The 144,179-nt window shown below is 38.5% G+C and overlaps 1 protein-coding gene and 1 pseudogene across 1 annotated transcript; one reads left to right on the top strand and one right to left on the bottom strand.

Moving 5' to 3' along the window:
* Window positions 1-26,045: 26,045 nt before the first annotated feature.
* LOC149207637 (replication factor C subunit 4 pseudogene) lies at window positions 26,046-26,751 on the top strand (annotated as a pseudogene).
* Window positions 26,752-43,321: 16,570 nt separating this feature from the next.
* Window positions 43,322-88,076, bottom strand: LOC149207638 (uncharacterized). The gene is made up of 3 exons (XM_089398098.1): window positions 87,757-88,076; window positions 84,437-87,230; window positions 43,322-43,456 (listed from the first exon to the last, which is right to left on the bottom strand). The coding sequence occupies exons 1-3, from the start codon at window positions 88,074-88,076 to the stop codon at window positions 43,322-43,324; spliced, it is 3,249 nt and encodes a 1,082-aa protein (XP_089254224.1).
* Window positions 88,077-144,179: the final 56,103 nt, after the last annotated feature.

Below are 144,179 nucleotides of genomic sequence, written 5' to 3' on the forward strand. Positions count from 1 at the left end.
TGTTGGTCATCCTTAAACCATCACAGGTTGAGACTTCCCTTTTCAGGTTGAATTTCTCCCTTTCATGCAGGGTGAGACCTCCCTTTTATGATTGAAGGTTTCCCTCTTCAAAACAATAGAAGCACTTCCTCTAGCAGAAGACTTCAGCTTCTTGCCAGTTTGGGAAGAGTTATGGGAACTATACTAAGCGTTCTAGTGTTTGTGGTCATCCTTAAACCACCACATTTTATACCAACATTTCATAGAGCACATTCAGCCTAGTGTTGCCATGCATTTTTGCACATTTAGTATTACAACTCTCTTCTTGGACTCATACATAACCCTTCGGATTGGGGGGGGGGGGGATGTTGGACACCTAATCCTCAATGGGTTAGTGTGGAAGCCGAATAGACAAAAGGAGTCCAAGAGACCTTGGGATGTGGAACCCAATGGTCACATTATGTACTATAAATGTATATCATTTGTTAATAAAAATGTATTCTCATGTTTTATCTTTCAGATTATGTTGCTGCCCATGTGTGTTTAACAGCAAGGCTAAGACAGGCTCTAAAAGGAAAAAAAGAGGAGGATAGGCTTAGGTTGCTTGCTGAAGCTTCCTTGGCTCATCAGGATACTTGATGATGGTGTTGCTCACCAATTTTGGTCAAATTTGGAGGAGTTTTTGTTTTTTTCAAATTTTGAAAATTCTAAACACAGAAAATATGGCTCAACACGCAGCGCCAGCTTTTCCTAGGGCCACCCAATGGACAAATGGCTTGCATTTTTAGATTCAGAGCGATGAGTACATGTACCATATTCATTTGCTAAGTTTTTGGGGTAGAATTGGTCCACAAAAATGTCAAAAAACACCCCAAAAATGACCTTTCTGCCACTTTTTGGACACACAGAAGTAGTCTTGGGCGAATCACCTTTTGAGGGGAAAAATGAGCTTCAAATGAAGAAATTCTAGATTTTTTGGAAAGTAGACTTGAAGATATTTCTAATCAGATATCATGAGCTCAATTTGGATGCCGAGAAGGCCTCCAAAAGAGACCTGAAAGTGGCGCTACATGTTGGAGCAGTGGCGCTGCGCGTAGGACAAATTTTGCACATGATGGCCATTTTACTGTGTTTTGACTGCGTTCATGGATTTTCTCTCATGGAGGATGTTTTACTATTGTAAATGATGACTTGGCTTGTAAATATGATGGATAATTAGTAGTAGAGGGTAGATTCATTAGATTAAAAGTCATTTTGAGCATAAATGAATCAATTTCCTCACTTTTAGAGGCAAGTTGTTAGGATGCCTATATTCTAGTTTCTTGTTCAATGTTGGTTAGATTAGCTCCTCATCTTAGGGATTCGACCCCTAAGGATGGGAGGAGGTTGAAACAATGCCTATATCTTCTTATTCTTTCTCATTGTAAAGGGTTGGACTTAGTTGGATGCTTATGCCTTGATTGTACATCATTTTGTAGCAATTTAGCAGGAGATTAATAAAAATTACAACTATTTCTTTGGGATCCATGTGGTATGAAGTTTAGTTCAAATTATTCTCTTGTGATCATATGTTAAAATGTTTTGTGTACTCCATTAATCATTTCATTGTTTTTTGAGTGAATGTTTTCAAGTTGATAGGCAGAATCCATAAAATCACTACTTTGCTTTGGGAAAATATTCACCATTTTATGTTTTCTACAGTTTAGGAAGGATCCATGGTAATCACATGCTTTTCCTAGCTTCTCACTAGTCTTAAAACACCTCACCCATCAAGCCCTAGAGTGCTAAACCTTATGCCTACCTTTCCCCATTGAACACCCTGCAATTTTGACCTAATTCCCTAGCCCTAACTATCTAGCTCCTCCTGATCCAGCAAAACCCCTTCAAAATCAAATCAAATCTTGTGCTACTATACCTAGCCTAATATCCTTTTCCTGATCCAGTCATCTTGGCTGAGATCCTTATGGAGACCTCTCCCAGCCTAGTAAGGATAGCTACTTGGATAAGCATGGTTTGTGGTTACCCTGGCATTGCCTTCCTTCAGCCTGAGGTTCAATCCAGGTGATAACAGGTACCACCTGCAGGCGAACCTCGCCAAGTGAGGCGAGGAGGCCAACTACTTGACGAGGGGGGGGGTGATTTTGAAAGTCTTCACGAGGTTCTAAGGAACCTGGAGGGCTTGAGCATTGGTGTGGCCCCCTTCCTATGAGGGAGATCCCTGCTCATATGCAACGACACATAGTCGGTGTGCCTGAGTGGTTTTTGGTTCCTCTTCAAAGGATAGCTAGAGCAGTGTTATCATTTCATGAGCAGTAGGCTCTATTAGCAGGTGCTTGGTATAGCCAGCGGGTGTTTATAGCTAGGCTTAGTAGCCATTTTGTACTTAAAACACCCAAATTTTGGGAATATTTTGATGTAAAAGACTGGATTCGATATATATATATATATATATATATATATATATATATCTACAAATATTTTGGTATTTTATGATGTAAATGTTTTTAAAGTGCTTTTGTAAATTTTTCACTGTTTAAATATTTACTTTCATACATGTATCTATAGTGAATGAGACAAATGCCCATCTAACACATAGTTTGCTAATGAATCAACAATTGTATTAAATTCTTTGGGAATGTGTTCATATGTGATAACCTCAAATAATTATTTATCAATTGCATAACAACAAGTTGAGAGTCTAACCTGACCACTAGATTGAAGATGTCCCTTGATGACGCTTCAGTGAGAAGTGAAATTACGGACATATACTCAGCAATATTGTTGGTGGCAGTACCAAGAAAGACTCCCCCAGAACAAAACAGTTTCAACTCAGGTGTGTAAATGACCCAAGTAGCTGATGCAATGTGTCGTGTGTGACGAGTGGCACCATCCACGTATCCTATGTATGCTAAGGGTAATGAAGGCATCTGTATTACGAGAAATATGTATGAGACAAATACTTTCAATAAATACCAAAAATCCAGTCACCTAAAAAAAAGAAGCAAAACTTATAAATACATACAATTACAAAGCACATGCCTAGTGCAGTACTAGGTATAATACTTTTTCAGATAGAGCCCATTTCGGGGCTCAGCGAGCGGGACTCCTTCCCAGTCCTGAAGTTCATATGCCCCTTTTGAGAGGGATTTATTGACGACATATGGACTGAGCCATAAGGGTTGAAGTATTCTTGCCCCCAAGAGGTCATGTTTTTAATCATAGAGTAAAACAAGATCTTCCTCTTGGTAAGAACGAGGCTTGACCTTTTTGTCGTACTGGGCTTTGACCCGACGCTTGTGGGCTTCGAGTTCCAATTCGATATCTCAACAGGTTTCATCCAGTTGATTTAGGTATAGCAGGCACTTTTCTTCGACAGTAGTGTCGGGAAAGAGTTCAACAGTGATTTATAGGGAAGGAATCTGACACTCGATTAGTAAAACTGCTTCCAGGCCATAAGCTAGTTGAAAGGGTGTGAAGCCTATAACAATCTTAATTGAAGTTCGGTATGCCCATAGCGCAGGATATAACATTCGATGCCAGTGGGTTTTATGATTCCCTACTAACCTGTGGATCATGGTTTTTAATACACCATTGATGGCCTCTACTTGACCATTAGCTTGGGGGTAGTAGGAGGATGATTGATCCTGGTGAAAACCGAGCAGCGGTGTTAAGTCAGACATCATGTGATTCTAAAAATGAGACCCATGGTATATAATGATCATGCAGGGCACACCGAAGCGACAAATGAACTGATTAAATAGGAATAGCATCGCGGTTTCTCCATCGGCCCGGAAGGTGGGAAGGGCTTCAGCCCATTTCATGAAATAGTCCACAGTTATGATAATATAGTTGTGTCTGGTAGAGGAAATGGCGTTACAAGTTATGAAGTCTATCCCCCATTTGGAAAAGGGGCCGATGGAGATAATCGGGTGCAGTAGGGCCAGTGGAGCGCACATTTTCTTTGTAAACACTTGACAAGGATGGCACTGCCGGATAGCCTTGATACAATATTTGAACAAGGTTGGCGAGTAGTGGCTTGCACGAAAATTTTTTTGAGCAGTATATATGCCAGAAAGATGACCGCCACATGCCCCAGCATGGTAGTCATTTAAAACATGTTTCGCCTCCTCATGGGTGAGGCAACGTTGAAGAATTGTATTAGCACCATGGTGATATAACATATCGTTAAGCACTAAATAGTGCCGCGCTTGGTGGCGGATGCGATGATGGTCACCTGACGATAGCTCAGGGTGGAAACATTGCACTTGGAGGTAGACAAGAATGTCACCATACCAAGGGTCAGTAGTGTCGATAAGATAGACAACTTCATCCGGAAGAGGATTGTGGGCTATCTCGTTAGGATCGACAATGGGAATATCCGATAAAAGTTCGGTGAAGACTATGGAATTTTTCACCTTGGAAGCAGTGAACACCAAATCATATTGTTGGAGGATCACAATCCATTTGGAATATTTCCCTCCAATGACTTGACGAGACAAAATGTGTCTCATGGGATTCTCCAAGGCGATGACAGTAGTCTGTCGTAGCAGTATGTAATGTTGGAAGTGGTTGATAGCAAAGACAACTACCAAGGAAAACTTTTCCACATGTGAATATCTGAGTTTGGACCTAGCCAGGCCTTTCGACAGATAGTATATCACATGCTCACTCCGGTCATCGTGAGTTTGAACCAAGACCATTCCTAGAGAGGATGGTGAGGCTGCCAGGTATAGAAGAAAGTCGCGCCCATAGTTGGGAGTGCTAAGGAGTGGGGCTGATATAAGTGCCTTTTTCAAGGCATCAAATGATCGTTGAGCTTGATCATCCCATAGATACAACACTCCCTTCTTAAGTAGGTGCATAAAGCATTTTGTCAACTCAGCATAGTTTACGATGAACCATAGTAAGAAGTTTGCTTTCCCTTGCAAATGTTGGAGCTCCAGACTGGATTGTGGTTAAGTAAATTAACTAATTGCCTTTACCTTATTGGGATCAACCCTAATCCCATACTTGGAGATAATGAATCTAAGTAAGTGTCCAAACTCGAAAAAGAAAATGCATTTATGCAGATTCAAACATATGTTATAAAGCTGACACCTAAGAAAGACAACTCTTAAATGATCTAGGTGTTGTGCTCGCTTCTTGGAATGGGCTGGAAGGTCATCCAAGTAAGCTTGAGTGATATTTCTGATATCGTGAAATGCGTAGTCCATGGCCCTTTGAAATGTTGCTCCAACATTCTTTAAACCTAATGGGAGTTTTCGATAGGAAAAGGTTCCCCATGGGAAAACAAAGGCAATTTTGTGTTGGTATTTTGGGTTTATAGTGATCTGGTTGTAACCTGAGAAACCATCCATGAATGAGAATGATTTGAAACTGGTGCAGTCGTCGATGATTTCATCAATGAATGGTGTCAGATAATTATCCTTCGTACACGCAGAGTTCAAGTCTCGATTGTCGACACATACATGGATGGTTCCTTGTTTCTTATCGACAGGAACCAGATTGGAAACCCATTCCGTTAAGGGAACACGATAGACGAAACTAGGATGTAACAACTTTTCCACCTCAGTCTTGATGGTTGCCGTTTTGCGGGGGTGGACTAGTCGAAGCCTTTGATAGACAGGTTTATCATTATCATATATCTTGATCTCATGCTCGACGATAGAAGGATCTATGTTGGGAATTTCCTCGTAATACCAAGAAAATACATCTCAGAATTCCTTAAAAAGGTAGGTGAACCTTGCAATTTCCACATGATTGCAATCTGCTCCAACCTGGATGTTTTCTACAATGCCTGTCGTGACAGAAATATTGATGAGCAATGTCTTTGAAATATTTCCCATTTTTCCTCCAAGTCCAAAGTTTGGATAGTCGTATAAGGCGAGGAAACAATATCAGGTGTGTCAAATGACAAGATTTGAAGAGGAATCATGTCCGAATCAGATATTGAAACATGATGGTGCGAGTCCTCCCAAGGTCACTCTTCTAAACACATGATCTCTCTAATAGCTTCGTCCGTAGGTAGGACTTGATTGAGGAGATCGAAAGAAGGAGCAGTTATGGGAGGGGCAGTGGTACCGTTGGCCATGACCAAAGTGACCAGAGATTCAGATGCAGATTGAATGGCTTGGTAGGCCAATTCACCTCGTGACAACGACACTTGTTCTCCGTATGTGTCAATGTCTGAAGGGACCATCAGGATCCAAGGATCGGTCAGTTCGTGAGGAATGGATGAAACCATATTGACCGTCTATGGAACCGTGGGTGGAAAAAGAGGGAAACAACCCATCAAGGAAGAGCCCTTCAATAGACTGGTACCGATACTAACATAAGAGTTAGGTACACCACCCACTAGGGGTACAGAGCCACTAGTTAACGGGGAATAACCACGGGTGGAAAAGGATAGCTGGTCCACTGTGACTCCCTTTCCATCCAATGGAAATAGGATGATGCGAAAGATAGTAGACACAATGGCAGTCATGGCATAATTCCAACTGCAACCCAACAATAGATTATAGTCGAGCTTTCTATCTATGACTTCGATGTCCATCGTTACCATTTTCCCATTCAAGGTGATGGGGTAGCTAGCTAGGTAACCTTTTGGGATGAAAGTGTGGCCGTCGAAAGCTTTAAGGGAATTCGATGGTGGGGATAGGGTTGGAGAACCCAAAGCAAGCCAACATGAAGCCGACATTACACAGGTTGAAGCACCTTTGTCAATGACAGTTCTATGTATTCCTTTCCCTTTCGAAAATATTTGCACCTGAAATGAAAGCTGGTGTGAAAGGGGAGGTTTACATTTTTCCATGTTGAAAATTGCAAGCATGGAATCCTGAGGGTCAATACCACCAATTGCTGAAAGCAAAGCTTTCCTTTGTGCTGGAAAAGTTTGTAATACTTCAAGCACCAACATAGCCAATGACACTTGTGTCAAATATTCTACAATATTGTAGTTTTGGGCAGCATGTGCAGATGTATTGTGCATTGTGCAATGAATTGCCCCTTTATGGGGGGCAAATCACAAGATCAACAACTCGGCTTTCGATATGAAGATCGTTAGGCGATGGTGGGTTTTGACTTGAGGAGAGCTCCTCTGATTGAGTGACTGGAGCTTCATAAGATTTGGCTTTGGTTTGTAGATCTACCATTTCAAAGGTGTAAACGGTAGATGGTCCTTCACCAGCTGAAGGATGTTGTTAATGACCATTTCCCCCTTGCAGGGGTTGGGGTTGGTTTGTAATAAGTTGTTGCTACTGCTAAGCAGGGAAAGGATTATTCAGGACAGCGGGGGGTCCTGCCAGTGTCCTTTTTAACAATGAAATCTGTGCATTCCTAAAGATGCAGACAACGATAGGTCATGTGGTCTTCGGAAAAGATTTTGCAAGGGAATTTGGTGATTTTATCCTTTCCATCTTCAGGGGGCACAACAACCTTCTGCTTTGGGTTGTACTACTTTGTCTTCTGCTCTTTAGAAGGAGCGGTCTTTTTCTTATTCTTCTTGTTCTAACCACTGGGTTTTTGTGTAGACTGCACAAAGTTTATCGCGATGGTAGGAATAGCAGTCAATTTAGTAGAGGGGTCAACTGACATCTAGGCAATGTGACTTCTGAGTTGTTTTATAGCAGCCCTGGAGGTTGCGCCGATAATCCCATTGGCGTGCACTGCAGGTTGCTGAGTAGCAGGAGAATTGGAGTTGTGAGGGGCATTGGGAATGATGTCGTATAAAGCTCCATATTGTGAATATATCAGATTGAAGTGTTGGGTACGACGAATGCATTGGTCTTCTTTGACTGCGCCACCTAAGGCGACATCTTTAGCGATTTGGGGGATTAGAGATTTGCAGAACCAATCCACTAATAGATAGTCTGGGAGGGGATCTTTGAATAACCTCCGCCTACGCCTCCATTCATGTATATGATCAGAGATGTGGTTGGTGGTATCTTGACGTAATGAAGTGAGGAGTTTCATCCCAATTTCATAGCAGATGGGTAGCTTGAAGTGCTTTAAGAATTCCATTGCTAAAGCGCCAAAGGAATTGGCTAACATGTGTGGTAACTAGATGTACCACTTCGCTGCATTGCTATCAAGGGTGCGAGGAAAGAGACGTAGTCAGATGCCATCATCCACCATGGAGTTAGAAACACACCATAGGTGATAGGTGGTGATGATTGTACCTGGATCATCCCCTTGTTTCCATTCGAACTTCGGGATGTCTGTTGGTATTTTATGTGGGATTGGTGGCAAAAGTAAGTTGTGATAGAGGGGTCATTTGTGAGTTTGTACAAGTTAGGGATATCAGGCGTTGCCAAGAAAGGCAAGGTGTTTGATGCCCCCGAATCAGACCAAGGGGATGACATATGACTTGAGGATCCTTGCGGTCCTCCCATCGTGTTATTTCCAATATTATACACAGGTTGCGTGGTATAGTAAGTGCCTTGGGTTATGGTATTATACTATGGGTTTCCATAGGGGTTGTTAGGCTGGGGGATGGAAGTGCCCCCAGGATAAGGAGTGCCCCCTTGACGCATTTGAGGTTGTCAGTAGGGTGTCCCTATGGATTGATTGGGACCTTGTTCAGGGTTCCCGCTCACCACATAACTAACCATAGGTCCTTGCCTAACATAAGGAGGGCTCATGTCAATCAATGACTGACCGTGCAAACCTAAAAACGGAGGGGTAACTGTTACGCTCCAGGCCAATATATGCATATTGGATATTGTAGATACCTGAATTTGGGGTTTAGAACTATACAATGGATGCCAATCATAGACTTGGTTGAAGGGACCCGTGCTAACCATGCTATATTGAGCATTATAAGGAGCACTATATGTAGTACTTTTCAAAGGTCCAGGTGCTAACACAAAAGCAGTGGAACCCGGAATGTACTGGGTTCCACTCGTGGAGGGTGACACGATATGGTTTGAACCTAGGAGAGATGGGATAGCGGGGTTCACCATCAGAGGTGTGGTACTGACTGTCGACTAGGGAGGTGGTGGTGGACCAAAAGTGTCCAAAAAATCCCACGACCCATTAGTCGTCGATGGGATGGGTGGAAATGTTCCAATGGAAGACAAAGGAGGTACAAATGCAACGAAAACCAAGAGTGGTCCCAATGGATTTGTGATTAGAGGATTGTATGGAGGAAGAAATCCTTCAGTAAAGAAATCCTCTGGTAAGATTGAATCGTGGGATGTCCAAACTGATTCTGTGTTAGATCTCGGAGAATGATTTCCTGAAGACAGGGAATCCAGTTCACTAGAGCTCGGTGGATCCTCCACAGTGGGTGGGGGAAGTCCTAAAAACCGTCTAGATTGACGATGAGGGCTAGATGTAGCCATGGTGGCTGATAATTTTTATCAGTAAATTTTACAGTGATGTTTATTAAAGTCTCGGTGAAAACACTCTGGCACTTAAAAAATAAAAAGACACTAAGGAAATCAATCAACAAGCAGAGGGAAATGACCCTATCTGATAAAAACTGATCATTGGAGATGAAACCTAGTATCACAATGAATAACATAGAGAGTTGGACAAATGTACAATTACGATTACTCTTGAGCTTCGACCGAACCTTAGATTAAGGGGCCAAGTACTCTCATGAAGATGAGCACCATCCCAAAAATCAAAGACATAGTAGGTTCATCTATGTTAGGTACCAGGGTAGCCCATCCCAATCACCTTGTGTTCATCCCTAAAGGTATGGCCACTAAGGATACCTCAAATCACAGACACTACTGGGGGGGGAATAGTCGCAGACAGTACGCTATGTGGGCAGGATATCTGAGTCCTCGACTCAACTCCGATATCCCCGATACACAAAGTACCTAAAGGAGATGTAAGCAAAGGTGGGCTACCTTCACTTATAGTCCGATGTTTTCTTGTATTTATATCCTCTTTTACTAGAGTGGTCCTGGATAGTATGAGTGTAAAAGGATTTCTCTCTTTAATGACACTAGTTTCAGTGTATGATACTGGGTAGTTAACTCACACTACCTATCCCAAGATCCAAGCCTAAACTGATGTATGTTTACTCTAAAAAGAATTGCTGATTGATTTTATTAGGTAGATTTTAAATGTACTTCATTAGAGTCTTCGGTAGGGGTGTTGACGTATGAAATTATATGGGACTCTGACTCAAATCATGCAAAAACAATTCTTGTAAATTTTCACTTTCGATGAATAAGTTGCTTCTACAAAGGGAGTGTCATTCATACATTAATATTTAAACCACGCATCCTATTCAGTAAAACACTAGCATAACTGACAAAACTTCAATGCTCACTAACAACTATTGAAACCAAATAATGTAGATCTAACTAGCTAAGCAGAAAATAGTAAAATATTTTGTAATTTTTCTTTAATGAAAACAAAAACTTTAAGAAGTAAAGCTATTTTCTTAAAAAATAAATTTGTTCAGGTCATAGATCAGTCAAACAATTGCAGTTGCAGATCACTGATCAGTCTAGAATAATATTTCCAAACCCATGAGGTCACAGGGTAAGCTATTTATCAAGAAATGGATAACTAACGCTTTGTACTAGAGGCTACAAAGAGTTAGTTTTAGCACTGACGCTCTGTTTGTGAGGACACTGTGCTTTATAAAGCACTGCTTACACTAGCAACTTGCGTTAGTGAGGAAAAATACTCAAAAAATGGGCTGTGGGGATCAGACCTATCACTAAGCATTAAGAGAAGGGTATTGTATGGTCCTGAGTGGTCGAGAAGGGAATGAAGAAGTATAGGAAGGCCTGGAAGAAAGAGATATCTTGGAACTTTCTAGGGAAAACAAGAATTAAGTGTAGTCCCCAGCAGAGTCACCAATTCTGCTATAGGGATTAATGCATGAGTGTTTGGTGATGTAGAAACCCTCAAGGATCTTCCCAGGATCCTTGGCAGATAGTCAGATTAGCTGCAACTGTCACAAAGATACATGCATATATATGTTTAATAAACGAATATCAAAGTGAGAAGGAATTATTACCTCGAATCTTAGTGTGGTGTTACTGGAGAGTGCAATGCAGCTAGGCAGAAGACCCCTGAGCCGACTCCAGATCAAAACCTGCACATAGCAAAGACAAGCGTAATATCACAGCATAAAACCTTGATAAACAATGCATGAACATATAAAGATATCTAGTTGCATATAACTAAGCCACTCATGCTAATGATATTGAATAAACATACAAAAAAGTCATACTATCAACATCTCGGAGTGGACAACACAATTGCAGTTCTATATTGATGTAGAAAGAGTGATTACAACCATCAGTTGCATCAGCCTTCCCTTACCCCTCCAGCTCCTCTCTCTCTCTCCCTTCTTAACCTCTTCTAATGCCTTAGTCTGAGACTCTACTTGACAGTCAAATAGGCAATCCTTTCAAATGGTTCGACCTCTTTCACAATGGCCCTAACCTTGCATATATATCATGTGAGGTTAGGGTTTCCAAGTCCTTCATGAGTTCCATTAGGCAAAAGCAGTGATGTTTCCATGTGTTTGTGCTCTTTCCCATTTGAATACTCCATTAGGAATTAGTAATTCCCCCAAATAGGTCGAGTTTTGATGTTTCTCTGCTTTTATGAGATGACATAGGAGAGAATCTAGGGATATTTTCTCAGTTAACTCATTCCCTTGACCCATAGAAATTCATTAGGGTTCACTAACACTCTTCCTGAGGTAATAGAAAGAGTTACTTTGGGCACTAACGCACCCTTAGACTTGCTAGGAAGCTTTATAAAGTAGGTTGCTAGTGTTTACGTAGTGTTAGCTTGACAAGTGGGCCTGTGAACTTGGTCGATCCTTTAGTCATCATGTCTTTCTCCTCAGAGCTAATGAGGAGGTCATTTTCCTATATAACAACGATGTCTCTTGACTCATTTTTTTCGTCCATACCTGAACTGTCAAGTTATCTTCATTATCACATCGACCATTTGTTCCTTCACTAGTGTTGGTTAAGTTGGTCCCCATTGACTTCTTGCTAGTGAGTTTTTCTCTTATTGACTTCGATAAATTTCTCTGAGAGTAAACCTAGAGTTGCACCCTGTACCTATTTACATCATTGATAGGTGACCTTGCACTCAACATCGATCAATATCATGGGTGTTTGACTGAGTGGTTTCCCTTTTGTTCGAGGTCATCTTACATTATCACACATTGGGATTCATGAAGTATCTTGGTTTCCATTTGACCCTATTGGTGGATTCTTCACCTCTGTGTCAGCTTTCATTATTGGTTGGTTAAGAGGATTTCTATCGTATGCTAGCCACATCTTGTGTATGCCATAAATTTACTTCGTAATGGTTACATCATCTCTCTTCGTCTGATTTCTTCCAAATTATTGGCCTGCTAGTTTCACTCGCACTCGTTTATGTGGGATGCATTAATGCCTTCCTTCCAGTGGATCTTTTACCATCGAATCTACATCATTTCTCTGGGAGTAAGGTATAGAGTATTTTTTTTAGTACCTTAGGGTTTGCAGTCCTTAAGGAATACATAACTGGTACAAATCCAAATGAAGTCAACTTAAGGAAAAAATAGGTGTTGTTTGAATTATATATCATGTATATGATTCTCTGAATTGATTTGCAGGCCTGCTCAATTCTGGAGGAAGTAGAGGGCTTGGATCCTTTGGGAACATCATCAAACGTAGGACCTTCGGGTAAGTTTCCAAGTCCACATTTAATAATTCACATGTTTGGCATGCTTTCTTTATTTCACTTTGATTATTATCTTATTCTTCTCAATTGAGGTTGTGAACCCTTACCTTAGGGAACTTTTCCTGCCAACAAAGGGAGCATCTACCAAAGTGGGAGCGTTTGTGGTCTGACTTGGTGCAAGAAGAGATAAAGTAGAGCACCAGAGATGGAACCTCATCCAAGCATGATGCTGAGGAGATTTTTTTCCTTAGCTATAAAGGAGAAGAAAGGGAAAGGAAATAAATTCCAATCCAAGGGATGTTCCAGTTAGGTGACAAGAAGGGCTTGTTGAAGATTAAATGTTTTCATTATCATAAGCTGAGGCATTATGCCATGAAGTGTCTGCATAAGAAGGCTGGAAAGAAGCCCTCATGAGGATTGGCAGGTGAAGCTCTTTCTTCATAATTTGAGTTGAATTTCACCCTCATTGCTTGCATGGTGACATTGATGATGGGTAGTGTGTGGTATCTAGATAATGGAGCCTCATTCCAGATGCTCGAAAACAAAGAATTTTTCAGTGACTTGGAGGAGAAGGACATATAGATGCACATCAAAATGGGAGATGATGGAAGGTATAGCGCAACCAACATCAGTACTATTACTTTTCAGAGGGAGACTAGTTCTCGATTCACATCAAAAGATGTCATGTATGTTCAAGGTCTAAAGAAGAATTTAGTTTTAGTTGCTATGTTGGAGGACCATGGCTACAATGTGATATTTAGCAAAGGAAAGGCTTTCCTTTGTCACATAGCCACACGATAAGTGAAGTACATTGGGGTTCGAGTGAAGAACCTCTATAAATTGGATGTAGAAGATTGCGCAGCATTGGGCACAAAATCAGAGAAGGTACAAAGCCAATACATCAGTGAATTATGGCATAAAAGATTGAGCCATCTTCACCATGGAGCTTTGAAGATCATGCAGCAGATTTCTATAGAATTTCCCAAGGGTGGACTAGAGAAGAGAGATACATGAAAAGGGTGTACATTGGGGAAGTACACCAAAGCCACCTTTCATGATAAGGACAATTGAGCACAAGCGATCCTTGAATGAGTTCATTGACATGTGTGTGGACCATTCTCGACAGCCTCCACGACCAAGCACATGTATTATGTAATATTTATAGATGATTTATCATGTAAGTGATGGATTTTCTTATGTAGAAGAAATATCAGACATTCTGTAAATTTGTGAATTTAAAGCACTTTTTGAGAAAGACACTAGCAGGAAAGTGAAGGCTCTTAGGAGCGATAACAGTGGAGAATATGTGTCGAATGAATTCAAGAACTTCTATGCATTAGAAGGAATTCAACTAGAGTTAATAGCACCCCATAACCCACAACAGAATGGGGTGGTTGAAAGGAAGAACAAAATTATTATGAGATTTTCACAGGCGATGTTACATGATTAGGGACTATCGTTGCACTTGTGGGATGAATCATGCAACATAGTTGTATATGTGTAGAACAAGAGTCCTGATCAGATTCCAGGGATGAGTACACCAGAAGAATTTTTTTCAGGTAAGAAACTAGATGTGGCACACTTTAGGATATTTGGTTCATCAGTTTACTATCATGTTACCAGGGATGTAAGGAAAACATTATAACCGACAGTTGAGTTGGGCATACTTGTGGCATACACTGATACACCTCACAACTATCGAGTGTACCTGCCATCTCACAGGATGAAATTGGTTCGTAGAGATGTCAAGTTTGATGAAGAGAAGGCCATGAGATGTTCCATTGAGAGGCAGCTTCAGTTACATGAAGATGAGGAGATTTTGGCTCCAAATGAAGAACCTCATGATGATGTGGAGTATCCATATGTAGAGGAGTAGAGAATGGAAGTACCCACTCATGCAAATACTTCCAGATATGGAAGGAAGTGTACCAAAGAAGTTGATAGATTTATGCATTATGCTAGAGAGAATGTGGGAGCACCCACATCACAATGCATGTAGAGGAGGCCTCAAGATTGGTACACTGGCTACATGGCTCTGATGAGCGAGAATGTAGAGACTGAGCCATCCTCCTTTGAGGAAGCAGTGCAACAACCAGTATGGGTCGATGCCATGGTAGAGGAGTATGACTCCATTATGAGAATTAATGTTTGGGAAGTAGTCCTAAGACCAACAGATAAGTCAATGATGAGTTCTAGATGGATTTACAAGGTAAAGAAAGAAGAAAATGGGAGTGTCGAGAAACACAGGCCAGATTTGTGGTAAAAGGGTTCTCTTAAGTGGAGGGAATTGATTACAAGGAGACCTTTGCTCCAGTATCAAGGTATTATTCAATCATATATATTATATCACTTTCAACACTAATGGAATGGAAGATACATTAGATGGATGTGAAGATAGCATTCCTCAACAGAGTGATTGCGGAAGAGGTGTACATTGAGTAGCCCGAAGGATTTGAGACCTTCAATAGAGAGTCACATGTGTGTAGAGTCAAGCTAGTGTTGTATGGATTGAAGCAAGTATCCCGTGCTTGGTACACTAGGATTGATAGTTATTTCACTAGGTTTGGCTTCACCAAAAGTGAAGCAGATGCAAACCTTTACCATATTGTGGTTGAAGGTAAATTATTGATTATAGTATTATATGTTGATGATTTAATTTTAACGGGTGATGAGGAGCTGGTAAAATCTTCCAAAGAGGATCTTGTAGGAGAATTTGAGATGAAGGACCTAGGGCTCATGCATTATTTCCTTGGTATGGAAGTATGGCAAGGAGATGAGGAATTGTTTTTCTCTTAGGGAGAGTATGCCAATAAGATACTGAAGAAGTTCCACATGGAGAGAAGCAAACCTATGGAGACTCCTCTCACAGGAAATTGGAGGAAGGAAGATGCTACTTCAGGTGAAGTAGTGGAGGCTATTATTTATAGGCATATTGTGGGCTCAATTATGTATTTGGTGAACACATGACCAAACATATTTTTTGTAGTTAACCATCTTAGTCAAGCAATAGTTAAGCCAACCAAACTATATTGGAAGGAAGCTAAACATGTGTTGAGATACCTTAGAAGCACCACTCAGTTTGGTCTTTGGTATAGATGGACATAGGGAGTGAATATCCAAGGCTTCATAGATGTAGATTGGGCAAGGAGTCCATTAGAAAAGAAGAGCACATTAGGGGGAATCTTCAATATTGGGTCAACAACAGTTTCTTGGTACAGCAGGAAGCAGAGACCAGTTACACTCAGTTCGGCAAAAGTAGAGTACATGGATGCTAGCCAAGCATATTGTGAGGCTATCTAGATGAGGAATATACTTATGGGGTTATTTGGTTAGCAGATGGATCCTATAGTGATTTATTGTGACAATCAAAGTTGTATCAAACTCTGTGAAAATCCAGTTTTTCATGATCGGTCCAAGCATATCGACATCTGATATCACCATCTACGAGATTGTGTGCAGAGTAGAATCATGTTGTTGGAGTCCATTCCTATAGAGGAACAAGATGCATACATCTTGACTAAGGCATTGTCAAGAGGAAAATTCGAGTTCCATATAGGAAAGATTGGGGTATCTGATAATCCCTTTCCTCTTGAGAGGGAGTGTTGAAAATGCAATAAGAAAATCCTAATTTAATTTTTTCCTTGAATTAAATTAGGAATAAAATTGTGATTCCACATCACAAGACTGTTGAAAATAGAAACAAGAAATGCTAAAAATAGAATTGCTAAAAGTAGCACTGCTATATATAGCAGTTCAGCCAGTGTTGATCTTAGCAATAATGGATGGAAATATGGAAGTGCTAAAAATAGAATTCTAAAAATAGCATTTCGGGATACCTTCCTATTTTAGTTAGTCCCTATACTAAAATAGTGAAGTAAAATTCGAATTTGATCTTAGCAACAATTTGTAAATTAATTAATTAATTCATCTTGAGATAATTAGTTAAGGAAAATCAAACTTGAAGTCTATGTGGGGACATGTAATAGTTTCTCTATCAATTGAGGAATTTATCTATCAGTTAAAGAGATAAGGATGAGTTCTAATTTGAGTTGTAATTAGTTGGCTCAGTTAACTGAGTCAAGTCTAGTTAGATTGATTTAAACAGTTTGTTTAAATTAATGTGAGTTCAGTTAGTTAATGCTTGCATGCATGTAACTGATGTTATTCAGATAACTGAATATTATCTCATGAATAACTCATGCATGTTAGTTCAGATAGAGACCCAGTTGAGATCAGAGGTGGGACAATGTACTATTAGTTGGATGGATTTTTTATATAAAGGAAACTCATCCATGGAGAAGGATTTATCTCCTTCAGCATTGCGCAGTTAGATCAGAGGTTAGTGAGTGTGTGAAGAGTCCAATACACACATGTGGCTTCATTGGACCCCAAGAAAAATTACACAAAGAAATAGGAGGCTTGGAGGGAACAAGAGAAGGTTTGAGAGAGGCCTTTGACTGTCTGTGAGAAGCATAGGGACTGTAGAGAGAGAAGGATAGCTTGTGAGCTGATTCTTTTTGTAATCCGGACTATATTTCCACTTGTATGATAATACAGTGTTGGGGTTTTAGGTTGATGCTTTCCCCGGGTTATTTCTTTTGTGTTATGTGTGATTGCTTCTCATTCTCAATTATTTATGTTCTTGGTTGATACTATACATATGTGATTAAGCTTCCGCAAAGTTTACGATAGAAGTAAATCTTGTATTTTTCTTTAGTACATTGCATAATTTGTTGGTCTACAATGGGAATTTCTACATGGTATCTGAGCAAAGGTGATCAAAGGAGAGAACTGTATACAAGAAGGGAGAAGTTCGAAGTTTGTGGTTCCTGAATATAGAAATCAAGTTCTTACCACATCTCATTTCCACCAATGGCGTTCAATGGTTTGAGGCTTGAGTATGCACTTGATGGTAGCTCAAACTATATAGCTTGGAAGGATCACATGGAAGCAGTATTATAGGATAACGGGTTAAAGGACTTCATTGATCAAGAAGGCCCCAAGCTTGCAGCATCTATTGCCCAAGAATTGGCGGAATGGAACAAATGTGTGGCTAGAGGAAGGAGAATCCTTCTGGAGGGAGTTTGAGATCACATAGTCTCGAGTCTCCATGGGAAGGAGACACCGTTTTCAATGTGGAAAACATTTAAAGATCTATATCAGAATAGCAGTGATCAGAGGAAGTTGATACTAAAAGACAAGCTTCGGAAGATCAAGTGTGACAAGGGTGACGTGATCTCTATGTATCTGAACAAGCTCACCACATGCAGGGATGAGCTTGGAAGTGTAGGGATCACGAAAACTAATGATGACATGGTGAGTCTTGTACTCCTCGGTCTTCCTAAGAGCTGGAATAGCTACCGAGACTCGATTAATGGAAGAGAGAAACTGCTAGATTGGGAATGACTTTGGTCGGATCCAATGCAGGAGGAGATAAGAAGAAGCATCAGAGATGGTTCATCATCCATGGAGGATGAAGAAAACTATGCCTTAGTGAGTAAGGCGAAGAAGGGGAAGGAGAAGGGTTCTCTTTCCCAATCCAATTCTTCCCAAGGTGCGAAGATGTTTGAAAAATCAAAAGTGCGATGCTTTTACTATCATGAGTGGGCCATTTTGCTACAAATTATCCACTAAGGAAATCCAAGAAGGGATCCGTGGAAGGATCAGAAGGTGAGGCACTGGCCTCACAGTTCGAGTTGGATTTCACACTGTTCACATGCATGGCTTCATCCATGGTGGGAAGTGGTTGGTTTCTTGACAGTGGAGCTTCTTTCCACATGACTGGTGATAAGAGTTTGTTCAGTACTTTGGAGGAGAAAGATCTCCAGATACTCATAGGGATGGGTAATGATGAAAAGTATAGTGTCTCAGGTTTAGGCATGGTTGTTTTTCAGAGGGAGCATGGAGCTTGCATTAACTTGACCGATGTCAAGTATGTACCAGGACTGAAGAGAAATTTGGTGTCGATCGTGATGTTGGAAGATAGAGGCTATGATGTAGTCTTCAGTAAGGGAAAGGTTTTCCTTAGACACATCATCACTAGATAGATGAAACGGTTCAGTTCACAGGTCAAGAACCTATATGCTCTTGAGGTTCAAGATGCATGCAAAGCCTTGAGGAGCAAGGCAACTGATGGAGACTTGGTGGTTGAGAGGAAGACTACATTACCTCTCAACATGCAGCCACAAGAGAAGTCTCAGATGATTGTGGAGGAGCCACGATTGGTGAAGCAGCTTCAGGAGGTTGTGGAGTAGCCACAACTGGCGAAGTCGAGAGGAGATCGAGTGGAGGCATCCACTCATGCAAAGACCTCCAGTAGGGGGAAATTTCAAGCCAAGTGGGTAGAGGGATCACATGCACCCATACCTCCAGGTAGGAGGTGGGGCGATGTGGAGTGATCATCCCAAGAAGGCTGGAATAGGGGTAGGATCTTTGAGGTACCCAACCTCTTTGATTCAAATTTTCTATGGGAGCCCCGACGACAAGTAGTAGAACTGGATGAGTGGGTAGAGACAGATGCGGATGGAGCAGCAAAGAGAGCTACAGTGTAGGAATCCCAAGACAATGCAAAGCTAGCAGGCTACAACAATGAAAGAGGCACAGGAGTGTTGCACCAGTGCAGGATGGCATAGAGAGGTGTGCAACTGTGCGAAATGCATGGAGTGTTGCAGCAACTCAGAGGTCAGAGAGGTAGCACTTGTTAGCGGTAGATGGAGCTTCAGCATCAACGTATGTTTCTAGCCCAACAAAGAGGTTAGTTGGGAGTTTTTTTGTTTCTAGAGTTGTTGGAGCAACCACACTTGGTAGAAGTGTTGCATGCATAACATTCCAAAGGTACATGATCGGGTTCGAGTTGAAGCCTTTCTTGTTGAGAGGGAGTGTTGAAAATAGCAACAGGAAATGCTAAAAATAGAATTGCTAAAATTATCACTACTATAAATAGCAGTTCAGCCAGTGTTGATTTTAGCAACAATGGATGGAAATATGGAAGTGATAAAAATAGCATTCTAAAAATAGCATTTCGGGATACCTTCCTATTTTAGTCAGTCCCTATACTAAAATAGTGAAGTAAAATTCGAATTTGATCTTAGCAACAATTTGTAAATTAATTAATTAATTCATCTTGAGTTAATTAGTTAAGGAAAATCAAACTTGAAGTCTATATGGGGACATGCAACAATTTCTCTATTAATTGAGGAATTTATCCATTAGTTAAAGAGATAAGGATGAGTTCTAATTTGAGTTGTAATTAGTTGGCTCAGTTAACTGAGTCAAGTCCAGTTAGATTGATTTAAACAGTTTGTTTAAATTAATGTGAGTTTAGTTAGTTAATGCTTACATGCATGTAACTATTGTTCTTCAGATAATTGAATATTCTCTCATGAATAACTCATGTATGTCAGTTCAGACAAAGACCCAGTTGAGATCAGAGGAGGGACAGTGTACTATCAGTTGGATGGATTTTTCCTATAAAGGAAACTCATCCATGGAGAAGGATTTATCTCCTTCAGGATTGCACAGTTAGATCAGAGGTTAGTGAGTGTGTGAAGAGGCCAATTCACACATGTGGCTTCACTGGACCCCAAAAAAACTGCGCAAGGAAATAGAAGGCTTGGAGGGCAGAGGAGAAGGTTTGAGAGAGGCCTTTGACTATCTATGAGTAGCAGAGGGATTACAAAGAGAGCATGATAGCTTGTGAGCTTATTCTTTTTGTAATCCGGACTATATTTCCACTTGTATGATAATACAAAGTTGGGGTTTTAGGTTGAGGCTTTCCATGGGTTATTTCTTATGTGTTATGTGTGATTGCTTCTCATTCTCAGTTATATCTATTCTTGGTTGACATTGCTCATAAGTGATTAAGCTTCTGCAAAGTTTATGGTAGAAGTAGATCTTGTATTTTGCTTTAGCACATTGCATAATCTGTTGATCTATAGTGGGAATTTCTACAAAGACAACTTGTATGAGTTATCTAAGTTAATTAGACTTAGTTGGCTCAGTTTATTTGAGTTGAGGGTCTAACTTGAGTCATGTAGAGTGTATCCCACATTATAGGAGCCTTGGTTGAGTTTATTTTGAGTTGTAATTAATTCATTGAGTTTAACTGAGTTAAAGTAAGTTAAACTAGTTCCAAGTGATGGAGGAACTAGTAGGAGGTGAGACAGTGGGGTGTTGCTTCATGTGTTCAACTAGTTAAATGATGATTCACTCATAATAAATCATTCATGTCAGATATAAGAGTTACCCAGTTGAGATTGGAGTTCAACGGTAGTGTACTATCATTTTTATAATCATCAAAATTGTATAGATGGTTCATTTATTCAGAGGAAGGCCTATGAGGATTGCGCAATTCATATTTAGGAATTTCCCTAATTAATAGGGGGATATATCTTAAGGAAACAACACAATAAAATAGGGACTCGGGCAAGCCAAAATTTCATCAAGTATTGGCCTAGGCTTGTCTATGAAGTAGTGAGACAAATAGAGATAATGCATAGGTTGCTCGGGTTTAAGAAACGCATTGTAATCTTCTCATATTTTCTAACTAATGCAGTATATAGATAGCGGGGGTTTTTAGTTGTGGCATTCCCAGGAAATCATTGTGTAATGTGTTGATTGAATTATTTCTCTTGTATGCTTCGTGATTTCTTGATTGTTTAAATGTTTTCGCTGATGAGTAGAGTAGATTCAAGTCTTTTGTTTTATAAAATTACATAAGCAGTTTGAATCTTCAAGGAATTTCTACTGGAATATCAGAATTTTGGTAAGTACATTTGATTTCCCTCTTTTCTCATTTGGTTGACTATGAAGCTTAGCCCACTAGTTAGAAAGACTGATTTCACTAGTAAAATGAATCCCATAATGGAAAATTTTAAATTTTTCTCACATGCGTGGTTCGGGAAACCTCGATCTTTGGGACCCTAAGAGTTATTCAAAAATTGGAGTTTGAATATCATGGAAATTTCAAATAATTGGAGGGTTCCACAACATATTCAAAATGCAATGCCACTTCCCTCACATATACAATTAAGCCTTGATATAACCAAAGTATCATACAACAACACTGCAAAGGTAGACCACCAAGAGCTACCTTATCAACTATCAGTTGACCAAATATTTGAAAAATTGCGTCGACAGTCCAACACAATGCTCTTGATTCCCCTAGGGTCCCTTCAACCACCAGGATACATTATCACACCCATGTCTGATACATAATAGAAGGAAGAAATATAAGCTACATTATACCTACAACCTTTTAAGGTTGATTTGTCACTTCCATTGGCATATTGTGCTAAGAAGTATGGTTATAAAGAATCCCACAGTCTAAAATATAAACTCTCAGAATCATCTATTGAAATGGACTTATTACAAGAATTTGGTTATGTAAAATATGTTTTCAATGAAATCTCTTGAAAAATGATGCAAGAAGTTTGAAAATCACCCCACCACAGACTTCTACGTAAAATGGAAATTCCTGTCAAATTTAGAATTAGTTGCAGTGGAGACCAAGCACAAGGAAGAATGTTTAGATCCTTGAGATAAATTTAACATCAGGGTCACCTCCATTATCTCTGATGCGCATTGAAGAATAATAGGAATAGACTAATAGGACCCCATCATATTAGTTCGACACACAAGAAATCTCGTCAGAACGAACAAGGTCAACTACACCAATGACTCAAGAGCAAGTGTCGCCAGTCCAACTGACCTCGACTAGCATGCCCATGAATGAGGTTAAGAAATAATTTATAAATATTCCAAGTAATTTTCTTGAATTGAGGCTTTCAAGTGACAAAAATATTTTAGAAATTTTAGAAAATTATGTAAAAGAAGAAAAAATAAGGATGAAGAAAAGAAAGAAAGACACTTATAAGCTTCAACAAAAAGAGGAAAAATAAAGGGAAATTTGGTTGGACTATGAACACCAAGTAGAAAAAAAAACTAAATATTGACATTCCAACTAAGGTTGATGATCATCTTGCTACTATTCAAAAATTAGTGCTTCAATTGATTAACCATAATGAGTAGCTTAATGCCAAAATAAGTGAGTTGTAGTTGAAAAAATCAGTTCTAGGAAGCGAGTGGTTGTCAGAAGTAATCCAAAAAGCACAACAAGTATTTCTGGAATCTAACAACAAATTGGAATGCACACTTGATCAAGGAACCACATTGAGCACAAGCTTGAATAATTGGCCTACATACTTGTCGTCAACTTGTAGTCATATCAGAATGTAGGACATGATCATTCATGACTTATGTTCTAGGATAGTGACAAAGCCAAGGGAAAAATTGCCACTCGATAAAAAGATTGTTCAAGAAAATAAACTCCAATCCCAAGTTATGCAAGAGGAATGCCAATGGCTAAGAGAAGGACATCAATCTCAAATGGAAGTAGCTAATGCCATAAAACTATTGCAGGGGATCCTTAATTGAGTTTAACAACTAGAAGAGTAAGAGTCCGTCAACCAAAGGATATGTGAGCATAATTCATTGGGACACAAAGTACAATATCTTGTAGAAATAAAAGGAGCCAGATGCACAAGCAAGGCTAACAGTTCATTAATGATCGATCTTCAATAATCAAATTTGAATGATTTCTCTAGTTATACACCAGCCTACTTTTACGGACATGCCTCCACTTCCACTAGTACAATCATCACCACCAAATCCACCATGGCCTACCCATACTTTCTTTGAAAATGGTGTATAAACATGTGGAGCGACTTCAAAACAACAATATCATGAAGTTGAAGTCGACCAAGAAGCTCAACATTCAATAGAACCAACCCAAGAAATGTCGATTGACCATCATGGAGAACTTGTCAAAGAGCCAACAAGTCTACAAGGAGGCACATAATATAATGTTTCCTTTTATTCTATATTGTAATAATTTTTGTACATTTTTTTTGTAACACTCCAAATCTCTACTTCTTTAGGACGAAGAAGACTTTGAGGGTGGGGGAGATGTTGGAGGGGATATTCAACTTAGTCTACTAGCCTAGTTGAGTCAGAAAGCCACATTGTAATTTGGTCGAAATCTTTGTTAAGTTGACGATCAAGTCGATTTAAGTTGAGTTGATTTGAAAATTTAAATTGTTGTAACTATCCTGAAAAATGTATATATATTAGTGAATGTATCAATGTATTGGTTTTGTTTATCTTTAAGAGATATATAACATAAAGTGTGCTTTCGATGGTTCTCCACTACTTTTTTTCTCTTCTCTATTTGCTTATGTGCATTGCTATGCAACACTTGTTTTCCTAATTACAAGTAACCATGCTTAATTTTCCCTAGATTAAAAAAAGTGGGGTTGTAGCAATGGTGTGTTGGAGGTGTTGCATCACAACAATCTGGGATATTACAAGAACACAAGGGTGTTGAAGAAATTGAACTCCCTCAAATCCTTTACTGTCATATCCAAGGGTGATGCTATAGCTGCTATAATACCACCCAAAATTTTTGGGCATATCCAAAATTTTGGGTACCCCACTGCTCGGCCTAGGCTACTAGGGTTCTGATAAGGCTTTCAACGAGTTACTCTCCATGTGACCCTTCCTATAAAACCCCGTTGATGCACCAACTCAAACTTCACCCACCACATCCATGCATGATGCTTTATCTTAGTTATAAACCTTATGATTGCATTAGGGTTTGGGGTGGGTTGCTTGAAGGAGCATTGAGAGCCTTGTGACTTCGAAACCTATCCTCCTATAGTGTACATTGTCAATTAGTGGAGCCACTGTGTGTGGACATACAAGACTTCAAGTGGGATTTCATTATGTTGCCCATATTAGGGTTTGGGAGAAACCCTAAATTGTCAAAATAGAGGGCGCATTCTCACTTGCATTGTCTAAGCATCTTGCTGAGAATCATTGCATATCATATTCCCCTAGGTTCATGATTGGTTCCCCATCTCAACATGTGCATTAGGGTTTGTGAGAGTTATAACTTTCCCTTGCATCCTTGTAGCACTAGTCTCATGTGATTGAATACCCAGGATGCATGTTAACAAGTACTTCCAAACACTTACTCTATAAGTACATCATCACCATAGGAAACACATAATATTAAAGTCATTTACAATTAGTGCCTCCCGAAAATGCCTAAATTTGAAATTGGTTTCCACATTGAAGCATGATATGCTCAACCCCTGCAATTTATAACATTTTAATTTGGATTATTGTGGTTCATGTTCCTTGAGTAAATTATTCTTATTTACTTACTATTATTTGTTTTCTCTCATGATCTCACATGAAGAGTATCGCTTTGGTAAACTAACTTGTTGTTTCACCTTCTTTTCAGGAAATTGAGTAAAGATGGTTTGGATGCACATCAGATTAGGCAACACTAGAATTAAATAAAACTTTGACATTGACACCACTCCATCGTTGGAAGAATGGAAGGTTTGGGAGTATTGTAAACACAACATACAAAGCGGCCAAGGAAATGAATGCATGAATGAGTTAATGAAGAAATTGAAAACTTTAGAAATGGTATGATGCAATCATAAAAGAAGAAGATCATTTTGACAATGGATATCATTGGTAGCTCATTATAAAAGGTGTTCGAGACCAAAAATACTTATTTTAAATAAGGCAGTTGCTCTTTTAACGCAACACGATATCCAAAGGGGCATTTTATAAAGCTCCTAAATGTTAGGCATCACATACAATCGAGCTATCTCGAAAGGATTATTTGCAAGGAATGCATATATCAAGAACCGATTCGAATGTCCACAGAAAGGAAGTTCATGGGATTGGCATTATATACTATTGACACTGATCTCATTCCATCGACGCATCCTCTTGACGTACACATGATGCTGGGGCGATATTATATGGTGAAGTGTCATGTATAGTTTTAAGGCATTCAACAAACTTCTTAGTTTTGACCGCATGACAACGCATTGGAGACTGCACATAGCTCAAACGCTAGATACATTGACGGGAAAATCGATTATGGAATGCATTGTACCATGTGTCGGTTTCTTATACATACCAAAAGGGATGATTGCATCTACGAATTGTTTGGGGTGCTAATTCGAAGGAAAATATGTTCTAGGAAGTAAGAAACGTGGAATATTCACAATGACACTAAGTCGCATCCCATCAAATCACAAAAAAAGTGTTCTTCTCATGTCGCACTTCGAAACGCGACCCTTCACAAATTGCAGTCCCTCAATGCGACCAGTCGCGAGATCACAATTAAGGAATCCCCTAAACCATCCCACCTACACTACTTGGTGAACCTATGCCCCCCAATAGTCATAGTTATAAAAACCGATCTGCTCCAGAAGATGCAACCCTCCACAAGTCATAGCTTCTCGATAGAGGCAACGGTCCATCCCACCTACGCTCTCTTGTGACTTAGCGACCTTCTTTTGTAGTGACTTACCTCACCACAAACTACTACACCTCTTGTAATCAAACACCAGCTTTTCGGATCTGAATACTAATCGGGAGTCTTAGAGCTTAACGCAAGTAATGATCGTGGTATTAATGTTGTACACGCGAGGATAAATATTTTGCAGCAGTCGCACTGGGTTCTGGAAAAATTAACAATGGTTATCTTCATCCACCATTCAAACACATAATCTTAAATGAGGCAGAATCCATGACAGAAAATGTCCAGAACACCTTACGTCATACGAAGGAGACATATTCCGAAGTTACAAGGTTTTGTTTCTTTTTGCAAAGAGGAAGGAGTTTATCTTGATTTAAAGGCCTTGAGAATGCTGAGTTCTATTTTTGAAGGTGAGCTTGGACGACCTAACATGTATTTGCAAAGTGATTCTTTCTTGTATGGATCATTGTTTCAATAATGTGGAACTGGCCAATTTTATTTAGCACAAAAAGAAGTTTCAGACATCTTACCTGAGGAACAACCAGCATCCCAAATCTTCTCAGTTGTACGACATGGTAGTTCAAGCTACAAATAATTCTGATGAGACAAAGGTTCAAATAATCCAAAGATTAGTTGATGATGATAAATTCCTTATTGACGAAGATGATGAATACCTATAGCTACTTGATGTAGCCAGCAATGCAATGTGTTCCTTGCTATGCACTTCGAAACGCGACCCTCAGCTACAATCCTCCCTCAGCAGTCGCTGACTCGCTACCTTAAGAAGCAACTGAAGGTGGGATCTTTGGTCAAATATGACCATGCAACCTCCATGGGGTGCAGTTCCTCGACACAACCAGTTGTAGGGTCACATGATTATGAGCCATAAAACCTTGTGACCTCCCAAAGTCTGCAACTTTGTGACCTCCCCTTCGCTGGCATTGGTGAAATACAACCTACACTAATTTGTCCACACTGTGACCTACGTCCTCGAAAAGTGAGAGACTTGCATTCAAGGCCACATTTACGACCCACCACCAATGCAACCTAACTAATTCCCATCGCATTTTGTCTCTTAGTTAGGCAATGAGGAATGATTGAATAATTTATCTCTTATGGTTGCATATTCTTATGCTCTTCGTCATCCCATTAAACAACACTATTAAGTCCTAGAGGGATGGTGCAAAGCAGAGGATGATTAATGCATAAGAAGTAGTGCTGAGTGTTTTTCATACACAAAACATTGAGAAAGGGATGTGCCAAAATCCAAGTTATGTGTAATGCCTCACATTGGATCAATATATGTAACAACAAAGTCAACGATTGTTCCAATGGTGATGTGGTGTTGTACTCAAAGGCAAGGGGAAGCCAAGGCATAAAAAAATACCATGACAACAATCGAAAATAGTATATTATAAGGGAGCATGTGTGTAATAAAGGGCATTGTCCAAAAGGTCCTTTTATTGTATATGGATGGTGGAAAAACCTTAAATATTTTGCACCAGTTGATAAAGCACCTTTTGAATTAGACCACAGACCCTGCATAGTCTACACATGCATTATAACACTGTGGCATAGCAACTGACCACACATCAGTCTAAACTAACATTATTCATTTCAATGTTTTTCCTTCAATTAGTTGATTGTATTTCGACTATCATTGTTTGGTTATAAATATGTCTGACTAATTTTATTCACTTGTTGGTAGAAATAAGGGATGAGATTACTAATCTATGCCAAGAAGCCAAGACTTCTCACTAGATCTATGTGGCTACCTAGACATTATGTCAGTCTTAGTGATAGATCACAATGAAAAGTAAGGATGTTGACCTAGAAAAGGGAGTTAGGGTTCCCACAAAAGCTATGCAATCAAGGTTACAATGAGTTCGAAATTGGAACCATTAAGGCTCCTAAAACTTGGTGGTAGTGTTAGGGACAAAATGATATAAGATGAATGGATGCATGTGGGGCACGATGGGAGGAATTTCAACCATTCATGCATGTCTTTGTGGCTCCACAAAAATGTTGGCAACAAGGACCAACCCTAGGGTTTCTCGAAATTTCTAATTTCTCCTCACATTCTCTCTTGTATGAATGTACAAATATTCTCATCATGATGGCAACATTATGTTGAGACTAATTTGGCATGTACTAAACAATAAGCATTCTCTCTTGTATGAATGTACAAATATTCTCATCATGATGGCAACATTATGTTGAGACTAATTTGGCATGTACTAAACAATAAGCATGAAAGAGCAGTGAGGAAGCTCAAGTGTCATGAGGGGAGGCCAAGGGTCACGGTAGGTGAATAGTCACCTCATCTTTATAAATTTTCCCTCATGCCTCATTAATAGGGAGGGAATTTATCACTTGAGTTGAGGCTAGGTTTAAAGTGACGATCTGTGCTCGGGAGCTAGAGGCACTCAACTCTTGGCATCTAGTAGAGTGGAGCTGTAGTGAGGCTAGGGTTTTGCATTCAGAAATTATTTGAGTAGCCCATGTTCCACTGCTAGATTTTGACAAACTGCTAGTTATGTACTTGAAGTTTCAACAACATTAATAATATGTTCTCTTTATTCGACACTGATTCCCATGCTTACTCATGGTGGTTGTATTGGCTCTCTGATACTTCACTATATTTGTATTTGTGTCGTCATATACATATATGAAATATGTTATGGACTGATTCATAATGATTTCATGTATGGTTTGCTTTCGAATATGTGTTTACTTTTTCCTTTCCATGTCAATGATCTATTGCGAACTATTTTTCAATTCAACTAGGTTTCAGCTCGCTGATCCCTCTCATGGCATACCTCATTTTATTGCTGCTGAGACTTATTTGTATCTATGTTTGTAGTTTGTCAAACTTGGGCCGATTCTTGTTTCACTGTCTAGGCATTTCACCCTTGTCCCCACTCCAACACATTATCATTTGACAACCAAAAGTAAAAGCATTTATGGTGGCAGTCATGCCCACATACTGGATGGGGCTCCTATCCCAAATGGTGTGAGATATAATTGGGGCTTCACACTGGGGAGACCCACTTAGTTGTTGGCGGTACATTTCAGCCCATCAAAAAATTGGCACTAGAAGGAGGGACAGATGACAAGATGAGCCCTTAGATCATGCAGTTTAGTCTTGTATTTGTAAATCATTAGGGGAATTGTCTGGTCTAAAATGGGCCTTCTAAGAAAAATATTCAACCGAAATAAACTTTATAAGAATCAGTGGGATTCAAGATGATGATGCCAACCATGGTTCACCATTTCTGGAGTAAAAAAGTAAAAAGATTAAAAAATAATAAAATATTGAATTTAGGCTTCTGTGATCCATATCAAGTTTATTGAGGAGAGATTTCAATGAAAATCACATCGAAATTCATTTGTAGACGCGTTTCGAACCAGCAAGTGCCTGACAATGAACCACACTTGCTAGTTCGAAACACGTTGACAAATGAATTTCAATGTAATTTTCGCCAAAAACTCTCAATAAAAATAATAAAATAATAAAACTATTTTTCCAACTCATATTTTCAACTTATATCCGTTAGGTTTTACTCAAATTTTGAGTGGGAGTACTCGTTGGATGAAAAATTTAATTCCTCATCCAAGGAGTACCCATATTGCATACTTTCGATGTAACGTGCTACACGGAAAATGAGAAATACATGAAAAGGTGTGATTGCAATCATGTTTTTCATGTATTTCTCATTTTTCGTGTAGAAGGGTCCATCAAAAGTATGTAACATGGGTACTCATTGGATGAGGAATCAAATTTTGCATCCAACAAGTGTTTCCACTCGAAATTTGAGTAAATGCATAGGGAAATAAGTTGAAAATACTAGTTGAAAAATTAAATTTTTCTTTTTTCCCTCTAAAATTTGATGATGTAATCTAATATTATTATTTTATTTCCACTATTATTTTATAATTTCCTTAGGAGGCCCATTTTAGACCTCAAAACTACCCTAATGTGACTCTATGCCAAATCTTTCTCCTAGGGTGTTTATCTGATTTGTCCATTTTTCAATCTTCAATCCCTAATGAGCATCTCTATCACTTATCTCAGTTAAAGTTTGATCGCAAGGATGGAACATCCTTGGCTAAGCACATTTTTGATTTCCTTAAGTTTTGTGAATCTTATGAGATCGACGATGAAGAGTTTTCTTGTGTGCTCTTATCCCTCACCCTTGAAGGTCATGTCAAGCAATGGTGCCATACATTGCCAAAAAATTCCATCCATTAATTCAAGTAAATCATCGATAAGCTCCGACAAGTGTTTCACAGGTACGATTTTCAATATGTATTTAGTACGATAAATGAGCTTAGAATGAAACTTGAAGAATCTTTAGAGGATTTTACTATTAGATTTGTCAATATTTGTTTTGAATTTCCTGAAAGAGATATTGACTGGGTGTATTTGAGTGAAAATTTTCAACGAATGGTTTTTGTTTCTCTGCAACACCTTCCATATGAAACAAGTCTTGACTCTTGTGAGTATCATGATAATCTGCAAGTTACAAGTTGTCCAGGTTTTACCCCTAATATTTTTTTTCCTATCTCTCTGAATCTGGAACAACCTCAAGCATCCGAGGAGGAAATTACTACTTGTGGGATTTCTCATCCTCCCCCTGATTTGTTACATAATAAGATTTTGGTTGTAAATGGTTCAGATGATGAAAAGTGCTTTCTGGGAGATGAATCAAATTGTCTTGAATTTGAAGCTCTCATACATCCTTTTGATTTTGAATCTAAAATTTATGTTCACACAACATCTCTCACTATTGATGAAACCCATCTTGTGCTCATCAAATGTATCCCTAGGTCTATTCTTCGATTTCATTCACCTATTAGTAATGGCTCGGGTTTTATCTCACATAGAGTTGATTTTTCTATCAAATCCAAGGATCATGAAATGCATGCAAATCCATTTCTCCCTCTATCTGACACTAATGTGTAGGATGTGAATCCTCATCTGATTGGTGCCCCATCATTTGACCCTTTGCATCCATTGTACCCTAATTTAGTTTATGGATCTACTACACCAGTGGTTTATGAAAATCATTTAGAACTTTATCCTGATGATGTTGTTTGTAGTGATGAACATGAGGGTAATGTTTCACAATTACATTATGAGAATGACGAGTCTCATGTTTATGACCTCTTCCATCCACAACCTTTAACAGGTGAAGAAGAATTCCTTACATCTCGGCCAATTCAAGATGGTTCTTTGATTAATTCCTCTTCACTCTTAATCCTAGAAGAGCTTTATGTTCCAGATACCCAACCTGATCAAATTGGTGGCTTTAGGGATTGTCATTATACAAAAAACATATTCGCTCACACCTCTAGTGATTATCATTTGTACCCATTTGTTGATCCTATGAAGCCATCATAATTTGATGATTTACCTTTCGAATGCTTCGGGGCTCATTAAGAAATTGAGGCACTTCAATTTCTATTGATGGTTATGTCAGGTTCTCACATTCCTCATGAGGCCCCTGAACCAAGTCAAATTAGTGTTTCCGCACACCATGCTCCTCTCGGCACCATTTTGACAGATGCAAGAACATCTTTAAAAGCCTTTGATTCGAGTGAGGTTTCTTCGAACACAACTTTCCACCCCTATCAGTTGATATGAATCAACCTCTATACCCTAATTTGTTTACTAAAAGGAGTACTCTAGCCATTGTCTCAAATATTTTTGACTTTTTCCTATCCAGTACAATTTGTGTATGTATACAGTCAAATGATGTCTTAAATCCCCTACATGGAAATGTGCCAATCACCTAACCTCTCCTCACCTGAGACTCTTCTGGTTGATTCAATTCATTCTTACGAATCAAAAGAATCTAATCTGTTGAACTAGAAATCTATCAATATTCATACATCTGATTCAATCGACAACTTTTTCACTAATAGTTGTCCTGTCACAGCTAATGATAACAGGATGATAAGCCACTTCTGTTTCCACTGATTCTTATGTAAGGTCTTCACGCTCTCGAAAAAATCCATGGGCACATTCAAACTAGCATTTCTGAAATTAGGCTTTCTACATTTGAATCCTTGGGTTTCTCAGTTACACCAAGCGAAAACCCCCTTTTCCAAAGTCATCAAGTTAGTCATCATCCATATCATGATAGGGTTTATGATTGGATTGAAGGACCTTATCTGACAGATTCCTCTGATAGATGGATACATCGTGCCTCACTTATGTTGGATTTAGGGTTAAGCATGAATGGACATGTCATGGTTGGATGACTATAAATTTCACTTTTGTGATTTTGTTTACTAGGATTGGGTTACAATTTTCCTTGAATGGTCTTTTTTGGCACATTTTCCTGTAAGTAGACATGGTTTTCTTTCTGTTGTGCATTTTTCACAGGTGAGCATTTTGGCTTTTTCACAATTCTTTTTATAGATTCTAATCATTGTCATCTTTGTTTTTACAAGTCGGGAACTACTGCGGTGGCTACATTGGAAGTTTGATTTCACATGACCCAAACTCTTCTCCGACTAAATTAGGTTTTAGGGTTTATAATAGTTAGGTTTTAGGTTTTTATTATTAATTTTATAATTAGTGTTTGTTTTATGTTTTAGATACACCTTGTTGTGTTTTCTTTTTCATAGGTGATTAGTTGTTATATGACATTAGGAATTTAAGCTTACACTCATATCCTTGCATTGCTCATTATTGCATGGCCTTCATGAAATCTCTGCATATGCATTGGATTGGTATTTTAATTTCAATTGGACGGTTTATTCCTCGCATTGCATTAATTCATACCTGTTGCACTACATCATGCATTTGTCTTCAAGCATAGCACACACTAGTCATTGACCTAGCCTTGCATTGACCCTTATGTTGCAAAAATATGCATGAGCCTTCTCGAACCTGGAGCCTTCAATCCTTTCATACTATGGCTAGTTCTCTCACACATGTTTGCACAAACTAAAACCTAAAGGAATATCTCTTGGCCTCCTCGCCCATGTTGAAAACCTAGAAGAGCTTCCCTGGTGACCTTGCCTTAAAACCCTAGCCCTAATGATTGTGTGCAATTGTAATGGTTACTCCAATAGGTAGATTCTCTTAGAACCAATCATAAAAGTTACATCCTAGATATCTCTCCTACGAGTCTAACTTATTAGCAAGGAAAATAAGAACAGATTGCTTGTGAGGAACCCTAATTAGTTTGAAGGACCTATACCCAAAACCTGAATCTTGTGCTCAATGTGGTCTTGATTGTTTCAATGACTTGTTTTCATTGTTCACTTGTTAATTGGAGATGAGATCCAGAATCTTGGAATGAGGGAAAACCTAAATCATAATATATTTTAGTTTTTGTCAAACAAGAAACAACCTCTCTTACTCGTAAAATAAGTCAGGATCCCTCATCCGCCCTAGCGCAATGAACACCCAGTAATAAGTGAAAATGCACACATGAAAGAAAATGAAATTAAATAAAGGGAGAATGATCATGAAATGCTTCCTATGCAGAGAGGTAATACAACAAATCCGACTGGGTACTAACCAGGCTCTCTGGTAGCGGAGAAACATCTGTGATTTCTTGAAGTGATTCTGTCGGGGTACTATCCAGGCTTGCTGGAAGTGGAGCAACACATAAAAATTATTTAAAAAAATCTGAATACAATAAGTCCTCTCCCTCATTCTTTGCATCATCATCAACTACTGGCCTGTGGGAACTTCTAATTGGGTGTTTACTAACTTGAAAGACCCAGGTGAGACATGAAGGGAAGGCATATATGCAAAGGTCAAGGCAATGCAAGAGGTACCCATAACGACTCTTGAATATTCCCTTGAATCATTAACCAAATTCAAACTATTACAGGGATGTTGAAAGAGATATTGGATTCTACAAGTGGTTCGCTAATTGTTGTAGTCACTACAACACCACCCAAAATGTTTGGGCATATCCAAATTTTTGGGTACTCCACTGCTCGCCCTAGTCTACTAGGGTTCTGATAAGGCCTTCAACGGGTAACTCTCCCCATGACCCTTCCTATCAAACCCCATTGATGCACCCACTCACACTGTGAATACCAGGATTAAAGAAAGGGCCAGCTTCACTAGCACAACATCCAAATAGTGGCCACTCCGCAACCATTCTCCACCAAAATAGTGCCAGATATCCAGATCACTTCACCAAATTCACCTCGTTTAGTCACATTATTTCATTTATGTTAGTTTGAAGTTAATAATATAATTCCATGTCAATAAGGCATTAATTGTAATCTTTTTTGCAAATTATATTTAAATACTTCATTCAGTCGAAGTATTGAGCGTTGGTTCCTGATCATTGTAACTCTTTTTGTCAAGCACTGTACTTTTTCCATGCTATTGGAGCACCATTAATAAAAAGATTTTTCACAGGATTCTTGTGTTGTGATTTACTGGTGATATTTTTCTTATTATAACTATTGTTTCCACTTTTATTCTCTGTATGTTTATCATCTAAAATCTAATTGTAAAACAGGAGATGTGAAAAATAAGATATGTTATTGAACACCTTATTTGGACTATTTTTATAGTATGTATGTTTTCTTCTGAAGTTTGATTGAAAAATTCTTAAATGCTTTTCAATCACTACTGAAACACACTTTTTCTCCGCTTCATAATTCAATTTAAAAGATCCAGTAAATGTAACTAGCGTGCCCTATGATTGCTCTTTTAAACATTTGTTGCAGCATCGAGCTTAATTTGACTCCATAGCCCAAAGGAAAGAAAGTAATTTGATCAGATCAACCAACCAACCAATCAAACAAATTCAAACAAACAAGCAAGCATAATCATAACTAGCCTAAAATCAACTTAATAAACCAAGATAAATCATAAAGAGAGATCCCTCTCTCAAGCTGGCAAGGCTAGATCCCAGCTTCAAAAGTGTTTTGATTTTTTCCAATATATTTACTCCCTCAACCTCAAGGATCTAGAACGATAACATAGTGGCAACCATACTAGGGAAGAATACATTTTAATCCAAAACATTATTATTCCCTAGCTTAAAATCAATATTTCAATAAGCAATTGTTGTATCAATATGAAATACATGATCTGAGGTTGTTTTTTGTATATATCGGCTAGATTTTAGATTATGTTTTTTATTTTTGTCTGATGATTTTTCATAACCCTGGCTCCCAAAAGAATTTATACTAGATCTCTTCTTGATCCCAACCCTGCTAAAATTCTAGATGACCCTAAGAAACTGGTAAGAAAGAAAAGCTTTACCGGAGAGTCAAGGTAGTAATAGTCCCTTGTCAAGGTCTAATTCTCCTCTAGAGAAATTTGAAACTTTATAAGACATAGAATTTGATTTGTCTTTTCAGCAAAGTTTGTTTAGATCCAAGTCTAAGGCTTATATAGATCAAACTGTCATAAACAAAGCCATACTGCAACCATATATTTCCCAAACCCATGTCCTTAAAACAGATCCTGATATTGAATATTTACAACAATTTGAAAAATTACAAGGTCTAGTTTCTGTGTTGGACCAAGCTATCGAAGAATGTTTCATTTATCAATCTGTTGAATTCTCTACTTTGACTGTTGCTATAGCCTCTTTGTCTAGTTAGTCTTCCCAATCTGTACATTTACAACCTCCCAGTCCTACTCATTCCATAGTTTCAACTTCCCTACCTCTAATTTCTCAAACTATTGTCCCTACTATCCCCGTTACAGCTCCATTAGGTCCATCCTCAATTTAATCTACCAGGACAGTTATGGAAGGAAGGTATTCACCCTTGGTGTTACCAAGCTAGCTAAATGCTATGCCTGCAGATTATCCATCCAAAATTGTGACTGTTGATAATATTGGTTCTTATACTGCCCAATAGCATGTGGATAGGATGAATGATGTGTTTGATCTCCAAGAAGTGGATGAGGCTAATGTTAAAATGATATTATTTTCCCAAAGCTTAGGAGGTGATGTGAAGAAATGGTTTATGGGTTTACCTGTAGGAAGTATAGCCATCCTTGCTTCTTTCCATCAAACGTTTTTAGCTAGACGGGAGATCAAGAAGAATCCACTTCAACTCATAAACGAATATAAAAGGTTAAAAATAAAACCCAATGAAACTATGGAAGAGTATTGTGAAAGATTTAATACTATTTACAATGCCATTCCATAAGACATCAAGCCCTCCCCTGGTCTAGCTCTAATTGATTTTCCAGATGGTTTCGATTTAGATATGGAATATCAACTTAGGGAAAGAGACATGGAAACTTTGGAAGAAATGCAAGCAAATGCAATTAAAGTTGAAGACAACATCCTGGCCAAAAAAGCCAAACTAAAGTCTGAACATAGAGTAACCATAAAAGAAGAACCTTCTACTTCTGTTGTTGACCATAAGATTGATAAATTAGTCAGAGTAGTGAATCAAATGATGCAAAGAGTGAGCATCAATGACCAAAATCAAGCAAGAGAAAACCAAAATGTCCCTCAAACTAGAAACCAAAACTTTAGAAGGAATGTTCCCCAAATTAAACAAAGAGAACAAAAGGGTCCAAATTAGAAGATTCAACCTCCTTTTCAGGAAAATTACACAAATGATGAGGGGAATATTGTGGAAGATTTGGATGATAATCAAATTAATTTGTTAGGGATAAGTGATGATGAAACAATTTTCCTCACTCAAGAGGAACAAGAACTTTTCTTATAGCCCAGACTGAAATGGATTCTGAAGAGTCAAAAGAATACGAACAAGGATTTGAAAATGCCATAATGGAAGTCCATATGTAGTATAATCTTAGAAGTAAGAAAAATTAAGATACTACTAATAAAAAGAATCTTGAAAATCCTGTCAAAAATGTTCCTCATTTTGATCCCAAGAAGACAGTCAAAAATCTTCCAAAGAAAACCACTGAAAAATTTTGAAAGAAGCCAGCAGAACCTGTCATAAAGAAGACCATTGACACAACTTTAGGAATTACTCAAACTGATCTTCCTTCTACTAGTCAACAAACAAAACTGACCACAAAAATAGTTGTTGATAAATCTGATTTTTCAAATCTGCTTAAAAATCCAACACCATTCAGTATAGAAAATGAACTTTCTAAGCTAAAAATTTCTATCCCCTTAACTGAATTAATCAACAAGAATGTATACAAGACTTAGGTCCTAAAGGCATTAAACATTGGGGAGAAAACTGATTATTTAAATTTGAGTGATGATCAGCCTAAGCTTTATTTGGGCCAGAAGTAGAAGTCAAACCACAAGAAGGAGGGGTTCCTCCATTTTATGTCAGTTTAAATATTCAATATAAAATTCTCCACAATGCTATGCTAGATTCAGGTGCATCCCATAATTTAATGTCCAAGGCTATCATGGAAAGACTAGGACTTGACATTGCTAGGCAATACAAAGATTTGTATTCCTTTGATTCTAGTAAAGTTAGATGCCTAGGCCTTATCAAAGACATGCGTGTTACTTTCTCTCAAATCCATGCTAAAAGTCTAGTGATGGATATAGTGGTTGCAAACATTCCCCCAAAGTATGGCACACTGTTGTCACTCTCATGGGGAGCAAAATTACAAGGAACCTTACAAATGAACATGACTTATGCCACTATACTAGTGTTTGGTCAATAGAGAAGACTGTATAGGGAAACTTGAATGAAGTATATGGTCAGCAGTCAAGATAAACCACATAGCTACCCTCTTTACTCTATTCATTCCAACCTAGACTCTTTCATTCTTTATAATGATGGAGACATTAATGCACAGGTTTCTCAAGTAGAAATGATATTGATGAAAAACATGAAAATAAAACTCTAATTGTGCAACAAAACGCTGAAATTGAACCTTTTTGGAACATGATCTTTGATGCCTCTGGTAGCAAAGCAGGTTCAGGGGCAGGTGTTTAGGTGTCCAATTAAACAAATAGTACACAGTGGAAATTAAACACCGTCCAACTGTACTTGATAATATGAGATATTAGCAAGTATTTGGAAGTGACAAAGAAATTGAAAGCTTTTTGAAATCCAAGGATGAGTATGAAGATTATAGTATAGATTTAGAGTGTGAAGTAGAAACTCATATTGTTGAATATGTTAGTGTAGATAAACAGCTTGATGATGTCGATGTAAATATTTTAGTCAATAAACATGTACATAAATTAGAATTGCATGACAATGTTTTTCCTAGGGGTTTAGTTCCGTTAGAAAAACTTTTTGATTTCAATGATGTAGAAAAAAAGCCAAAAATGGAATCCACAGGGGCAAACATAGAAGAATGAAATATAGGTAGTGAGCAGAATCTCAAAATGATAAAACTCTCAAAATCACTTCCTATTGTCACAAAACAATGATACATAGTCCTTTTCAAAGAATTTGTAGATGTATTTTCTTGGAGCTACGAGGACCTAAAATCATATGACACTAGTATCATACAACACAAAATCCCAATCAAGGAAGACCAAAAACCATTCAAACAAAACCTTCGTAGTATAAATCTTGTCCTAATTCCTTTGATTAAGAAAGAAGTAAAATTGATGTATGATGCTAAAATTATACTTCCTCTCAGATACTCTAAATGGGTATCTAACATTGTGCCTACTAGAAAGAAAACTGGAGAAATCAGATTGTGTATTGATTTCAGAAATATTAATAAGGTATTCCTCAAAGAGAACTACCTGTTACCTAAAATGGATCATATATTGCAAAGGGTAGTAGGGTCTATTAGAATTTCTGTATTAGATAGTTTCTCAGGTTAAAACCAAGCCTTAGTGCATACTGATGATTAGGATAAAATTTCTTCACTACACCATGGGGAACTTTCATGTATGTGAAAATGCCCTTTGGCTTAATGAATGTTGGAACCACTTTCCAAATGGATATTTCCTTTGCTGATGAAATTGTCCATTTTATTGTGATTTATCTAGATGACATTATTGTCTATTCTAAAATTGATGAGGAACATTTAGCACATTTAAGAAGAGTGCTTGAAAAATGTAGAAGTTTTTGCATCTCGCTAAGGAAAACTTCTTGGTCACATTACTTCCAAGGATGGAATTAGGATTGATCCCAGTAGAATCGAAGCAATATTAAAAATCAATCATCCAAGAAACATCAAAGGGCTTCAGTCTTTTATTGGTAAAATAATTTTCCTAAGGGGATTCATTCCTAACCTGGCAGAACATCTTAGAAATATAAAAAACATGCTTAAAAAGGATTCTAAAATCAAGTGGAGTATTGAGGCTAAACAATCCTTTAACTTAGTTAAACAAACATTGATCAAGGAACCAGTGCTGATTAGCCCTGATTTTACAAAAGATTTCATAATCTTCTCTTTTGCTTCCAAACACACCATTGCAGCAGTCTTACTGCAGAAAAATAGTGAAGGCTTCGAACAACCTATTGCATTCTTTAGTAAAGCTTTAAGAGATGCATCTCTGAAATACAATATTATTTTTCACTCCCATATTATTGATTATGTACCTAATGTAGTGGTTAAGGACATTTTGACACAGAATGGATCTGATGGAAAGCGAGGCAAATGGATTGTTGTCATTCTTGAATATGACTTGGAAATAAATCCCACCAAGTTAATCAAAGGTCAGGGACTAGCCAAATTGATGGATGAGTCAAATTTCCATTCTTTGGACATTAACTTGATTGATTCATTAGATAATCAAGAGGAACAGGTGACTCCACAAATTGATGAGGCATTTCTGAACTCACCCTCGTATGCAAACTTTATTTATGTTTAATTTAATTTAAATTCTCCTCCTAGTTTGAAAAAAACAAAGGCAAGGTTTCTGAAGTTAAAATCAGTTAAATTTTGCATTATAGATAATTTCTTGTATTGGAAAGATCCTGGGGGTATTCTACTTAAATGCTCATTAAAGGATGATGTAGAAAACGTTATGTAGGAATTCCATGAAGGAGACTCCGGTGGACATATTTATTAGAAAACCACTTCCAATAAAATCCTTAGAGTTGGTTTCTACTTGCCTATCCTTTTCCTTGAAATTCATAAACAAGTCACCTCATGCCATAAATGGCATATTTTTTAGGGAAAGAGAAAATTGTTGCCCCTGCCATTAAAGCCTATCTCTGCTGAACGCCCTTCTAGTAATGGGGATTGGATTTCATCGGTGAAATTCATCCCTCTTCCTCTGCCCAACATAAGTGGATTCTTACAGCCACTGACTACTTTACCAAGTGGATAGAGGCCATCCCTTCCATAGCTGCCACTGATGCTGTCAATATTAATTTCCTTGAGACTAATATCCTCTCCAAATTTGGCTGTCCTAAAAAAATCATCGCTGATAATGCTGCAACCTTCAAATCTAAACAGATGGTTGAATTCTGCCATAAATACCAAATTACTTTGGGACATTCAACAACTTATTACCCTCAGGGTAATGGGGTTGCTGAATCCTCAAATAAAAGCTTGGTAAACATCAGAAAAAATCTGTTAGAAGACAACAAAAATTCTTGGCACAACAAGTTGGTCAATGCACTTTGGGCTGACAGACTTACTACTAGAAAATCAATTGGCATGTCACCATACCAATTTGTTTATGGGATGGATGCAATTTTTCCATCCTCTTTAGGAGTTCGAGTCATGAAAATCATTCAAGAAGTGCAAGTTGAACCCAATGATATATAGAGAAGGACTAGTCAAACTATCCAGTTGCAATAGTGCAGGGAGGAAGTATACAACATGACCCAAGTTATTCAAGAAAATGTTAAGAAGGTCTTTGACAAAAGAACAAAAGCTAATGACTTTAACATTGGGGACTAAGTTTTGAGATGGGATTCCAGGAGAGAGGACAAAGGCAAACATGGCAAGTTTGATAATCTTTGGAATGGGGCATATATTGTTCATGCTTTCAGGGGAAATAATGCATTCTACCTCAAAGACCTAGATGGAGCAGAGATACCTGGAGGTCTTGTCAATGGCAGGATGCTGAAGCACTACTTTTCTTAGCCTACATAATTTCCTTACATCATTGTATATATCATAGTCTTTATGGTTTTGATTGGGTAACTTATTAACAAAGGTTGAAGCCCAAAGTGAAGGCCCTAAGCTTGGATTGATGAGCTGCCAATAGTACCTTAAAACAACAAAGAAATCATATGAAGACATTATAGACATGGAGTACTCAAGGCTACTGATCATGTTAGAAAATTATATATTATAGAGCAATGAAACACATAAAATATATTGCAGAAATATAAACACAGAAAACACATGAAACAAGAGAGATACAGATATACATGGTTCACCCAATTTGGGCTACGTCCATGGAGAAATAGTCAGTCCTTCATTTTATATTATCTAGCAAACTGAAGAGATACAACCTACAGAAGATCCACTATAATTCCCTCTTCACTCTCACACAATCTCCTCTCTCTTTCTCACTCAGAATACAGATCTACATAGACGCAATACAATTCCCTCATATATAGCAAGGGGTTGCCTTCTAGGGCAAAAAACCCTAAATTAAACATAACTTCTACCATCATATCTCTGCCTAATGAATGGCCCAGATTGACTATGAAATTACAACATTTTACAAGGCAATTTTACATCTATTTTTAGCTTCAGGGGTACTGCCCCCGATCCCCCACCAGGGGGGGCTCCCAAGGATCGTAGCTGCCCACCCGCTGGACCCCCCTTGCAGCATACATTTTACAGGTGGCTTTTCCGCCACATTACGAACTGGGGTCCAATGTCGCGATACCTCTAAATAAAGAAGATAATTAGGCTCTGCACCCAACAATCTCCCACTTGGAGATTGATTATAGAAACTCCACCGCTACTTCATTTGCTGGAAAATGACTCCACTTTGGACCTGGTTGTTTCTCATCTTCTTCATCATACTTGAAGACCAATTGAAATTGAGCATAATCTTAGTTTCTCCATGGTTACAACTTTTGTTAACATATCTGCAAGATTCTGGTTAGTGTGTATCTTTTCCAACTTCAATTGTCCATCTTCCAATGCTGACCGTATGAAATGGTACTTGAGCTGTATATGTTTAGTCTTGGAATGAAATGCAGAGTTCTTTGCAAGATGTATGGCACTCTGGCTGTCACTGTATAACCTGCCCAACTCCTGCTTCTTACCCAATTCATCCAGAAACCTTTGTAACCAAATCATTTCTTTACTAGCCTCTGTAGCAGCAACATACTCTACTTTCATTGTTGAGAGTGCAACAACACTTTGCAGTTTTGAAACCCAACTAATAGTTGTTCCACCTACAGCTTGTTATCTCTATTTCCCGCCATATCTGCATCAACATATCCCTGTAGAGTAATGTTTGAACCACCAAAGCATAATGCTTGATTTGTGGTACCTCTCAAATACCTGATAATCCACTTCACCACCATCCGTTCTTTTCCTGTATTGTTCATGTGGCTACTTACAAATCCCACTGCATGTGCAATGTCAGGCATTGTGCATACCATTGCATACATTAAGCTTCCAATTGCTGATGCATATGGAACTTTAGACATATAAGCCATTTCTTCCTGAGTCTTGGGACACACCTCCTTACTTAGTTTGAAATGGCTAGCCAAAGGTATACTAACTGGTTTTTTATTCTACATATTAAATATTTTCAACACCTTTTCTATGTACTCACTCTGAGACAATGTTAATTTTCGATTCTTCCTATCTCTAGTTATTCTCATAAAAAGGATTTGTTTTGCAACACCCAAATCCTTCATTGCAAACAAGTTTTCCAATTTTCTTTTGAGCACATTTATTTTCTGCATGTTAGAACTTGCAACAAGCATGTCATCTACATACAATAACAATATAATATAGCTGCCATCATTTTTCCTTTTGAGATAAACACAGTGATCAGAGTGACATCTAGTATAACCTTGTTCATACATAAACCTATCAAATTTTAGATACCACTGCCTTGGAGCCTATGTTAAGCCATACAAGCTCTTCTTCAACCTGCACACTCATTTCTCCTTCTCTTTTACCACATATCCTTGTGGTTGTTGCATATATATCTATTCCTCCAAATCCCCATGGAGAAAGGTTGTATTTACATCTAACTGCTCAAGATGCAAATCTTCAGCCGCTACTAGACTTAAAATAGTTTTGATTGAATTCATTTTAACAATAGGGGAAAATATCTCATCAAAGTCTACACCCTTTTTCTGTGCAAACCCCTTCACCACAAGTCTAGCTTTATACCCTTTTCTACCTCCATCTTCTTCCTTCAACTTGTGAAACCATTTATTCTACAATGCTATTTTACCTACAGGAAACTTGCCTAAGTCCCAAGTCTGGTTATGTGCTAAGGATTCCATCTATTCTTTCATGGCTTGCTCCCATTTCCTGGTTTCTAACTAGACATTTCCATCTAACTCAATTTCAGGCCAGTAACTTGTATTCCTGCCTGCAAATCCCAGGTCCTCTCTGCACACTGTAAACCTATCCAATTCAGATTTCACTAGTGTCTGTAACTTTACTCGATCATACCTCTGAAAGACAAGCAAACAGAATAACCTGTGAGTCCTCTGATCCACCCTCCCATCGACTTGCACCATATTCCTTTAGCAGACAGACACTATAAAATTCATGAAACCCTTTGCGAATTTGATCTTTTTGAAATGTACTGTTGGCTTGAGGACAAGTTTATGGATAAATATGATGATATTCAACTATGGGAATCTAATTTTCCCCACTATATATTTCCATGTACCCACAACACCCCTAAATTCATTAGGAAGTGTCATGCTTGCTATCTACCTAGCCAAAGAGCTATTATTGCCCCTACTGGAGAAATTTTGTTCACTATCACTCCCCAAGCTATAGACCAAATGATGCAAGCTCCTATAGCAGAGAATGCCACCCCTTTTTCCCATGAAGCACTTGTTGAATTATATAAAAAACTAGACTTTGTTAAAAGATCCAAAACCCTTGAGCTTTTCTTGACTGAAGATGCCCCATTACCCAAGAAAAATCCTCCCTATCCATCCTCCATTTTCACTGAGAGAGCCAAACAAATCATCATAGTCATCTCCTACCTCCTTGGCTATTACTCAGATCAGTGGGTAGATGAGGCAATCATAGGATTTCTTTCCATTTTCTTTGCAGATTCTAAGCCTTCAATCTTGTTCAACTTTAGCCAATTTCTTGCAGATTCCATCCATGAACAGTTTGTCAAATTCCAAACTGAGGAAGTATTTAAATATGCTTCTATGTTAGTGTATATGTTTTTATTTTTTCATGGAGACAACCTCAAGCTTGGCCTACAAAAGTTGGATGAAGAAGGAAATCAGCAATCAGTAATCTTCTGGACTATGCTGGTAATGAAGGAAGAAAAGGAATATTCATACAAACAATTCATAGAGATGTTTGTACATCCAACACTCAATCTCCTAAGCAGTAGGTCAGAGCCAAGAATCAGTGAAGAAATCAGAAAGATCTTGTAGTTATCAGACCAAGTCCAGATAGGGGATTGGTACCTTTATCAAAATTACACAAAACTAAGGATATTTGGGTTTGAACTTGCCCCTTACAAGCTGATAAAATTCCTCCCAATGAAGATTTTTGCTCTAGAATACATCAGGAAAATGCTTGATATGGATGAGATTCACTTTTTAGCTTCCAAGAAGAAATCCTAGTTCAAAATCAAAACTCAAATAGGGCCTTTCATTTGCAATACTAGGGCAGCAGGGGAAGAAGAAGATAAATTACTGAAAGAGATGCAGTTCAGCCTCAGTTTCACTTGGTCATATGATCCATTAGGGGTAATATCCAAGTTAAGGGTAGAGAACAAATGTACTGTTTATTTTCACATAACCAGACCAGAGATTGAAAAGTATAAAAACTAGCTAGAATGGACTGAGAACACTCTATAAGAGGTACCGGAGAATTTGGTGTCATCTTCAACAATGCAGACTCCTATCGCACAGGAGAAAACAACAAAGAGGAATAGAGAAGAAGAGTCACCTTCAGTGAATGAGATTTCCACTGAAGGCTTCAAAATCATGTACAGGAAGAAGGCTAAGCTACATTCCAAACTAAACCTAAGCAAGGATTCAGAGAAAGAGAATATTATCACCACCAAAGACCCACTTGTTTACTTATTAGTGGGTGATCAAACTACACTTTCTCCTACTACCTCAACAAATTCACAGGATCAACAACTAGTTATGCGGACCATCACATCTATCACAAGGGAGACATAAAAGAGTATATTTGATATTTTCAAGGAGATTAAAGTGAGAAATGAGGCCCTAAAGATCAACACATCTAATCAGTTCTGGAAGTAGACTTCCAATTCTCAAAGCAGGCTATTGTTAGCATTTGACTCTGAGAAAGGTAAAATGTAGATGGAATTCCTTCAATCACAGATCCCACAACCTAAGGAAGCATCAGATTACAAGAAGACATCATTTAAATTTGATGTGAAAGACATACATCCCATTGACCAAATGGAGATGCACAAGAACACTGGGTAAATGATTTCATCTACTCTCACTAACACTGCTATGAGTTTGTCTAAATTACAGGTTACATTAGCCAATGTTAAGTCAAAATTGAAGATGAAGAAAGTCTCTTCACTTGCCAAAGACACAAGGATCAAATCTTTGGAGGACTTGGTGATCAAAGTAGGTTATGATCTTGAAAATATCAATGTTGCAGAAGAGCTCATAATGAAAAAGAATACAGAGATAGCAACATTAAGGAAGCAGTTTAAATTACCTGCCATAGAAAATCCTATGGCCAAGGACATTGAAGAAACATATTCACATAAGCCAGACATGATGAAGCTCATCATGGAGCAGAGTGCACAGTTGAAGCAAATAGAGACAGAGATGGAAAAGATAATCAAATAAAAGGAGGAAGATGCCAAAATGGCTATTGTCTCTTTGGAAGCACTGCCTATCACAACAATCCCTACAGCTACATATTCTACAACAAACACAAGGGTTGTTGCAGATTAGTTGGGAAGTGCAGTGCTGCATATGTCTCTCCAAACTGAAGAAATCAAAATATTGTAGGCTCAAGTCAATATTTTACAAGACCATAAGGCAAAGACTGAAACTTTCCATGCCGCTGAGCTACAGAGGGCTCAAAACCAGATAGAAGTATGGAGTAATTCGACAGCTGAGTCCTTTATTGGCCACACACTAGATGAAATCTAGCCTTATATCCAGATTATATTTGAGCAGAAGGAGTTGATGGAGAAAGCCAAGTAGGCCATTTCAACTATCAACACCGAATTGGGAGAAATGCCTACCATGACCAACCACATCATCAAATTTCTTAACTCTAAAAACATATATGAATTGGATGATTTGGGAGTAGATGACAGAACATAAACAATCTTAGAAGTAAAGCAAGTTTAGGCAAAGAAGAATTTGATTGTGCAGCTGACAGAGAAATGTCATAGTTTAGAGGTGTTAGTGTCTATATCTTCATCCCTCCGTTAGAGATCAAATCCTCTTGTTGCATTGCATAGTAGGTGTCCCACCCAGTGAGCTGCATTCCATTAGGAGCATGGATCATCTGACAGTAGTGGCTTCTCCTACAGTTTCCCTCATGTCATTTACCTGCTGACTCATGTTTATTCATAAAAAATTATATACAGTCACCTTTTTCTCTTAAAGATTGCAAAAGTCATTTCTAGGGTTTCATTGTCATTTAGGTCTAGAGTTTCATTAGGGTTTCATCAAAAAGGTTTCAAAATGTCCAATAATAGCCAGCAGGCACATGAGGAGGTTCCAGTACCAATAAAATTCATAATCAAGTGCTCAGAGATGTGTTTTTCCTCAAAACTCTATTTTGAGGAAAAACAGAGTATTTTAACTTTTATTGTACAAATTCATGTAATTTTATTTTCTTCATATGTAAATCATTTCATCTGTAACCCTGGTCACTTTCCCTAGCCCCAGTAGCTCCAACCCCCTGCAAAGCAAACAAAACATAGGTCATTCAGTCCATCACAAGTTCTAATAAAGTGAAAAAGCTCAAAACAGAGTTCAAAATAAAGTCATTTTCCAAACATTGTAAAAGTGGGTTTTATAAACCAAAAAATTAAAGGCTCCTTGTATATAAGTCATTTCTTCAATTTGAAAAGCTCATTTGCACTCAAAGACAAAGTTGGAAGCAAAGCAAAGCCGTGTTTAGAGCAAGCAAGAGAAATTGGTGAAAAATTGCCCCAAGACAGAGGCGCGGCGCATTGGGCAACTGGCGCAGCACACATAGAAGGCGCAACGCATAGAGCCGTGATTTCTAGTGTTAAAGTGAACATGCACGCCGCATACATAGTGCGTGGTGCATTGGGTTTGAGGTGCGGCACATAGAGCCAACAAGCCCAAAATCTTCAACAACTCACTCCAAATTGCCCAACACGCTTGGATCTTCATTTGTGCAAGTAGGTTGAGCCTTTATCACTGCTAGTGAAACAATTTTTTGTGCAATTTATGGTGGTTTTCTTATGGTGATTGTTTAAAAGGAAATCAAACCCTATCTCTTGAAATCTCTCAAAGGAAACGGCTGCCTAGGGTTTGTATTGATTATTTGGCCACCAAGTCCACCTTTCCACTCCCTCACTCCATTTTCCCTCATTTCCCTATTCCCTAAACTCACAGATCCCTAAATTCACTAATCCCATATCCCTAACTCCCACTATCCCAACTCCTAAATACAAATTCCCAAACCCTAGTGCTATACCCTAAACTACTAAATTACTCTCTAATCCCCTGTTTCCCTAACTAAACCCTATCCCATTAGTCCCAAAAATCCCTCATTTTTCCCTCCCTCTACAGTCCCTTATATCACTTTTCCCTTGGTGGCAGAAATAAAAAACATCACAAATCACCTACTTCTCATCAAGACAGCTCCAAGACAGCTCACCCACTAACAACGATGGAATTTGATCCCTCATATGATTATGAAGAGGAGACCCACAGTGACTCACCTACAGAGGTACATGCACCCAAGAGACCTCATAGAGGTGGCAAACATATTCGAGAAGAACCTACCACTCTTGCTGAGTTACAAGCCTGCCCTCTCACCATGTCTTGTTTTCAACACCAGTCATGCTATGAATTTTGTGAGATGGTTGCTATAATTCAGTTTCATCATGAGTTGGCTCGTTTTTTTGTGCTTCATTTACATGATGGTCAAGCCACTCTAGCTGGTGTCACATTCACTTTAACACCAAAATCTATTTCACTAGCAACTGGCATTCCTAACATTAGAGAGCAATGGAACAAGAGGCAACAAATTGACTGGCAACATTATGAACCATACATCAAGCCCGACTATTTAGGAGAGTTTTTCCTTCTTAGTACCTCAAAGATTCATATGCTCCTTTAATGAAACTGATAATGAAGTATTTCAGCTGTGAGGGCTGGTTTTCCCGTTTATATGCCTATCATATTAGGCTGCTAATGCATTTTACCAGGGTGCGGATGATGAACATCCCTTACTTCATGTGCCGAAATATTGAAAATATGACCACTCTAGTGCAGCACAAGACTCCTCAGCAACAGTTCAATAGTATATATCATTTTTCTCTCATTAAAATTGTGGTCATCCATCAACTTGGCTTGCAGGGCATCACTTGGGAGGACTTCATTTCTCGTGAGTTTTTCACAGCTCCTCAGGGACCTTCAGAGGCTTTGCATGAGACAAGTGGACCTTCTTATTAGCATGAGGGTCATGAGACACAGACCACTAGTATGCCGGTGTTTATCACTTATCAGAAGGGCACTAGACGGTTGTTCACAGCAGCAAAGCGAGTATTATCTCCACCCGGGGTGGAAGGGGTCTCACTTCCATCATCAGCACCACAGGTTCAGGACAAAGGCAAAAGGCCATTACAGGATGAGGGGCCTTCAAGTGAGAGGGAATTTATTCTCATTGAGGGTGATGATACAGATGTGGGCCCACAAAGCACAAATCCCAAAGAAATCATCCAAGAGCAGCAGGCGGACATCAATTCCTTGTCCCTCAACTTGGAGAGGACTATGTGGATTATAAAGTACCTAGAGCAAAGGAATAAGTAGCTTGAAGATTAGCAAGCGATTATGGAATTGTGAAACATTCGGGAGAATCGCCAAGCTGCCCAAAGGAGGAGGGTGGAGTTCACTTCACTCGAGAAAGAGATCAATGCCGATCGGGAGTCTTGGCTTGAAAGAGTCAATATCCACTTAGAGAGGTTGTTGGAGAAGGCCAACAAGGAGAAGACGTTGTTGAGACATATGGCATATCATTATATGGTGAGAAACAAACTCTGCAAGGCGAGAATCAGGAGCTTAAAGGCAAAATTGAAGATGGCATCAAAGAGGCAAAAGGAGCATGATCGACTTCAAATATTGGCTAAGGTTTCCTTGGCCCAACACAATGCTTGATGGGGAAGAATCAACCCAAATTTCAAAAAATTTGGGGCACTTTTTTGCATTTTTGAATTTTTGGCACAAAAAAACAGGATTTTCTGCTCTATGTGCCGCGCCACATGGCGCTAGCTTTTGATAGGAGCCTCCAAAGCACAAAAACTCAGCATTTTTGGATTTGGCATGGAAAAATATGCTTGCCTACCAATGGCCAAGAAATTTGGATAGGTTTTGAGCCCTCAAAAAGGTCAAAAACACTCAAAAAATGACCTTACTGCCCCTATTTTGACACACAGGAAGCAATCTTGGGAAATTTGATTTTTGATAGGGTAAATTGAGGCCAAATTGAAAAATTCCACTTGGGTTGGAAAGTAGACAGGCAAACCTTTCCAGCAAGCATACTTGGAGTGAATTTGGACACTGGGAAGGCCTCCAAAAGTGGGTCCAAACAGGCACTACGCATAGAGAATCAGGCGTGGCGCATAGAGGAAATTTGGCCCAGTTTGACCAGGAATGCTCTGTTTTTCGCCTAACTTTTGCCAGTTTGACTTTTTCATCTTCTTAATGTCAAATTTTTTATGTAATTTCATGTACATTGATGGATCATGATGTAAATATGTCAAATATTCACTTAGGAAAGTAGATTCATCTGTTAAAAAGTTGTTTGAAACTGAATGAATCAGTTCCCTTGTTTCTAGAGGCATGCTGTTCCACTGCCTAATTTCTAGTTCTCAGTTTAGAATTAGTTGTAACAGCTCTTAAACATGTGAGCTCGACCCCTAGAGGCTAGGATGAGCTATGGTTTGTCTATATCTTATGTTTTTTCAGTCATTAGCATGGTTGGACTCTTGAAAAAGTAAGGAGCTTCATTATACACTAATATCAGCATTTTGGCTAAGGAATTGAGACCGAGGTTTGCAACACTCTTTGGGATCCCTGTGGCATGTTGTTTTGGTATAGTGCTTTCTTACGTATTTGTGCATTTACTTATGTGTTATGTATGTCATTTTCTCTCTTATTTCTTCTCAGCTAAATCAAACAAGAGTGAAAGTAGAACCCATTGAAATTGCAATGCTCTACTTGAGGTTTGCTTTAGTTTCTTGATGTTTTCAACTATTTGGAGAGGATCCATGGCTTCTCTTGCCCTCTTCAACTCCTCCTCTATCTAATCCCTCCATCTCATTCGATTAAAAGTGCCAAATTCAGTTGCCTACCTTGCCCCATTGAGATCTCTGCAAGACTGAGCCTCATTCCCTGCACCCAAGATCTTCCTTTTCCATTAGAGCCAGCAAACACATCATTTTATCCAATCAAACTCTTTGCACTTATACCTAGCCTAAGATCAGTAGTTAAATCAGTCATCTCAAGCCTTTAGTGATCATAATTTTCTGAGATTGACCCGGAGAGAACCCTCTCCCGACCTGGTAGGGCTAGCTAATAGGTTAAGCGTGGTTTGATGTTGGACTTGGATCATACCTTTCTCAACCTGAGGTAAATCTAGGCTCTAACAAGAAGTAGTAGTTAACAGGTTTCTCACCAGAATAGAAGCATTAAATAAAAAGGGCCTGCCTTCTTTATTTGTGATCAATGACAAACTGATGACTAGGGAAGATTATATGAAGAAGTTGAAAGACATTGCAAAGGATATGACCAAGTCTTCCCACATTAAAGGTGCTCTGACAGGGAGAACTTTTTATGAAGCTATCAACAACATGAGTTTCATCTAGCATGAGATAAAGCACATTTTTGTAGTAAAACCCACATTCACTCAGTATACCGAGGTAGATGAGATCTACCGCAAGGTAATAAAAATTACCATTCCAGATGAGGAGCAGTGGGATAAATTATGTGAATACCAAGATTAAAGAAAGGGCCGGCTTCACTAGCGCAACACCCAAGTAATGGCCACTCAGCAACTATTCTCCACCAAATTAGTGCTAGATGTCCAGATCACTTCGCCAAATTCACCTCTTTTAGTCGCATTATTTCATTTCTTGTTAGTTTGAAGTTAATAATAGAATTCCATGTCAATGAGGCATTAATTGTAATTTTTTTTGCAAATTATGTTTAAATACTTCATTCAATTGAAGTATTGAGCGTCGGTCCCTGATCACTGTAACTCTTTTTATCAAGCATTATACTTTTTCCACGTTGTTGGAGCACCATTAATAAAAAGACTTTTCACAGGATTCTTGTGTTGCAATTTACTGGTGATGTTTTTCTTATTGTAACTATTGTTTCCACTATTATTCTTTGTATGTTTATCATCTGAAATCTAATTGTAAAATAGGAGATGTGAAAAATAAGATATGTTATTGAGCACCTTATTTGGACTGTTTTTACAATTTGTATGTTTTCTTTTGAAGTCTGATTGAAAAATTCTTAAATGCTTTTCAATCACTACTGAAACACACTTTTTCTCCACTTCATAATTCAATTTAAAAGATCCAGTAAATGTAACTAGCTTGCCCTGTGATTACTCTTTTAAACATTTGGTGCAACATCCAGCTTAATTTGACTCCATAGCCCAATGGAAAGAAATTAATTTGATCAGATCAACCAACCAACCAATCAAACAAATTAAAACAAGCAACCAAATATAATAATAACTAGCCTAAAATCAACTTAAAAAACCAAGGTAAATTATAAAGAGAGATCCCTCTCTTAAGCTCACAGGGCTAGATCCCAACTTCAGAAGTGGTTTGATGTTGTCTAATATATTTACTCCCTCAACCTAAAAAATATAGAACTATAACAGTGGGCATGGATTAAATTTGCATCAGAAAATTCTTTCATCTTGATGGAGGCCTACAAGAGAGAAACATATGTGCATGAATCATGGCCTTTCCACCAATTGATGGTTGGCCAACATGCCAACAGCCGCATACACATGTAGGAAACACATTGAAGCAATACGCCATGGGGAAAATGGCAGCAATACACCATCATTTTGCAAAGCATACCAAATATATGTCCAAAGCAGTTCACATAAAATGTTTATGTTTTAATGTTAGCATTAATCAGCCTGACCGGTCGAATTTTGATTTATGACGTGATTTATCTATTAAGTTTACGTCCAATTATAAGGATCATTAGAAATAAGACTCCGAATTGTATGAACAACGTTGTCAATATCCTATAGGCTAAAAAATTATTTAACAAGATATGAATCAATAATATTTTATATTAAGGTTATTGTTTTGGTTAAAACTAATGCCAGTGGGAGCAATATTGATCTCTATATACCATGCCATGGGAAAGTATAATAAAGGTTTCACTAGCTCTATCATTTGTAGATACAAAAGGCTTAAGAAGAAACATACCCTTAGATATAAACAAGGATGCATTCCATTTGGCATACCTGCTGAATATATGGTGCTCCTTAGTTTCTTTAAGTATATTAAAATAACCACTAGCTAAGCACCGACTAAGGTGTTATTTCTCCCTCAAATGAATAACTTTGTTTGTTTACTGAGAATGACTTCAAAGATATCATGTATAAGAAACAAAAAATTATGAAAGTTAGAATAGTTTTGAAACATCTTTGGCATAAAAAATAGAAATTTGTGAAATTTATTACACTGTGGTGGTTTCGACTGGAATGTCTACTCTAGCCAAGATTTCTAAAGGCTATGAAATTTGGTTTGGTTAAACAGGAATAGCATGCTACTCCAAGACACTGCTCCCTTTGCTACTGCCTTGGATGTTGGAACCCTCTAAACTATTGGGTCTCAAAAAAAAGCTCTAGAACTATTACCCTATTAAAGAAGCTTGCAGAAATATTTTATTATTAGTATTGATTGGGGTTAAAATTTCATTTATAAATATGAGAATATCCATAAGTTAAACTTCCATTTATGAAGTGGGGCGGTATTGTATTTGTTGGTTGGTTTATGGTGTCTCTATTATGGAACAACCATTTTAATTTACATAATAAAAAAAATATTTATATAATAATTATTACCATAAAATATGTTAAAATTTATAGAAAACTTAATAGATTAAAAAGTGAAATCTTGTTCAAAGTTCAAAACAGCCTAACATGTCAACTTTTGCATTGAATCCCTGAGTACTGAAATCCTAGGTACTTGTTCAAATATCTTATTCCAATGCTTACAACTAAATATAAAAATAAACTAAATAAAACAAAGTGACAAATTAACAGGGATATCGAGAATATCATGTAACCTTTGCCTATGACCATTCATAAAACCTGTGGATATGTGTGCAATTATGAAAATAGTGTCTTGGTATCTAAAGTTTCAATGAAGCATAGATCAATGTACATAGGTAGTGCCAAATGTATCTGTCATCATACATGTCGTTCTCCAGTTGACAGTTGCAAAAAATTATGTAGCTTGAAGGTTATGTCAGTGGCTTGTAATTTTGTTTGGGCTCTCATGACTATGTTACTAAGCACCTTTTGCTTGGACTGACAGTTACAAAATTTTTCTTATTTTTGCTGTAAAATGGCCGATCTCCGAAGAAGGGGCCTATGTTGGCCAATGATTTTCTTATCGTTGTTGTAAAATGGTTGATTCCCACAGAAGGGGTTTACAATCACCAACGTCTATTGAGCAATGTTTGGTGAGCAAGGAAGGAATGGTTGCTGTGATACTGACCCCTCTAATCAAAGGTGGTCCAACCTACACATGGATTAATATACCAATTAGTAATGATTGAATTCCACCCATTATTCGAACCGATTTCGAAGAATAATTCCAAAAATTGTTATAGAATGTGTTCCAACATTACCCCAAATCCAGGTGCAACCATTACTTTTGGGTGGAATTTGGAAGGTACGACATTCGGTATGAGGAGAAATGGGAAAGGAATGGGTGGAAGGTACGAAAGAAGAACCTTGTGGTCATTAGGATGTGATCGTACTCCTTCATTTGTGTCTGGGCTTCAGATCTACACTTTGAATTGGTGGGGTGGGTAGGGAATTTTACCAAGGTTGGCTAGGGGCACGTTACAACATGGAAAAACCCTTACACATATATAAGGAATGCATGGGAAAATGGTTCACTTTATAGGTTTACCTATCTGATCTTAAGACAATATTGTAAGAACCTTTTTGGTACGTGATAACCTCACTCTTTCACCCTACAAGAATGGGTCTTTCTTTATGGCTTTAGAATAACCCCATCTAAGTCTATCATTGGGGTTCAAGTGCTTTCCAATGCTTTATCCATACCGTGGTTATTTCCAACGTTTATCCCTGTTATTCTCTGCCCTAGCTTCAACAAGGAAACCCAATACAAAATGTCTTTCTTGCCAAACGTGCCTCCTCCTCTAGTGATGCCTTAATGCTACCCCAAGACACAGCTATAAGAAATGAAAATGGCCAATGTTTCAGTCATTTACAAAAAGGAAATGAGTGTTATAGCCCTCTCTCTAGTGAGCAAGCTAAATAAGCCAACCCTCCCACCTTCCATCCATCTACCCGCCCACCTTCCATCCATCTAGGCAGAGGTGAGAGCAAGCACTCAACCCAAGAAGGGAGGTGATTCTTCCTTTTTCATTTGTATTAGGGGTGTCATAAACGAGCGCTTCTTGATATTTTTTACTAGATGTAAACTATTCAGGAATTATTGGGAAAAATAACTCTTCGATCCTCTACGCACAAAAAATTGGCCAAATTGGCAAAATTGGAAGAATTGGGGAATTAGCTGAAAAAAGAAAGAGATGGCGAGTAAGATTTTTCCCATTACAAAAAATAACAATTGTGATTTCCCTTTTTACTACAGTTTTTGGATGAGTTCTATGTCAAAGGGAAGGGATGTATTTCAAGCGAGCTTTTGAAGGGAGGGGGAAAACTCCTCAATTAATAAGGCTTGGTCGAAATGCGCGACATTATTAGCTACTTGCCTACTCCTTTCCACTAGACAGGGCTTGAAGATGGCTCACTGTCGTGGAATAAGAAGTGGAGTCTAAGGTGCTTTTAGGTGCCCAGTTTGCTGTGAAAGTTGTGTTGAAGTGGAGGAGGCCCTTGGGATTGGTAAAAAAAACACATTCGAAATAGAAAGACAAGTGTGTTCTACCTTTTCATATAACAATAAATTGTTCGGATACAAAGATTTGAGCATGAGCAAGATGGATTTGAGTTTCATCTGTGTATCTTACCGCTAGATATGAGGTTGTGTTGTAGCAACATGTGCTTGTGCTTGAACTCTCCCTCAAAATAGGTAAGAATCAACGTAAGCTATGGCTAAGATAACCAGATATTGGCAATGACCTTATGTCTCTAATTGGTATCTATGTCAAGTTCTTATCTTATTGTGTGAGTTCCTATGTGAGGTGCTCTATGTGATATGCAATAGAAGTAGGTATCTCCTACTTCTAGGGCAGGTGTCTTTCTAAGCGGACTGTCTGTGCTTTATACCAACTGTTACTGTGCATCAACATAAACATAGGATTCTGAATCAACATAAACAAAAAATCCACTTATGTTTCATCAACTCCCTCATTTGCAATGGCCAGATTTCCCCTATCTATTATCTAACCTTACAAGTTTTTCATTAAGTAAATGGTTGTTTTATATGTTTTCTCAATTTAGTTGACATGTACCAGCCAACCTAAGCCACATTCAGCCATAGTGCTAGGTTTAGATTAAAATCCAATTCTAACCCTATCAGATAGAAACCTTAAGAAGCAATTTTCCTGACAATTCAAGGATGTGTATGCTATGATTAACAAACAATTTTCAAGAATGTGAAAGCTACATAAATCTCAAAACAAATCCAATTTTCAAGAATGTCAAAGCTGCATAAATTCGTTCCTGTGCTTTATGCTGACTGTTTTATTTATATATATATATATATATATCCTCCATAATTGAATATGTTATTGGGTTTCTGAATCTTGTAGTACCCATGGAAACCTATAATTCCTAAACACATTCTATTCACTTTTAGATACTTAATACTAAAATATTTCTTGCATAATTAATTACTCTTGGTATCTTGTTCAATTTTTTGAAACCAATCCTTAAGACCTACAATACCTTTTTCTCGGATTTCCATTCTTTTCAATGTAGATCCAAAGATGTTTCCTATAATTACCTTCATATAGTTCTTGATCATTCAACCCTTTCCTATATATATAGATTAGTTTGGATATGAATCTACATACATATATAAACTTATATAGTTCAAACTATGTTTTTCTACATACACATGAGTCTTCCCCTCATAGACCATGCAAAAAAAATGTTTATCAATACATTTCCATATTGGCACATAATCACTCTAACACCCAACATAACATTTACGTATTATTGATGATATTGTGGGTTTAGTTAAATATGTTACACATACACCGCCAACAAGTTGGAAAGAGTATGGTTTGTTTACATATTATCTGTATATAATGTTTACTACCACACTCCATGTCCACGATGTACGCCACATGGAAGTTGTCACGGAACTTTTGCTTTAGTGGCTTGGGGTCCCACTATCCGTGTATACTCTAGCCAACTCGAATTTTGGTTTTAGTGGTGTGGGGTCCCACTATTCGCATATACTCTAGCCAAATGGCATTTTTTTCGACGGTGAAGATTTGTTTCGAATGTTTAATAGTGGGGATGGATTATGTCACAGTTAGGGTAACTACTCGACCAAAACCTACCATCAATGATTCGTTATGCTATGTCATCCATGGTGAAAGTGAGCTTTGCAAATTTTCCTTCAAACCCCATTGCCTTGAGATGATTTTTACACTTTTCCTAAGGATTTACCATCAAGCTTTTGGTTGGATTAGCTTAGGTAACCATGGAGGTTCGAATACCATCTCTTGCATGGTTTTAAACAAGCATTGTTTCATTCTCAGGTAATTTCTCTTAGGAAAAACCTTTTTTCCATTGTTTCTCTTTTGGGGTTTTTAATTTTATCCAACATCGTCCTTAATTAAACTTTAACAACTCATACATTGTGTTCGCAAATGTCACATTTTTATGGTAATGTTCCTTTAGTATTGCTACCAAACTTCCAATGGTTCTTTTGGTTCGAATTCTGCTATTCCACGGGGTTATTATGATGAGTATTCTTTATGGTAATTTTTTCAACCCTAACCCTAATGTTATCACTCTCAAGGGTTTCATTTAGTTCCTCCAATGGCCTAATATCGAGTACTAATTTCTCCTCTTTCTTGTAGAAATATCGTGACTTTGCTGCACATCCACAAGTATAATAACTTCAAACTCCAGGTTATTAGTTCTCTTTCTCCTTTTGACAATTTTCTTTAGAAACTAGACAATTGTTTACCCTGCTCATTTTCCTCACATGTACGCTTCACTAGTAATAGGGTATTTCTTTATGAACAAAAGCTTACTGGAGAGTGTCAATGGTTTTGTTTTCCCTGCAATGACTACATGTTCTTATTACTTCTTTTTATTCCTTGTCATGTCCTTCACACCACAAGAACCTTCAAACTTATTCACGGTTATTATATGTTATACTAGGGTTCTTTCCAGTAGACAAACCATTAGACTAGTCGAGAATAATTATTATTATTAAGGGCATGGCCCATTTTAGTATACTACTTTCTTCACCTTTCTCGGGCCTTGTTGTTTGGAAACATAAGGGTTTTTTTTCCTCCCTTTGAGGGTTCATATTATTACACTATTAATTAATCATTTTGATTTCCAAGAGGACTAGAATAGTTTCATCTTTTGTTTATCCAAAGAATAGTTTTTAAATGACTTTGTGTAGATTTTCCTGTAGATTCAACAACTTATGTGATTTGCTAAAACACAAGACAAGAATCTACTCTACTCTTCTCAGCAAAAACCAAAATTGATCGATGAAAACAATAAGAAGAAAAGGAAAAATATCAATTGAACATAACACAATATTTCTCTGGGGAAAGAAACTACTAAAAACCATGACTATCTATATTGCATTAACTAGAAGATGTGAGAAGAAAATACAATTCTTTTTCGTCCTGAACAATTCCCGCACTAGTACAATCTAACTCTGTACCTCACAAGCCAGCTCAAGCAGACACTTAGAATTTTGTTTCCTACCAAGCCCCTAATTCCTTGCGCAATCCCTAGAGGAATTAACCCATATTTAATTCAGAAATACACTCTCCATAATTGCGCAATCCAAACATAGGTGCTCAACTAATTTCATGCACCATCTATACAACTTGGAAAATTATACAACTAATAGTACATTGTCCCTGAATTCTAATCTCAACTGGCTCTTCTTAAGAAATAACATGCATGAGTTATTTATGAGTGAATCTTTAGTTAACTAGTGTGGTATTGGTGATGCACTAGTGCATTACTCCACTACTAGACCTCTGCTAGTTCCTTCAATAGTTAGAAACAGTTTAACTGACTATAACTTATTTAGATTGAGTTATCTAATTACAACTCCAAAGAACTGAACCTTGGCCCCTAAAATTTAGGGATCACTATACATGACTCTAGATAGACTTCCAACTCGAATTTCCTAAGTCAATTAAATCAATTTAACTTAATTAACTATTACATGTTGCTATGAGACTAGAATTACAATTTCATTCATGAAAAAATTAAATTGGAATTTCCATTTACTATTTTTAACACTCCCTCTCAACAAGAAATGGATTATCAGCTACCCTGATCATGTCTCTATGAAACTCGAATTGTCATCTTGACAATGCCTTTGTCAAAATATTCACATCCTTCTCCTCTGTTGGAATGTACTCCAACAACATAATTCTCCTTTGCACACAATAGTGAAGATGATGATACTGGATATCAATCTGCTTGGGCAGATCATGAAAAATAGGATTTTTAAAGAGTTTGATACAACTCTGAGTTTCACAGTAAATCATAGTTGGATCCATCTATTGACCAAACAAACCTATCATAATCTTCCTCATTGAGATAGCCTCACAAGATGCTTGACTAGAAGCCATGTACTCTGCCTCTGTTGAACTGAGTGCAATTGATCTCTGTTTCCTGCTGTACCAAGAAATAACTATTGACCCAATACTGAAGATCCATTCTAATGTGGTCTTCCTGATGGATGGAATCACTGCCCAATCTACATCGGTGAAGCCTTTAAGTTTCGCTTCATCTGTTTGTCTATACCATAAACCATACTGAGTAGTGCCTCTTAGGTATCTGAACACATGCTTGGCTTCCTTCCAATACAACTCGGTCATCTTCACCATTGCTTGACTAAGATGGTTAACTTCATAGCACATGCTCGGTCATGTGTTCACCAAACGTAAGAGTGAACCCACAAGATTCTTGTAAATAGTACCTTCCACTACTTCACCAGAAGTAGCATCCTCCATCCCCCAGTTACCTGCTAGAGGAGTCTTCATGGGTTTATTGCTCTCCATGTGGAACCTTTTCAGCATCTTGTTGGCATATTTTCCGTATGAGACAAAAAGTTCCTCATCACCTTTCCATACTTACATGCCTAGAAAGTAGTTCATGAGCCCCAAGTCCTTCAGTTCGAACTCTCTTGCAAGGTCCTCTTCGCAAGACTTGATCAACTTATCATCACCTGGTAGAATCAAATTGTCGACATATAAAAAATAATCAACAGTTTACCTTCAACCACAATATGGTAAAGGTTCACATCCGCTTCACTTTTGATGAAGCCCAACTCGATGAAGTAGCTATCGATCCTGGTGTACCCAGAAGGACCTCCTCACACATATACCCAAGTAACAAGCCAACCGGGGTAAACATGTGATGAGAGGCTACTATGATTGGATTCAACTTCCTATGTGACCTTAAGGAAGTGGAGCTGATGGAACACATCAACCAACCTATCCACATTAGCAACAAAACCCTCAGGAGACATATCAACCATTCAGACATCTTGTCCTTGGGCCCCACTAATATTATGGAAATCTTAAGCCTTAGTTTCTCTCATGCTATACGTATGACAGTATCCAAAAACCCATAGTCGCTCTCACAGGCTTGCCTGCCAGCATTCAGAGACCCAATTTTCCATTTTTGTGCCAGTGACGCTGGGGTTTTAGCCACTTTTTCAAGCCCATAGCCTAGGTCAATACCCATAATGGAATGATAGCTTAATATCAGTCAAATAACATGGAAACAATGATGAAAAAACAATAATTAAACAAGACCTTAATCAGAAACCTATTAGCCATGACAAGAATTTCATCAAACATATCATCAACATGTAACCTACAGGTGTAAATAACAAAATGAAGCGTAGGGATATCATACTTATTTGAGAATCTCTATGAACCATTGTTCCCTCATGTCATTTTTTGCATTATCATCTATTAGGCCATAGATATATTATCCATTCATTTACAAGTAAGAACATGATGAGAGCCATACATAGTCGATGTCATAAAACACACATATAACCAGCATAATAATAACATAAATAATCATGAAAGTACAACCATATGGACCACATATAATCCATCAAAATACTCTTATAAATATAGGGAGAAATAACCTTTCATTAATGATGCAATAAGCCAACAAGAGATGGGACTACCACGTTCCATCCGACCATAGATTGGTTGAGCCAAGTATCTCTTTAGCCAATCACCCCCATGCCATATTCTAAGCATGAATGTGGGACTCATAGAACACACAAAAAACACCAAATAAGCATGGATTCCACCAGAGTTCTCCACCTACACCGTGAGGAATTTGAGTGCCTCCTAGTCTCTTAGGCTTTACTGTAATCCACAGTCCGATCCAGGGATCACTAGGCCCTACACCGAGACACACTCTCTAGGCTTTACCGTACATCCCATCCTGGGACTACTAGGCTCAAAGGAGGAAGATCCACCTCTTGGCTTTATCATATATCCCGCCATTCACTGGAAAGGATTCCTAGGCCCACTGAGGCACACAATCCTGACTTTTCTACAACCCACGGTCTGGTTCAGGGACCACTAGGCCATTTTATTTTCATTTTGGAGATCCACCCCACTTAGATTCAAATACATCCACTCATCCCAAATAAAACTAAGTACGAGAACCCATCTCATCAAGGCTATTAGGAAATGGAAAGGCTAGGCTGAAGAACACTGTCACACCAGGTAAAACTCATTTCATGATAGAAAAGAACCACATGCAATACCATGCATTCCAAATCTAGTTAGGAAAATACACATGTAAATCAAAACCTACAATGAATCTTGATGTAGTGCTTGATCCTCCCTTTCCCTACTTGATATTTACTTCCTCTTGCCTTCTTTCCTTTCTTGCTCCAATGCCAAAGTGCTCCAAGAAAACTCTAAGTGTCCAAGAACGAGAGAGAGAGAGAGAGAGAATAGAAGAGAGCTCCAAAACTGAACTGATCAAGCTTGCCAACTAATCCTCATAAGCCTTTTTATCAATGAGGCCTCCATTTTCTTCATTTTCCATTATTTTCCTTCAATTTCGTCCTCACATGCAACCTATGACCTTTCACCTCCATTTTCTCCTAATTTCCTTTATTTGCATAAATAAATATGCCAAAAATTCCATTTTTCCTTTGCCAATTTCTTTAGCCATAAACAACCAAATGAACACCCACACTAGGATGTCTTGCCCAACATTCATCTTGGAATACATGTCCCATCAACTATGGTCTTATATATTTTTACATGGGATTTTTACCAGGGCTGTTACAAAACCCTCCCCCTTGGGGCAACATCGTCCTCGATGTTCATTGACACCTATAACCAACTTCACTACTAAAAACAAAACATACTGCCCATGGAGCTTTATAACATAGCTCGTTGCACTATTTACAATGACAACTTTTGAAAAATGAAAAACATACCATTTACTAGAGATTTATAACACATCTCATTATGATATTTACAATAATAACCACATATATGTAGAAATTCTTACTGTAGATTAAACTGATTATGAAATGTACTAAAGCAAAATACTTAATCTAATTCTACAATCAAACTTGCAGAAGCTTAATCGATTTTTAGCAAGATCAAACAGAACACATATAACAGAGAAGAAGATTCAATCACACATGAAATACAGAAGAATACTCTGGGGAAAGCCTTAGCTAAAAACCTCACTATCTGTATTATCATACAAGTGGAAATATCTCAGGATTACACAAAGATTTAGCTCTCAAGCTATCCAGCTCTCTATACAATCCCTCACTGCTGCTCATAGATAGAATAGACAACACATATGCCTTTCCCTCTATCCTCCAAGCCTCCTATTGCCTTGCGTTGTTTCTGTTGGGTGATCCAACTGTAACCTGTGTGATTCTCACCTCACACACTGCTCTAACCTTTGTAGAAACTGCGTAATCCTCAAGGAATGAATTCTTTCTGCATGCAAGAGATATTCACATGGGAATATTCTAGCAACTGATAGTACACTGTCCCTGCCTTTAATCTCAACTGGGTCTTTGTCTGAACTAACATGCATGAGTTATTTATGAGAGATTATTCAGTTATCTGGAGAACACTAGTTGCATGCATGCATGCATTAACTGACTGAACTCACAATTAGTTCCACAAACTGTTTGGAACTAATTTAACTGGACTTAACTCAGTTAACTAAGCTAACCAATAACAACTCAAATACAACTCATCCTTATCTCCTTAATTAAGGGATAACTTCCTCAATCAAAGGGATAACTGTTGCATGACTTCACAAAGACTTCATGTTTGAATTTCACCAACTAATTAACTCAAGATGAATTAACTAATTATTTTTCAAACAAATGGTGAGACTAAATTCAAATTTTAATTCAAGGACAAATTAAAATTGGAAAATATCTTGAAATGCTATCTGTAGCAATGCTATTTATAACATTTCTATTTTTAGCATTTCTTGTTGCTATTTTCAACACTCCCTCTCCACAAGAAAGGAATTCAACTCGATCTTGATCCTGGACCTGTGGAATGTTCTGCATGCAACACTTCTCTCTAGTGTTGTTGCTCTAGCAACTCCAAAAACAAAAAATATCCAACCTGAATTAGAATGATGCCTCTGTCATCAAAGTCTTTGACTGGTATTGCATCTCTCAACTGAAAAAATCTGTGCTTCTACTGACTCTGCCTTTCTGCACTGTTGTCAGTCCTTCTCTGCGCTCTTTAGTGTCTGACTGCTCTAGCCTCTGTCACTTTGATCTCTGACTGCATCAATCCCACTGATTCCTCCTTCTGCATCTGTGCTACTGCTGGTCCTATCTCCCAACACTGCATCTGCACTACACCTTCTCTCATCATGTTGCATCGTGCTGCCCAATGCTGCACTGCAACTCAATTACTAAGAAGTAAGTAACTGATCTCGTAACTGACCTCCCTGTTGAGTTAGAAACACCCTCTGATGTTGAAGCTCCCTCTAGCGCTCCATCCACATCTGTCTCTACCCACTCAACTAGTCCTACTACTCCTTGTTGGGTCTCCCGTAGCAAGGTCTATTAAAAGAGGTTGGGTACCTCAAGGATCCTGCCCCTATTTCAGCCTTCATGGGACTATTACTTCGCATTGCCCCACCTCACTCCTGGAGGTATGGCTGCATGTGATCCTTCTACCCACTTGGCTCGAAATTTCCCTCTACTGGAGGTCTTTGCATGAGTGGATTCCTCCACTCGGTCTCCTCTCAGCATCTCCAATTGTGGCTCCTCCACAATTGTTTGAGACTTCTTCTGGGATTGCATATTTAGAGGTAATTTACTCTCCCTCTCAGCCACTAAGTCTCCAACATTTTCCTTGCTCCTCAAGGCTTTGCATGCATCTTGAACCTCAAGAGCATACAGGTCCTTGACTCATGAACCGATCTACTTCACATGTCTCGTGGTTATGTGTCTAAGGAAAACCTTTCCCTTACTGAAGACAACATCATAGCCTTTGTCCTCCGACATCACGATCAATTCCAAGTTCTTCTTCAGTCCAGGCACATACTTCACATCTGTCAAGGTACTGAGAACTCCATGCTTCCTCTGAAAGGCAACCGTGCCCACTCCTAAAACACTATACCTTTCATCTTTACCCATCTCTATGCGCATCTGGAGGTATTTCTCCTCCAAGGTACTGAACAAACTCTTGTATTTGGTCATGTGGAATGAAGCTCCACTATCAAGAAACCAACCACAACCCATCATCAATGAACCCAAGCATTCGATGAGGGTAAAATCCAATTCAAACTAAGAGGCCAATGCCTCACCTTCAGATCCTTCCAAGGATCCTTTCTTGGATTTCTTCAATGGACAATTAGTTGCATAATGACCCACCTCATGACAATTAAAGCATCTCACTTTAGATTTGTCAACCTTTTTCCCTCCATGAGAAGAATTCGATTTGGAATGAGAATCCATTCCCTTTCCTTACCTTACTAACTAAGGCTAGATTTTCTTCATCATCATGCTTAGATGAAGAACCATCTCTAGTGCTTCTCCTAATCTCCTCTTGCATTAGATCCGACCACAGTCGTTCCCAATATGGCAGTTTCTCTCTTCCATTCACTGAGTCCTGGTAGCTATGCCAGCTCTTAGGAAGACTGACGAGAGAAAGACTCACCATATCATCATCAACTGTCGTGATTCCTATGCTTCCAAGCTCATCTTTGCAGGTGGTGAGCTTGTTCAGATATGTAGAAATTGTGTCACCCTTTTCACACTTGGTTTTCCAAAGCTTGTCCTTCAGTGCCAGCTTCCTCTGGTCGTTGCCGTTCTGATATAGGTCCTTCAATGTCTTCCACATTGAAAACGGAGTCTCCTTCCCATGGAGACTCGAAACAATATGGTCTCGAACTCCCTCCAGAAGAATCCTCCTCGCTCTCGCCACACATTTCTTCCATTCTGCCAATTCTTGGTCATTAGCTGCTACTGGCTTGGGGACTTCTTGATCAATGAAGTCCTTCAAACCATTGTCCTCTAATACCGCTTCCATGCAATCCTTCCATGCTATGGAATTTGAGCTGCCATCCAAGGCATACTCGAGTCTCAAGCCATCGAATGCCATTGGTGAACTTTGAGATGTGATAAGAAATCTATTTTGTACCTACAATCAAGAACTTCAAACTTCAAACTTCTCCCTTCTTTGTATACTGTTCTCCGCTTTGATCACCTTTACTCTGATACCATGTAGAAATTCTCACTGTAGATTAAACTAATTATGCAATGTACTAAAGAAAAATACTTAATCTACTTCTACAATCAAACTTGTGAAAGTTTAATCAATTTTGGGCAAGATCAAACAGAACACATATAACAGAGAAGAAGATTCAATCACACATGAAACATAGAAGAATACTCTGGGGAAAGCCTCAGCTAAAAACCCCGCTATTTGTATTATCATACAAGTGGAAATATCTCAGGATTACACAAAGGTTTAGCTCTCAAGCTATCTAGCTCTTAGTACAACCCTCACTGCTACTCATAGAGAGAATAGACAACACATATGCCTTTCCCTTTCTCCTCCAAGCCTCCTATTTCTTTGCATTGTTTCTCCTGGGTGATCCAGCTGTAACTTGTGCGATTATCACCTCACACACTGCTCTGACCTCTGTAGAAACTACGGAATCCTCAAGGAATGAATTCCTTCTGCATGCAAGAGATATTCACATGGGAATATTCTAGCAACTGATAATACACTGTCCCTGCATTTAATCTCAACTGGGTCTTTGTCTGAACTGACATGCATGAGTTATTTATGAGAGAATATTCAGTTATCTAGAGAACACTAGTTGCATGCATGCATGCATTAACTGACTGAACTCACAATTAGTTCCACAAACTGTTTGGAACTAATTTAACTGGACTTAACTCAGTTAACTGAGCTAACTAATAACAACTCAAATACAACTCATCGTTATCTCCTTAATTAAGGGATAACTTCCTCAATCAAAGGGATAACTGTTACATGACTTCACAAAGACTTCATGTTTGAATTTCACCAACTAATTAACTCAAGATGAATTAATTATTTATTTTTCAAAAAACTAGTGAGACTAAATTCGAATTTTAATTATCAATTCTAATTCAAGGACAAATTAAAATTGGAACATATCCTGAAATGCTATCTATAGCAATGCTATTTATAGCATCTATTTTTAACATTTCTTGTTGCTATTTTCAACAATATACTTATGCACATTTTCTTCAACTAGCAAATAACTATATTGTCTATGGATCTTTATAAACAAGCTCGATATAGTATTTACAATAATATACACATATACACACACATATATATATTTTCTCAACCAAAAAATAAAAGGATACGATGCCTGCATTTGCAACAAGGGAATCCAAAGGCTCACACCTCCACCCTCAAAGTAATACCAGGATATACCTCCTTCCCTGGAAGTCCAAAATCCCCTACAACACTCAACGCTGCATCCAATGTCGAATGCTACAATCCTGTACCACTTGTCCTCTAAGCGAATAGTTACCAACTCATTGTTTCGAGGTGCACTCCCAATGTGCATTTGGTTCCATCTGCAAATTCTCATGACCAAAAAAAATATATCCATGGCCTTCCCTTCTCTGCTACACAATCCCTCGGGCAATCCGGTCACCCCTTATGTGTAGTCACTCACCTTCCAAGTTTCCCGACATCCCCTATCATTGGAATGGAAAGCATTGGACTATTCAATACATAGTCTCCCATGGATAGCTTGATATTATGGCACTTTCCAAATCAATTTATGGTTCCTCCATACCATCACTTGACACTCTGGTGTTGGATATAGGAAGCAATTCAATTCCTTGGTTATCTTACAATGAATAAAGTTATGGGTACTACCCGAATCAATCAACATTATTACCTTTTTCTTCTTCATATGTCCTTCTCTTCACAATCTATGTAGATTTATTCTCAGCACACTTATGAGATTTAGTGTATTTGCTATCACAACTGTAACAAATACCTTTTTCTCCTTTTTCCTCCAATTGTTGTGGCATCAACCTTGTAGGTTGTTGAAGACTAGGACTAGAAACACTTCCATATTTATAATCGTGAGTGTTAGACTTCCTTATTGCCATAATTTTGCTTTCAACTTTTCTTGCCACCCTGAATGCCTTCTCCAATGAATCAGGTTCCCAAAGGTGAACTTCATGTTGGATGTTATCTTTTGAAGTCGCTATGAAAACATCTCTCCTATGCTCCTCTCGAATATCGATTATCCTAATATTCACTTTTTTGAAGTCTTCAATGTACTCTACCATTGAAGCCTTTTGTTTGAGATTTATCAAATGGCTAAAGAACGTGTTTCTCTTTGTGTCGTCATAATGTGCTATCATTTCCTCCATAAAAATTGACTAGGTGACAAGTGGTTTATGAGAAGAAAGGTATCTATACCATACAAAATGATTGGGTTCTAAATATAAATATACAATACGTACCTTTTGTCAGGGTTGCATGTCATGTAGATCAAAATACTTCTCCATCTGTAGTATCCAAGATACCGGATCCTTGTCATCAAACTTCCTCATATATATCTTTGGAATGTTGTGGTTCATAAACCAAACATTGGAGTCTCTAAAATCGTAATTGATATTCCTTTTGTCTTCATCATGATTTTCATGGATTGCGTTGTCACCACTCGGACACCTTCTTCTAGCAACTTTGCCAAACATTCCTTCAACCCCTCTATATTGACATTCATCATTGCTTCCATGTGTGATTTTAAACCATCATTCAAAACTCCCATGTCCCTTTATATACCATCTATCTTAACATTCGTCATTGCTTCCAATTCATTTTTCATTAATTTTTGCGATAGAAATTTGTTGCACTTGGTCTCCTAAATTTGATATATCATGTTGCATTTATTCCTCTTCTTCATGATTCATAGTATATATTTTGGGTTTATTACTAGGTGTTTCCATTTTATTTCTTTGTTTCATCAATTAATGATAATTATGCTTCACTATGCCCTTTGAATTACTTCAAACTAATTAAAAAAAAATAAAAAAAATTATGTAAATTTTAAAACTACACACCTTTTTTCTTTCGCTTTGTAGGAGCTTGATATTGAATCTGTTATATCTCTGTAATTTTAGACCTCCAAGGTCTAAAATTTCATCCTGTGGTATCCCTCTGAGTCCTCTTTCTAACCCCATAAGTATTATCGAGATTGGATTCTTCAATAAATATTTCTTCCCAATCTCCCACAATGACCTGATTATAGACTAGTTCAATAGAGTGAACTCCTACAGAGTGCCACGTGTCACAGTTTCAACCTTCAGCCCCACAAATGATACCCCAAAACTTACAATCCATCCTTTTTCTGTTGATTTTTATAAAATGTAAATATGACGCTTAGAGAAAAATCTATGACGATTTTCCCAAGGTCACCTATTTGAGATGGAATTCTGGAGCCAACAAAAGCCCTAACTTCCTCGGATCATATCTTTGAAAACATAGTGGGACAATATATGAAATTAGTACACAAGGTTCACCAAGATTTCGACTCCATGTGGTTTCAATTTAAGCTTTTGAAGATTCGTAGAAAAAAAAAGTTATATAAAAAATACCATGATGACCTGTTTGAATGGGTCACAATATAATCAGAGCCAACATAACAATAATAATGTGGGTACTACATGACACCAATAATAAAAAGGGGCTACACTGACAATAACAATGAGTGAATACACTAGTATTATAAGGACCTAACACTGTAGCTGTGTTGGAGGACAGAGGATATAATGTGGTGTTGAGTAAAGGGAAATATTTTTTGAAGCATGTTGCTACTGGATAAGTAAAATAAATTGGTGTTATAGTGAAAAATATCTACAAACTAGAGGTGGATGCATACACTACATTGACTATCAAAGCAAAACATGTTTAGAGTCGAGCTGTTGGGGAACTTTAGAATAGGTGCATGGGTCACTTACACCATGGAGTTTTGAAAAATATTGCAACAGATCACCACAGGACTTCCAAAATGCATCCTTCACCAACATGATGTTTGCAAGGGATGAACCCTTGGAAATTATGTGAAATCCCACTTCCAGGGCCGAGATAGTAGAGTTGGAGCCATCTTAGAGTGAGTCCACTCAGATGTGTGTGGACGATTTTCTACAGTCTCAGTTGCAAAGCACATGTATTATGTAATTTTCATAGATGAATTTTCTCGCAAGTGCTAGATCTATTTTATGAAGAAGAAATATGAAGTGTTTGCAAAATAGTTTATATTCAAAGAATTAGTTGAAAATGAGACTGGATAAAAAATTAAATACCTGAGAAGTGATAATGGAGGAGAGTTTGTGTCTAGTGCCTTCAAATATTTTTGTGCCAAGTAAGGTATTAGAAGAGAACTGATTGCACCCCACAACCCACAAAAAAATGGGGAGGTAGAGAGAAAAAATAGAAACATTGTAGGGGCTACAAGAGAAATGTTGCATGAATAAGGATTTCCATTATCCTTATTGGCATAAGCTTGTAATACAACATTTTATTTGCAAAACAGGGGCCCTCACAAAATACTTGGCATGATCACACCCGAAGAGGCTTTCTATGGGAGGAAGCTAGATGTATCCCATTTTTTAATTTTTGGAGCTACAATCTATTGTCATGTCTCCATGGATGGAAAGAAAAATTTGGAGCCTATAGATAAGATGGGGATCTTTGTAGGATACACAGCGACACCTCATAAATATCGGGTGTATTTTCCCTCACTCAAGATGAAATTGATGAGGAGAGACGTTAGATTTGATGAGGAGAAGGCTATACAAAGCTCTCTATAGAGAGAGATGAGTATTCCACCAGAGGAGGAGCTTCCAGCTCCAAAGGAGGATCTAGCTCTGAAGGAGGATCCTAAGGATGTTGTGGAGCAACCACATGTGGAGGAGTAGAGAGTAGGCAGACTGGAGGCACTCACTCAACCAGAATCTTCCAGAGGGGAGGAAGAGAATCAAAGTGGCTGACAAGTTTGCACGGGATGCATAGGAGCATGTGGGAGCTCCTACATCCTTGTGAAGGCAGAGGATATCACCAGACATATATACTGGTTATATGGCACTCATGACAGAACTCATTGATTCTGAGCCTTCTTCATTTGAGGAGGAAATATTCCAACTAGTGTGGGTAGATGCCATGATGGAGGAGTATGACTCCATCATGAAGAACAATATATGAGAGTTGGTGCCAAGACCAAAGAAGAAGTTAGTGGTTGGTTCCATATGGATATACAAAGTGAAACATGTCGCTAATGGTAGTATTGAGGAGTACAAGGCCAAATTTGTGGAAAAAGGATTCTCACAGGTAGAGGGAGTTGATTATGAGGAGACATTTTCCCCAGTGGCAAGATACTCCTCCATTAGAACCATTCTAGCATTAGCTACACAGTTGGGGTGGAAGATCCACAAAATGGATGTGAAGATTTCCTTCCTCAATGGAGTGGTTGAGGAATATATTTACATGGAGAAGCCTGAGGGGTTTGAGACATTTGATAGGGAGACACATGTGTGTAGACTCATGAGATCCCTTTATGGTCTCAAACAAGCACCTTGTGCTTGGTACACTTGCATAAACTCCTATCTCAATGGACTTGGATTCACTAATAGTGAAGCATATGCCAATCTCTACTACAATGTGGTATATGGAAAATTGCTTATCTTATTACTATATGTAGATGACTTGATACTGACAAGGGATGAGAAGTTGATCCAGTCTCGCAAGGAGGACCTTGAAAGAGAGTTAGAGATGAACTCATTTAGAAATGTAAGTTAATATGATGTGATGTGGGATATATGATTGCTTTGTAATTGATTTATCTCACGAAATCTCTTGCACAGTGTCTAGAATGATATCTCTTGCACAATATCAAGAAGTAAATGCCCTCTTGAAATAAATATTATCAGATAATGTTACAACAACCAACAACATGAAAATATTGTGTGCAGAGACACCTGCAAAGTAGAAAGAGCCATTAACCAAAATCATTTTAAAAAAATGACAGAAAAAGGAAATAACCAAAATTATTTTAAGAAAATGAATTTTATCCGATGGATTTCAATCCATTATCATTCAATTCCATATATTGGTCAAATTCATGTTTTCAATTTCGGATTGAAGCATGAACATATGTTGAATGAGACTCTTATTAGAGTGGTTTTCCGCCAGAAAGAGGGCCAACATATAAATCCTGATGGGGAACTCACACTATGTCCTTTACTAGTGCATAGTGCCTCCATTACCACGATAATCCTGGTTTAGCATATGTCTCCTCTGTTGCTCACATCACACCCCAGATCTATGTGTTGGCATCCTATTCCTTGGCCAGATGAATTTGAATAAGGGATATATGGCCAACATTTACAAAACTGCCTATAACCGCCTATAAGGAAATGGAAAATATAGATTTAGTAACTGGATAGCCTTTCCCTCACCTGGGTAGGTAGCCTGTAGAGCAAATGTAGCAGAGTATCCTATTGGGAAGAAAACCTATTGGCTATTAAGAGTCAAACCTATTGAGAATCAAAACTATTGGGGGTGTTGTAAGTGACCATGGATAAATGGAAAGAAGATATGATGCCCTACTCCTTCTCTGGACTGGTATCCATACACAGTTTAGTCATTGTAGGAAACCCAACACCACTAACAACACCAGTAGCATTGTATATAGAGGAATAAGCAGCACCACCATGTTTACTAGCACCATCTACAAACCTTCTGCCCTCACCTTTGCAATTAACAACATTCATGTCGGCCAACAGCCACAGAGAGCAGATGGCAGCAATATGTCGCGGGGGTAGATGGCAACAATATGCTCCTCAACAGTGGTATGCGCCAAGTATAGTAGTGATATGCTCCAAGTATTTCACATTTCACATAAAATGTTAAAAATTAATTCCAACCTTCAATCTATCATTAGTCAAGCTAATTTCTTCTCCAATTTTGATCTATTTCCTAAGTTTATATAAGAAAATGAAGCCTGCCTTGATATTACTTACAATAAAACCCCAAACTATATGATTAGCAAGTTTAAATAGCTGTCAGAATCTGATAGGCATAGAAAATTATTTAATCTATATCCCAAGTTTATATCAGAAAATGATGCTTGCCTCCATATTACTTGCAATAAGGCCCCAAATTTAAAGTAGTTGTCAGAATTTGATAAGAATAGAAAATATTTAATAATAAATGAATCCAAAAAAATTTGTATTAAGCTCATTTTCTTAATTTAAAATAATCCATTCTACACATACCCAACAATTATTGTCGTCTAGGAAATCACATTTCACCCAGGAATTTCCTGAAAGAACTTTAGGGCTTCGTAGACATGCCCATTCAGCTTATACCCTGCAATGATGGAATTCCAGGACACCATGTTTCATTGAGGTATTTTTTCAAACAGATGATGTGCCTCCTTTATACTTCCATATATTGCATATGGATGACAACAATATATCCACAAAGACATCAGACTAAAAAAACCCGCTGATTATGACTTCATGCATAGCCTTGAGGGCTCCCAAATTTGAACAAGCTTGAAAAACATCGGAAAAGGTGAATTGATTGGGTTGGACGTTTGTTCTTCATTTCATTTGGGAAAACATTATTAATTCCTCTTCAACGAACCAATGCTTTGTGTATCCTACAATTATGGTAGTCCATGAGAAGGCATCTCATGAATACATAAGGTCGAAAACTCTGCAAGCGTCTTGGAGACTTTCGCATCTAGCATACATATTGATAAGGGTATTCAATATATATCTGTCGGGCACAAGTCTCGTTTTAATGATGTGGGCATGGATTAACTTTCCATCAGACAATGCTTTCGTCTTGATGCATGCTTGCAAGAGAGAAACATATGTGCATGAATCATGGCCTTGCCACCAGTCGATGGTCGGCCAAAATGTCAACAACCACATACACATGGAGGAGGCACATGGAATAAATATGCCACGGGGAAAATGGCAGCAATACACCATCATGTTGAAAAGCATACCAAATATATGTCCAAAGTAGTTCACATAAAATATTTATGTTTTAATGTTAGCACTAATCAGCCTGCCCGGTCAAATTTTGATTTATGACGTTATCTATCTTGTAAGTTTACATCCAAATATAAGGATCATTGGAAATAAGACTCTGAACTGTATGTACAACGATGTCAATATCCTATAGGTCGAAAAATTATTTAACAAGATATGAATTAATAATACTTTATATTAAGGTTATTGTTTTGGTTAAAACTTTTGCCAGTGGGAGCGATATCGATCACTATATACCATGCCATGGGCAAGTATAATAAGGGTTTCACCAACTCTATATTTATAGATACGAAGGGATTAAAAAGAAACATACCCTTAGATATAAACAAGGATGCATTGAATTTGGCATACCTGCCGAATAAATGGTGCTCCTTAGTTTCTTTAAGTTTCAATGAAGCATATATCAATGTACATAAGTAGTGCCAAATGTATCTGTCATCATATGTGTTGTTCTCCACTTGAAAGTTGCAACAAATTATGTAGCTTGAAGGTTACGTTAATGGCTTGTAATTTTGTTTGGGCTCTCATGACTATGTTACTAAGCACCTTCTACTTGGACTGACAATCACAAATTTTTTCTTATTTTTTCTGTAAAATGGTTGATATCCAGAGAAGGGGTCTACGTTGGCCAATGATTTTCTTATTGTTGTCGTAAATGGTTGATCCCCAGAGAAGGGGTTTACAATCGTCAACGTCTAGTGAGCAATGTCTGGTGAGCAGGGAAGGAATGGTCGCTATGATACTGATCCCTCCATTCAAAGGTGGTCCAACCTACACATGGATGAATATACCAATTAGTAGTGATTGAATTCCACTGATTATTCCAACTGATTTTGAAGAAGAATGCTGAAATTTTTTATAGAATCCATTCCAACATTACCCCAAATCCGGGTGCAACCATTACTTTTGGGTGGAATTTGGAAGGTATGACATTCGGTAGGAGGATAAATGGGAAAGGAATGTGTGCAAGGTACGAAAGAAAAACCTTGTGGTTATTCAGATGTGATCATACTCCATTTGTGTATGGGCTTCAGATTTATGCTTTGAATTGGTGGGGTGGGTAGGGAATTTTACTAAGCTTGGCTGGGGGCATGCTATGGCATGGAAAGACCCTTACATGTGCATAAGGCATGCACGTGAAAGTGGTTCACTTTATAGGTATACCTATCTAATCTTAAGACAATATTGTAAAAACCTTTATGTTACATGATAACCTCACTCTTTCGCCCTACAAGAATGGGTCTTTCTTTATGGCTTTAGAATAACCCCATCTAAGCCTATCATTGGGATTCAAGTGCTTTCTAGTGCTTTATCCCTATCGTGGCTATTTCCAATGTTTATTCATGTTATTCTCTGCCCTAGCTTCAGCATGGCATCCAAATACAGAATTTCTTTCTTTCCAGAAGTGCCCGCTCCTCTAGTGATTCCTTAATGTTTTCCTAAGTCGTAGCTACAAGAAATGAAAACAACCAATGGTTCAGGCATTTACAAAAAGGAAATGAGTGTTACAGCCCTCTCTCTAGTGAGCAAGCTAAATAAGCCAACCCACCCACCTTCCATCCATCTAGGCAGAGGCAAGAACAAGTGCTCGACCCAAGAAGGGAGGAAATTCTTCCTTGTTCATTTGGATTAGGGGTTTCATAAACAAGTGCTTCTTGATATTTTTTACTATATGTAAACTAGTCAGGGATTATTGGGAAAAATAACTCTTCGATCCTCTGTGCACAGAACATTGGCCAAATTGGTGGAATTGGAAGAATTGGGGAATTAGCTGCAAAAAAGAAAGAGACGGCGAGTAAGCCTTCTCCCATTACAAAAAATATCAATTGTGATTTCCCTTTTTACTACAGTTGTTGGACCAATTTTGTCTCAAAGGGAAGGGATGAATTTCAAGTGGGCTTTCGAAGGGAGGGGGAAGATTCCTCAATTAATAAGGCTTGGTTGAAATGCAAGGGAGGCAATTCTTCCTTGTTCATTTGTATTAGGGGTGTCATAAATGAGTGCTTCTTGATATTTTTTACTAGATGTAAACTAGTCAGGGATTATTGGGAAAAATAACTCTTCGATCCTCTGTGCATAGAACATTGGCCAAATTGGTGGAATTGGAAGAATTGGGGAATTAGCTGCAAAAAAGAAAGATACAACGAGTAAGCCTTTTCCCATTACAAAAAATATCAATTGTGATTTCCCTTTTTACTGCAGTTGTTGGACTAGTTCTGTCTCAAAGGGAAGGGACGACTTTCAAGCGGGCCTTTGAAGGAAGGGGGAAAATTCCTCAATTAATAGGGCTTGGTCGAAATGCACGACATTATTAGCTACTTGCCTACTCCTTTCCACTAGATAGGGCTTGAAGATGGCTCACTACCTCAGAATAAGTAGTGGAGTCTAAGGCACTTTTGCGTGCCTAGTTTGGTGTGAAAGTTATGTTGAAGTGCAGGAGGCCCTTGGGTTTGGTAAAAAAAACACACTTGAAATAGAAAGACAAGTGTGTTCTACCTTTGCTTATAACAATATATTGTTCGAATACAAACATTTGAGCATGAGCAAAATGGATTTGAGTTTCATATGTGTATCTTATCGCTGGATATCAGGTTGTGTTGTAGCAAGATGTGCTTGAACTATCCATCAAAGGAGGTAAGCATCAACGTAAGGTATGGCTAAGATAACCAGATATTGGCAATGACCTTATGTCTCTGATTGGTATCTGTTTCAAGATATTCTCTTATTGTGTGAGTTGCTATGTGAGGTGCTCTATGTGATATGCAGTAGAAGTAAGTATCGCTGACTTTTACGGAGGGTGCCTTTCTAAGCAGACTGCCTGTGCTTTATACTGTCCATTACTATGCATCAACATAAACATAGGATGTTGAATCAACGTAAACAACAAAATCCACTTATGTTGCATCAACTCCCTCATTAGAAATGGCCATATTCCCCCTATCTATTTCTAGCCTTACAAGTTTGTCATTAAGTAAATAGTTGTTTTATAGGTTTTGTCATTTTAGTTGACATGTACTAGCCAACCTAAGCCACAGTCAGCCATAGTGCTAGGTTTAGATCAAAATCCAATTCTAACCCTATGAAATAGAAACCTTAAGAAGCAATTTTCCTGACAATTCAAGGATGTGTATGCTATGAATAATAAACAATTTTCAAGAATGTGAAAGCTACATAAATCTCAAAACAAATCCAATTTTCAAGAATTTCAAACCTGCATAAATTCCTGCATGTGCTTTATGCTGACCGTTATATATATATCCTCCATAATTGCATATGTTATTGGGTTTTTAAATCTTGCATTACCCATGGCAACCTATAACTCCTAAACACAATCTATTCACTTTTTGGATACTTAATACTAAAATATTTCTTGCATAATTAATTACTCTCAATATCTTGTTCAAGTTTTTGAAACCAATCACTAAGACCTAGAATACCTTTTTCTCAAATCTCCATTCTTTGCAATGTAGATCCAAAGATGTTTCCTATAATTACATTCATATAGGTCTTGATCGTTCAACCCTTTCCTTTATATATATATATATATATATATATATATATATATATATATATATATATATATATATATATATATATATATATATATATATATATATATATATATATAAGCTTGGATATAAATCTACATACATATATAAAGTCATATAGTTCAGAATATGTTTATCTATATACACATAAGTCATCCTCTCATGGACCCTGCAAAAAAAACGTTTATCAATACATTTCCATATTGGCACATAATCACTTTAACACCCAACATAACACTTATGTATTATTGATGATATCATGGGTTTAGTTAAATATGTTACACATACACCACCAACAGGTTGGAAAGAGTATGGTTTGTTTACATGTTACTCAAGGGTTTCATTTAGTTCCTCCAATGGCCTAATAATGAGTACTAATTTCTCCTCTTTCTTGTAGAAATATCGCGGCTTTGCTCCACATCCACAAGTATAATAACTTCAAACTCTAGGTTATTAGTTCTCTCTCTCCTTTTGACAATTTTCTTTAGAAACTAGACAATTGTTTACCCTGCTCATTTTGCTCACATGTATGCTTCAATAGTAATAAGGTATTCCTTTATCAACAAAATATTACTGGAGAGTGTCAATGGTTTTTTTTTCCCTACAATGACTACATGTTCTTATTACTTCATTTTATTCCTTGTCATGTCCTTCACACCGCAAGAACCTTCAAACTTATTCACAGTTCTTATATGTTATACTAGGGTTCTTTCTAGTAGACAGACCATTAGACTAGTCGAGTATAATTACTATTATTAAGGGCATGGCCCATTTTAGTATACTACATTCTTCACCTTTCTCAGACCTTATTGTTTGGAAACATAAGGGTTTTTTTCCTCCCTTTGAGGGTTCATATTATTACACTATTAATTAATCATTTTGATTAGAATAGTTTCATCTTTTGTTTATCCAAACAATAGTTTTTAAATGACTATGTAGATTTTTTTGTATATTCAACAACTGATGTGATTTTCTAAAACAAAAGACAAGAATCTACTCTACTCTTCTCAGTGGAAACCAAAATTGATCGATGAAAACAATAAGAAGAAAAGGAAATATATCAATCAAACATAACACAATATTTCTCGGGGAAAGAAACTACTAAAAACCATGACTATCTATATTACATTAACCAGAAGATGTGAGAAGAAAATACAATGCTTGTTCATCCTGAACAATTCCTGCACTAGTGCAATCTAACTTTGTACCTCACAATCCAACTCAAGCCAACACTTAGCCAATTTTGTTCCCTGCCAAGCCCCTACTTCCTTATGCAATCCCTAGAAGTATTAACCCATATTTAATTGGGAAATCCACTCTCCATAACTGCACAATCCATATATAGGTGCTCAACTGATTTCATGCACCATCTGTACAACTCGGAAAATTATACAACTGATAGTACATTGTCCCTGAACTCTAATCTCAACTCGCTCTTCCTAAGAACTGACATGCATGAGTTATTTATGAGTGAATCTTTACGTAACTAGTGTGGTACTGGTGATGCACTAGTGTACTACGCCACTACTAGACCTTTACTAGTTCCTCCAATAGTTAGAAACAATTTAACTAACTATAACTTATTTAGATTGAGTTATCTAATTACAACTCCAAAGAACTCAACCTAGGCCCATAAATTTTAGGGATCACTCTACATGACTCTAGATAGACTTCCAACTTGAATTTCCTAAGTCAACTAAGTCAATTTGACTTAATTAACTATTACAAGTTGCCATGAGACTAGAATTAAAATTTAATTCATGGAAAACTTAAATTGGAATTTCCATTTGCTATTTTTAACACTCCCTCTCAACAAGAAAGGGATTATCAGCTACCCCGATCTTGTCTTTGTGAAACTTGAATTTGCATCTTCACAATTCCTTTTTCAAAATCTCTACATCCTTCTCCTCTGTTGGAATGTACTCCAACAACATAATTCTCCTTTGCACACAATATCGAAGATGATGATACTAGATATCAATATGCTTGGATCGATCATGAACAACTGGATTTTCAGGAAGTTTGATACATGTCTATTTTTCACAGTAAATCACAGTTGGATCCATTAGTTGACCAAACAAACCAGCCAGAATCTTCCTCATTGAGATATCCTCACAAGATGCTTAACTAGCAACCATGTACTCTGCCTCTGTTGAACTTAGTGCAACTGATCTCTGTTTCCTATTGTACCAAGAAACAACTACTAACTTAATACTAAAGATCCCTCCTAATGTTCTCTTCCTGATGGATGGAATCACTGCCCAATCTACATCAGTGAAGCCTTGAAGTTTCACTCCATTTTTCTGTTTGTACCATAAACCATACTGGGTAGTGCCTCTAAGGTATCTCAACACATGCTTGTCTTCCTTCCAATACAACTTGGTCAACTTAACCATCGCTTGACAAAGTTGGTTAACTTCATAGCACATGTTCGGTTGTGTTTTCACAAAATGCAAGAGTGAACCCACAAGTTTCCTATAAATAGTAGCTTCCACTACTTCATCGGAAGTAGCATCCTCCTTCCCTGAGTTACCTGCTAAAGGAGTCTCCATGGGTTTACTGCTCTCCATGTGGAACTTTTTAGTATCTTGTTGGCATACTTTCCCTAAGAGACAAAAAGTTCCTCATCACCTTTCCATACTTAGATGCTTAGAAATTAGTTCGTGAGCCCCAAGTCCTTTGTTTCAAATTCTCTTGCAAGGTCCTCTTCACAAGACTTGATCAACTTATCATCACCCATCATAATCAAATCGTCGACATATAAAAGAATAATCAACAGTTTACCTTCAACCACAATATGGTAAAGTTTCACATCAACTTCACTTTTGGTGAGTCCCAACTCGATGAAGTAGCTATCGATCCTGGTGTACCTGTCGCTCTCATAGGCCTTCCTACTAGTGTCCAAAGACCAAATTTTCCAGTTCTGTGCCTGCGATGCCAGGATTTGAGGCACTTTTTCAATCCCAGAGCCCAGGTCACTGCCCATAATGGAATGATAGCTTAAGATCAGTCAAAGAACATGGAAACAATGATGAAAAAACAATAATTAAACAAGACCTTAATCAAACCCCTATTAGCCATGACAAGAATTTCGTCAAAAATATCATCAACATGTAACCTGTGGGTGTAAACAACAAAATTAAGCGTAGGGATCTCATACTTATCTGAGAATCACTATGAACAATTATTCCCTCATGTCATTTTCTGCATTATCATCTATTAGGCCATAGATATATTATCCATTCATTTACAAGTAAAAATATGTTGAGAGCCATACATAGCCACTGTCATAAAACACACATATAACTAGCATAATAAGAACATAAATACTCATGAAAGTACAACCATATAGACCACATATAATCCATCAAAATACTCTTATAAATATAGGGTGAAATAACCTTTTATTAATGATTCGATAAGCCAACAAGAGATGGGACTACCACATTCCACTCAACCATAGATTGGTTGAGCCAAATCTCTCTTTAGCCAATCACCCCCATGCCATATTCCAAGCATGAATGTGGGAATCATAGAACACACCAAAAACACTAAATAAGCATGGATTCCACTGGAGTTCTCCACCTACATCATGAGGAATTTGAGTGTCTCCTAGTCTCTTAGGCTTTAATGTAATCCACAATCCGATCCAGGGATCACTAGGCCCTACATTGAGACACACTCTCTATGCTTTATCGTACATCCCATCCCGGGACTACTAGGCTCAACAAAGAGAGATCCACCTCTTGGCTTCATTATATATTCTGCCATTCACCGGAAAGGATTCCTAGGTCCACCGAGGCACACAATCCTGACTTTTCCACAACCCAAAGTCTGGTTCAGGGGTTACTAGGACAGTGGCTTTACCATGATCCATAGTCTAGTTCAGGGACCACTAGGCCATTTGTTTTTTATTTTGGAGATCCATCCTACTTAGATTCGAATACATCTAGCCATCCCATATAAACTGAAGTATGAGAACCCATACAATCAAGGCTATCAGGAAATGGCAAGGCTAGGTTGAAGAACACTTGTCACAACTGGCAAAATCCATGCCATGATAGAAAATAACCACTTGCAATACCATGCATGCCAAATCTAGTTAGGAAAATACACATGTAAATCGATACCTACAATGAATCCTGTTGTAGCTGCTTGATCTTGCCTTTCCCTACTTGATCCTTACTTCCTCTTGCCTTCTTTGCCTTTCTTGCTCCAATTCCAAAGTGCTCCAAGAAAACTCTAAGTGTCCAAGAGTGAGAGATAGAGAGAGAGAATAGAAGAGAGATCCAAAACTGAACTGTTCAAGCTTGTCAACTGATCCTCGTAAACCTTTTTATCAATGAGGCCTCTATTTTCTTCATTTTCCATTATTTTCGTTCAATTTCCTCCTCACATGCAACTTATGACCTTTCACCTCCATTTTCTCCTAATTTCCTTTGTTTTCATAAATAAATGTGCCACAAATGCCATTTTTCCTTTGCCAATTTCCTTTAGCCATAAACAACCAAATGAACACCCACACTAGGATGTCTTACCCAACATTCATCTTGGAATACATGTCCCATCAACTGTGGTCTTATATATTTTTACGTGGCATTTTTACCAGGGCTGCTAGACAACCCTCCCCCTTGGGGAAACATCGTCCTCGGTGTTCATTGACACCTATAACCAACTTTACTACTGAAAACAAAACATACTTTCCATGGAGCTTTATAATACAGCTCGTTGCACTATTTACAATGACCACTGTTGAAACATAAAAAACATATTGTTTACTGGAGCTTTATAACATAGATCATTACAATATTTACAATAATAACCACATATACTTATGCACATTTTCTTCAACCAGCAAATAACCATACTATCTATGGAGTTTTACCAATAAGATCAATATAGTATCTACAATAACACACACACACATATATATTCTCAAACAACAAATAAAAGGATACAATGCCTTCATTTACAACAAGGGAAATCCAGAGGCTCACACCTCCACCCTCAAAGTAATACCAGGATTCACCTCCTTTTGAGGAAGTCCAGAATCAACTACCACACTCAATGTTGCATCCAATGTCCAGTGATACAATCTTGCGCCACTTGTCCTCTTAGCGAATAGTTACCCGCTCATTGTTCTGGGGTGCACTACCAATGTTCAATTGATTCCATATTGCAATGCTCATGACCAAAAAAAATATATCTCTGGCCTTCCCTTCTCTGCTACACAATCCCTCGAGCAATCCGATCACCCCTTCTGTGTAGTCACTCACCTTCCAAGTTCCCCGACATCCCCTATCATTGGAATGGAAAGCATTGGACTATTCAATACATATTCTCCCATGGATAGCTTGATATTATGGAACTTTCCAAATCAATCTATGGTTCCTCCATACGATCACTTGACACTCTAGTGTTGGATATAGGAATCAATTCAATTCCTTGGTTATCTTATAATGAATAAAGTTATGGGTACTACCCAAATCAATCAACATTATTACCTTTTTCTTCTTGATATGTCCTTCTCTTCACAATCTATGTATATTTATTCTCAGCACACTTATGACCTTTAGTGTATTTAGTATCACAACTGTAACAAAGATCTCTTGCTCTTTTTTCCTCCAATTGTTGCGGCGTTAACCTTGTAGGTTGTTGAAGACTAGGATGAACAACACTTCCATCTTTATAGTTGTAAGTGGTAGACTTCCATATTGCCATAATTTTTCTTTCAACTTTTCTTGCCACCTTGAATGCCTTCTCCAATGAATCAGGTTCCCAAAGGAAACCCTCATGTTGGATGTTACCTTTTAAAGTCCCTATGAATACATCAATCCTATGCTCCTCTCGAATATCGATTACCCTAATATTCACTTTTTGGAAGTCTTCAATGTGCTCTGCCATTGAACCCTTTTGTTTGGGATTTATCAAATGGCTAAAGAACATGTTGCTCTTTGTGTCGTCATAATGTGCTATCATTTCCTCCATAAAAATTGACTAGGTGACAAGTGGTTTATGAGAACAAAGTCATCTATACCATACAAAATTATTGGGTTCTAAATATAAATATACAATACGTACCTTTTGTGATGGTTGCACATCATGTAGATCAAAATACTTCTCCATCTGTAGTATCCAAGTTACCAGATCATTGCCATCAAACTTCCTCATATCTATCCTTGGAACGCGTTTTTTGATAAACTCGACATTGGATTCTCTAAAATCATAATTGATTTTCCTTTTGTCTTCATCATGATTTTTGTGGATTGTGTTGTCACCACTGGGACACCTTTCTTCTAGCAACTTTTCCAAACCTTCCTTCAACCCCTCTATATTGACATTCATCATTTCTTCCATGTATGCTTTTAAACCATCATTAAAAACTCCCATGTCCCTTTTTATACCATCTATATTAACATCCATCATTTATTCCAATTCATTTTTCATTACTTTTTGTGAGAGTGAAATTTGTTGCACTTGGTCTCCTAAGTTTGATATATCATGTTGCATTTATTCCTCTTCTTCATGATTCATAGTAGAGATTTTGCGATTCTTACTAGGTTTTTCTATTTTATTTCTTAATTTCATCAATTAATGATAATTATGCTTCACTATGCCCTTTGAATTACTTCAAACTAATTTTTAAAACAAAACTTATGCAAATTTTAAAACTACACACCTTTTTTCTTTTTCTTTGTAGGAGTTCGATATTGAATCTGTTATATCTCTGTAATTTCGAACCTCCAAGGTCTGAAATTTCATCATGTGGTATCCCTCTGAGTCCTCTTTCCAACCCCACAAGTATTATTGAAATTGGATTCTTCAATAAATATTTATTCCCAATTTCCTACGATGACCTGAATATAGACTAGTTTAGTGGAGCGAACTTCTATGGAGTGCCAGGAGTCACTGTTTCAACATTCAGCCCCACAAATGATATCCCAAAACCTACAGTCCATCCTCTTTCTGTTACTTTTCATAAAATTTAAATACAATGCTTAGAGAAAAAATTATGACGATTTTCCCAAGGTCACCTATTTGAGATTGAATTCTAGAGCCTGCAAAAACCCTAACTTCCTCGGATCATATCTTCTTTTTCCGGGGAAAATAGAGTTCGTAATTTCTATTAAGAGGTATAATAGATATTACATGCTGTTGATGCCAAGGCATATGCCATAGAGTGGTATTCCACTGATATGTAAGTTACATATATCTGTCCTGTTGGTGTCTCTATGGATACGATGGGGCTGTATCCATTACAAAAAATAAACAGTATTACATAGAAGTTCAAAAATTATGCATAATATAGAGGTGTACCTCTGTTCAAGTACTAAACAAAATAGCGTCTATTAGAGCCATGCCGTTTTATACAATAAAAGACAAGTGTATCAAAAGTTTCATAAGGGGAGGATGTCCCCTTGATGTAGGCCATCGATGTAGGGGCAGTGGTAGAACCTGTGCACCCCATCCGGACTGTATTCTTCAATCATCCAATCGCCTAGAGGCTGATCCACCGCGTCTTTCGAGAGCCGGTCAGCAGTTGTATTTCTTTCCCTGTAGATATGAGAAACAGTGATCCGGTCAAAATGTGTTTTGAAAAAAACAATTTCTTCCAAGATATGTTTCAATGAATAAGTATGACAGACGGATTTATTGTTTGCCCAATCAATCACAAGCTTAGAGTCCCCAAAAATTTGAATTTGTCGGCAATTTTTAGATAGAGCAAAGTAAAGTAGGTGTCTCAGAGTGATAAGCTCTGCATGATTGTTGGTACCCAGACCAAGACCCAGTCTCAGGTGGAAAAAATGTGTATCTGTTAAGTGAAAAAGTATACCCCCTCCACATCCCTGAGCCGAAGCGGCACCATCGAAATAGGCCCAGGGCAGATCCCTGTTTATATTTTCAGGTATAATGTGCCTGGGTGTATTGGTTTTGTCTTCGAATGGGATTTCTGTGTAGGCTGCACAGATGGAAGGCGGTAGAATCTGCCAGTTGCGCCTGCCAGCTGCAAAGATGATGTCGTTGCGTTTGAACCAGATGTACGCGGACACTACTAACGGTAGATTTCTTGCTTTTTCCGCAGACACAGCAGTCCACCAATGTGCCCAGGCTGTGAGGATATCTTCAGCGTGCCAGTCGGTAGTGATGTTAAGGGAGTGTTTGACCTGCTGCCAGATCCCGATGGTGATTTCGCAGTTGAGGAAAAGATGAGATGTAGTTTCCTCCGCCTTGTTGCAGAGTACACACCAGGTGGGTCCTGCAAAAGCTCTTCTTTTAAGGTTTTCCCCTGTTGGAATTTTATTCGCCAAAATGTTCCACATAAGGAGTCTGGTCCTTGGCTGAGCTTGTAGCTGCCAGATGTCCGACCACCAATTTTTAAGTATATCAGGCTTCTTGTCCTCTATGAGCTTTAAGTAGCCCAGCTTTGGTGTATATATGCCTGTTTTAGCTGGTGCCCAAATGAGTTCATCTTCCTGCTCATGTAGCTTAATATGGGTTTCAGTAAGAGCCTGAATGAATCGATGCCAATGATCCGCCCATTCATCTGTCAACTGCCACTGTTGATCCGTTATCCAAGCCTGAGTGAAGATGGTTGATCGTTGTGGGTCACCAACCTGTGCTAGATGTTTGATGCCCTTATTGTTGAGGTGTCGAATCATGTCTTCTGGCAAAAGATGAGCATTCCCTGACCCAGGCCAAGGGTCCAGCCCGATGCGAACTTGTATACCATTACCTATTTTCCATAATAGGTTATCCTTGATGAGAGGCATAGCTTTAAGCGTAGCTCTCCAGATCACAGAAACGCCCTGATAGTTCCATGAAGGTCTGCGAAGCCAGTCTGTGATATTGGAAGGCCAAATGTATTTTTTATGTATAACTTCGGCCCATAGACTATCCATCTTGAGTAGTGACCAGCCCTGCTTTGCTGTTAAGGCTTGTGCGAATTCTGAGAGGGATTTTAGTCCCCACCCACCCCAATTTTTGGGCATGGAGACAAGGGACCATCTTGTCCATGCAAAAATCTTTCCCTTTTTGTTTCCATTCCATAGGAATCTGTTGCAGATTTGTTGTATTCTTTGTAAAATGCCCTTCGGAATCCATGTGAGGGACATCCAATAAACTGGTGTGGCCTCTAGAACAGATTTGATCAGCTGTAATCTGCCAGCTTTTGATAGTAAGCGGTGGTGCCAGCAGTTGATCCTATTTTCAATTTTGTTAATGAGCCACAGCCAGTGTTCAGATTTGTATCCATCCGGCCTTAATCTGAATCCTAGATACTTAATACCTTCCAGTAGATTAATTTCCAGAAAGGGAAAGAACTGAACCGCCAACTGAGTTTCTTGCTGCGTACATCTCGTCAATGATCTGGTGGATTTGTCCCTGTTGATTTCCATACCCGTAGCTTTACAGAAGAGGAGGAGGATATTATGAAATGCAGTGCTATCTCTGACACTACCATTGAGGAAGATGAGTATGTCGTCAACAAACAAAAGGTGGGTAATGGAAATTTGATCAGTAATTTTGAGACCACTCAGCTCCCCATTCCTTTTTGCATCCGCAATAAGTCTGCTCAGACCTTCCATGACTATGAGAAAGAGTAGTGGGGAGAGAGGGCAGCCTTGTCTGATACCCCTGTTGATGTTAAAACAATCTGAAGCTGCACCATTGATGAGGATGGCAAAGGAGACAGAAGAAACACATCCCATAATCCAATTTATTAATTGATGAGGAAACCCCAGGTGAATAAGGATCATTTTGAGATATAGCCAGTTCACCTTGTCAAAAGCCTTAGCAAGGTCTATTTTTAAGGATACCCCTTTCAGGTTCTTCAACTTGATAGAATGTAAAGTTTCCTGGGCAGTGCCAATAGCTTCTTGGATATGGCGATTACGGAGGAAAGCAAATTGTTCAGCAGTAATATGGGAGGAGAGAATAGGCTTAATACGATTGGCTATAATCTTGGCAATGATTTTGTATAGACAATTACAGAGGGAGATAGGGCGAAAGTCATTAAAAGATGAGGGTTCATCGGATTTGGGGATCAGGGCAATATAGGACTGATTCATAGGAGGATGGATGTGTCCCGAGATCCGGCTTTCCTCCACAACAGCTAGCAGATCCTCTCCCAGCAGATCATAAAAGGCCAGATAGAATTCCACAGGCCATCCATCTGGTCCCGGGCTCTTGTCTTTCTTGAACCATTTAAGTGTACTTTCAAGCTCCTGAGTAGTGACAGGGTTTGTAAGGTCTTCAATATCATCCTGGGCAACAAACCGGGGGAACTTTTCTGCAACTCTAATGATATCAGGAAGGTTAACATCAGGTGGAGCTGTGAAGAGACCCTTGAAATGGGATACCCCAAGACAAGCCAGTTGCTGGTGTGTAGTAGCCCATCCGTCTGGCTCCCTAGGTAGCCGCCATATAGTGTTCGATGCCTTCCTGCCGTTGGCTAGGTTATGAAAGAATTTAGTATTACAGTCCCCCGCTTTGAGCCAAATGGCTCTACTTTTAAGCCTCCACTGCTCCTCCTTTTCTTGTAAAATTTTTGCTTGTTGCCCAATCAGTTGGTTGAGAAGAGTTTTGGAATCGTCATTAAGATAGCCAGTCCTTTGTCATCACTCAATGAAGCTATCTGAGCTTCAGTCTCTTTCAGAATCTGTTCATCTCTGTTCTGCTTGGTTGTCGCCCAATTCTCTGTTAATCCTTTGAGTTTTTTGAGTCTCTCACAGAAATCCAATGCTTTCCTCTGCTCCCGCATAGGGGGCTGAGATGCCCAAAAATCCGTAACCATCTTGATATAATCCGGATCCTGGAGAAAACCAGCAAAGAATTTGAAGGGGTCCGCGGCTTAGGATTGTTATCACTAATTTGAAGAAAAATCGGTTGATGATCTGATAGTCCCCCTGTACCAACCCACTATCTATATAATGGGCATATCTGATTTAGTTCCTGATGCATCATAAACCTGTCCAGTCGCCTCCCCAAAGCAGCCTCCCCAGTGCGCTGATTGTGCCAAGTAGGTAGCTTCTTGTTCATAGGGATATCCACAAGGTGATGTGAGTCTAGGAGCAATTTCATTTGGTCCGTAATGGGATCCCACTGTGCATTATGTCCCCAGGATTCACCAGCACCCAATGAAAAATTGAAATCCCCCCCAATCACAGTATTCTGGGTGATATGGTCACCAGAGAGAAAATCTTGCCAGAAGGGGAGACGATTCTGGTTAGGTCCGTATATATTGATAAATCTGATCGGTATACCCAGGTCACCTACAATAATATCCATACCGAGGAATCCTCTGCCCCCCCAGGCAGAGAGAGACCTACATTTCCTTGGGTTGATACCAATGAGTAATCCACCTGAACGACCACAAGCATCCAGACCATGCAGAATCCATCCCGGAAGCAAAGCATGAAGACATCTCACCGCCACTTCAGAAGTGCATAAGGTTTCTTGAAGAAAAATTATATCGCATCTAGAAACATGAAGGAGTCTTTTCAGAGCCAGACGCTTTTTGGGGTTGGCTAATCCCCTGCAGTTGAAGGAGAGCCAGATCATGGGTCACCACAGGACATGGGCTCAATAGCTCTAAGTGCCCGTTCAATAGTAGCTTGTCTCCCCATGGCGACATCAGCGACCGCATTTAACTTAGCCGAGGAGATATGGGAGGGTCTACCGCGCTTCTGTTTACGATGGCGCCCGGGGGAAGAGCCCAGCCCTAAAATACGAGGCCGAGCTCGAGGTCTCAGGTGATAAGGATGTGAACCAGAACCATCCGGCAAAGATGGGATGTCAGGACCTCCCAGAATCAGATTGTGCGAGGGAGGGGTGGTATATATGGTGGGCGGAGGGGGGGCAATGTTGCAGAGTATGGAAGGGATAGGCACAAATCCAGATTGAGATGCATGTATAGTAGTATGAACAATAGATTGCATATCAATAGAGTAAGATTGAGTGAGAGGGGAAATGGAGTCATTACCCGTTCGAGTAGGTGCAGTCTCGGCCGGTATAGTTGCCTTCACAGCAGTCTTTAAGCGAGTTCGCGGCGGTCCAGGTGCAGCCGAATCCTTACTGTGAGCAATTTTTGTAGCGCTGACTCCCTTCTTCATGGAAGGGTTCTCCTGTAGATTCTGAGCTCCTTCCGTAGGAATGTTCTCACCAACATTTTGATTCACCGTGGCCTGTTGACGGGGTCCCTTGGCGTCCTCAGAAACCACCCTTGAAATCAGTGGGCAATCCTTGTAGAGGTGCCCAACTTTGTGGCACCTCCGGCAGCGGTATGGAACACCCTCGTAATCCAGAGGCTGCTTGCACGTTACATGATTATGGTGCAGAGTGATCTTTTCCACCAGTCCGGGCCTGATATCCATATGGACTAGAATTCGCGCCATAGTCCTAGTACCTGACTTCTCGTATGACCTGTCGTGTTCCAGGTAAGTGCCAAGTGTGTCCCCAATTTTTTTGAAGGTATACTGATTCCAGAATTGCCATGGTAGCCCAGGAAGGCGAACCCAAATGGGTCCTTCCCCCAATTGTTCTCGTTCTGGGTCGAACAGGGGATCCCACCTCTTGAGTAAGACCGGGGCGAGCTCGATGTGCCAATATTGGGTAAGGACCCACTGTGTGTATTCGGACCGCTGAAAATGCAGGGCAAACCAGCCTCTTGTAAGCACCATAATCTCAGGTAGTTCTTTGAAGAAAGACCCCCAAATCTCCTCCACCCAAAGCTTTAGCCGTTCCGCTGTGTAAGTTCGGCCCCTGACGCGTCCCACCAGAACTTTCTTAGCAGCGTCCATAACATCCGGGAGCGGAGCTTCAGGCCCCAAATTGATGTTGTAGTCAGGATCAATGGACCGGAGGCAGCGGCCTTTGGTCACCTTCTCAGAGCGTTTGCCAAAAGGGATGCCCTTCAGCAAATTGCGACACGGGTCAGAGGTACTGTGCTGTGCGGAAGCAGCTGAGCGCACCGGAAGAGGCGGGGTGGTGAAACAGCCTGAATGTATCGGAGTGCAGGGTGTTGTAGAGCTGGTGCCGGGGAAGTAGGATGCAGAGGGGTGGATGTATGGCAGATGTGCTTGCGGCATAAAGGATACAGAAGGAGAATGGGAGCTCGATGGGGGCGGGGACGGACGAGGCGGAGGTAAACCAGGGCAGGCGTGAAACTGAAGCGGGGCGTCGGGAAATGGAGAGCTGAGGAAGTAGGTGCCCAAGAGCTGTGCCGTCGCTGGGGAGAGAGGAGGGCAGTCAAGGGGCGAGGCGTCCGCGGGCGAATGAACCAGCTCGTTGTTTTTACCTGATGAAGACAAATGTGGATGCTGAGTCTGTGCACCTGTCGCAAAACCTAGCGCTACGCTTCTTGGGATCATTTGTGGCCGTCTTGTATGTGCCCATATATCCTGATGCGGCATGGGGTCCGCCTCGTAATCAACCAACTCCTCGTCACCCATATAGAACTGTCGGTAGAAGGCGTAGAGGGATTCGAACGGGGGCCCGTCTGCGAGGTGTAAGGGAAAGACAGTGCGGCAGAGAGTTCACCGAGGGGACCGCAGAAAGTGACAAAATACGTCGCGAGTTACGATAAAAATGCCTCAATCAAACCGACATTACACCCAAAAACCGGAAGCTATGCCTGTAAACCGCCATGGGAAGTAGATCTGTAGCAAACCCTAGCTAGGGTTCAACCATTTTCGCACCAGCCGTGAGCTCCCTTCCCTTGGATCATATCTTCAAAAATATAGCGAGACAATATACGAAATTCATATACGAGGTTCACCAAGATTTCAACTCCACGTGGTTTCAATTTAAGCTTTTGAAGCTTCATAAAAAAAAAGTTATATCAAAAATACCACGATGGCCTATTTGAAGGGGTCTCAATATAATAAGAGTCAACATAACAATAATAATATAAGGGAACAATAATAACAATAGTGGGTTTCTATGGGGCACAATAATAACAATGTGGGTACTACATGGGCACAACAATAACAGTAAGGAGCTACACTACCAATAACAATGAGGGAATACACTAATATTATAGGGACCTAACATTGTAGCTATGTTGGAGGACAAAGGATATGATGTGGTGTTGAGTAAAGGGAAAGATTTCCTTAAGCATGTTGCTACTAAAAAAGTAAAATAAATTGGCATTATAGTGAAAAATCTCTACAAACTAGAGGTGGATGCATGCAGTGCATTGAGTAGCAAAGAGAAATATGTTCAAAGTCCAGCTGTTGGGGAACTTTAGCATAGGCGCATGGGTCAATTACACCATGCAACAGATCACCACAGGACTTCCAAAATGCATCCTTCACCAACATGATGTTTGTAAGAGATGCACCCTTGGAAATTATGTGAAATCTCACTTCCATGGCCGAGCTAGTAAAGTTGGAGTCATATTAGAGTGAGTCCACTCAGATGTGTGTGGATGATTTTCTACAATCTTAGTTGCAAATCACATGTATAATGTAATTTTCATAGATGAATTTTCCCGCAAGTGATAGATCTTTTCTATGAAGAAGAAATATGAAGTGTTTGAAAAATTTGTTATATTCAAAGTATTAGTTCAAAATGAGACTGGATAAAAAATTAAATACTTGAGAAATGATAATGGAGGAGAGTTTTTGTCTAGTGCCTACAAATATTTTTGTGCCAATTAAGGTATTAGAAGAGAACTGATTGCACCCCACAACCCACAACAAAATGGGGTGGCAGTGAGAAAAAATAGAAACATTGTAGGGGCTACAAGAGAAATGTTGAATGAACAAGGATTTCCATTATCCTTTTTGGCATAAGCTTGTAATACAACATTTTATTTGCATAACTGGAGCCTTCACAAAATACCTGGCATGATCACACCCGACGAGGCTTTCTATGGGAGGAAGCCAGATGTATCCCATTTTTTAATTTTTGGAGCTACAATCTATTGTCATGTCTCCATGGATAGAAGGAAAAATTTGGAGCCTACAGCTGAGATGGGGATCTTTGTAGGATACATAGAGACACCTCATAAATATCGGGTGTATTTTCCCTCACTCGGGATGACAGTGATGAGGAGAGATGTTATATTTGATGAGGAGAAGGCTATGCGAAGCTCTCTATAGAGAGAGATGAGTATTCCACCAGAGGAGGAGCTTCTAGCTCCAAAGGAGGATCCTCAGGATGTTGTGGAGCAACCACATGTGGAGGAGTAGGGAGTAGGAAGAATGGAGGCACTCACTCAACCAGAATCTTCCATAGGGGAGTAAGAGAATGAAAGAGGCTAACAGGTTGGTGCAGGATGCATAGGAGCATGTGGGAGCTCCTACATCCTTGTGAAGGCAGAGGAGATCACCAGAAATATATTGGTTATATGGCACTCATGACAGAACTCATTGATTCTGAGCCTTCTTCATTTGAGGTAGAAATATCCCAACTAGTGTGGGTAGATGCGATGATGGAGGAGTATGACTTCATCATGAAGAACAATATATGAGATTTGGTGCCAAGACCAAAGAACAAGTTAGTGGTTGGTTCCATATGGATATACAAAGTGAAACATGCAGTTGATGGTAGTATTAAAGAGTACAAGGCTAGATTTGTGGAAAATGGATGCTCACGGGTAGAGGGAGTTTATTATGAGGAGACATTTTCCCCAGTTGCAAGATACTCCTCCATTAGAACCATTCTAGCATTAACTACACAATTGGGGTGGAAGATCCACAAAATGGATGTGAAGATTTCCTTCCTCAATGGAGTGGTTGAGGAATATATTTACATGGAGAAGCATGAGGGGTTTGAGACATTCGACAGGGAGACACATGTGTGTAGACTCATGAGATGCATTTATGGTCTCAAACAAGCACCATGTGCTTGGTACAATTGCATAAACTCCTATCTCAATGGACTTGGATTCACTAAGAGTGAAGCATATGCCAATCTCTACTACAATGTGGTAGATGTAAAATTGCTTATATTATTATTGTATGTAGATGACTTGATACTAACAAGGGATGAGAAGTTGATCCAGTCTTGCAAGGAGGACCTTGAAAGAGAGTTAGAGATGAAGGACATGGGCTTGATGCACTACTTCCTTGGTTTCGAGGTGTGGAAGGGAGATGAAGATTTGTTTGTGGGTCATGGGAAGTATACCTCTAAAATACTTTAGAGATTCTATATGTAGGATTGCAAGCCTATGGACACTCCTCTAGATACTAGTTGGAGGAAGGAGGATGCTCCTATAGGAGAGGTAATAGATACCATGATCTATAGATAGTTGGTGGGGTCCTTGATGTATCTGGTGAACAAAAGGCCCGACATGTGTTTTGTATTTAATCAGCTTAGTTGATTTACGGTGAAGCCTAGAAAGCTTCACTGGAAAGCAACAAAACATGTGCTTAGATACCTCAGAGGCACAACAGATTTTGGGTTATGGTAAAAGAGGACTGATGGTGTGAAGCTACAAGACTTCACTAATGCAGATTGGGTAGGGAGTCCTTTAGACAAGAAGAGCACTTCGGGAGCTATCGTGAGTGCTCGGTCAACATCTATTTCCTGACATAGCAAGAAACTAAGATCTATAACACTCAACTTGGCAGAGGCCGAGTCTGTGACTACTGGTCAAGCAATGTGCGTGTTGAGAAATGGAAACAAGAAATTCCAGTTTAATTTGTCCTTGAATTAAACTGTGAAGTAAAATAGAATTTTTTTCTCATAGAAATTTGAAAATAATTAACTAAGTTTAATTAACTTTATTAATTTAGGAATTTCGAATTGGAAGTCTTTTAGAAGACATGTATATGTTCTCCCTACCTTATAGGAGTTTAGAATGAGTTATGAATTATTTGTAATTAGTTAACTCAATTTATTGAGTTAAGTCTAGTTAAACTATTTCTAATCAATTTCTAGAACTAAGAGAGTAAATAATCAATTGGGACACTAGTGACCTAATTAGTGCTACTCTAGTTAACTGAAGATTCCACCATCAGAAACTCATGCATGTCAATTCTAAGAAAGACCCAGTTGAGACTAGAGTGCAGGGACTGTGTACTATTTGTTTTAGATTTTTCTAAGTTTCATTGTTAGTGAATGCAATCAGGAACTGATCCTTGAGGGATTGCGCTATTTTTAGAGGCTTTATTTCCCTTTAAATACAAGCTATCCTGCATAGGAATTACACATTGGAATAGAGACTTGGAGAGCTTATGAATTGGCTAAGATTTTGACTTGAGCTTGCTTATGAGTTGGATATTGAATTTCCTAAGTGTTGGGATTGTTCTAGAGAGAAAAAGCATTTCATCTTAATTTTCTGGATTAATACAAAATAGATAGTGGGGTTTTGAGCTATGGCTTTCCTCGGATATTTATTGTGTTATGTGCCTTTGATTCTCTTCCTCTATTGATCATTGTTTGCTCGATGTTTATGGGCTTCTGCTATAAAGAGTATAAGTACATTATTATCTCTTTTTTTAGTAGATTACATGAGCTTGTGAATCTACAAGATTTTCCACATGGTATCGAACCAAGATTGATTTTTAGGTCGAGATTTTAAAGAGATGTTATGATAATTTACGTGAAAAATTTTCAGAAACAAATTACATATTTGGATTCCTTGGTAAAATATACCCAAATTCAGAAAAAAAAATAAAAAAAATTGGCTGAATTGGAATTCAGATGAGGGAGATACCGCTGATTTAAAATCAGTTCTCTAGAGGAGATTTCAAAGTTTTGTGTTTCAGGGTTATAGGTGAAAGTTGAATTTTCATACATACTTCAAGATCTATAGATGGCATTCCATGGGTTGAGGCTTGAGTATTCCTTGGAATTCAACTCAAATTTTATAGCCTGGAGGGACAGGATGGAGGCGGTGCTAGAAGATAATGGCTTGAAGGAATTCATTGATCAAGAAGTCCCCAAGCTAGGAGCTATGGATGCATAGAACTTGGTTGAATGGAAGAAGTGTCTGAAGAAGGCAAGGCAGATAATCCTTGATGGAGTTCGAGACCACATTGTCTTGAGTCTCCATGGAAAGTAAACACCACATGCTATGTGGAAAACATTGATGAGCTTGTATAAGAATAACAATGATCAAAGGAAGTTGGCACTGAAGGATAAAATTCATAAAATCTAGATGGAGAAAGGTGAGACGATTCCAAAGTACTTGACCAAGTTCACTCAATGTCGGGATGAACTTGTAAGTGTTGGAATCAAAGTCGCTGAGGAGGATATATGGTGAGCCTTGATCTTCTTGGACTCCCAAAGAGTTTGCATAGTTATCAGGACTTTGTCAATGGTCAGGAGAAGCTGCCAGATTGGGAACAACTATAGTTGGATTTGATGCAGGATAAGATTGAGAGGAACACCAGGGATGGCTCTTCATCAAAGACTGATGATGAAGAGAACTATGAATTAGTGATTAAGGCAAGTAAGGGGAAAAGTAAAATTTCTCATTCCAAATAAGATTCTTATGATGGAGGTAAGAAGAAGGACATGATGAAAGTTAAATGCTTTCATTGTCACAACATGGGTCACTTTGATACAAATTATCCATTGAATAAGTCCAAGGAGAAGTCCTCAAGAGGAGTGGCAAGTGAGGCTTTGGCCTCCCAATTCAAATTGGACTTTTCCCTCATTGCATGCATAATATCTTCAATGATGGGAAGTTTTTGGTACTTAGACAATGGAGCTTCTTTCCACATGACTGGCGACAAAGAGTTATTCAGTGAACTAGAGGAGGAAGTTCTCAAGATGCATATTGAGATGGGTGACGATGTTAAGTATAGTGTTATTGGTTTGGGCACTATTACTTTTCAGAGGGAGCATGCAACTCCACTCACCTTGAAGAATGTTATGCATGTACCCAAACTAACGAAGAACTTGGTATCCGTTGCCATGCTTGAGGATAGAGGCTATGATGTGATATTTTTGAAAGGAAAGGTGTTCCTTTGACACATAGCCACGGGTGAAGTAAAGAAGATAGGGATTCGAGTTCAGAATCTATATAAGATAGAGGTAGATGATTGTGTTGGTTTGAGTTCAAAACCGGAAAATATGTTGAGCCAAGACATCAACGAGTTTTGACATAGGTGATTGGGCCACTTGCATCATGGGGCTTTGAAGATATTGCAACAAATCTCTACCAGCCTTCCCAAAGGTACGCTTGAGCAAGTTGATACATGCAAGGGTTGTACTATGGGAAAATACACCAGTCTTCCTTTGGAGATAGAGACAGCCAAGCATAGTCTATTATGGAGAGAGTCCATTCAGATGTGTGTGGACCATTCTCGACAGTATCCACCACCAAACAAAGGTATTATGTTATATTTGTAGATGCCTATTCTCATAGATGATGGATATTTTTCATGGAGAGAAAGGATCAGACATCCACAAAGTTTTTTGAATTCAAAGCATTGGTCAATAAAGATTCAAGCAAGAAGGTTAAAGCTCTACAAAGTGATAATGGTGGAGATTATGTCTCCAATGAGTTTAATAACTTCTGTGTAGTGGAAGAGATTAAACGAGAGTTGACAGAACCTCACAACCCTCAACAGAATGGGGTTTTTGAGAGGAAGAATAGGAGCATAGTAGGTGTAGCAAGAGCAATGTTGCATGATAAGGGCCTACCACTACACTTGTGGGCTGAGGCATGTAACACAACGATTTATGTTTAGAACCGTAGCCCACATCGGATACTTGAGATGAAGACACCAGAGGAAAATTATTCCGGTAAGAGGCCAAATGTTGGTCACTTCAGGATTTTTGGGTCATCAGTTTATTGCCATGTGACCAAATATGTACGGAAGAAGCTTGAGCCAATAACAGAGTTGGGGATCTTTGTGGGGTACATTGATACTCCCCACAACTATCAAGTGTACATGCAAACCAGTCGGATGGCAGTGGTTCACAGGGATGTCAAGTTTGATGAGGAGAAGGCCATGTGAGTATGCCTTGAGAGGGAGCTTGAGCTACATGCAAAGGAGGAACTTTTAGTTCCTAACGTTCAGGGAGTGGAGACATCCACTCAGGAAAAGTCTTCCAGAGAGGGAAGAAAGCGCATTAAAGAGGTTGACAGATTGTTGGATGATGCACGGGAGAATGTGGGAGCACCCTCTTATCAACGTAGACAGAGGAGGTCACCAGAGAGGTACACTAGATACATGGCACTTATGGGTGCATGTGTTGTGACAAAGCCATCTTCCTTTCAGGAAGCAGTGCAACAACCAATTTGGGTTGATGCGATGGTGGAGGAGTATGAATCCATAGTTCGAAACAGTGTTTGGGATGTGGTCCAGAGACCGAAGTACAAGCCAGTTATGAGCTCTCGTTCACTTTACAAGGTAAATCAAGTTGCAAATGGTAGTGTTGAGAAGCATAAGGCCAGATTTGTGGCCTGTGGCTTTTCATAGGTAGAGGAGATTGACTATGATGAGACTTTTTCTCCTGTTGCAAGGAACTCATCTATTAGATCTATTTTGGCACTATCTTCATAGATGGGTTGGAGTATCCATCAGATGGATGTGAAGACTACCTTCCTCAATGGAATGATTGAGAAAGAGGTGTACATAGAGCAGCCTGAAGGTTTTGAAACCTTGGACCGTGAGTTGCATGTGTGCTGACTCAAGAGAGTGTTGTATGGGCTGAAGAAAGCACCCCATGCTTGGTACACCAAGATAGATAGCTACTTCACTGGGTTGTGCTTCACAAAGAGTGAAGGAGATGCGAACCTGTATCACATAGTGGTGGAACGTAAGCTTTTGATAATTGTACTTTATGTGGATGATCTCATACTGACAGGTGATGAGAAGCTCATCAAATATTGCAAGGAGGACCTTGCAAGAGATTTTGAGATGAAGGACATGGGGCTCATGCATTACTTTCTTGACATGGAGGTATGACAAGGAGATGGGGATTTGTTTGTATCTCATGAAAAGTATGCCAATGAGATATTCAGGAGATTCCACATGGAGAGAAGTAAACCAATGGAGACTCCTCTAGCTGGTAACTAGAGGAAGGATGATGCTAATTCAAGGGAAGCAGTGGAAGCTACTATTTACAGGAAGCTTGTGGGTTCACTCATGTATTTAGTGAACACACGACTAGATATGTCTTATGAAGTTAACCAACTTATTCAAGCGAAGGTCAGGCCTACCAAGCTATATTAGAAAGCAAAAAAACATGTATTGAGATACCTCATAGGCACTACTCAGTTTGGGTTGTGGTACAGACAGACAAAGGGAGTGAAGCTTGAAGGCTTCATTGATGCAGATTGGGCGGGGAGTCCATCTAACAGGAAGAGCACATTAGGAGGGATCTTTAGTATTGGGTCAGTTGCAGTTTCTTGGTACATCAAGAAACATAGATCAGTTGCACTCAGTTCGGCAAAGGCAGAGTACATGGCTACAAGTCAAGTAGCATGTGAGGCTATCTCGATGAGGAAGATCCTCAATGGTTTGTTTGGTCAACAGATGGATCCGACATTGATTTATTGTGATAATCAGAGTTGTATCAAACTCTCTTAAAATCCATTTTTTTATGATCGATCCAAGCATATAGATATCTGGTATCATCATCTCAAAGATTGTGTATTGAGGTGGATCATGTTGTTAGATTACATTCCCACGGAGGAGAAAGATGTTGACATCTTGACAAAGGCATTGGCAAGATGTAAATTAAAGTTTCATAGAGACAAGATCAGGGTAGTGGATAATCCTTTTCTTGTTGAGAAATGGAAACAAGAAATTCCCGTTTAATTTGTCCTTGAATTAAAATGCGAATTAAAATAGAATTATTTTCTCATAGAAATTTGAAAATAATTAATTAAGTTTAATTAACTTAATTAATCAAGGAAATCTGAATTGGAAGTCTTTTAGAAGACATGTATATGTTCTCCCTAACTTATAAGAGTTCAGGACGAGTTATGAATGAGTTTTAATTAGTTAACTCAGTTTATTGAGTTAAGTCTAGTTAAAACTAGTTCCAATCAGTTTCAGGAACTAATAGTGAGTAAACAGTTAGTTGGGACACTAGTGACCTAATTAGTGCTACTCTAGTTAACTGAAGATTCCACCATCAGAAATTCATGCATGTCGATTCTGAGAAAGACCCAGCTGAGACTAGAGTGCAGGGACAATGTACTATTTGTTTTATATTTTTCTGAGTTGCACTGACAGTGCATGCAATCAGGAACTGATCCTTGAGGGATTGCACTATTTTTAGAGGCTTTATTTCCCTTTAAATACAAGCTATCCTTCATAGGAATTAGACATTGGAATAGAGACTTGGAGAGCTTGTGAATTGGCTAAGCTTTGGCCTTGAGCTTGCTTATGACTTCGAGATTGAATTTACTGAGTATTTGGATTGTCCTAGAGAGAATAAGCATTGTAATTTCATCTTTATTTTCTAGATTAATACAAAACAGATAGTGGGGTTTTGAGTTGTGACTTGCCCCGGATATTTATTGTGTTATGTGCCTTTGATTATCTTCCTCTATTGATTATTGTTTGCTCAACGTTTATGGGCTTCCGCTGTAAAGAGTAGAAATAGATTCTTGTCTCTTATTTTAGTAGATTAAATGAGCTTGTGAATGTACAAGATTTTCTACAGTGCGAGTCCATTTGGATGAGAAAAAATCTTGTTGTTATTTTCAGCAAGGAGATGGATCCTACTGTGATAATCAAAGTTGTATCAAACTCTTTGAAAATCTATAATTTCATGATAGGTCCAAGCACAATGGTATAATGTACTATCACTTTAGAGATATTGTGCAAAGAGAGAACCATGGTGTAGCAGTACATTCCCACAAAGGAGCTGGATGCAGATATTTTGACAAAGGCATTGTTAAGAGGAAAAATCGAGTTCCACAAGAGCAAGATTAGGGTGATGCAGAACCCTTTTCTTGCTAAGAGGGAGTGTTAAAATTGTAGCAAGAAAATGATTCATTTGACTTGTGCCTTAGTCAAATGGAGAAATTTGATTTTCCACATCAGTAGGTTGACTTGGATTAGAGTTGTTTGGATTGCAGTTAGTTAGAGTGAGATGGCTTTGTCTCCGAGTTAAATCAGTAAATTCAAGTTTGTAGGCTAGAAGTAGAGTTGTGCATGGGTTGATTGCTAAAATCTAGCAATATAGTGGATTTATTATTAGTTAAACTCGGTTAATTGAGCTTTAGTCTTTAGTGGAGTCAATAGGAGTTCAGTTTAGTGGCTATAATAGTTGTTAACTCACCAATCTCTTAGTTAACTGATCAATTTACCAAAATAGTCCCAGGCATGCATGGAATTCAAATTTCTGAGTTGGAGTGGAGGAAAAGGCACATTGTAATTGTCAATTGTATGCTAGTTGAGTGTACAGGTTTTGCATTGGAGCAGGTGGTCAATTCCTTCAGGATTTGAGCAAGGAAATATGGAATTATCCTATTTTTTAGGGGATAATTTCCTTAAGGATTTCACAAGGAAATAGGAGGATAACAAAGGCCTATTTTGGCTAAGTGTTGGTTAGAGTAGGTCAGTGAGTAGGAGATTAGAATTGCAGTGTAGGGTGTGCTTTAGGATTGAATAAAGACATTGTGATTGATCCATATTCTTATCTGAATTAGTGCAAAGCAGCGGAGGTGTTTTCCCTAGTTGGGTTCCCTTGTAAAATCATTTTGTTCCTTATGTTTTGATAGTTATATGTTATTTCATGTGTTTCTATTGTGTGTTTTCCTTTCTACATAATAGTAGAAGAAATTTGTGTCTCTTGATTTCAGGTCAAATTCATTAGCAGTAGCAATTTTCTTGCAATTTCTACAAAACCCTAAGAGAAATATTATGAACCACGGTATATAAACCCTATGATAAATATTACAAACAATAAAATAAACATGGTTTACCATGGTTGACCATGCTTTATTTTCATATTGATACAATCTTTGTGACAATTCAACATTGGACCATGATTAATTTTCATAATGAGACAAATTTTTTCATGATGTAACGTTGGACCATGGTTAATTTATATATTAAGACAATATTTCTCACAATTTGGAATTGGACCATGGTTGACCATGATTAAAACCTATGAATAATATTATGACGTAGGAATATGAACCCTTAGATTAATAAATCTAAGGAATTGATATTATAAACCCAAGGGATTAATTCTAAAATCCCAAGGGATTATACACCAAAGGAATAATATTAAACCCAAGGGATTAATATTATATACCTAAGGTATATAAACCTTAAGATAAATATTATAAACCCTAAAGTAAACATGGTTGACCATGGTTGATTTTCATATTGAGACAATCTTTGTCACAATGCGATGATGGACCATGGTTGACCATGATTGATTTTCATATCGAGACAGTATTTGCCACAATGTGACGTTGGATCATGGTTGATTTTCATATTGATAAAATATTTGTCACAATGTGATGTTGGACCATGGTTAGCTATGGTTTACCATGATTATAAACCCAAGAAATTTATATTAAACCCAAGGATTTATATTGTAAATTGTGTGAATAATATTTTATCCTAGGAATATGAACCCTTAGATTAATAAACCCAAGGGAATAATAGACCCAAGTGATCGAAACTAAAAGCCCAAGGAATTATAAACCCAAAGGGAATAATATTAAAGCCAAGAGAATAATATTAAACCTGAGGGATTAATATTATAAACCCAAGGTATATAAACCCTAAAATGAGCATGGTTGACCATGATTGATCTTCATATTGATAAAATCTTTGTAAGAATGCAGCATTGGACCATGGTTAACCATGGTTGACCATGATTGTTTTTCATATTGAAACAATCTTTGTCACAATGCGACGTTGGACCATGGTTGATTTTCATATTGAGAAAATCTTTGTTACATTGTGACATTGGACCATGGTTGATTTTCGTATTGAGAAAATCTTTGTCACAATGTGATGTTGGACCATGGTTGACCATGATTATAAACTTAAGGGATTTACATTAAACCCAAGGATTAATATTATAAACCCTAGGAATAATATTTTACCCTAGGAATATGAACCCTTAGAATAATGAACCCAAGGGATTGGTTTTATAAACCCAAGGAATTAATTCTAAAACCCCAAGGGAATAATATTAAACCCAAGGGATTATTATTATAAACTGAAGGTCTATAAACCCTATGATAAATATTATAAACCCTAAAATAAAAATTGTTGGCCATAGTTGACCATGGTTGATATTCATATTGAGAGAATATTTTTTGCAATGTGACGTTGGACCATGGTTGACCATGATTGATTTTCATATCGAGGCAATATTTGTCACAATGCGATGTTGGACCATGGTTGATTTTCATATTGAGAAAATCTTTGTCACAATGTGATGTTGGACCATGGTTGACCATGATTGACTATGATTATAAACCCAAGGGATTTATATTAAACCCAATGATTAGTATTATAAACCCTATGAATAATATTATACCCTAGGAATATGAACCCTTATATTAATAAACCCAAGGGAATAATATAGCCAATGGATTATAAATCGAAGGGAATAATATTAAACCCAAGAGATTAACATTATAAACACAAGGTATATAAACCCTAAGATAAATATTATAAACGCTAAAATAAATATGGTTGACCATGATTGACCATGGTTGACGATGGTTAACATTGGTTGACTATGTTTGATTTTCATATTAAGAGAATCTTTGTCACAATGTGACGTTGTACCATGGTTGACCATGATTATAAACCCAAGGGATTTATATTAAACCCTAGGATTAATATCATAAACCCTATGAATAATATTATACACTAGGAATATGAACCCTTAGATTTATAAACCCAAGGGATTGATATTATAAACCCAAGGGAATAATAAACCTAAGGGATTAAATCTAAAACCGCAAGGGATTATAAACCCAAGGGAATAATATTAAACCCAAGGGATTAATATTATAAACCCAAGGTATATAAACCCTAAGATAAATATCATAAACCCTAAAATAAACATGGTCAACCATGGTGGAGCATGGTTGATTTTCATATTGAGACAATCTTCGTCACAATGCAACAGTGGACCATGGTTGAACATGGTTGTAAACAAAGAGTTGACTGTGAATCCCTTGCGTTCATAAACGAAGAGTTGACCAAGTTTGAGCATGGTTAACTATCTAATCATTGACTATACAGGTTCACTTTATTTCACTATGTTTGAATACTTTTCTTGACTATTAATATTAATTTGACTATTTGTGTGGTTGGCTATTAAAATGATTGACTATGTATGGCTATTAATGTGGCCAAATATGTTTATTTAAACCCCAATATTACACCTAATAGCATGACCTTAGTTCACTAAAGCTGAAAGTGTTTAAGTTTATTACATGAAACCTACTTTGATTTTAAATAAAGATATGAGACTTGTACATGATTATGATTGAAAACCTGAATCACTTTCATTGTATTCATCGGAACGATGAGTGCAAAATAGAATATGATTTATTACATACATTTATCGTTATCTGATTAAATATATAGGTTTTCTAGCATATGCATGTACAAGTCTCATATCTTTATTTAAAAGCAAAGTTTCATATAATAAATGATTTTGAATTGTTCATTTTTCCTACATCACAACATTATGTAGAAACACAAAAATAATACCTTTATATCTATAATTCTTTTATTATTAGTATTTTTTCATTATATTAATAATTTTATTTTCACTGAAAAATAGAATAGTTCAACAAGCAATGAAAAAATATCCATATATGTATAATCTTATTAGCAGTATTTATTTACTATCTTAAATAGTTTTATAATATTATCAAAATCTAAAGATATATTGGAAATGTCTATTTTTTTAAGTGATATTGTACTCATTGTTAATGATAAACAAAATTATAAACATATATTAAAGAAAAGTATTAGAGTTTTGATTTGCTAAAAAAAAGTTTAATACTATAAAACTATTACGGAATTAAAAAAAAAAATTAAACACCAATATAATCTCATTAATTTTCAACACTAATAAGAAATTTGCAAATTTAATGTAACCTTATTAATTGTGAAAAATTGTGACTTTTAGTGTACAAATAGCGGACTTGTGACTTTTAGTGTACTAGTTTATTTTCATTATATTATGACTTGCAAAGATTTATACTCCTTCATACATATTTTTATTGAAGTGTTTTAAATATTAAACTTTTAGTTATATTATATTAAATAATATTCTTATATGCTATATTGTAAATGGTAAATTGAACGAAAATTGTTACAGCTATAAATGTAAATTTTATAAAAAAGTTACAATTATAAATATAAGTTTTATATAATTATTTTTATTATAAATTTTATACCATTTAACTAATTTTTTAATTTTATATATTAATTATATTAATATTATTAGTCAATATTTTTCTGATTAAAATAAAAAAATACTTTACACTTTTTAACATTATTATGATCCAATGTTTTTCTAGCTATAATTAAAAATACTTTACAACTTTTACTTTATGATTATCATCATTGATAAATAAATAATTATAATTTATATAAAAAAATACAAAAATTATAAACTTTTTAACCAAAATTTTATTATATATAATGAATAATTATAATTTTTATTAAAGAAAGTTTTGTCACATACATTGAGAAAAATATGAAATTAAATATAATCACTTAATTAACTCAATTTTTGTTTTTCCCAAAAAGCTACATCAACTAAGTACAACCTAAAATGATATATTTTCGGTGTTGTTTTGCCAGATTGGGCCCAACGAATCCTAGGGCTCCATTTTATGTGATATATTTCGGTGTTTTTTTCCGGATTGGGCCTAGCCAATCCCAGGGCTTCGTTACTCTGAAATAAACCACACCTATTGATATAACCATAAATTATGTGTGCAACACTGTATTTGATTTGCTTTGGTATTATGAAGTTTCCCTTTGTCTCATCTGCCATCTGACAGTGATCTGATTTTTCTTTGTAGTTGCATTGTTGAGTTATATAATTGATATAGTATGTATTTTTTTTATTATTTCTACTTGAATAACCAAAAAAATTACAATATTCTAGCTTTAATATGTTTTATTCCATATTTTCTTATTGTTAGCTCTTGATAACCTTAGATCTTAACTTCTTACCACGAAATTAAGATAAATATCCTCTTCCCACTTCTTTATAAACATCTTGGGAAACATCTTTCCATATGACCATGATTGTGATGTTTCAACATTAAAAATAAAAACTAATATGTGATTAAAGTAACAAACATATAAAATCCTAAACACGAAGATATTTTGGGTATGCACATTAATGTTTGGGCATTACTCTTTTGGATGAAAATGTGAATTGTAATAATAATCAAGATGATTGAGTTGCACAATGTACTTGAACCTAGAGAGGTGTTTAAAAAAAAAAACTTTCTCATCCTTGATTTAATATAGACCATCAAGATTGATGATGGTTTTATTGCAGTCAACAAATAGTTAATATAGGAAAGTGGGTTTTACTGAGGTTGGTGAGAGCTACCTAAGTTGAGAAATGATTAGTGCATGACAAGTGATATATTTTGAAACTTACACTTGCTCAATAATTAATGTGTCCAATTATCAAGTGGATGCATGTCAATGAAGTTATTTCTCTCTTTGATGGTCATTTGCTAATGTGAAAACTAATGCAATGTGATAGATATGTATTAAAATATGGATACCCTAATATGAACATCATTCGTCATGATGTGACTTTCCCACACATGTCGGTGTCTCGTCGTATATTTGCAACGCATAGGAAAATTTGTTTGGCTTTGTTCCTTTGGCTTGAAATACATGATTTCCACGAATATTTTTCTACTTATGTGTGGTGGCATTACTAATTGTGCCAAAAAAACCTTGAAATTTCATGGTTGTGAATTTCCTAACAGATCTTTGTGCTCAGAAATTCATGATGTTTGACTAAACTATCTATTATAGCAATGTTTCAGAGTATAAAGGCTTATAAGATATCCCTAATTTATGAATGATAAAACTTTGTTAAAATAATAAGTTCATTGAATTCTCAAAGGAGTTTGCAAAAGATCTAACATTTTTGGAATTACAAAATTTCAGCATATCTTTGTTCTCTCATTTAGAAAATTTCCCCATGTTCCAGGATAAAGCAATGGCAAGTCCTTTGATATGAAAATTTCCCCATGTTCCATGATAAAGCAATGCCAAGTCCTTTGATATGAAATTATGTCCTTTGCAAAAGAATATGTTTGAAGGATTAGAAAGGCTACATAAATTTGAAAATATAGATGTGGTTATAAGAGACATTTAGCAAAACATCTGAAATGACAGTTCATGACCACTATTCATTCGCAATGAGGATAGAAAACTGCAGTTTTTCAGTTCATTGTTGCATTGGAGTTGGTGAAATATTTATTTTATTTTAATTTATATTCACTCATTTATTGTAGTTGGTGAAAAATTTATTTTATTTAATTAATATTTACTAATTTATTGTAGTTGGTGAAATATTTGTTTTATTTAATTAATATCCAGTAATTCACTCTAGGTTGTGAAAGATCACCAAATATTTATTTATTTTAATTAATATTCACTAATTCACTAATTTTTGTTATTGTTGTTTTATCAAAGTGGCTAAAAGTTTATTTATGTTGAAACAAAAGTTTGCATGAAAATCATTTTTCCAATCAAACTAACATGTTGTCGAGCTATGTAAATAATAACACTAAAGAATAGAGCAAATCACTGACAATGATTAAAGTATACAATCTCATCTTATTTTTAAATGCACTAAATGGGATTTCCATCTTTATATAATATTTATTCTATTAGAAATAAGAGTTTTTATATTTAGTGATTTAGTTTTTCAAGATGATCACAAGATGATTTTCCCAAAGCCTTTATTCCTTTGGTGTATCTTTGCACCTTTAGGGGCAATAGCTAGTTTATTGATTGTTTCCATCCCATATCCATAAAATGTCTTTGAGACCCGACCTTAGCTCTTGGGTGCATAATTCACTGTACTCAAGTGTATCATCCCCAGTGTTGTGAAGCTCTACTAGGAAAAGCAAGGGCGTGACTTTTGAAATCTCGAAGTCGAGTGATAAACATCCCTTCCACCCTTCCTAGGATCCCTGCAACTTGACCTTTCAATCCTATGATTTCTTGACCCTGAATATCAAGACTTTGGCGATCTCCTCCAACTTCGATATTATGCTCAAAGCTAGCTGAGTCAAAGTGAACTAGAAATCCTACTTCACGACTTTGTCCTCGAATAGCGTGGAGAGATTGAACGCTGGACATAGGGATATGATGTTGAAGACGTTGAGGTGGGCGAGTTTGGGAATGAAGAATGTTGTGTCAAGATTGTCAAGCACGCCGACATCAATATATTTGTTGGGTTGAGAGGGTTTGAAGTCGGGCCAAAACCATGGGACCAAGCTACGACATAGCGAGGAAAACCATGATAGGAACCTAAAATAACTGTTATGGATCTTCTTATAAAAGTATAGATTCATCTTAAATATTGATGATTTAACATGAGCCTAGAGGGATCCAATTGCTTCACTTGCAAATATTTTCTATGAGCCAATATCATTTAAGTGTTTTGTATAGTTATTTAATTTTATTTGTTTCTTAGATTTTTTATTTTATTTTATTTTATTTGGGAGATATGAGTAAAATTTCAACTTTCACGATGGATAGACTTACTTACATATCACACTGGCTTGTAGAGTGAACCTCTCAACTCAACAAAGCCATCAAAATCATGCCATAGAAAAGAAAGTATCTTGCTCTTAGCACGCACAGTATAACCCCGCACGATCAAATATTTAATGTAATCGCAATTAAGGAAAGAAGCACCTTGATCTAACCGGCGGAAGAATGCAGAAGAAGATAGTGGAAGTTGTGCCACTTCCATTTCTGCCTACCGATGTGTTGTTCCAGTTTGGATAATTAATTAAAAAATAATTCGCTGCCACGTTTCAAATGAATGCAATGTAATGCGCAACATGAGAATCGTGAAATCCTCTCCATTCCTTTTTAAGAAAATTTGAAAATACGCTCACCCAATTAGCTTGACGAAGAATATTCCAATTAGCTTGTTATTCTAATTATTGACTTTTAATAAAATCTATGAAATGGAATCCAAAGAACTATGGGGAAATCGACTTTTTTTTTGGTTGGCTATATGCCGTGGTGTTGTAGTAATATCAAATCAAAGGCGAGTGAGAGATTCATCTAAGTTTACCTACGTGTTTAATCATGCACTTCACCAAATCTACATCAGACCTACAAATAATAAGGGTTTATGCAAAACATACATAAATAAATAAGGGTTTCACCCGCTCTATTATCTGTAGATACTAAGGGTTTAAGCATAAACATACCCTTAGATATAAACAAGGATGCATTGCATTTAGCATCCTTACCGAATAAATGGTGCTCCTTAGCTTCTTTAGGTATAATAAAATAACCACCAGCTAACCACCGACTAACGTGCCATTTCTCCCTTGAATGAATAGTTCTATTTGTTTATCGAGAACGGCTTCGAAATATCTTATGTATAAGAAAAATAAATCTATGAAAGTTAGAATGGATTCAAAACATATTTTCCATAAAAAAATAGAAATCTGTGAAAGTTATAACACTCTGGTGGTTTCTACGGGAATGTCTGCTCTAGCTGAGATTTCTAATGGCTATGAAATTGGGTTTGCTCGAACTAGAAGACTATGCTACTCCAAGATAGTGCTCCCTCTGCTACTGCGTTGGATGTTGGAACCTCACAAAAAAGTTCTAGAACTATTACCCTAATAAAGAAGCTTGCAGAAATATTTTAGTATTAGTATTGATTGGGGTTAAATTTTCATTTATAAATTTGAGAATATCTAGAAGTTAAACTTCCATTTATGAAGTGGGGCGTTATTGTATTTGTTGTTTGGTTGATGGCATCTCTATTATGGGACAACCATTTTATTTTACATAATAATAAAATAAGTATTTATATAATAATAATTACCATAAAATATGTTAAAATTTATAGAAAACTTAATAGATTAAAAAGTAAAATCTTGTTCGAAGTTCAAAACACTCTAACATGTGGACTTTTGCATTGAATCTTTGAGTACTTAAATCCTATCTATGCATTCAAATCTCTTATTCCAATACTTACAACAGAATATAGAAATAAACTAAATAAAACAAAGCGACAAATTAACAGGGATATCGAGAATATCATGTAACCTTTGCTTGCGACCATTCATAAAACCTGTGGATATGTGTCGAGTTATGAAAATAGTGTCTTGATCTCTGAAGTCTCAATGAAGCATATGTCAATGTACATAAGTAGTGCCAAATGTATCTATCATCATACGCATCGTTCTCCACTTGACAGTTGCAACAAATTATGTAGCTTGAAGGTTATGTCAATGGCTTATAATTTTGTTTGGGCTCTCACAACTATGTTCATAAGAACCTTCTGCTCGAACCGACAATCGCAAAAAATTTCTTATTTTTGCTGTAAAATGGTTGATCTCCAGAGAAGGGGTTTATGTCGGCCAACGATTTTCTTATCATTGTTGTAAAAATGTTGATCACCAGAGAAGGGGTTTACAATGGCCAATGTCTAGTGAGCAACGTCTAGTGAGAAAGGAAGAAATGGTCATTGTGATACTGACCCCTCCAATCAAAGGTGGTCCAACATGTACATGGATGAATATACCAATTAGTAATGGTTGAATTCCTCCCATTATTCCAACCGATTTCGAAGAAGAATGCCGAAAATTGTTATATAATGCCTTCCAACATTACCCCAAATCCATGTGAAACCATTACTTTTGGGTGGAATTTGGAAGGTACGACATTTGACAACAGGAGAAATGGGTGCAAGGTGTAAAAGAAGAACCTTGTGGTCATTCCGATGTGATCGTACTGCTTCATTTGTGTTTGGGCTTCAGATTTACGCTTTGAATTGGTGGAGTAGGTAGGGAATTTTACCAAGGCTGGCTAGGGGCACGTTACAGCATGGAAAGGCCCTTACACATACATAAGGCATGACAGGAAAGTAGTTCAGTTTATAGGCATACCTATCTAATCTTAAGACAATATTGTAAGAACTTTTTTGGTATGTGATAACGTCACTCTTTCACCCTACAAGAATGGGTATTTCTTTATGGCTTTAGAATAACCCCATCTAAGCCTGTCCTTGGGGTTCAAGTGATTTCCAGTGCTTTATCCTTACCATGGTTATTGCTAGCGTTTATCTATGTTATTCCCCGCCCTAGCTTTGGCATGGAAACCCAATACAAAATGTCTTTCTTGCCAGGCATGCCCGCTCCTCTAATGATTCCTTAATGATGCCCTAATACGTGTCTATAAGCAATGAAAGCAACCAATGGTTTAGACATTTACAAAAGGAAATGAGTGTTACAACCCTCTCTCTAGAGAGAAAGCTAAATAAACCAACCCACCCACCTTCCATCCATCTAGGCAGAGGTGAGAGCAAGTGCTCAACCGAAGAACAGAGGCGATTTTACCTTGTTCATTTGTATTAGGGGTGTCATAAACGAGTGCTTCTTGACATTTTTTACTAGATGTAAACTATTCGGGGATTATTGGGAAAAATAACTCTTCGATCCTCTGCGCACAGAACATTAGCCAAATTAGTGGAATTGGAAGAATTGGGGAACTAGCTGAAAAAAGGAAAGAGACAACAAGTAACCCTTTTACCATTACAAAAAAGATAAATTGTGATTGCCCTTTTCGTTATAGTTGGTGGACCAGTTCCGTGTTGAAGGGAAGGGACAAATTTCAAGCGAGCTTTCGAAGGGAGGGGGGAAATTCCTCAATTAATAAGGCTTGGTCAAAATGCATGACATTGTTAGCTACTTGCCCATTCCTTTCCACTAGACAGGGATTGAAGATGGCTCACTCCAGCGGAATAAGCAGTGGAGTCTAAAGCGCTTTTGGGTACCTAGTTTGGTGTGAAATTTGTGTTGAAGAGTAGGAGGCCCTTAGGTCTGGTAAAAAAAACACATCCAAAATAGAAATACAAGTGTGTTCTACCTTTGCATATAACAATAAATTGTTCAGACACAAAGATTTGAGCATGAGCAAGATGGATTTGAGTTTCATCTATGCATCTTACCGCTATATATGAGGTTGTGCTGTAGAAAGATGTGCCTGAACTCTCCCTCAAAAGAGGTAAGCATCAACGTAAGCTATGGCTAAGATAACCAGATATTGGCAATGACCTTATGTCTCTGATTGGTATCTATGTCAAGTGCTTATATTATTGTGTGAGTCTGCTATGTGAGGTGCTCTATGTGATATGTAGTAGAAGTAGGTATCTCTGACTTCTAGGGCAGTTTCCTTTTTGAGCGGACTGCCTGTGCTTTATGCTAATCATTACTGTGCATCAACATAAACATAGGATGTTGAATCAACATAAACAACAAAATCCACTTATGTTTCATCAACTCCCTCATCAGCAATGGCCAGATTTCCCCCTATCTATTATCTAACCTTACAAGTTTGACATTAAGTAAATGGTTGTTTTATAGGTTTTCTCATTTTAGTTGACATGTACCGACAACCTAAGTCACAATCATCCATAGTGCTAGATTTAGATCAAAATCCAATTCTAACCCTATCAAATAGAAACCTTAAGAAGCAATTTTCCCAACAATTCAAGGACGTGTATGCTATGATTAACAAACAATTTTCAAATATGTGAAAGCTACATAAATCTCAAAACAAAACCAATTTTCAAGAATGTCAAAGATGCATAAATTCTTGTCTGTGCTTTATGCTGATTGTTATATATATATCCTCCATAATTGCATATGTTATTAGTTTTATGAATGTTGCATTACCCATGGAAACCTATAACTCCTAAACACAATCTATTCACTTTTTAGATACTTAATACTAAAATATTTCTTGCATAATTAATTACTCTTGTATCTTCTTCAAGTTTTTGAAACCAATCATTAAGACCTAGAGTACCTTTTTCTCCGATCTCCATTCTTTTCAATGTAGATCCAAAGATGTTTCTTATAATTACATTCATACAGACCTTAATCGTTCAACCCTTTCCTATATGTATAAGTTTTGATATAAATCTACATACATATATAAACTCATATAGTTGAGAATATGTTTATCTATATACACATAAGTCATCCTCTCGCAGACCATGCAAAAAGAATGTTTGTCTATACATTTCCATATTGGCACATAATCACTCTAACACCCAACGTAACACTTATGTATTATTGATGATATCGTGGGTTTAGTTAAATATGTTACACATACACCACCAACATATTGGAAAGAGTATGGTTTGTTTACATGTTATGCCTATATAATGTTTAGTACCACACTCCCTATCCACGATGGCTACCACATGGAAGATGTCACGGGACTTTGGATTTAGTGGCTTGGGATCCCACTATCTGTGTATACTCTAGCCAAATCGAATTTTGGTTTTAGTGGCTTGGGGTCCCACTATCCACCTATACTCTAGCTAAATGGAATTTTTTTCGAAGGTGAGGATTTGTTTCAAATGCTTAATAGTGGGGATGGCTTATGTCATAGTTAGGGTAACTACTCGACCAAAACCTACCATCAATGACTTATTATGCTATGTCATCGATGGTGAAAGTGAGCTTTGCAACTTTTCCTTCAAACTCCACTGCCTTGAGATTATTTCTACCCTTTTCCTAGGGATTTACCATCAAGATTTTGGTTGGATTGTCTTAGGTAACCATGGAGGTTCGAATACCATCCATTGCATGGTTTTAAACAAGAGCTGGTTCATCCCTGGGTAATTTCTCTTAGAAAAAACTTTTTTCCTTTGTTTATCTTTTGGGGTTTTTAATTTAATCCAACATCGTCCTTCATTAAACTTTAACCACTCGTATATTGTGTTCGCAAGTGTCACATTTTTATGCTAATGTTCCTTTGGTACTGGTACTAAACTTCCACTCGTTCTTTTGGTTCAAATTCTTCTATTCTACAGGGTTATTATGATGAGTTTTCTTTATGGTGATTTTTTCAACCCTAACCCTAATGTTATCGCTCTCAAGGGTTTCATTTAGTTCCTTGAATGGCCTAATAATGAGTACTAATTTCTCCTCTTTCTTGTAGAAATATCATGGCTTCGGTTCACATCCACAAGTATAATAAATTCAAACTCCACATTATTAGTTCTCTCTCTCCTTTCGACAATTTTCTTTAGAAACTAGACAATTGTTTACCCTGCACATTTTCCTCACATGTATGTTTTAATAGTAATAAGGTATTTCTTTATGAACAAAAGATTACTGGAGAATGTCAATGGTTTTGTTTCCCCTGCAATGACTACATGTTCTTATTACTTATTTTTATTCCTTTTCATGTCATTCACACCATGAGAACCTTCAAACTTATTCACGGTTATTATATGTTATACTAAGGTTATTTCCAGTAGACAGACCATTAGTCTGGTTGGGAATAGTTATTATTATTACGGGCATGACCCATTTTAGTATACTACTTGCTTCACCTTTATCGGACCTTGTTGTTTGGAAACATAAGGGTATTTTTTCCTCCCTTTGAGGGTTCATATTATTAGACTATTAGTTAATCTTATTGATTTCCTATAGGATTAGAATAGTTTCATCTTTTGTTTATCCAAAACAATAGTTTTTAAATGACTTTGTGTAGATTTCCTTGTAGATTCAACAACTTATGTGATTTGCTAAAACACAAGACAAGAATCTACTTTACTCTTCTCAGCAGAAACCAAAATTGATAGATGAAAAAATAAGCCAAAAAGGAAGAATATCAATCAAACATAACACAATATTTCTCTGGGGAAAGAAACTACTAAAAACCATGACTATCTATATTGCATTAACCAGAAGATCTGAGAAGAAAATACAATGCTTGTTCATGCTGAACAATTCCTGTACTAGTACAATCTAACTCTCTACCTCACAAGCCAACACTTTGCCAATTTTGTTGCCTTCCAACCCCCTACTTCCGTGCAAAATCCCTAGAGGAATTAACCCATTTTAATTGGGAAATCCACTCCCCATAACTGCGCAATCCAAACATAGGTGCTCAAATGATTTCATGCACCATCTGTACAACTTGGAAAATTATACAACTGACAGTACATTGTTCCTAATCTCTAATCTCAACTGGGTCTTCCTATGAACTGACATGCATGAGTTATTTTATGAGTGAATCTTTAGCTAACTGGTGTGGTACTAGTGATGCACTAGTGCACTACTCCACTACTAGACCTCTACTAGTTCCTCCAATAGTTAGAAACAATTTAACTGACTATAACTTATTTAGACTGGGTTATCTAATTACAACTCCAAAGAACTCAACTTGGTCCCCTAAAATTTAGGGATCACTCTACATGACTCTATATAGACTTCCAACTCAAATTTCCTAAGTCAATTAAGTCAATTTAACTTCATTAACTATTACAAGTTGCCATGAGACTAGAATTACAATTTAATTCACAATTTAGTTCAATGAAAAATTAAATTGGAATTTATTATTGCTATTTTTAACAATCCCTCTCAACAAGAAAGGGATTATCAGCTACCCTGATCATGTATCCGTGAAACTTGAATTTGCATCTTGACAATGCCATTGTCAAAATATCTGCATCCTACTCCTCTGTGGGAATGTACTCCAACAACATATTTCTCCTTTGCACATAATCTCGAAGATGATGATACCAGATATCAATATGCTTGGACCGGTCATGAAAAACTAGATTTTCAGAGAGTTTGATACAACTCTAATTTTCATAGTAAATCATAGTTGGATCCAACTACTGACCAAACAAACCAACCATAATCTTCCTCATCCAGATAGCCTCACAAGATACTTGACTAGCGTCCATGTACTCTGTCTCTACTGAACTGATTGCAACCAACCTCTGTTTCCTGATGTACCAAGAAACCATTGCTGACCCAATATTGAAGATCCCTCCTAATGTTATCTTCCGGACAGATGGAATCGTTGCCCAATCTACATCAGTGAAGCCTTGAATTTTCACTTTTTCTGTCCGTATGTACCATAAACCATATTAAGTTCCTCTAAGGTATCTCAACACATGCTTGGCTTCCTTCCAATATAGCTTGGTCGACTTAACTATCACTTGACTAAGCTAGTTAAATGCATAGCGCATGTTCGGTCGTGTATTCACCAAATACAAGAGTGAACCCACAAGCTTCCTGTAAATAGTAGCTTCCTCTACTTCATCAGAAGTAGCATCCTCCTTCCTCCAGTTACCTGCTAAAGGAGTCTCCATGGGTTTACTTCTCCCCATGTGGAACCTTTTCAATATCTCACTGGCATACTTTCCCTGAGAGACAAAACATTCCTCATCACCTTGCCATACTTACATGACCAGAAAGTAGTGCATGAGCCCCAATTCCTTCATTTTGAACTCTCTTGCAAGGTCCTCTTCGCAAGACTTGATCAACTTATAATAACTTGTCAGAATCAAATCGTCGACATATAAAACAATAATCAACAATTTACCTTCAACCACCATATGGTAAAGGTTCACATCCGCTTCACTTTTGTTAAAGCCCAACCCGGTGAAGTAGCTATTGATCCTAGTGTACCTGTAAGACCCTCCTCACACATCTACCCAAGTAACTAGCCAACCGGGCTAAACATGCGATGAGAGGCTACGATGATTGGATTCGACCTCCTATGTGACCTTAAGGAAGTGGAATCAATGGAACACAACAACCAACCTATCCACAGCAACAACAGAACCCTCAGGAGACATATCAGCCACTCAGACATCCTATCCCTGGGTCCCACTGTTGTTATGGACATCTTAAACCTGAGTTTCTCTCATGCTATAGGTATGAGAACACCCAAAAACCCATGGTCGTTGTCACAGGCTTGCTTGCTAGCATCTAGAGACCCAATTTTCCAGTTTTGTGCCAGCGACACCGGGATTTGAGCCACTTTTTCAAGCCCAGACCCTAGGTCACTGCCCATAATGGAATGATAGCTTAAGATCAATCAAAGAATATGGAAACAATGATGAAAAAGCAATAAGTTAAACAAGACCTTAATCTAACCCCTACTAGCCATGACAAGAATTTTGTCAAACATATCATCAACATGTAACCTATAGGTGTAAACAACAAAATTAAGCGTAGGGATCTCATACTTATATGAGAATCACTATGAACCATTGTTCCCTCATGTCATTTTATGCATTATCATATATTAGGCCATGGATATTTTATCCATTCATTTACAAGTAAAAACATGGTGAGAGCCATACATAGCCGCTGGCATAAAACACACATATAACCAGCATAATAATGACATAAATACTCATGAAAGTACAACCATATAGACCATATATAATACATCAAAATACTCTTATAAATACAGAGAGAAATAACCTTTCATTAATGATGGAATAAGCCAATCGGAGATGGGACTACCATGTTCCACCCGACCATAGATTGGTTGAGCCAAGTCTCTCTTCATCCAATCACCCCCGTGCCATATTCCAAGCATGAATGTGGGACTCATATAACACACCAAAAACACAAAATAAGCATGGATTCCATTGGAGTTCTCCACCTACACTGTGAGGAATTTGAGTGCCTCCTAGTCTCTTAGGCTTTACTGTAATCCACAGTCTGATCCAGGGATCATTAGGCCTTACACCGAGACACACTCTCCACGCTTTACTGTACATCCCATCTCAGTACTACTAGGCACAACAGAGAGATATACACCTCTTGTCTTTATCATATATCTTGCCATTCACTGACAAGGATTCCTAGGCCCACTGAGACATACAATCCTAACATTTCCGCAACCCACAATCTTGTTCATAGGTTACTAGGCCAATGGCTTTACCTTGATCCACATTCATGTTCAGGGACCACTATGCCATGTTTTTTTCATTTCGGAGATCCACCCCACTCAGCTTCGAATACATCCAGCCATCCCACATAATCCAAAGTATGAGAACTCATATCATCAAGGCTATAATGAAATGGCAAGGCTAGGCTGAAGAAAAATGTCACACCTAGAAAAATACACGGCATGATAGAAAATAACCACATGTAGTACCATGCATGCCAAATCTAGCAAGGAATATACACATGCAAATCTATACCTGCAATGAATCCTGATGTAGGTGCTTGATCCTACCTTTCCCTGCTTGATATTTACTTCCTCCTCCCTTCTTTGCCTTACTTGCTCCAATGCCAAAGTGCTCCAAGAAAACTCTAAGTGTCCAAGAGTGAGAGAGAGAGAGAATAGAAGAGAGCTCCAAAACTAAATTGATCAAGCTTGCCAACTGATCCTCATAAGCCTTTATCAATGAGGCCTCCATTTTCTTCATTTTCCATTATTTTCCTTCAATTTCCTCCTCACATGCAACCTGTGACCTTTCACCTCCCTTTTCTCCTAATTTCCTTTATTTTCATAAATAAATGCGCCAAAAATTCCATTTTTCCTTTGACAATTTCCTTAGCCATAAACAACCAAATGAACAACCACACTAGGGTGTCTTGCCCACCATTTAGCTTGCAATAAATGTCCCATCAACTGTGGTCTTATATACTTTTACATGGAATTTTTACTAGGGTTGTTACAGAACCTTCCCCCTTGGGGGAACACCATCCTCGGTGTTCATTGACACCTATAACCAACTTGACTACTGAAAACAAAACATACTTCCCATGGAGCTTTATAACACAGCTTGTTGCAGTATTTACAATGACCATTGTTGAAACATGACAAACATATCGTTTACTGGAGCTTTATAACACAACTCATTACGATATTTACAATAATAACCACATATACTTATGAACATTTTCTTCAACCAACAAATAACCATACTATCTATGGAGATTTATAAACAAGCTTGATACAATATTTACAATAATACACACACACACACACATGCACACACACACAGATATATATATATATATATATATATATATATCTATTCTCAACCAACAAATAAAAGGATACGATGCCTGCATCTGCAACAAGGGAATCCAGAGGCTCACACCTCAACCCTCAAAGTAATACGAGGAATCACCTCCTTCACAGGAAGTCAAGAATCCACTGCCACACTCAAAGCTACATCCAATTTCCAGCGCTATAATCCTGTGCCACTTGTACTCTCAGCGAATAGTTACCAGCTCATTGTTCCGGGGCACACTCCCAATGTGCATTTTATTCCGTCTGGAAATTCTCATGACCAAAAAAAATATATCCATGGCCTTCCCTTCTCTGCTACACAATCCCTCGGGCAATCCAGTCACCCCTTCTGTGTAGTCACTCACCTTCCAAGTTCCCTGACATCCCATATCGTTGGAATGGAAAGCATTGGATGATTTAATACATATTCTCCCATGGATAGCTTTGATATTATGATACTTTCCAAAGAAATTTATGGTTCCTCCATCCCATCACTTGACAGTTTGGTGTTGGATATAGGAAGAAATTCAATTCGTTGGCTATCTTACAATGAATAAAGTTATGGGAACTACCCGAATCAATCAACATTATTACCTTTTTCTTCTTGATATGTCCTTCTCTTCACAATCTATGTTGAATAATTTCTTCATAGCACACTTATGAGCTTTAGTGTATTTTCTATCACCACTGTAACAGAGCCCTTTTACTCTTTCTTCCTACACTTTTTGCGGTGTCAACCTTGTAGGTTATTGAAGACTAGGACCAGCAACACTTCCATCTTTATAGTTGTGAGTGGTAGACTTCCTTATTGCCATATTTTTGGTTTCAATGTTTCTTTCCACCCTGAATTCCTTCTCCAATGAATCAAATTCCCAAAGGTGAACCTCATGTTGGATGTTATGTTTTAAAGTCGCAGGTTGCATGTGAGGAGGAAAATGAAGGAAAATCATGGAAAATGAAGAAAATAGAGGCCTCATTCATAAAAAGGCTTTTGAGGATCAATTGGTAACCCTTTTTCAATGGATTTTTGGAGCTCTCTCATTATTCTCTCTCTGTCATACTCTTGGACACTTAGAGTTTCTTAGACAAAGTTTTGCATTGGAGCAGGAAAGGAAAAGAAGGCAAGAGGAAGCAAAGATCAAGCAGGGAAAGGTAGGATCAAGCAACTGCAACAGGCTTCATTGTAGGTATCAACTTGCATGTGTATTTTACTTGCTAGATTTGGTATGCATGGAATTTCATGTGGTTCTTTTCCATCATGGAATGGGCTTTTCTAGGTGTAACAATGTTTTCAGCCTAGCCTTGCCATTTCCAAATAGCCATGGTGTGATGGGGTTCTCATGTTTTGGTTGAGCTAGATTACTGGATGGATTCAAAGTTGAGTGGGGTGGATCTTCGAATGATAGAGCACATGGCCTAGTGGTCCCTGAACCAGATTGTGGATCACGGTAAATCCACTGGCCTAGTGACCCCTAAGCTAGATTGTGGGTTGTGGTAAAGCCAGGATTGTGTTGCCTTGGTGGGCCTAGGAATCCTTGTTGGTGAATGGTAGGATATATGGTAAATCCAAGAGGTGGTTTTCTCTCCATTGGGCCTATTAATCTCGGTTTTGGGATATGCGATAAAGCCTGGAGAGTGGGTCTCAGTTTAAGGCCTAGTGATCTGGGTTTGGATTGCAGTAAATCCTGAGAGACTAGGAGAGAGGAAAATTCCTAATGGTGTAGGTGGAGAAATTCGGTGGCATCCATGCTTGTTTGGACTAGTGATTGGGTGGAGATTATAGTAAAGCCTATTATGATGTGTTCATTGTGTTGGCCTAGTCATCCAGGATGGATTACAATAAATCTTGGTTTCTATTGATGAGGGCGAGCTGGTTTAGCCTCGGTATGCCCTGGTTGGTTCTTTTGGTTTAAGTCCCACATTCATGCTTGTAATATGGCTTGGGGGTGAATGTTGAAGGGAGATTTGGCTCGGCCACTCTATGGTTGGGTGGAACGTGGTAGTCCCATCTCTGGTTGGTTTATTGCATTCATTAATGAGAAATTCATTCCCTTGATTTCCATGTTCAAATGTATTGATGTATATGTGGATTTTGATGGCTCATATGTTTATAATAATTCTCTTTCTATTATGTTATTTATATGTATATTTTATGGAAACAACTATGTATGGCTCTTACCATGTTTTTACTTTTATATGAATGGATAATGTGTCTATGACCTAATAGAGGATAATGCAGCAAATGACATGAGGGAACAATGGTTCATAGTGGTTCTTAGATAAGTATGAGATCCCTACACTTAAATTTGTTGTTTACACCTGTAGGTTACATGTTGATGATATGCTTGAAGAAATGCCTAACATGGAGGGTAGGGGTTTGATAATTGTCTTAGTTGACTTATTGCTTGTGCATCATTTTTCCCTGTATTTTTAATGATTTCAATATATCACTCCATTCTCGACAGTGGCTTGGGCTCTGGGCCTAAAAAATTGGCTTAAATCGCAGGGTCGCTCGCACAGAACTGGAAATTTTGGTCTCTAGTCACTGGAAGGCAAGCCTATGAGAGCATCTTTAGGTTGTTGATCACTCCCTTACCAATAGCAGGAGAGAAAATATCATTTAAGAGATCCATAAGAATAGTGGGACCCAGGGATAGGCTGTCTAAGTGGCTGACTTGTCTCCTAAAGGTTATGTTGATGATGTTGGATGACTGTTTGTTATGTTTATGTCGATTCCACTTCCTTACGGTCACATAGGAGGTCAAATATGATCATAGTAGCCTCTCGTCTCATGTTTACCTCGGTTGGCATGGTTGCTTGGGTGGTTGTGGGAGGAGGGTGTTATCTCCTAGGGTTGCTGCTCTACGCAATTATTGTGCCCGACTCTTGACCTTGACCCCTAGAGTTGCATAGTTATGTCACCCAGCCTGCATTGAACTTTGTATTTTGCATCTTCAACCCTTAATATTTTCCCTTGGTTGTTGGAACTATGCAATGTACAGAAGCCCAACCTCCCTTGAGATCTAAAAGTACGTGGTTAGCTTTTCTAGTGTCCTTTCCCTAAGCCAGACCCCACTGTATCCAGAAATTGTGTAGTATTATCCTTTAGGCTTACCTAAGCTACGCTCTGCGTAGTCTCAGAGCTCAATATCTCCTCCTAAATGTTGGAACTATGTAATGCGCAATCACTAATTCTCTCTCCCCAACATATCACTTGTCTCGAGCTCAGTTGATGGATTAGAATGCATCATCATAGACGAGGGGGTTTTCATATTGGTGTCATCTAGTCATAAGTGAATTGCAAGAATAGGTACACTATCATGTCATGGAAAGATGATGGAGAAGGAGAAGAAGGAGGTAAGCATGGATAAATAATCTCTTGTATGAACTCACAAGTGGATCAATCGAGAGGAAGCGAAGGGACACAAGTTTGCAACCACCATCTAAGACTAAAGATCATTGAAGATTCTGCATCACCAAGCCATGCAGAGGTGAAGAGAAAGAATATCCAAGAAGACATCTAATAGTTAGTAGCAACAATGACTTGACATTTCCATATCATCAAGCAATCTATGTCAGCAGTGTCATGTCATGAGTGGTCATATGCCACATCACTATTGTGGATCATGTATATTGTATTCAAATGTATTGTAAAGTGGAAGTCCAAAGGAAACACATGGAATTTAAAGATTCATGTAAGTTGAAAAAACATAGGAAGTCAAATAGTCATGAGGGTAGTTAAAGATTCACCGTTGGTTATATATACTCCCTTATTGTATGAGCAAAGTACTTTTCACCTTGGCTCCTCCCGCAAGGAATTAGAGAGATTAGCTAGTTCTTTGAGGAGAAAGGAGTGGCTCCAATGTCCCACTATTGGGGCTAGGGATGTACATTGTAAACATGTGTCTTGGAACTTTTACTTAATAACAAAAGCCTTTAAGGCCAACACATTCTTCATTCATGGACTATGACTGCTTGTAAGACTATTATGTGGATGTTTGTATTTCATGTTTTCTTTATGATCTGAAAATCACTTGTGAGTGATCTCAACTAATTAATTAATGAAGGTATTATAGACTCATGTGCTAGTGTGTGTCTATGTTATCTTAGGCAATGGATCGATAAGATTGCAAAATACACATACACTAGAAAACAGTAAGAGAGACACAGTAAGAAAATACAAAACACAACAATTTAATAAGGAGTTCACCCAATTCTCCTGGGCTACATCTCCGGTCCAGCTTTTAGTGGTGGCCTTCTTTATTGTGTCTTTAAAGTAGAGTTTTTACAATGAGGAGCTCAATCTGATTCTCCTGGAATAGATGATGCTTAGTAGGGTGGTTCTTGGATTCCCCAAGCCACTAGAGTGCACAAACTCCCCCTTGCTAAGTCTCGACCTCAACTTATCTAAATGGGATGGGTCCAATTTGGTACTCAGTTCCTGACAGATATCCTCTTAGGGATTGCTTGAACCTCTCAAGCCTGGTTCTGTCTACTTGATGCTGCCTTGACTCTGCAAGTCAGCTCGGCTCTCTGTTCTCTGTTTCCTCTGTCTCACCGTCTCCTTGTTTCTCATTGTCCTCTGTGTCTGTTTTCTATATGTTCATGGCTTAAAGCCAATCCATCTCATGATTGTCTACTTCCTCTTCCGCCTCTTCGGATCGCTTGCTGCTGTCCGCTTGGAGTTCCCTGTCTCTGCGTCATCGCCATTGTGTAACGTCTCATAGAGAATTGGCCACTTGTCCTCTCATGAACTGACTGCTAGCTTTCCTCGACAATTCGTTATTTCTGTTACTTCGTGAAATGATTCATCTGCCAACTCAGTGGTCCAATTGGACTTCAAAATTTTATGCGTTGTGGCTTATTTCTCCCTCCGAATCCAGTTTCCCATTGAGCACAACCTCCGCCGTTAGATCTGGGGCCTCCAAATCCTACGATTATCACTTTTATCACGTGGTTGACTTGCTCAAATGTTAGCCTGCAATGAGAGGTAGTTTTCTCTCTCATCCGCCGGACACGCTTCAATCAATGTATGGAATCAGTGATTCCCCTGCCAAATTCGCTTACTGCTAGAAACGCCTCTAATATTCCACCAGTTTTAGAGCGCGGGACCCGCCTTTCAGTTTAGTGCTTTTCCCACAGTTTTTGGGTTTCCTTGTGACCGAGCGCTCAGGGCTATTCCATTTCGAGGGGTTTTGCCCACCGATGTGCATCAGAAACGACCTCCATTTTCTGATCTGAGCTTCCATTTTGCCAGTTTGTGCCACTGCGTGGTCTCCATGGGCCTTGGTCAGCACACTTTGACCGAGATCCTCATCATTCCTTGCTGGTTACAAACTGCCACTATTCAAAGGTCCTTCTTGATAGCTCATTGTTTTAGAAAATTTTGAAGTCTGTCATAGTTTGAAATAGTCATAGAACTCTGATATTTTTTCATGGATCCAATTCGGATCACGGCCTTCCCACTGAAAAAGCTTTTGGGCCACCAAAAGTTGGTTTTCAAGCATCGACTAAGTGAGGATACAATTGTCTCACTTGTCCAATCTCTATCCATTTTGCACTGCTTGACTTTGAACCCTTGAGCCCAACTCTGAGGTACTCAACATCTCCCCTATGTGTCATCCTCATCTTCCTGTCCAAAACTGTGTCTTCCTACAATTCATTAAGATATTCAGGTAACAGGTAATTAATAGAAGGAAATTGACTCTGTTCTTCAGGATCCTCAATGAGTGAAGGTTCAAACAATCTCAAGAAATCTGCATTCACGATTGAGTAGATGTGCATGTAAGCTGGTAGATCAAGGCGAAAAGCATTCTCACCAATTTTCTCAAGTATCTTGAAAGGTCCATACCTAATGGGCTTTAGCTTTTTACCTTCACGTTGCATTTTGTCCTTGCCGATATACAGCCAGACTTGGTCACCAAACTGGAATCTATGCTCCATCTGATGCTTGTCATGCCTTGCCTTGTATTTGGCTTGGCTCTTTTCTAGCTGTTCCCGTACTACCTAGTGGATTTCTTGGATTTGTTCAATGAACCCAGTTGCACTGTCCACATCACTGTGTCCCTCAACTGTGGTGTCTTTACAAAAGACAAAATCCAAAGGATACCTTGGTGTGAAACCAAAATAGGTCTCAAAAAAAGATCTCTATGTAGAAGAATGGTTTGCTCTTTTGTAGGCATGCTGCACATAACAAAAATCCTCATCCCAAAGCTTAGGATGCTTGCTGCAATATCCCTTGAGTAACTAGATCACTATCCGGTTAACTACTTCTGTCTGGCCATCAGTTTGTGGATGAGAAGCTGTGCTTTTCTTCAATTTGGTGTCCATCAGTTCGCACAGACTTGACCAAAACTTTCCCACAAATCGGGTGTCTCAATCAGATACAACGGAAGTGGGTAGTCCAAAATGAACCCATACATGTTGAAAGAACAGTTTTGGAGTTTGTTCAGCTGTAATTTGTTTATTACAAGGTATCAAAATACACATTTCGTTGAACCTATCCACAACAACATACAGATAATCATGACCTTTCCTAGATTTAGGTAGTCCTCCAACAAAATCCATGGACACACTTTCCCAAGGGTGAGAAGGAACTGGTAATGGAGTGTACAAGCCTATTTTTCTATTCTTGGGCTTGCTTTTAGCACACACAGTACACCCTCTTACATATCTAGAAACTACCTCGTTCATTTTTTGCCAATAACAAATTCTTTGTAGCTGTGCAACTGTTTTACTTACCCCAAAGTGACCTGATATTAGAGAAGTGTGTGCTTCTCACATTATCTTTACTCTTTCAGTTTGTGGAATGCATAGCTTCCCATAATGATATAAGAGTTAGTCCTTTACATGATAATCCAATTCTTCTACTTGTTTTTCTTGACTTAAAGTTGCATATACATCTTGAAAGTCTATATCTTGAGCATATTGTTCAATGTAGCTCTCATGTAACACGGAATTATGATTAAGTATAGTAGATGCATTTATAATGGGTCTAGATAACATATCTACAACTTTATTGTGTATGCCCTTTTTATACCTGATGACTAAATGAAACTGTTGTAGAAAACCCATCCATTTATAATGTCTTGATTGCTGCAACTTAGTTTGGGAGTGTAGATATTGAAGTGGTTGATGATCAGTATGTATTACTGTCTCTTTACCCATTAAGTAATGTTTCCACTTTTTCACACAATGTACTAATGCATACAATTCTTTATCATATGTAGGATAGTGAACTACTGCAGAATTAAATGTCTTAGAATGATAACATATGGGTTTACCATGTTGTGTTAACACTGCTCCCATGGCATAGTCACTGGCATCTGTTTGGATCTCAAATGGTCTTTGAAGATCAGGCAATGCTAGTAATGGTGTTGTACTAATCTTTTCTTTCAAGGTGTAAAAGGTTTTCTGCTGTTTGCCTCCCCACTGAAACACCTTGTTCAACCCTGTTAAAGCATGTAAGGGAGCTGCAATTAAGGAAAAGTTAGAAATGAACTTTCTCCAATATTGTGCTACTCCTAAGAAACTTCTAACTTCTATAGTAGACTTGGGTTTAGGCCAGTTTACAATGACTGCCACCTTATAGGGATCTATCTTCAATTCACCACTCCCTACTATATGTCCCAAATAATTTAAAGATGTTTTTCCAAATTCACATTTTGAGAGTTTAACATAAATTTAATTTTTTTCTCTTTCAAGACATATAGTGTCTGCTTAACATGCTTTAAATGTTCTTTCCATGTTTTGCTAAAGATCAAAATGTCATCTGGATACACAATAAAAAAAAATCAAGAAAAGGTATGAGTACATCATTCATTAATCTCATGAAAGTAGCAAGAGCATTAGTTAAGCCAAAAGGCATAACCAGCCACTCATACAATCCCTGCCTTGTCTTGAAAGTAGTCTTCCATGCATCTTGTTCTACAACTCTGACCTAATGATATCCACTATGCAAGTCTAACTTGGAAAAATAAACAACCTCTTTTAATTGATCTAATAGATCATCTATGCGAGGAAGGGGATAATGATTTTTGATTGTTATCTTATTCAGTGCTTGGTAACCAATGCACATTCTCCATGAGCCATTTTTTTTTCTCACCAAAATGATTGGTGAACCACATGGTGACGTGCTAGGTCTGATGAATCCCTTCTCGAGAAAATCCTGCACCTGCTTCTTGATTTTCGTGTTCTCTAAAGCGGACAACCTATACATTCCAATGTTAGGCAATGGAGCATCTTGTTGCAAATTAATTTCATGCACTATTTCCTTTTTGGGTGGCAGACTTTTAGGTTCTTGAAATAATATATCATACTCTGAAACAACTTTTTCTAAATCAGCTTGTTGTTTAGCATCACAACCATCAAATACATTGGTTTTATCAGGTTTCTTTTCCTTTACAACCATCAGTAAGAATTGTTTGCATGAATTTATCATTCGTTTCATCTGCCCTGAGTTTATGAGAGTATAATTATTCTTGAGCTTATGAGCTCTTACAAAGTATTCGATTCCATATTTAATGAGTAGATACTTGTTCTCAACTCTATAGAAAATAGCTTTTCTATCATACAAGTAAGGACTTCCTAGAACAATTCCACATATATCCAAAGGAATTATGTCTAACTCAACCTCATATACAAATGCTGACCTAAAAGAAAACTTGAGTTTGCATTTTCTAGTCACTTGTAGTTGTGCTTTATCATTGAACCATCCTAATGGGTATGGTTTCTTGTGAGGTGTAGTCAATAATCCCAACTTCTTCACAATTGCTTCAGAAATTAAATTTACTTGTGAGCCACTATCAAACAAAGTATCAATATTTTGATGTTTGGAAACAACTCAAATATGGAAAAGCTCATGTCTTTTTCTCTCAGTTTCTTCGTCAATAATAGATTGCGCAGAATTACTAGTAGATGCTTCAGAATTCTTACCTTTTATACCTGTGGCTGCAATAGTTGTTTCATCTCTTGAGTCTGACCCCAAATCTTTATGAATAGTTGTAGCTGTCTTCTTCTTCTTGCCCTCGAACTTCTTAGGTCTTAGCTCCGGATGCAGAATCAAACAGTGCTCATCATCATGCCCATCCTTCTTACAGTAAGTGCATGAAGCCTTGCTTTTCTATGCAGTGTTGGCCTTCCTTGCTTTCCATTTCTGTTTTCTTTTCTCCTTATTCTTGCTTGCAGTGGGTTGGGATGATCCCCCAACTTCTGGACTTCCATTCTTTCCTCTAGCTTCTAGATGAGTAGCTTGAACAGATACCTCATCTATACTAGTGGGATTAAACATGAGGATAGTGTGCCTCATGTAGCTGTGTAGACCACCGATGTACTTCAACAGAGTCTCAGGTGAGTCTAATGAGATTCCTAGAATCAATGCTCTCTTCCTAAATTCTTGGGTGTAACCTTGTACACTTTTCCCTTTCAACTGTCGAAGAGTTTGCTAGCTCATCATGGCTTGCTACATGTAGGCAAATGGATAGAACTACTTTTTGATTGCAGAAAGAAATTCACTCCAGACAGAAATAGTCTTACCATGTCTCTTCATGTCAGCTTGTGTCCTACCTTCCCACAAAACCAAGGCAGTGCCTCCAAGGTGTAGGCTTGCTAGCTGAATCTTGCGCTTGTCTAAATCAATACTCTGCACTCTACAATAAACATCAATTTGTCTAATCCAATTTTCCAACTTTTCTACATTCAACTCTCCATCATATATTGGTGAATCAAATTTAACATCTAGTGTAATCAAAGATGTCTTCTTTTTATGTTCAGGGCTATTAGGAGGTGTGAGAAAGCTTTCTTCTTTTTCTTTGCCTTTTGAGTGGTCATGAAGGAGAGACTCTTCTTCTCCTTTATCTTGTTTGGAGCATGATGAATCTTCATCCTTGTGTTTTCTAAAGTCCTTATACATTTCCTCTACCATGGACCTTATGGCTAGGAAACTATTTATGAATTGAGGGTCGGGCCCCACAGAACCTTCCTCTGACATTGTCTTATGAGGATAGACTCTCCCAATTTTAGGATTAGTTTCGACCAACTCTCCTCCTCCTAATTTGAGCTTTGACCTAGTTAGCATTCAATAGCTAAATCCAGCACAAGCTTGTCTAACCTTAATAGCCTAAAGCTCTGATACCACTTGATCTGAAAATCACTTGTGACTGATCTCAGCTAATTAATTAATGAAGGTATTACAGACTCATGTGTTGGTCTGTGTCTATGTTATCTTAGGCAATGGATCGATAAGATTGTAAAATACACAGACACTGGAAAATAGTAAGAGAGACACAGTAAGAAAATACAAAACACAAAAATTTAATATGGAGTTCACCCAATTCTCCTAGGCTACGTCTCCGGTCTAACTTTCAGTGGTGGCCTTCTTTATTGTGTCTTTAAAGTGGAGTTTTTACAATGAGGAGCTCAATCTGAGTCTCCTAGAATAGATGATGCTTAGTAGGGTGGTTCTTGGATTCCCCAAGCCACTAGAGTGCATAGACTCCCCCTTGCTAAGTCTCGACCTAAACTTGTCTAAATGGGATGGGTCCAATTTGGTACTCAGTTCCCGATAGATATCCTCTTAGGGATTTCTTGAACCTCTCAAGCCTAGTTTTGTTTGCTCGATGTTTCCTTGACTCTGCAGGTCAACTCAGCTCTCTGTTCTCTATTTCCTCTTTCTCACTGTCTCCTTATTTCTCACTGTCCTCTATGTTTGTTCTCTGTCTGTTCATGGCTTAAAGAAAATCTGTCTCATGACTATCTGCTTCCTCTTCCACCTCTTCGGATCACCTACTGCTATTCGCTTGGAATTCCCTGCCTCTGCGTCATCACTGATGTGTAATGTCTCACAACAAGGAGGTGGCCACTTGTCCTCTCATGAACTGAGCGCCAACTTTCCTCAACGGTTTGTTATTTCCATTACTTCATGAAATGATTCATCCACCAACTTAGCAGTCCAATCAGACTTCAAACTTTTATGGGCCGTGGCTTATTTCTCCCTCCGAATCTGGTTTCCCATTGGGTGCAACCTCCACAATTAGATCTGAGGCCTCCAAATCCTACGGTTATCGCTCTTATCACGCGGTTGACTTACTTGAACGTTATCCCACGATGAGAGGCAGTTTTCTCTCTCATTTGCTGGACACGCGTCAATCAATGTATGGAATCGCTCGTTCCCCTGCCAAATCCGCTTACCACCCGAAACCCCTCCGATATTCCACCTATTTTGGAGCACGGGACCCGCCTTTCAGTTTAGCACTTTTCCTATTTGTGAGTTTGCGCCATTGCGCAGTCTCCATGGGCCTCAGTCAGTGCGATTTGACTGAGGTCCTAGTCATTCCTTGTTGGCTACAAAATACCACTGTTCAGAGGTCCTTCCTGATAGCTCATTGTTTTACAAAATTTTGAAGTCTGTCATAGTTTGAAACAGTCATAGAACTCTGATAAATTTTCATGAATCCAATTCGGATCACTTTCATATGTGCTAAGATAGTTGAACTATTTTGGCTATTTTAGTTCTTATCTTATTGAGAATGTGTTGTAATGGTTGTTATTGTTGTCCCATCCTTAAGGATTATTCTGCAGGATACTAGACAAATATTTCTCATTTGTTGCTTGTAGAGACTATCGCATCCAATATGGACTATTTCGCTGGATGTTAGATAGATATTTCTGGTTCATGTGTGTCTCTTCTTGGGTGTTACTATTACCTCTCACTTAGGGGCTCACTTTTCTTCCTCTCCGTAGTAGAAGCAACTCAACATAGTTGCAACTAAAAACTCACCAAGCACACGCCCCTTCTTTTCTAAGACACCATTGCATCCCTCTCACATGCTGACAACTAGAGCCAAGGCAAATATCTAAGGATTTGGAAATTGGGCCTTTATACCAGATGGAACTCCTACAACAAACGATTTGAAGTCTAATTGGTAATTCATACTGGGGAGATGCCTTGAATGTTGGTGGGTCCAAAACTATCAACAAGTACTGATCTTGTTGAATGTGTGTTGTATTTTCTTTAATGATTGTTGTGTCTATGTGAAATGTTTCACTAGATAACTAACAAATATTTCCTTGCTCTCATGTGCCTCTCCTAGGATAGTACTATTACTTTCCTCCTAGAGACTCACTCTCGTCTCCCCTTTCGTGAAAGTCTATGTTTACACATTGCAATTGGTGGTTCACAATGTCAACTTAGTTGTTATTTCAAAGGATATGTGTGTAATCCATTATGTTATTCATTGCAGCCAAGGAAAACCTTATAGTTATGATGGTCATGCCGATACTCTAAATGGGGCTCCTACTCCAAACAATGTTAGGTCCAATTATGACTTCACATTAGGGAGACCTCTTAGTTGATGGATTTCTAGCACCGTCAATAAATTCATATGATACTTGTTTATATGGCATTTTTTTAATTAACCAATTTAATTAAAAGAGAAAAAAGGTAATACTACTACTTTGGAGATAAATATTGACCTTTAATTTGTGTATACTACTACGAATATTATGGAATATTGTGTGGAGTTTAAACCTCTACCATCCACCTGTTGACGGTGTTGGACCCACCAACATGTTAGGGGATCTCACTGGTAATAAGTCCTAATTAGACCTCAGACCATTTGGTGTAGGAGTCCCAGCAGTGGGTCGTATGGTAATGCCTTGACCACGATTTCGCACATAGGCAAGTAAGATAACTTTGTTGGTAGCAAGGGTGTGACAGCTGTAGTGAGTCAAGGAAGGTGCATGAGAGGTTCTAACACACAGGGGTTGAGATGAGTGCGCCCCTTGGCAACCTGTAATAGTACTCGGCTTGGAAGGGAACACACGAGTGAAGGTGCATCATAAGCTGGAAAGAAAGTTAGCGAGCAATCCAAAGTGATGGTTAAACCAACCACACATTTAAGAAAGATTTATACATACTTATACATAATATTCCATACATGCATGCGTAAGAAAAAAATACATATATCATTTAGAGTAAACCAGATAGCTTATAATACAATGCAACATATGCATGAAACGTGTTGGCTCTTATTATATAAAGAAGTTTAAGTTCCAGTCATACAATACATCCATGTCCAACCACTAATTCCAATAGTGGAACGTTACAGCCAAATCCTCCTGCTCCTCCAAAGAAATGTATTAGCTCTGCGCAATGGAGAAGCCAAAGCTTGTTACAATACTGTCCAAGCTCTCTCCAAGATAGTCTTATCAGAAGCTTGGCTAACTAAAATCCTTTACAATGAGTTATGAGGGACTATTTATAGCAAAGGGTGGGGTGACCCTTGACATTCCCCTTTGTGACAATTCAACTACCCTCATGACTCTTCACCTACTATATGACTATTACATCCAACTACCACAACTTGACTTACACCTGACATGAATTTAGATTACAATGCACATGTACACATGTGAAAGAAAATGGCTTGAGCAAGCCAAGTTAGACATCACTTTGACTTAGACAACCATGGAAGTCCAACTCCTCAAAATATTCATGTTGATTGACAGTATCATAATGATGCCAAGATTGGTAGTCCTTGATGGTGTCCGTGTGTTCCATGGTGACAACCATTTGAAACTTGACTCTTGCCTCCATAGCATCTGATTACACTGCTCAGGATCCTCTATCTAACTCATTTGAAAGCATGTCCATCATTGTCTTCAATGCAGCTAGACCAGCAACATACTTGTGCATGATATCTGCATTGATCGACAAGTCTGGGCTGGTGGTAATGCGCATCAACTCGTCAAAGTACGAGTCAAGCTCTAGTCGGATCTGTTTCTCTGTCTTCACCTCGGTGAGAGTCCAAATAGATGGGATCGCGTGTTTGCACACAACATCCATACTCCTAAATACTCGTGCATGGGAAGCCTGTATGCTAGTGATGAGTTGCGGGAGCTCTTCATAGTTCCGAATTTGACTCCGATACGTGCCTTCATCTCGCCGCATTGGACCTCATCATCTTAGGCAAGTGAAGCGGGGCTCCCTTGTATTTCATCCTCCATGTTTGCATGTCATCAACAGTAGCATGCAAGTTCATTAAAATACGTGCTCTTCTAGCACATGGTTGTTGCCATCTGTTGAGATGGATGACTACCTTATGCACCATACCAAACTTGGAGTACAATGCTGACATAACTGTGTCAAGGGACAATACTTCATCTAGTATTTCCTTCTTCAATTTAGCTTGAGCAAACATTGTCACCAAGTCTCCTCCTTGCTTGGACGTTTGTAGTTCCTTCACCATTCACTCATTCTCAGCTTTTAGAAAGCGAACACTTGAGCTAGTGGCTTCAGCATACACTTTGGTTGCATCGTCCAGGGCTACTAGATGTTTGCGCACATTAGTCACAATCACTCGTTCCTCAACTTACATAGGAGATGTATGATCCTCTGGAGTTGACACTCTGTGAGATTGCACAACTCTATGTTAAGATTTGTCAAATGGGATGTTGTGCATCTCCCCTTTTGGCAGATCACCAAGGCTCTCAGTGCCTCCTTGGTCACTTGAGACTTGCTCATCATCTAGATGTGGTGAAGCGGGTAAGTCAACCTCTTGGTGATGAGGCATGAGGTCGGTGTCCTGTTCCAACTTGTGTTGCTCCATGTCTACATCCAACTGTTGAAGTGCTTGTTCTGTCTCATGAGCGAAGTATGGATCCTATGATGGTTCACCCTGCTTGCCTAATGCCAGCTGTTCTGATGAATCAAATACTTGTATAGGCGTTGTTTCATCTATTTTCACATGTTGCGCCCCCTGTTGTATCTGCTATTGATGCACTTCCCTCTCCTATTTTCCAACTCTTGTTCTTTTCGGAGTTGCTCCCTCATCTCATGCAATTCCTTCTATACTTATTCCATCCTTATCTTATCCCTCTGCCTTTGCACAATTCGCATGTCGCGTTGGTGCCTCTTTGCCTCTATAGCCATAACTGCTTTCTCTACCAATGGATCTGCTCAGAACTTGCAGCTTTTCTCCTCCTCCATGTGATTGACAATCTTCCTCTTACCTTTTTCGCGCACTGGTATGCTTGCCTCTGTTGTTACTATTGCTATTGCAACTGTTGGTGCTCTCTGTGATGCTGCTTCATGTTGCTTTGCTAACCACTCCACAGCAAAGCCGACCGGTTCATTGGGTCTGGAGAAACTGTAGAAATATCTCCATGGGTCCTCCTCAGCCCGATGACATACTATGTGGATCCAGTTGAACTGAAATCTCATGCAGTGATCTTTCACAATGCAATGTGAGTCATACAGATTGTAGCTTCAGAGGTCGAATGGGTACTTCTTCATCAGTTCTGCTTCAACATCCGCTTGCTTGATACTTCGCATCTCATATAACCCAATTGCAATGAAAGAGTGAGCCAAGGTGCCTTCTTCTTCCATTGTAGTCTAGATGTCAATCCTACCAAGATGTGATATGCCACTTCCTGCATGACAAGTACGTCCAAGGAAAACTTCGGTAGAACATGCAGAGGCTTCGCCGCACTGAACATTCAGATGAAGGTGCTGGATGGTGAGGCATACCAATCAACAATGCCTATTAGTGCCTCCATTGCTTCCTTTTACATGCAGGGTGGATCCCGTTCGAATATCATCTTGTACACTAGGGTGACAAAATGATCGAACAGCTGTGTGATTACTCCTCTGAAGCTACATTTAGAAAACAACTTGAAATATGTGTTCACAATAGTCTCTGTTGGTGACCATGGCCACTCCAAGCCCAAGAACTCTTGTCGAGCACAGATTGCATCTAAGATGTAGGCAGACATGTAAATCTCTGCACACATACCTCTGGGTGACTGTCGAGCCTTCGTTACTTGTTCCTTCAATTGATGAGCCAACATGCCGGACCAGTTACATGGTTTTCCTTCTCTGGCCAGTTGGTCCAGCGTGATCACCCAACTGTGTGGGAAGGTTTTCGTGATTGCTTGGCCATATAATTGACATGAAATTATGACCAAGTATTGATACGCCTTCCGCAGTATCTTAATCTTGTAGTTCTGGTTGGGCGTCAACCTGAATCGAGCCAGCTCCTTTACCGAGTTCTTAAGAATGTCTCTGGAGTTAGCACTGCTATTAGGTAAGCTGAATGGAGTCTTCATGACAGTCACGAGCTCTAACATCTAATACATCTCATCATAATCTCGTGCCCAGAAGGTTGCAAGCTTCATCCCACTGACACTGCTCAAGGTCATCGTCTCGGGATCAGTGTGAGAGATGATCCAGTGTATCATGTCCACGCATGGGAACACGGGGTATCTACATGCAATCCGGTACAAGTCGGACTTGTGAATGTTCACGTACACCTGACGGTATTTGAGGTCTTCCTCAAAAGTGCCTACAAATGCTTCATTGACCTCTTGCCACTTCAATTTTATGTCCTTGTTTAGAAACAACTTTGTATCTCCATAGATTGGTAGACCAAAGGTCACTCGCTCAACTACTGCTCCAGCTGCATTGCTATCAGTGTCCTGTGATCCCGCTCTCTTGGAATCTGTTATCACTCGGGTTGTCCTTAAGCTCCTGAAAGGATACGGCCGAGGTAACCACAAACCAATCTTTGGACTGCAGATCCTAGCCTACCTGCAGTCAGAGAGGGCTCTCTCTTTCTGATTTAGCTTTGTTGATAATGATTTTAGGCTAGCTATTGAGTTGAGGGGTTTTGTTTAAGTTTGGTGGGAAGGGAGATGCTTTCAAGTAGAGAGGCAAAGAATAGTCTCGTAAGTTTCAAACCATTCGGCATGGAGTCATGGAGTAAAACTGCTGGTGCGTTTTCTTGGTCACAAGAGAAATGAGGAGCAAGGTAGCTGCTCATGAAACAACATTTAAGCTTGAAAGGATGGAAAGAGGGCTAAGGAATGAGAGGCAACAAAGAATCTCTCAAACAGGTTAGCAGAGGGAAGATGAATGAGCTCTGCCTAAGAGCAGCTAAGAATTCTTAGATAACAGTCATTCATATGTGAAATAGATCAAACATGAGCTATAACAGAATTCATATTTATGTCTAGATCAAGAGGAAAACATTAAAAAATCACAGAATCTGGGCATAGAGTGCAGCTAAGCAAATTCTAAACCAATCCTTTATTCTGTGACTTGAGCGTATATGAAATTGAAATAACAGAGGTAAAGAACACTTGTTGAGTCATATCGCAGCACAATAATTCCACATTTAATTCTTCAAAAACCATTAATAACACATCAACAGTCCATTCTCCAAGCTTGTAAGCAGTCTTTGATTATAGAAAAAGTATCAGACATATAGTGCGAGTCTCTAGTGAAAAATATCAACTGACCAAACCTTAAAACAATACAGAGGGCGGTATAAATAGGGAAACTCTCCAAAATTGTTTATTACAACTTGACCTAAACATGTCTGAAAGAAAATGATTACTTTGACCTAATCCTATAAGAAATAAATGCAAGAAAATATCTTCGGGCTGCGCTGAGGGCCGTCGTATCAAACTGAGTAAATGTGTTGTCCTTGGTGGCTTGGTGCAGTTTTTCTGCAATAACCGTGCATGGGTCTCTGCTCTACTGCTATTTGGTGGCATTAAATGCTTTAACTGTGATTTGAGAGCAGGGATGGGCTTACACCACTTGATTTGACTTTATTGGCTGCCATTCAATGTTAACTTGCTTTGGGAACTGAAGATTTTCATTAAAATGTTCAACTGATACTCTTTGCCGCTTCCTTAATGTGCTGTGTGTCAAATCAAAATTTAATGGCCGTTGTTTGGCCCTCTGTCTCCTTTAGAAATGTCTTTGCTCCTTTTCTGAACCTGTGTGGGAAACAATGGCTTCTGCAAATGCATTATGAGTTCGTATGGAATGATAATGATGCTGACCGCTTCTGAATAAAAATAAAAATGAAGAAAAACTTGCGCGAACTGCGAATTTCGGGCATCAAAATTGCCTCAGAAACTAATTCCAGGCTTCCTGAGTTGCGATTTTGCCTTTCGAGCCAAAAATTGATGATGATGTCAGCATGACGTCAGCGGGTGGGACCCAGTACGGCGGATGACGTGGCAGGATGACATCAGCAAGGTGACATCAGCATGTACGGAGGTGATGTGGCGGTACGGTAGAGGGACACGATGGCAGTGACATGGTGGAAATGACACGGTGGCAGGAGGCCGACGCGGGATGGTCACTCAGCAAGGTGACGTTACTGGGCGGAGGTGGTTTTCGGTTTCTGGGCGCACCACCTTTGAGCAGAGGCGGTTTTAGAGGAGGGGGCTTCGCCACAGCCCGGAGGGCGACGCGTGGCGGGAGTACGGCGGGAATACCGCCCATCTCCCGGATGCTAACCTTCGGCATCTTGGGATATGGGAAGGCCCACCCACCGTAGATCTGTGGCGTGGGCGATCGGACGGTCGGCGGCATGGATGAGACGGTGGAGGGTTAAAGCTTGGGCCCGTGGGAATATTCCCATTTTAATATAGCGCGGCGGGGGGGGGGGGTTAGAACTTAGGAAATGTGGGTTTTTGGGATTATGAGCGGGGGTTTAATGTTTTATGAACAAAACTTTTTAAAATAAGGGCGGAAAATGGGTTCTGAAGGGTTAGGGTTAGAATGAAATGGCTGTTAGTCTAACCAGATGTCAGACTAACTCCAGGACAAGGATGGGCTAATAGCAGCCCCAGATGAACTGTCATTTCCCAGACTTAGAAGAATAGGGCTATAGTGCCAAAGGGGGGAATATGTACATAGGGGAGTTATTTAACATAGATTTAGTAGGGGAAGGGGAAATAGAAAGGGAGCTAGATAATAGAGTTAGGAGTTAATATGGAGATGACAAGAAAGCACTAAGGTAAGGGACCTCAGGCTATTTTGGGGAAAAGTGAACTTGTAGAAAGAATGGAAATCCTTGAGTGAAGCAGATTTTCACCAAGGCAAATGATATGGAGAATGATGAAATTAAGAGGAATCAAGCAGATCTTCACCTCTTTGGGGAAGTTAGTAAGTGTTTTGGGAAAGAAGAAGAAGGGGGAGTTAGTTATGTCCAGCTTGAGCTCCTCCACATGGAAACTGCCTGATAACTGTGATCTGAAAAGATATAACACTTTGAAACATAAAATTGATCACAAATCAACATTCTGCAACCTCAAAAACTACCTACCCAACCTACTCACCTAACATTTTTTCTTCTTTTTTGCATGGGTGCACTTGGACTTGCAGACCCTGATTATCCTTTTTTTTTTTTCCTCTTCTCCTATCTAAATCTACACTTATTTCTGCCAAGGGCCCAGATTAAGCAGTTGGGCTCCTTTGATTCTCTACCTATCGACAAATCTGCCAAGATTAAGCTGTTTGGACAGATATCATTCTCTATATTCTAAAACAAAAAATTGAAACCTAGGGAGGCCAAGATTAAGTTGTTTGGCCTTCCCTTAACTGAAAAACCTTTCAAAAATGGAACTTTTGCAGCATGGAAAAGATGAACATTTTTGGCACTTCCACTGTCAATCATGAAATATGAAACCTGTTGCAACAGGAGGCTAACAGTGACTCCACTTGGGGATGGCTTTTCCTTGTGGAAAGCCAAGAACAGTAGGTCAGACTGCCTTTATCTTCAACTATTTGTTGTATTCTAAAAACTTTCCCTTCACTGGCTGATTTATTTATGAACATGACAGCATACTTGAGGAGCTTAGGGCCCTCTCTTCGGGCTTCAACTACAGCAAGCTGCTATCCAAACAGAAAACTAAAATCCTACCTACCTACCCTAATCAGCATCTGTTTGCTGGTTAGGTAAAATGAAACAACCAATGCAACCACTTAAGCACTTGTAGAAAGAAACAAATTGTTTGACTGACAGTTGGTGAAATGAGAAACATTGTTGGGTCATGTGCCCCCATAATCAAAATTGTGACATATAAAGGCCACTGCTGATATACTTGGTCATCATAGAGCAGACATGTTACAGATTTAAAGTTTAGAAAGGCCTCCATGTAATCTGCTACAGGATCAAGAAAAGTATCATGTAGGATAGTTTCTCCTGAATTTTCTTTGTCTCATGGAACAATTGCATCCTCAGTGACAAACTCTGCAGCCAAAGCTTCAGTCTTTCTCTTGAAAGCATGATTATTCTCACTCTGTAGGTCAGAAGGTAGTACAATTTCGTCATGACTTGGAGAAGGAAGATTTTGGAAAAAAAAATTAGGATCATGAAAATCATATGACTGGATTTGAGAATGAAAAAGTTCAATCTCATTTTGATGTTCTTCAGCAAGTAAATCAAGAAGACAAGTTTTGATTCGCGGCTACTGTATTGCTTTGATCTTAATCAACAACAGTCTAAAAAAAATTTCATGAAGCTCATATTCTGATAACAACTTCCTGAATTCATTTACAACTTGTTGGAACTCATCTTCCACACACCCGGTCATCCTGTCTCACTGTTAATACTTTGAAATAGGATTACCTGGTTGCAGAGCTACTCAAAAACTTTGAAAATTTCTCTTTCAGGTTCGCTCCTCGAGTGGAGTCTTGATTATGAAGATGATGTGGAGTCGCCAGGTGGATGATCAACTTTGGAGTGCCTGATCTCTGTCCACCATCAAAGATCAGAACTAAACTTGTAAAAATGGTTCTGAAGGTTTGGTTCTTCCCCAGTGAAGCTTTCCAACTTGATTTATAAAATTATCTGAGGATTTGTCCCCAACGGAGTCGCCATTATGTTATCACTCAGGTTGTCCTTAAGCTCCTAAAAGGATACGGCCGAGGTAACCACAAACCAATCTTTCGACTGCAGGTCCTAGCCTACCTGCAGTCAGAGAGGGCTCTCTCTTTCTGATTTAGCTTTGTTGATAATGATTTTAGGCTAGCTATTGAGTTGAGGGGTTTTGTCTAAGTTTGGTGGGAAGGGAGATGCTTTCAAGTAGAGAGGCAAAGCATAGTCTGGTAAGTTTCAAACCTTTGGGCATGGAGTCATGGAGTAAAACTGCTTATGCGTTTTCTTGGTCACAAGAGAAATGAGGAGCAAGGTAGCTTCTCATTAAACAACATTTAAGCTTGAAAGGATAGAAAGAGGGCTAAGGAATGAGAGGCAACAAAGAATCTCTCAAACAGGTTAGTAGAGGGAAGATGAATGAGCTCTGCCTAAGAGCAGTTAAGAATTCTTAGATAACAGTCATTCATATGTGAAATAGATCAAACATGAGCTATAACAGAATTCATATTTATGTCTAGATCAAGAGGAAAACATTAAAAAATCACAGAATCTGGGCATAGAGTGCAGCTAAGCAAATTCTAAACCAATCCTTTATTCTGTGACTTTTTTTTTCCGAAGAAAAAGCGAACTTTTTATTAAGAAAAAATAAAAAGTTACCTTGCATATGCTAAGCATTTCCAGAAGCAAAAATGCATTCCGTAAGCTGCCACAAGGGCTCAAGTGCTTTCGCACCCCACGCAACGTTACAGGACTAACGTGCTCAAAGAATAAGAAAAATAGAAAGAAGAGGGAGGGGGGAGGGACGCATCAGGTTTTCCTCCCCTTTTTCTTTTCAACCTTGCGCCACTCTCCCACAGTGGGCTCGGTCGAGGCAATGACTAACTGGGTTGATACATTTAGATGCCCTATTTCTTTGTCTGAATCTGAAGTATCTGAGTGATGATGCCGTTTGATGCCTCCAATGCCTTGATCCACGCTTGTCATCTCTGCCTGATTTTGCTGGGTCTCTGCCTGATTTGAGTGTGACTGTGAATCCTTGTTGACTGTTATATTTTCCTTCTGGTTTTCTATTTCAGCCTCCTCAATGGTGGTGTCTTCCTCCTCTGCTTCTGTTTCTTCGTCTTCTGATACTGGGGGGGCTTTCTTTCCCGCTGTTCTCTTCTTCATGACAGATTCTATGTTCTGCCATCCTTTGTGCTTCCTTTGTTGTGGCTTGCTCTTGTTTAGACTTTTACATGCATTGAACAGGTGACCTGTTTGTTGACATCCCCTGCATCTGAATGCTATATTCTCATAATCCAGAGATTGTTTCCACTGTGTGTTGTTGAAATTCAGGATGATGCTTTCCGGTAACCCTTGGCTGAGATCTACCTCTACACATATTCTAGCAAAGGTAAAAATTCCTTTTAAGTGTCTTTCTGTATCGATCTTTAACATTTTTCCAAGAGTATTCCCTATAACTGATAAGGTCTTGAAGTGCCAGAAATGTATCGGAAGATTGTGCATCCTTACCCATACCGGCATCCTTGATACCACCATGGTATTTGGATCAAATTCCGGGAACCAAGGGGTGAGAAATAATCCCGCACTGCCCCAGAACCATGGTCCTTCAGTGAATACTTTTTCCCTTTCTTCTTCAGCGCGAAAAATTACTATGAAGAAACCCTTCGAGCATAGGTGGATCTGGTAGTTTGTTGTCCAAGCCGTATGGATCCATTGATACAGAGCATCTGTTCTAGGCCAGAAGCCGTTAAATCTACAAATAACGGCTTTTTTTTGTAGATCTGAGAATATGCATTCTACCTCTGGGATATCCAGCGGAATGGAGGGGCTCTCTGGTACTTCATCCACGATATACTGCCCTGGAGGTATATTAACAGCTGCATGTTCTTTCCCCTTTGCTGCGTCATGGTGGGATCCTGTAGGTTTTGACTTCCCTTTGACAGCATCTTTAAAGGAATTTATGCCTTTAGGCCCTGGGCCAGAGCTTCCCCCTCTCAGCCTTGTGCTTACAGTGATGGTTGAGTCTCGACCAATACCATAATGCTGTACTGTTAAATTATCCTGCAGGATTCTGCCTGCATATATCAAGCTTAGCAGGTTTGATGGGATGCCTGTATCTGCCTGTATTTCATTCTTTATATTTTTTATCAAAGATCCTGTCCAGAAATGCTTACAAATAGTTTTTCCTGACAGGCTTCTAATGAAAATTTGAATGCAGTCCTGTTCTGGGTCCTGGAGGGCTGGATTAGATTTTTTATCCTCTGAAACTACTGCTATTTGGAGCTCTGTCCCTCCAGTTGTTGATTGCCAGATCGGTCGTTGGATGTCGTCCCTCGTTGAGGCGATGGGAGGCATAAGATCTGTATTCACACGAAGGCGCATCTTATGATTGATGGCCAGATCTGTTAGATAAAGGCCCGAACTGCAATCATGGTGATAAAGGGGGAGCGGATCCGTTCCATGCCGCCCCTGGAAACCAAGAAGGGGCAGAGGATTTGGCATTCGACTCTTTTTCCCCTTTCCGCGACCAGGGCAAAACGACCAGGGTAAATCACCCGTTAAGGAGGGCGAAACACCCAATGGCTGGGTGTGGATCGAAAGATGTAATGCATAAAAACCCGGCCAGTGAAGGGGGATGTCCAGAGTCGCCCTGAGGATTACGAAACATGCCGAGAAAGGGGAGAAAAAATCAAATACCTGTTTCATAAGGTTCGAGACCTGTTGCTTCTTTCCGTTGAGGATTCCAGGCCACGTCTTAAAGAAATCTTCCAGCGCAGAGGGACTCGCATCCAGTCCCCAGTCCGTTCCTGCATCAACCAAAACTGTGGTGGCGTCGATGGCGGCAGAAAACCTTGCTGGAACCCTAATCTCACAGAACCCTGCCATCGCTCCTCCAACTCTGTAGCCCTTTATTCTGTGACTTGAGCGTATATGAAATTGAAATAACAGAGTTAAAGAACACTTATTGAATCATATTGCAGCACAAGAATTCCACATTTAATTCTTCAGAAACCATTAATAACACATCAACAGTCCATTCTCCAAGATTGTAAGTAGTCTTTGATTATAGAAAAAGTATCAGACATATAGTGCGAGTCTCTAGTGAAAAATATCAACCGACCAAACCTTAAAACAATACAAAGGGCGGTATAAATAGGGAAAACTCTCCAAAATTGTTTATTACAACTTGACCTAAACATGTCTGAAAGAAAATGATTACTTTGACCTAATCCTATCAGAAATAAATGCAAGAAAATATCTTCGGGCTGCACTGAGGGCCGCCGTATCAAACTGAGTAAATGTGTTGTCCTTGGTGGCTTGGTGCAGTGTTTCTGCAATAACTGTGCATGGGTCTCTGCTCTACTGCTGTTTGGTGGCATTAAATGCTTTAACTGTGATTTGAGAGCAGGGATGGGATTACACCGCTTGATTTGACTTTGTTGGCTACCATTCAATGTTAACCTGCTCTGGAAACTGAAGATTTTCATTAAAATATTCAACTAATACTCTTTGCCGCTTCCTTGATGTGCTGTGTGTCAAATCAAAATTTAATGGCCGTTGTTCGGCCCTCTGTCTCCTTTAGAAATGTCTTTGCTCCTTTTTTGAACCTGTGTGGGAAACAATGGCTTCTACAAATGCATTGTGAGTTCCTCTGGAATGATAATGATGCTGACCGCTTCTGAATAAAAATAAAAATGAAGAAAAACCTGCGCAAACTGCGAATTTCGGGCATCAAAAACTACCTCAGAAACTGATTCCGGGCTTCCTGAGTTGCGATTTTTCCTCTCGCACCAAAAATTGATGATGACGTCAGCGGGTGGGACCCAGTACGGTGGATGACGTGGCAGGATGACGTCAGCAAGGTGATGTCAGCATTTACGGAGGTGACGTGGCGGTACGGTAGAGGGACACGGTGGCAGTGACACGATGGCAGGGGCACGGTGGCAGGAGGCCGACGCGGGATGGTGACTCAGCAAAGTGACGTTACTGGGTGGAGGTGGTTTCCGGTTTCTGGGCGCACCGCCTTTGAGCAGAGGCGGTTTTGGAGGAGGGCGCTCCACCACTGTCGGGAGGGCGACGCGTGGTGGGAGTACAGCGGGAATACCGCCCATCTCCCGGATGGTAACCTTCGGCATCTTGGGATATGGGAAGGCCCGCCCACCATAGATCTGTGGTGCGGGCGATCAGACGGTCGGCGGCATGGATGAGAAGGCGGAGGGTTAAAGCTTGGGCCCGCGGGAATATTTGCATTTTAATATAGCGCGGCGGGGGGGGTTAGAACTTAGGAAATGTGGGTTTTTGGGATTATTAGCGAGGGTTTAATGTTTTATGAACAAAACTTTAGGATAAGGGCGGAAAATGGGTTCTGAAGGGTTAGGGTTAGAATGAAATGGCTGTTAGTCTAACAAGATGTCAGACTAACTCCAGGACACGGATGGGCTAATAGCAGCCCCAGATGAACTGTCATTTCCCAGACTTAGAAGAATAGGGCTATAGTGCCAAAGGGGGGAATATGTACATAGGGGAGTTATTTAACATAGATTTAGTAGGGGAAGGGGAAATAGATAGGGAGCTAGATAATAGAGATAGGAGTTAATATGGAGATGACAAGAAAGCGCTAAGGTAAGGGACCTTAGGTTATTTTGGGGAAAAGTGAACTTGTAGAAAGAATGGAAATCCTTGAGTGAAGCAGATTTTCACCAAGGCAAATGATATGGAGAATGATGAAAGTAAGAGGAATCAAGCAGATCTTCACCTCTTTGGGGAAGTTAGTAAGTGTTTTGGGAAAGAAGAAGAAGGGGGAGTTAGTTATGTCCAGCTTGAGCTCCTCCACATGGAAACTGCCTGATAACTTTGATCTGAAAAGATATAACACTTTGAAACATAAAATTGATCACAAATCAACATTCTGCAACCTCAAAAACTACCTACCCAACCTACTCACCTAACATTTTTTCTTCTTTTTTGCATGGGTGCACTTGGACTTGCAGACCCTGATTATCCTTTTTTTTTTTCTCTTCTCCTATCTAAATCTACACTTATTTCTGCCAAGGGCCCAAATTAAGCAGTTGGGCTCCTTTGATTCTCTACCTATCTACAAATCTGCCAAGATTAAGCTGTTTGGACAAATATCATTCTCTATATTCTAAAACAAAAAATTGAAACCTAGGGAGGCCAAGATTAAGCTGTTTGGCCTTCCCTTAACTAAAAAACCTTTCAAAAATGGAACTTTTGCAGCATGGAAAAGATGAACATTTTTGGCACTTCCACTGTCAATCATGAAATATGAAACCTGTTGCAACAGGAGGCTAACAGTGGCTCCACTTGGGGATGGATTTTCCTTGTGGAAAGCCAAGAACAGCAGGTCAGACTGCCTTTATATTCAACTATTTGTTGTATTCTAAAATCTTTCCTTTCACTGGCTACTTTATTTATGAACATGACAGCATACTTGAAGAGCTTAGGGCCTTCTCTTCGGGCTTCAACTACAGCAAGCTTCTATCCAAACAGAAAACTGAAATCCTACCTACCTATCCTAATCAGCATCTGTTTGCTGGTTAGGTAAAATGAAACAACTAGTGCAACCACTTAAGCACTTGTAGAAAGAAACAAACTGTTTGACTGACAGTTGGTGAAATGAGAAATATTGTTGGGTCATGTGCCCCATAATAAAAATTGTGACATATAAAGGCCACTGCTGATATACTTGGTCTTCATAGAGCAGACATGTTACAGATTTAAAGTTTAGAAAGGCCTCC

This window comes from Pinus tabuliformis, chromosome 1_2 (assembly GCF_031772625.1).
Source record: "Pinus tabuliformis cultivar Carrire ecotype Pingquan chromosome 1_2, CPIR1, whole genome shotgun sequence".
Taxonomy (NCBI): Eukaryota; Viridiplantae; Streptophyta; class Pinopsida; order Pinales; family Pinaceae; genus Pinus; species Pinus tabuliformis.

Coding starts and splice junctions, on each gene's coding strand:
- LOC149207638 (XM_089398098.1), bottom strand. CDS start 88,076: ATGGATATTATTGTAGGTGACCTGGGTATACCGATCAGATTTATCAAT. Junction 87,231..87,756: donor TTGGGGAGGCGACTGGACAG/GTTTATGATGCA, acceptor AGCCAACGGCAG/GAAGGCATCGAACACTATAT. Junction 43,457..84,436: donor ATTGGGCAAACAATAAATCC/GTCTGTCATACT, acceptor CTTGTCTTTCAG/AGGTATGATCGAGTAAAGTT.